This window comes from Leiobunum rupestre, chromosome 4 (assembly GCF_980474605.1).
Source record: "Leiobunum rupestre chromosome 4, qqLeiRupe1.1.hap1, whole genome shotgun sequence".
Classification (NCBI taxonomy): Eukaryota; Metazoa; Arthropoda; class Arachnida; order Opiliones; family Sclerosomatidae; genus Leiobunum; species Leiobunum rupestre.
In genome coordinates, this window is record NC_143387.1 from 48,356,446 (window position 1) to 48,500,624 (window position 144,179).

The following is a 144,179-nucleotide window of genomic DNA, read 5'->3' on the forward strand; positions in this document are numbered from 1 at the left end:
TTTACTAGTTTAAATTAACCATGGTTAAATTTTGCGTTTATGGTAATTAGAGAATCTTAAAGGATATACCCAAACGAATTTATTTATTCTAAGCGCAAAATAATATTGAAATTGGTCTTTTATATTGATGTCTCATATTTACTGTGGAGCACTTAATTTCACATTTTGGCGCTAGTTACGTTAAAAATAAGTTGTTAGCAATCGATATTAGATTTATAATATACATTCTTTAAGAATCAGGTTTAAAGACCTAGCTAAATCTTCCACGCAATGAGTTTAACTTGTAAAATGATAGTACTTCGTAACAATTAACTTGCTATAAGCTCAGCATTTAGATAGGGCGTAGAGCTTTGAAATTGAATAACAATCGAAACAAAATCTGAAGAAGTAGCCCACTGAGATCCTCATCTCACTAGTGCCACTATTTACGATATGAAAACAATTTATCAAGCGCTATAAGTTCATACTATACTGGAATACCTTAACAATAGTTTGGTTACTTTACCTAATTTCGAAGTATACTCACGCAAAAAGTTGTTATAAACTTAGAAGTTCAAGGTAAATCTTTTCAAATCTTGCCACTGGCGTAGATTTACTTTAACCCCAATACTACTGAAGCAAAACTGAATGGCACTTTTAAATTAATAAATTATCTCCCCCGAAACCGTGAATTAACCGTAATAAATAGTTTTTCTAGACCAAAAGGAGCGAGGGGATCTAACACGTGTAAGTGAAGTGGCTGAAAGTGGCGGAGCATCGCAGACATTGAAGCTGTGCGGGAATTAGACGTTTTAGTTCGGGGCCTCCACTCGCTGTCAGTGAACACCGAAAACCAGATTTTTCCCATTTAGGGGAAATTTACTGTCTATTTCTCGGAAAGGCAGGGCAAAAAAAAACACGTAGAAAAATTTCACTTTGACTTTAATCTCTGGTAGTTCCCTTTTTTTTTCAAAGGCCCCACGTTGTAGCCTCTACATTACACACAGGCAACTGCCATTACAGTTTCGCCTTCATTTTCGTTGCTCTTAAACAAATCGCGTTCCAGGGACAATATTTGGCAGTATGAGTTCTTTTACCGAGAGATATGTAAATGAAATTTTCTTTTACATATCGTAAAATTTATCGATTCAAGTTCGGTTTTTAGTCGACGTAATCGCTGTTTAAGCTGGCATGAAAAATGGCACCCGCATGCTGCCCGTTTAATTCTCGCGCGGGTTACCGACCTCTGTGTTACGACGCTTATTGGAAATGAGAATTCAGAAAATCTTCAATACCGTTGATCTATGTTTTCAAAGAAGCTTAACAAATAACAAAATTTGTCCATTTTCTTTCTATACACATGGCGAATACTACTTCGCTTTTTCCTAAATGCAAGCGGGCTTTTGCAAAGCTATATCAACAGAGCAGCTGATGACTTTCCGTAATTAGTGTACAAGCCTGTACCTTTGACTGTACAGAAGTAATTACAGAAATTATTACAGATTTAGCATTTAACTTAGTTTCGTATGTCTGTAATAAGTATACGGGTTTTTACAATGTGTTTAGCCCCTCGATATCAACTTGGACAGGAATCTGCAGTGAAACGGCGAGTAATTTCACCTGGCACCACCAGAAAACGGTATAGTTATCTTAACTAAAACAAATGGCGCGAGCCGAAAAAAAGCACTGGATTTGGTGGGCAAGGTTCCAACGGCTTAGCATCCACTCAAACAACTTAACTTCCCGAAACGGCTGGATCCTTACAAGAATATACTTCATGTTTCGATACGCTTCCGACAAAACCTAATAAGCTGAATAGATAATAAATATAAATACACTTTTTCTAAAGAACAATTTTTAATGAACTACTGGAATTCAATTCTGGTTTTAGTTTAATGAGCTGTGAAATGTCATTTTTTAATTTATGTCTGTTTCAAAGGGGGCTTTATAATTAACAACCTAACATATTCCCAGAATACTTGTATTATTTACAATATAATTCGGAAATAATTTGTACTGTCTCAACTAGCTAAATTATAAGCTTAGAGTTCATGATCATCAGCTAGGCTAATACCCAAGGCACCACCTTAGGCCTAAGTCATCATGCGACTTTTGAAGCCCTTAATTCAGGTGGCTGGGTTACAATGCGTAGGAGGGTGGTGGCAAGCCCTGCATGCCACGAGATCGAGCCAACAGTTCCCTACACTAACTATTACCGTTAACCTAGACAAGTTTTTATGGAAGGGGAAACCGAAGAACTCGGGGGAAAACCCCTTAAACAAGTGGGGAGAGAACTTGCAAACTCAACGCAGAAGGAGTTGTTCCGAGTTTTCACCCAGTGCCACAAGTTGGGATCGAACCCGGCTCCTCTTGCTGCGAGGCGAAAGTGCTAACCACTCCGCCATAATCATAATACTTATGAGTCCTAGTATCGTTATGTGTTATTTCCACCTTCGTAATTTCTAATGAACATTTAACGTGAGTCATATTCCGCGTACGAAAAATCACGCGCCAAACGAACTTCGAAACGTTACAAACTGATATAGATATTTTGACATTTAAAAGTAATATATAGTGAGCAATAATGAACTTTTACGAATGGTTCCGCTACATTAATTATTTTAACTTAAGTCTTCTTCAGAAATATTTTTTAATAATGTAAATAGAAGCTGGGATGCTAATTAAATGGGAATAGTTTTAAAAAATACCTCCAGGCACGAAACTCGTACGAAAATAATTACTTTTTCTCGGAATTGTAATAAATTCTCAGTTAGTGTGTTTCGAAGCTAGGGAAACCTGATAATTGGCCTTTAAACTCGATCATAAAAGACATTAATAGCGTTAAACAAACTTTAGAATTTACAGAGAAAGCTGAATGTGCGTTTGAAATACACCGTGTTTTTTTCCCCCAAGATGTAACATAAAATGTTTTTCTCGGCGTAAAAAGTCCAATCGTGAAACTGCGAGATAAGAAACGAACGTTCGACGCGCGAATGTTGGAAAAAGTCCATTCCGCTACTTCGTGATGTATTATTCCTTCTTACGGCGATAGGCGAAGAGTATAGGTTACTAAGTTGCGGAGAGCGACTGCCTGTAAACCCCATAACCCTTTCCTCTCGTAAAAAGAAGGAAAATTCAAGGTCTTTGTGGAACTGTGAGACAGCTCGCCGACTTTAATATTACGTTATTCCCTGTGCTAGCGCGCGGGGTCACCGACGGGGTCATTCCGTCTTTAATAATCTAGCTTATCTCGTAGCCCAGTTCGATTGGCTGGATTTTGAAAGGGGAAGGAATCGTTCTGACGGCTAATGGATGGATTATAGCTCTCTGTTGGGCCGCGGGGCTCTTTCGCGACACGTATAGCAGCCGTTTCGTTTCTCATTCATGTAAATCTTGAAGTATATTTAGTTCTGGGTAATTTATTATTCGCCCCATTCTAAATAACACCCAATGTCGTCTCCGGCCAGAAATATTGAAGATTAATGAACTGGCCATTGTTAGTGATATATCGGGTCTAGTTCGCTCGCCTCGCGCCCTTGAACCGAAATGCCCTTGGTCGAGACTCGATCTTCCCCCGCTCTGGATTAGTTACCATCCTTTGGTTTCTGAGAAATCGGACTGAGAGATGTGGATGACAATTTTTCTCTCGAGCTAACTACCTGTCTTGATTTCCAATTGAAAAACTACCTTCTTCATTGACAATGACCGTGAACCCTTATTTTATTTCTCTTCGTGTCGATTTTTACCTTGTCCTTTAGATTATCGCTTTCGGTAATTTATGATATTCGTAAGGGAGGTGTCGGAGTCACTAGCACTTTCGCATCGCAGCGAGAGGAGCCAGGTTCTATCACAGCTTGTGGCACTGGGTGAAAATTCGGTACAACTCCTTCTGCGTTGAGCTTGAAAGTTCTCTCCTCACTGCTTAGATAGGTTCTCCCTCCAGTTCTTTCGGTTTCCCCTTTCTAAACAAACTTGTTGTGGTTAACGGTAATATAGTAAGCGTATGGAGCTGTTGTCAGGGGTGGACTGTACATAAAGGGTGGCCTTGTCAGATGGCGAGCGGACCCTGAGGGCTTTTACTGAAGTGGGCCCTCGTTAATATTAGAAATTACTGAATCTAAATAATAGACTTATACTTCTGGGTGAGACCCTTGGATAATTTTGGTCACAAGCCGCATGAATGGCTTGCTACCACCGTCTTACGCATTGATTTAAAGGCATTAGAAGAGTCTAGATGACTTTGGGCCTAAGGTGGTGCCTAATTAGGTATTAGCTGATTATTAAATAAGCTATAAAAATCAAATAAGAATTAATTAAACATAACCAAAATAAAACGTGTGATTAGAAAATGTTTTGCGAATCATTCAAATGTCCACCATACACACTCACCGAGCAGCATATGTATCATAATTTCTTTTAAGTATACCTCTATACCACATTTCCACGGAAAAAATTCAACGAGACCTTCACACGAAGCATTCAATTAGTGGACCGTAAATGGAAACGGTTTATTTTCCTTGTTCTTTGAAAAGGTTAACATGGAAACAAAATCTCATGATCGCGTGGCACGAACTAAAATTCAGATTGCCACAGCCAGAAACGCCAAGGAATCCTGAGCAGTTTCCCACTCATAAAGTTGATTACGAGTTTTTCGTTGAAATTTACGTAATTTCGGTCATATCCCGTCATTTCATTAAGAAAATATGATATGCTGGCAGGGATAATGTGATTGTATGTGGTCATTTTGGAACATTCTTCCCATGTTCCTACAATCACTCTTCATGCTTCTGCTTGAGTGCTTACTACTTTTTGAGTATGAAGTTGGTCAACTTATTTATATACAAACATCGCGCACCAATGGAGACACCAATATGCTTACGGGTCTCTAAAGATCTCAGTTGTGATCTAGTTGGACCCATTTTATTGATGTCCTCCAATTTCGCCAACTCATAGAAAGCTGCTCACTTTTTAACATAAAAACACACTAATATTAAATACCCTCAAACAATTTCCAGGGTTCTTCTAATGTAGTCTCTCTTATAGCAACGCCTGATTATGTAAAATCTAAAATGTGTCTCGGCCCGAATTGTTTTCATTGCGTGTATTTTTTTTTTTGTCGGCTGCGAATTTCAGTGAAGTCGGTCTCCTTTGAAAGGTGGCTTTATGTCTACGCTAACTTCGGTGGCCATCTATTAAAATGCACCTAAAAAAGAGTTTGCGCCTTTGACCACTGCAGCCCATATCGAGACTTTGAAAGGCACCTGTGCGTGGAGGGGGGCGGGTAAGTGATCGAACTAGTTTTTGAAGCCATCTCCGATAAGCCGGGATTCGTCATTTTTATAAAAGACTCACGTAATACGTGTTTCTTTTAGATTTTTCGCGTAAAACTGAAAAATCCTCTTCTTTATAACCTAAGATGATTTTTAGAGATTGGTTTCGCTTTTACTCGCTTATTTAATTTCGGATAAAAAAAAATGTTTTCCAATCTGAGCACGCACCGGTGTTTTTCCGTTCAATAAAGGAAAGATCGACACCACTGGCCCACTGGCAATCTAGGCTTCTATGCAGTAGCGTCGGGGATACTTTGATATCTAAATATTTTGTATCATCGGGTCAAATTGAGCTTAGCACTGATTCCGTAAAGAGATATGGATCTCCCCAAAACGACATCATTAGTAAAAACTAATTTTGGTGAAAGGTAGTAATCCGACCCTCACATTTATGGTTTGGGATATATTTGGGTTGCACAGACGTCTTTTTGGGGTGAAGAGCACCACCCAATAAATTGGATCGGTTTGGCAAAATGAAGCTTTTGGTGACCTTTTTTTAAGAGCCATGTTTTCAAGAAAGAACCATTTCGACAAGAAACTCGGAAAAATTAAGATTGAGTTGGGAATATCAACTTTTCTCCCACATCCCCCAAATTGGACCCTATTGGTTTGCCCACTCACTGATGCGAAACGGGCACATTAGGACCCATGGTCATCAAACAATTGTGACAAACTGTGTATGTTTAACAACTGTTTATTTTCTTAAATTTACAATTTAAATTGTTAATTTAAAAATATTGAAAAATAAAACAAATATCAAAAGTCGAAAAAACTTTGGCTGAAAAATTCCGTTATACGAGTAATTGACACGCGATTGCGAAGGCCCAGTTTACAAAACTCCATGGGGGTTTTAAAGTTAATATTGTAGTATATCCATTAACGAGCTGACGTTATTTCCTTGTGAATTGTTTATTCGATTTTTCATATGTAAAAGAACGCGTTTGCATTTATATTGTCGTTAAACTTCCGTGGCCTTGCTACGCGGGCGCTAAATTTTGTTGGAACAGAATCTCCAACCGCTAAAAAGTATCGCTACGAATACACTTTATCAACAACGAACTTTTTATGACAAATCGGGAAGAATTGTATTATATTAAGAAACAAACGGTGTAATTTTGGCAACGTCAAATAACCACCGCGCGAATTACGACGAAGATGCACCACGGTGTTGTTGCGCGTGATAAAGAAGTTCAGCGTGTTCCGCGGCTTGGGTGTCGACAAGGTCGTGGGACCACCCGCCCGCGCAAATATATCTGCCTTATTTGTCATTTAAATGGCTTCGCGTATGCTCTCTTATATTTTTCATTTCTTTTTCTGTGTTTAGTTTTGGCTCGACATTAACATAAATATACGAGCGCGAATCCTTGGGAAAAATATGACTCGGCAAGCGCATCCCGGAGATGCGCGTCTATGGCAAGAACCATCACCCCAAGGTTCTCCTCCGAGACCAGTTCCGATTATTTATGATTATTTACGAGATGCCACTTGTATCCCCTTTTAGGCTGGTTTCGGGTGGTGCTCTTTTTAAGTCGCTATTTTCGCGAATACATCGCCAACCGTATAATTTAGCGAAACGGATTGCTAAAAATGCAAATATTTTTGTATGCTGGGGTAATATGGGGTATGTTTAGCGCTTATGTTTACGTTTAAGTTCTCATTCTGTTTTCTTGGAAACTTTAATGTTTTCAGTGGAGTTTTCTATTGATCGTTCTCGTAATGATATATTTTATTAATTACAAATACTATAAGGTGTTACCTTAATGTACTCATTCTAAATAAATTTGTCCTAATTTTCGTCAAATTGTTTGTTTATATACTTAGCGAGGGGTCGGACACTTGCCATTATTTTGTACGGGATTTCGGGATTTCTTACTTTTTGAAGTGATTTTGGGATTTCAATGTTAATTTACCATATAGAGAGTTAAAAGATTTGGCGATTTTAGACAAAGTGTACGGGATTTTGGTAAATGTCCGACCCCTCGATACTTAGAGCTTAACTGCTTTTGGTTAATTTGAGCCGCTTTATTAGGGGTCGTTTTTTTCTTCAAAATGTCGTACATTATACAGAATAAGGATTTGCCAATTCATCTCCAAAATCCTAAATCTGCTTAAATAAATCTTAAAAAAATACACCATTATTTAAAATATCAATATCAGCAGTTTAGAATTTTCGAAATAGCTTTAAAATATATTATGCCGCACACACACTTGTACAGTGTCGGATATCAGTATTTGCTTTATCTGCCATTGAACGGCAAACCTGGCCTTTTAACGGCTATTATTTACATTCCTCCGCGTTTTCTTGGAAATGGCTTTTACGTTTGTACTTTTATCTATCCGGGAAGTAGATGCGCTAATCAGCTTCCCAGAATGTATAAAAAACGTTAATAGTTTTTAAACAATCTAGCTTTAAGTAGTTATATAATGATATTAAATTAATTAACGAAAGATACGAATATACTAATGACTGGTACGCGTCTCTCTTCGTACGTTTTTTCGTTGCAATTTGTTTGTACAATGCTTCAAACCTTGAACTTAGAAGTAAAGTCATTTTATACTTTATTTGAAGGAACTAGAATAGACTTTTTTCGCAGCATCTTTGAATTGTCTCTTTCCAAGGTCTTTGAGCGTGCGAATCCCTCTTTTGCTGAATAATTAAATTGGTGAAATAGCTTTTAATATTCGTTTGACGAACCTAGTAGGGGGTTACGCGCCCACCCAGAAAAATTCCCTTCCGCTCGTTAATTTGGAAAAACGAAGATATTGCTAATTTTCCAGAAAATTTTGTATTTACACGTGCTATACTAACGTGAGAATTAAGGTCGATATTTTTACTTTGACCGTTAGTATAATTTAATATAGTTAACGTTTATTTTAAATCTCAAAGTTTTCACGATAAGAGAAAATTATAAGCTCACGTGCCGTTCAGACTATGCAATTTTATTTGTACCAAATTAGAGGTTCGATATATCACCCTACCTTTCCATAAAAAGGCACTTATATTAAATTTTTGCGGGTCGCAATAGTACAACAATTGTCCACTCGAAGGCCAACGTTTTGTGGAAATCAGTGACGTCACGAAATATATTAAATTCATTGGTTGAATTTCAAATAGTTGTTTATCTCAGATAAATTGTGCACAAAAAATCAGTCACCTACCCGAAAAATGTTGATTGTTGGTCACTCAAAAGGTAGTTGGACCAATTCAGTGGACAAATTAGTTGACTGAAAGCGCCTTTAATTAAGTCACCACATTTTCCGAGACTTCAACTTAGGTTAACTTAAGCTAATAGAGAGGTTAAGCCAGCGCCCGAAAACTGTAAGGTTAACTTTTACGAGTGTAGACCTACTTTTGTTTGTACAACCTGCACCTCCTACAAGTTCCCCGTTCACGATTTCGAGCCTTCTTCTCATACTGGCTTAATAATAACTTATTCAAAGTTTTTAATTATATTTTCAAACAAATTAACACGAAAAAAGCCAATCTGGTCAGCTAATCTTTCTTAGCAAAGCCATAGCTTTTAATATCAGAAGTAAAATGTTCAAAGATCAAAGTTACTACTACCCAAAATGACAAAACAATCGCGAGAGAGCAGATATTTATTTAAATGGAAAGTGATTGAACCCCACCCAAACGGGTTTCTAGTCATAACAACGATCATTCTGGCCACTTTTAAATTGGGATCGGCGTTAAATTCTAATTATCCACAAATTTAGTAAATAATAATCAGCTATAAGTGAGTTGCAGGCTAAGAAAGACAAAATATATAGTACAATCGGCGCAAGGATGCCTCAGATCGTTTCCGGTCATTCCACCGCGCGAAATTTGAATTTCGCCATTTTACGGTCAAATTCAAATTTTGCTCTTTTTGTCGTCCGAAATTGGAATCTATTTTTTAAATTCATGTTGTCATGAGTTTAATTACTGAATGCATCTAAAGAAGGTTCGATAATTGAAGCTCCAAATATTTTAATTAGCCCAAGAGGTTACTATAAAAAGCATGATAATGGTTTATTGTTAACAAGTAAAGAGAAAAATATAATTTTAAACGTCTATAGCTCATTAAGACAACGTTACCCCCAAGAAAGCGTGGTAACTATTTTAAAAGAAACTGCCGATTTAACTGGTAAGACGTAGAAATAAATTTACAAAATTAAATAAGTATACATTATATTTTAAATTTAAGAATGATAGGAATGCCTTATCTTTTAAATTTGCTCGCCACCACAATTACGAAATTAAAAATAAAGATTCCAATTTCGGTCTCTAGATGGCGCTAAAAGACGACAAAAAGAGCAAAATTTTAATTTGACCGTAAAATGGCCAAATTCAAATTTCGCGCGGTGGAATGACCGGAAACGATCTGAGGCATCCTTGCGCCGATTGTACTATATATTTTGTCTTTCTTAGCCTGCAACTCACTATAGGTCAAAGCACCACTTAAGACCCAAGTCATCAAGTGACTTTTAATGCCTTTAAACAGGGGGCCAGTTTACAATGCGTAGGAGCGTGGTGGCGAGCCCTTCATGCCACGAAAGCCAACGGCTCCCTACACTCATTATTACCGTTGAACTCTACAAGATATAATTATATAATTTTGGTTAATTTAACTGTATTTTTCAATTCATCTAATTAACTGCAAAATGTGAATATCTAGCTCGAAATGAAAGCGGTTCAGTTTTTATCCATGGAAAAAAAGGTAGTCTAATAGAATAAATAAATAAATCGAAGAAATTTCGACCAGAACGAAAAACGTTCATCCTTAACACTGAAATTCATGTAATTCTTACTGTCTCTCATGTCTTTGTTACAAATTAAAATTGTTAATAATTATTTATGTAATAACCAAAATGTATTTATTTATACTTAGGTAATGAACTATTCCCACGCTATAAAAACAATTTATATGGTTGAATTTTTTAAACTTAAGCCCAGTTCACACTATACAATTAAATGGGACACTTAATTGTATCCCACTAATTGTAAGCAAGAAAATTATATAGTGTGAACAGAAAAATTGTAACAATAACTCCCACTTTTTCTGTTCACACTATACATTTAATTGGACCACTTAAAGGTATCCAACTAATTGTAAGCAAGAAATTTGTATAGTGTGAACAGAAAAAGTGGGAGTTATTGTTACAATTTTTCTGTTCACACTGTACAATTTTCTTGCTTACAATTAGTTGGATACCATTAAGTGGTCCAATTAAATGTATAGTGTGAACTGGGCTTTACTATTTGCTAGACACACTTTTAAAATAAAATTGTTTAGAAACGGCAAAGGTAAAAACATTTATAGTTCCTATACAATGATAATTAAAAATGTAAATAAGTCCAGATAGTATCGGGATTAATTTTTCGTTCATTTATAATGATTTCAATTAAAAAGACTAATCGATAGACTATATAGAATATAATTTTTGTAATATTTATTTTTACTTCACAAGAAATAAACTTTCGATTATAGCAATTTTAGATTTTTTTAGCCATGATCTTGGACCACTATAACGATTAACGACGTATAAAAATAATGATTCCCTATTTGGTAGTTTTGGATCTACATGCATTAAAAAAAACGGCCATTTTCCAAGGTGGCGGACGAGTATTCTCAAAACTGAGGAAACTGACTACTTCTTTTCTTTGCCTCAAGTGTACTTTTAATATCGAAAAAGATAAATTGCTGAGATAACGAATCCGACTTTTTAACTTCATGTAATGTATGTTTCCTTAGTCACTTTAAAATTAATAATCAATTATTTCAATTATCAGCGGCAAGAATAACAAAACACCAAAAATTAATAAAATACGTTAATAAGTAGAAAAGACCACAATAAAAAAGGATAAAAAAGCAAAACACTAATCAAATTTGAAGAAATTTAAAAACTTACAAATAACTCGTACCAATAGGTCTTCGAGCAAACATAAAGACGCGAATCTCGGACCAAATAGATCTTCGAGTGAAAAATTAATGTATTTCTTTCACGCCACATTTCAAAACTGATCTCAGAACCTTTGTTTATAGATAGCACATGTAACTTTCACTTGATGTATCAAAAAATGTTTCTAGAAATAGCGCCATCTTAAATAAGATAATTATTTGTAATTAGTGTTGTAAGTCGGAAAATTTTCCGCGGAAAATTTCCCGCTCGGAAAATTTTCCGGAAAATTACCGAGGCCTTTTTTCCGGAAAATTTTCCGTATTTTTCCGAAAAATATTAAAAACGTTTTCATTCCATGATTTGTCTAATATATTGTTTGCAAATTTAAATAAAGCGGCATTTTCACCTCATTTTTTCTAACCTAAAAGTAAAACTAAACCTATAGACTAGTTTAAACTGGTTGAAATGTAACACGATTAATGTTTTGTAGTATGTTTACTGATATTAGTCATTTTAAATCGATAAAAAGTTTAAAACATTAAAAACCCTTGAAAAGTAATTTATGTTTAAATTTTTTATTTTTCCGATTTGCGGAAAATTTTCCGGAAAATTTTCTGGAAATTTTTCCGGAAAATTAACAACCCTATTTGTAATCAAGAATTTCACTGCGCATGGTAACCTTACCCGAAAGATGACCAAAATTCGCTTTTCCTCGGACAGTCATCAAACCCGTGTCCTTAGGGACTCCGCAATAAAACCACATCCATTGGACTATCAAGGCCACGAATAAGCCGGCCTTGGATGTCCAATTTTTGGAAGAACTCTATATTTGCGTGAGTATAAATTTCGAAGTCAACAAGATAATTAACAGATAATTGATAGTCTGTACTCTGTAGTCATAAAAAGAGATGCTAATCTTGAATTCTTTATTAAAATAATTCCCACGCTGTATCTCGTCTATGCCATCTTGAATAGTTGTACAAGAGAAACTAACTGTTTCCCTCATCCCAAGCACCCATGAACATTGAACATTGCCATTTAGTTTCTGGCGTTGCTTGTTGAAAGCCCTTTACGTCGGCATTTGAGAATCTTAAACTTTTTGAAAGATTTTTATTCGATATTTTAATATAATATATACATAATAAGTGTAATTTAAATGTTGTTCTACAAGTTCTCACCTATATTATATTTCGATAAAATATTTTCCAATCAGGGGCGGGGATAGTTTTTATATAAGTTTAAAATACAAGGGGGATGTTGTATATTATACACTCTATATTTATTTAAATTGTTGTATTTTTTAATATTGAAATGTTATTTCGCTGAAAAAGCAACGTTTCTTCGTTTCATTTTACGTAGCACAGTCGAGTTTGAATATTTCACAATCGCTTTCGAAAAACATTCAAGCCAATCGTTTCATTTTTTGTCATCGTCCGAACACGTATCACATAAACCGACGCGAATCGACTATTCCCGTGGAATGCTATAATATTTGACACACCCCGACGTGCATACTTCGATTATATTTTTAAATATTTCCTCTTTTCGAATTGTTTTACATTGCATCGTCCTGCTCGTGAGCTTTAGATCGGTTAATCTTCCGAATATGTAAATATCATTTTTAGTTATCAGCTAGTTTTTTTTATCAGTTTAATTTTTTCTTCGATGAGAGCAGCAATTATAATTGTGGCCAGGTCACAGATGACCCAAGTCCAAAGCGTGATGCAGCGCCGCCAAGTCCGAGTGACTACTGACCCTCCAGAACGGGAAGCTTAGCTGCAAAAGAAGTTGTATGTTCAATTATCGTCAGTTATCTAGGTTAATAGTTAATGTTAGGGTTAGTCAATAAAAACAATGTTAATAAGACAATGCTCAATTTCATGGGCTTGCTAGAAATTACTTTAAATAATCCGATACTATAACCCATAACCCATAAAATGACTAAAACAAAAAAAAATGCAAAAAGTTATCGATGTTACAAAATAAGGTCAAAGGTCTAATGTTTTACATGTACGTCATATTTTAGAAGCTATGGGTTAAAGAACTGATATTTTTAGTCTTGTACATAAAGACTAGTTTTGGAGTCAAGGTCGATTTCACCTTTATCTACCCTTATCCACTAATATATATAAAAATAAATCTGTAGACTACATTTCAATAGATCCTTTATTATGGATGACCAAAACTAAAATTTTTAAATTTTGGTATTTAGACAAAATTCCCTAAAATGTACCCAAATCTTATTAGATGAACCAAAAGGTCTGTGCAACGGCTATCTAAGGCTAAAATAAAATACTTTGTACAGTCAATACCACAGGCCTTTACCGGTGGCCAAAGATGACGCTTCAAAATAAAGAAAAGCTACGTAAAACTTAAGATTTTCAGTGGTCCTTCCATACCTATAAGTACATTCAAAACCCAATTTTTATTAGCTTCGCTTGAATCAGTGATACGATATTCGTAATACGGCAATGATGTACAACATTTCAATAGCTCGAGAAATCCGTTAACTCATGGTAACATAACTATTCAAATCCTATGAACTGACCATTTAATTAATTTCTCTAAAAGCTCGTATTGTAAAATACGCCCTACAACGGTCAGCGTTTTCTGGATAAAATTGCGTTTCATGGTCATTGCAGTAACAACGATTTAGAAAATAAGTATTAAATTTCTTTGGTAAGTGTTTGACATTGAGTGGACCCATCGAGCGAGACTCATGACCCATTTTTGACATGGCGAGTCGTGATTTTTCGTCAAATTAAATAGTATTGACCTTTTACTTATTTTCTTCTACAAAATTTTTAAAAAATAAGCAGAATCCTTGGCAAATTTTCACAACGCAATTGAAAGTAAATGTAGTCTTGGAAGAAAAATAATGCGATTGATTCGAGAGGGATTAATATAGTCACCCCCGCTGGTGTCTCGCCGGGTAATCCTCGCGCTTTTATTTCAAGGTTCTTCCGTTTCAAAACTAACAAATATTTTAAACATTTCTTCTTTTTAAAACCCAAAAAATAAATAAAAATGGCAAAAGTACGTTATTGCATTCCATTCTCCTTATTTGTCATTTTGTTGGTGATTACGTTTTGCAGATTGATCATTTTGTTGGTGATTAAGTTTCGCAGATTGATCATTTTGTTGGTGATTAAGTTTCGCAGATTGATCATTTTGTTGGTGATTACGTTTTGCAGATTGATCATTTTGTTGGTGATTACGTTTCGCAGATTGATCATTTTGTTGGTGATTACGTTTTGCAGATTGATCATTTTGTTGGTGATTACGTTTTGCAGATTGATCATTTTGTTGGTGATTACGTTTCGCAGATTGATCATTTATTGATTATAAAATGTTGAGTAAATTAATAAAACGATTTCGATGAAATTGATTAAGAAATAAGTAAAACCGATGAATTTAATATTATTCGACGATATGCTTTTATAAAATTAATATTGAGTCGGATAAAAAAATACTTTTAAATAAATAATTAAAATGTAGCTTTAACTACGTCTAATTTCTTCAAAAAATAGTTTAGAATGGTTCCATAATCGTAAAATAAACCAAAAAACTGTGTCTTACATCCGACCTAACCGCGAAAATTTTACCCAACCGCGAAATAAGTTAAAATATCACTTTCGACAATTTTAAAGTAACGGGTGTAGTTGGAAACGTCTAACTAAAACCAACCTACACTAACTAAACGACCCTGCGATAATCAACTACAAGTTTACGCGCGTTTTAAATTAAATATTATTTTTGATGTCATCCCTAGGAATTGACTGGGAGAAAACGGGATTTCTCGCTAAAATTCTTTGTTTTCGTCCTTTAAAAATTCGTTTACTTTCGCAACGCCTTTAATTATCCATCCGTTCTATCGTCCTTGGAAATGTCATTTTCGCCTTTCCAGGATGCGCGCTGTGAAACGCGGGGTGGCTCATCGACGAAAACGTTCGATACTACTTGTTTAACCCCGTCCAAACTATTAAAGAGACTCGCCTAATGCGCCCCGAGTTTGTTAGTTTTCAGGGATTTTTATACTCGTCTCGACCTTGCTTGTAACGACGCGTTTTAAAAAGAGGGGGGTTTATGGTCGCTCGGAGATGATTTAATCGAGTGTACGTAACTGACGACGTTAAAATTGAAGAACTGGCGGAACACCCACTAAATCGTAACCCGCGGGAAGCCTTATTTCATTAATTTGCGAGAAAAGGACCTCCTAGATCGACGAAATGGATTTATTATATTTACGAATATTTCCCCGTTTTCAAGGGTTTTGCCAAGAATCCGACAATATTTCTCCTCACTATTCGAATTTCAATAAGCCCATTTTTAAGCAGAGGCGTTAATACAAAATTATGATAAATTTCAATTATTTTTCAATATTACTATATTTTTTCCCCATGAATTCCTAAGTACAAACTATACCACAATATTCTCAGATTCAAATTTCCTGTTTTTCCTGACCATTTTAAGTTACTTTCCTTGACTTTTTAAGGCCAAAATTAGACTGTTTTCAACTTTTACATTTATCAGAAGTTAATAAATTAAACAACTTATATTTCAGTACAAAATTTAAAAAACCTTTCCAGGATCTAAATAATAATAGCAGAATTTGCCATAGATCTAGAGTAAAATTACCTTAAAAAAGTGTCAAGATTAAACTAAACTTTTCCCACACTTTTTTTTAATTCTTAAAATTCCCTGACCTTTCCCCCACTTTTTGGGCCCATTTATGATTTATCTCACGTGTGGCAGCCATGTATACTACTGCAGGCTCGATATGGGATGTAAATAATTTATCGGTAATTCGCAATATAATTAATTTAGATGTCTGAAACATTGAAACTGGTTTAATTTTTATTCTAAAGTGTGAAGCGCGAGATTTTATTAACGTTAAATTTTATTTGAACGTTAGACGGCTATTTTAGAGTAAAAATTTACGGACTATTGTTACCTTTATAGCGCTTGGCAAGATTTATGTTTTTGTGGGAATTAAATTACTCAAATCTCTTTTTAAATCTTTGTCAGTCGCGGATAGTCGAGCCTCTGTTATCTTATTTATTGGCTTCAGCTACGTCTTAGGTTAGTGCACTCTAAACGACTATAAGAAAAAGTGAACCTTAAGTATTTTATAGCTTCTAGACATGGATCCTGCGCGCGTTAAATACCGAGTTCGGTATCTCAAATAGAAGATTTGATATCGCAATTCATTGAAACGTTACGTCCTGTAGCGTAAGTCGGATTAAACCATTCACGCTTTATCCATATAATATGAATAAATTAAAGTTAAAACAAGTATTAATAGCTATTTTAGATTTTAAGTTCAAAATTAGATAATTTAAGGGCCTTAACATTTAGTATTCGACCGTTATAAATGTTCTTTTGGGCTGATCGCTTTCGACGCCTAAGTAAGCATCATCAATAACTTAAAACGGCAATTTGACTTATCCCTACCGAGCTTGGAAATCATCAAGCGAATTTTAATTTTCGTGGGAAGAATAATATATCGCGGAGACGGTGGCTTTATGCGGAGAGTGGCGAGAAGTCGGCGCTCGAAAGCGCGACAAGCGAAAAAAGGGTCAAGGCGGTCTCCATCCGTCATGAGAAATATTTTCTTGGCGAATTTGACCCCCGAAAAACGCGTTCCCTTCAACCGTACGCCCCTCACCAATTACCCCATTGTCGGCGATAAACTTGAAAATCGGAGGAACCAGATTCAACCTTTCTTTCATTACGAGCTTTTTTATTTTTCGATTGAGACGAACTCCGAACCGCGATAGCCTATGTAAGCGGATTCACTGTCAATATTAATTACGAAAAGGTATTCGATAATTGTCTATCGTAAATCCCTCGCGACAACTTGTTCGTTTATACTCCATGAAAAAAATGATTCTAATTACTCAAGGGCGAAAATTAAATTGGCTTATTTTTCAAAATTTTGGTGCCATGGTTTTTTATACTTGCTAGATAAAAAATATCGAATTTAATTAGGAGTGTTTTTTGGCGCGTCTAACCTTTTTAGCCGCCGATTCCTCTTCCTCGCCGTCTCCGATCACGACGTAGGTGCACTTGCGTCCGAACCTGTTTATCACCCGCTGGAAACAACTTTCTTTGCCTAGTTCAATTAGGTTACAAATATAGACCAATTAGTTAAGAATCTCGTCTTTTTGTAGGTGTCAACTTGGGAGAACTGCTCGGTGCAACTCCGCGGGAAATATTTTTATAGTATTCCCCGAGGGGCTGATCACTCCGCGTAATCGGTGTACAGAGCCGTACCTTTGACTGTACTAATGGGATTACGCGTAATCTTTGAAGTCCCTGCCTTTGGCAGTGCTAATCTAAGCGTAATCCGGTGTACAGACTTTCTAAGAGTGGTTAGCCCCTCGGTATTCCCCGAGTTGCAAAGGGCGAATACGGGTTAAATGACACCACGGATTAGTAGTTAGAAAAGTCACTTAACTATTACCTATTTTTGTTGCACTGTAAATGTTTTCTATGGAGAAAACGGGGCCCAGACCGTTGACGAGCACCTTGGCCAAGGCCGGAACTAGCTGCGTCGTTGTCACCAGTACATTCACACAGTTTGACCTTCATAAACCACACGCTATTATTAATACATTTGGGGATTTTTGTAACGCGCATTTCGCAATTTTAAACAATAAGACTATCGCAGATTCGATTGAGCGCGCATCCACCTTGAGGGAAAATGTTGCAAACGTGGAAATGACACGAGCCACGACACCAGACCAAATTCCGGATAGTGTCCAAGTCATTCTCGTTTTTCCAAACCATTCAGGGGCGTAGGAACCGGGAGGGGCAGGGGGGGGCAATGCCCCTCCCTAGAATTTTGCTGGGAGGGGCAACTAATGTTATTGCCCCCTCCAACCTTTGGTCAGTTGAAATCTTCAAAAGGATCAAATTTTCATTTTAAAAGCATATACAGTTTATAGAACCTCAACTGTGTTTAAATTTCAGTCTTTTCCCGCCAATTTACGTAGTAGTAACAAGTACACATGCATTCGGAGAAGCTACACTCCATTAAAAATTAAAAACCATTCTCCAGACCCCTTTTCGTTTATCTTTGCTCCCTCCAACTTCTAGAACGTTCCTACGCCCCTGAAACCATTTGTCATATTATCAATGTTAGTAAAGATAATTGTACGGAATAGTTGTCCTGATTGATATCTATTATTTCTTTAGTCAACCAAGTGCAGGCATGGTTATAAGGGTTGGTCCTACGGGACACGGTTCGCTTAAATGTTTCAGTTCTCCCCGTGCCTGCAATAGATTGCCTGAACTCGGGCTCAGTGATAGGAACGAAATACTCAGTTAACAAATAAGTCAATTGAGATAGTCAGTGGTTGCACTATCTCGCGAAAACTCACTTCCCCTACGTCACAACCTTGGAGGAATAAATCCTGCAGGAGTAACCGTCGGGTAGGAATTTTGGTTTTATCATTGGCAGGGCCACTATAGCGGTTATTTTTGATCGGCACCATCTTTAAACAACTATATTTTTATTTGGCCAATCTCACTCTCCCGAACTTAAGGGGATACGACGCTATGACGTAGGGGAAGTAAGTCTTCATAAGTAAAAGGAATTTTCACCCAGTGACTTAGAATCGATCTAATAGAAAATGCATACATCAGGATACCTCTTGGAAAGTGACCGTTTTTCGTTAAGAGATAACCTGTAACCTAGCTTCGTTTAATGCGAGAGTTGTCTGATAAAACCTCTTGCGCAAAAAAGGTATAAAAATGGAGCGGGGTCATTTATGCGAAACATATCGCCATCGATCTATCGAACTTGGGCAGACGCGGAATTATTGGAGGTAAAAGGAATTTCGTAGAATTTTGTCCAGCATAAGGTTTTCCGCCATCCTGAGTTCCAATTTAAGATAAATTTGTAAATGTGAAAGGGGAAATATCCGGAGTGGTTAGCACTTTCTCCTCGCAGCAAGAAGAGCTGGGTTCGATCCCACTGATTAAAGGGGTTTTCCCCTGATAAAAACTTCCCTTTCCTTAAAAACTTGTAGACGTTAAATTTGGTAATATTAATTGTAGGGAGGTGTTGGCTAAAGTGGCATGAAGGGCTTGCCACCACCGTCCTACGCAGTGTAACCCGGCCACCTGAATCCAGGGCATTAAAAATCGCTATAGATAACTTGAGCCTAAGGTGGCGCCTTAGGTATTAGCATAGCGGAATATTATTATTATTGCGCAACTTAAATTTACTAAATCGAACCGGTGACTCTTAAATTCGTCTGCTTGATTCTGTGGGTACGTTCAGTAACAAAAATTTAGGAGGCGGCTAGAAGATTCTTCTGATGGCCATCATGGTAGTCCAGTATAGTAACAGTAGAAAAATTATGGTATTTCTGATGAGCGTTACTGAACGAACCCTGTATTATTGTCGCTGAAGTGGCTCATTTATGAAGGTTTTAAGAAAGCAGACGAAAAATAAACCAGTTTAGCCTCTGTATACAGGGTGTTTCAAAGGTTATGCAAAATTTTTAGGGGCTGTAGGGGGTGAGTTGAGAAGTTTTTTCTCATTTTCCTACGATGAGTTAAAAGAGCGCCAGAGAGCTTCAAAGTGTGGCCTAGTAGACTGCAACAAGCGCAAAACCAAGCAGCAGGGACTTTAAATACTGTTTAAGTTTATTTTTTACGCTGGTTACCTCTATTTATTTACAAAGTCCTTTTTTACCTATCACACGAACCCAAACCTTAATGTTTGCGTTTCCCAGCTGCTTGGTTTGTGCTTGTTGCAGCCTACTTCTAGGGGCTAGTAGGCCACACTTTGAAGCTCTCTGGCGCTCTTTTAACTCATCGTAGGAAAATGAAAAAAAAAACAAAAACAGGAATACTTCTCAACTCACCCCTTACAACTCCTTCAATTTTTGCATATCCTTTTGAAACACCCTGTATTACGATATACAAACCCAAATAATAGCGAAAGCTATAAATATAATTTATAGACTTCATTATTAAAATTTAATCGCGATATATTTGGTAACAGGGCCTAGACTATTCCGCTTACGGCTACAATCAGGGCTAGTAGGCCCCACTTTGAAGCTCTCTGGCGCTCTTTTAACTCATACTAAGAAAATGGGGAAAAAAAACTGGCATACTTCTCAACTCACCCCCTACAACTCCTTAAAGATTTTGCATAACCTTTTAAACACCCTGTATACGTCACTAATCTAGCCATACAAGTTAAACTAAGCACAAAGCTTATAGATTAGTTTAAAGAAGTGTTGGCTGCTCGAAATATTAAATTTCCCCTGTCGAAGAGAATAAGTCTAGAGTACCCAAAGTTATTTAATATTAATTAAAGGGAAATCTTAATTGAACGATGCTAATGCGATAACTGCAGGCTACAGGTATCTTGAATTTATTTAAAAACGTGTCCTTGGACGAATAATTACTGGACCCGAAACCTAATGGCGCGCTTGGTGCTTTTACGGCAGCGCCGCTTGTAGCGACGTAGTGTCAAGAATTGGAAAGATTTCTATCCAAATACTAAATACGTGCTCAATATTAGCGGACGACGTTAGGCCTAGCGTTCTTAGCTCGTCACGGTCGTCAAAGCTTTCACCTTTATTTCCGTTTTGACTAAGCATTTTTAAATTTATAATCTATTTAAACCTTCACACAAACTATATATGCAAAAACATTAAAGCAAACTTACTATTTAAATTAATTAACTCATTACAGTTTCACTTTTATTCCAATACAATTATTACTGAATAATCTAAAGCCTATTAAAATTCCAAAAGCCTCACTTCTATTAAAAACAGCGGAGCAGACGACGGAATGCGGGTCATCTGACATTTTTACGCGCTTGTTTTGTATTTGGATATAAATGCTAATTGTGGAACACGGGATTTTGCTTAGGTTTCGAGTCCAGTAATTATTCCTCCAAGTTATAACTAACGACCACTTAAATTTCCCAAGATCTTTGGGTCTGCATACCTAGAATTGATGATTGAGAGACACTTGAGGGCCAACGTGAGCCACGTGTCCGTCAGAGTTTCGACTCCGCTTAATCTTTGAACCCACTGCTCCCTCATGGACGGTCCTAGGAGAGCTGCGCCGAGGAAAACCAACATCAAAATAATATTCTTTCGAGGCTCAGTTTTGGGATTTAGCGAATGAAATCTTACCACCAACGTTATTTTTGTACTGGCAATAAATCTCTTTGATCCGCCTGTATCTGAAGGCCAACTTTCGCATCCAGTCAACCCCGCCACGGACTCCTGTGGCCAGGCACATTGTGGGGTTGTTTGCTGACACTTTAAAACCGTCAGCCGCGAAGTTGTAGTTACTAAACAAAATAAATTATTCGTCAGTAAAAGTTTCATTTTATCATTCAATTTCAACCCCAGTACCCTTCGGCTGTCCCAAGTCAAAACCTAGTAAACGACAATTTTATAATTTTCGTGTTAGTAGTAAGTTCAAGCGTAAATGGTAGTTTCACGACTATAGTAAGCTTTTCAGTGGCGGCGCCAGGAATTTTCGCGAGGGTAGGCAAACCCAATAAATGGGCCCCCGACCCGGGACCCCCCTTTTCTCAACGAAATGCTTCAATAAAATAAGGTAGTGATGTACATGACGAACAAACAGTAAAACGAGTCCAAATATAAGAACTGGTTTTATTTACTAGGAGATACCTCAAAAAATTTTAAATACATTATCGACAATTGTTTCATTGTTATTTATAAATAATTTTATCTCTTGGGACAATTTTGAGACCCTTTCTAGATCAATTTGGGGCCCCTTATAGGTTGATTTTGGGGCCCCTCAAAATTTTAAGGTAGGCAGTGGCCTACCTGGCCTACACCCTAGCGCCGCCACTGAAGCTTTTCAGCCCTCTTAAGACATTCCTCGATGAGATATACCAGTAAGTAACACTTGCACTATCATAAGGTAATATAAATTAAATAAATGGCATTTACTAGGTTTTCTCATGGCACATCCACCTTGAGAGAGGCACTGAGTTATCTAAAAACGTTCAGCAACGTTTTACATACGAAATTAATTATAGAGATAAGAAGTTACCCAAGCAGTCAATCAAATATTTCGTAAAACGAAATGAACCCTAACAACCGCGAGAAGATATTGAAATCACTTAAAGAGTGTTTGCTTACTAAAGACTTCACGTTAAAACCTAATTTATTCGAAAAATAAATGTGCTTGAGGTCATTTTTCAACGAACGCGAATTACCCGCCAAATCGCGGAACATGGTTGCCACATTTTTTTCACATTCAAATTCCCTGACTTTTCCAAGAATTCCCGGTTTTCTAGGTACCGTGGAATATAAAATTTACCAGGAATATTAGTCCGATTAACGATGAAAAATGTAAAAAATACAGATATTCAGTTATTTATAAATCATATTTAGCCTCTGTAATATATTTAAAAAATCACTATTTTTTTTATTTTTCCCGCACTATTTTTCTCCAAAAAAACCGGCTCCAGCATACGTAGGTACTTATTTCGAGCAAATACGATTAACAGTACAAGGAGCTAATTACTTCTCTAGTCAAAGACAAGCTTATATACTTCCTTTCGTATTTAGTCTGTTATTAAATTAAATTTAGCTCTTTATTCTTTGGTAGAGATATTATAGAACCGATGTATTTTGGAGAATATTATTAATTATTAATTTAAATTCATCTTCAATTTTAAATATTTTTTGACGTTGTGCGGGCCTCTGGTCCTACATGTCCTACATGTTAGTAACTTATAATAAGTGCAACCAAAAATAGGTCTCAAGGTGCACGAACGAAATATGAATGAGACATTGCCACGGGTGTACAAACACGAAACGGGTAATAAAACTGGGAAAATGTTAACACTGGCATAATGCTGCCATCTGGATTCTACGGGGCAAACAAAAACCAGTTATAATTTATTATTTTAAAAATTAAGGTAATTTTTTCACGTTACTCTTTAGATAAAAAAAAGATAAAAATACATTTTATATTTGGCTTATTGGTAAAGATAATAAAATTAAATTTGGATAGAATATTTGAAAATTCAACCCCAGATGACGCTGTGTTCTCTTTAGTGAAGAGCACCAACCCAAGCCATGGACTAAGAATCTAAGGGGACTCACTGCTCATTGTTTTTAGCACGGTAGGCTTACGCATTGAGTTGGGAATATTAATCTAGAGGTCCAATCAAAACGTCGGATTTCAGTATTTCTCGAAACAAGTTTTTAAAAATAAGAATACTGTCGTCTGCTCCCATCGGCGTCCCAAATAACGAGAAAACGTTATCATTCTACCCGTGGCGCCGTCTATCTCTCAATGGTTCCTTCAAATAAGACGCGTTTTCAAACAAAAAGATTTTTTTTCTTCAAAATAATGGATGGCGCCACGGGTCATATGATAACGTTTGCTCGTCATTTTAGAGCAGACGGCACATTCGTATTTTTCAAAAACTTGTTTCGCGGGGAGCAGATTTGATTGGATCTCTAGATTAATATTCCCAACTTAATGGGCTTACGTGACCTAAATATAAAGGCTTGCTGCTGTACGTTTAAGTGGCGCACCCAGGGGCGTACCGCAAGTGGTCAGATTCGGGGAAGTGTTATTCACATTAATTTTTGCCAACCTTCGTGGCAACTAGGAGCAACAAACATAGCACCCCACACACAGTTTGTTGCTCCTAGGTGGCAAGCCCTTCATACCACGTGAGGCAACAGCTCCCTAAGTTTTAATGGAAAGGGGAAATCTGGGATAACCCCTTAAGCCAATGGGTAGAAAACTTGCAAACTCAACGCGGAAGGCGAGCGGCGGAAAGAGTTGTTCCGAGTTTTCACTTCAATTTTCACCCAGTGCCACAAGCTGGGATCCGACACGGCTAATCTGTCTGCCAGGTGAAAGTGCTAACCACTCCGCTACGCTACTTTCAAGAAGCGATTGAAGAATTCCGTTCAACAGCAAGGTGGTCAGAAATCAACTGCAGTGACCCCCAATTGGTTCGAAACAGTAGCGTAACTAGGAACTCCGGGGCCCCCCCGCGAAAAACAACTCGGGGCCCTTTTAAATAGCACCGATTTTAATCATAAAACGTTTGGGGACCCCTAGTTCTCGGGGTCTGCGGGGGCGCTATTTACGCCACTGGTTCGAAACTAAAAATTTATCTATTCCCCGTCTAAACGCATATTCTTGGTCAATGCCTGAGCTAACACTTATTTCTTAAAGCCGTTGCTGAAAGTATATAAATTTATTTTTAAGTTTGTCAACCTCTCACCTGAGATCTTGTCCGTTGTCGTCCGAAGCAACGTCATCTATATGCGCTTGATCGCACTCCTTCGTAAAAAATACGTTCAATTGTACGGTGATTTTACACGAAAACATATCTATGAATATTTAATTACCTCTAGATCGTTGAAAAAGAAATGATTGTCAGCGATGTTGAAGATCAACTCTTCCATTGCGTAGCCCAGTTGCTCTCCCGATTTACTATCCTGCCAAATCAATGATTATATTATAGTAAACTGCACTTTATCATTTCAATTTCAATAATTAATTTAAGTCAATGATGAGTTTCGGTTCACATGGTTCGTTGCCATGGTAATGCGTATCGGTCGGCTATGACACTAAGACGCCCATGTCGGTCACGTGATTATTTCGTAGGATCGTGTGGCGTTTTGCCTCGTCATTTGTGACGTGAAATAATGTCATGGCGGCCGTTTCAAGGCGGGGCTTAGTTATGACGTATGCCTACGACCAAAGAATATAAAGCCCCAGGAATGGAAGGATTGATATTATAGGCCGCGTGTTTTGGTTGCGTTAGAAACTTCCGTCAAAGCAAATCAGAGTAACCGGAAACGGTTAACGCAACCCAGTCTCTCTTTAAAAACGAGAGGCGCAAAAGTTCCACTAGACGGAGCTACACCTTCCATTCCTGGGGCTTTATATTCTTTGCTACAACGCTACGAGGAAAAACATGACCTGAATAAGATTTCCTAAAATTTTGTGATTTTTTTATATTTGATCGCGTTTCATATTCTGCTGTTGGTGGATTTTTCACCATCTTGTAAAATGGCGACTAAAATCATTAATTGATTTTGGATTATAAATGTAGCTAAAATGTATTAAATTTTACTACGATATTTTTTATGTAATGCATGGAAGCTAAGATTATCCTTAAACCTATTCATTTTAATAAATAGTTGCAATGCAAGGTAGAAGAGTGACCACACGAGCTCGCGAAATGCTAAATGGTTGTTCGCTTTATATATCGTTGACGTCACCAAACTTCTTGAAAAAGAAAAAAATGAGCGACTTCGAATAATATTCCCTGTTAATCAGTCGCTGGAAAACAGGGTTTCGATGTGAAATAAATAATTTTGAGTGAATAAATAGATGGCAGCCCTGTTAGATTAGCGTCTGCTTCACTATGTTCCACACGCAAGCTTCCGAAAACCGCCGCTTGAGGGAAATAGTAATAACGTCCAATCTGCCACCAGGTTTAACAGAATCTTGGTCTAACTGGGGTTAGTTACGTTACAAACATCTTATAACCAAAAGTAACATAATTACCAAAAGTGTGTCAACGTAATCGTTTTTCAAATGAAAGTTACCCGCGAAATTAAGTTCGGAGGGGAGGAGGGAGAGTATTAATTGGGGAGGGAATGAAGTTCAAAAAGTAGAAATAGTGTCGCCTGGCGGGAGCTTCGAGAGCTAAGGAAGCACTGGCGAAAGCTAGCAGGCTTGTTGATTTTTTCTCCACTCGACGGAAACGCTACCGCCATCTATGTAAGTTTTAATACAAAAAACGAATTAAACCAAAAAGGATACGCATCGTCCCTCCTATGCGGTCTATCTCGATATTAGCATTCATAAATCATAAAGGGAATATAACCTACAAAGCAATCTTTGCAGGGGCGGATTAACCCTTTTGGCGCCTTTAGGCACAGGAACATTTTCGCCCCTGGGCATTGTCTAACGGGCTGGACAACTAACAAGGAGACGACCCGAGGTGTTACACACCGATTTTGTTCAAACTCGGGGGATTGGTAGACCTTCATGTAACTTGAAAAATCCTAAAGGGAATTTATTCAATGGGCAACGGTTTTGCCATGGCAACGAAAAATGTTTTTGACAACATAAAATGGAAATTTTCCCATTGTGAAAGATTTTAAAAAAAATTTAAAAAATTTAAAATACCAAAATTATAAAACAAATTGTTAAAAATTGACGAAAAAAATCAAAATTTATCACATTTTGATCAATTTGAACCAAATGGGTGAAAATGAACCGATATGGCTTAAATAGGAAAAATTTCAATTTTATGTTGTCAAAAACATTTTTCGTTGCCATGGCAAAACCGTTACCCATTGAATAAATTCCCTTTAGGATTTTTCAAGTTACATGAAGGTCTACCAATCCCCCGAATTTGAACACAATCGGTGTGTAACACCTCGGGTCGTCTCCTCGTAAGTAGGGGCAAGCCAAGTACTTGGACCGTGGGGCTTTATCAGAGTTTTGGCGCCCCTTGAAAAATTCCGCCCTAGGCACGTGCCTACTCTGCCTAATGGTTATTACGCCCCTGAATCTTTGTGGAAGACCCCTTCAATTTTTCAAATTTCCCTGTACAGTGTCGCCAAACATTTGTAAAGGCAAAGGCAAGAGCGGTAAACGTTGCTGTTCCACACCAATAACCTGAGGTTATATTCCCTTTAAAGGGAATATAACCTGCAAAGCAATCTTTACGGAAGACCCCTTCAATTTTTCAAATGTCCCTGTAAAGTGGCGCCAAACATTTTTAAAGCCAAAGGCAAGAGCGGCCAGAGCTGCAAGCGTTGGTGTTCCACACCAAATACCTGAGGTTATATTCCCTTTAAGCGTTGAAAAGTATAGGAACTCGCACACTTTTGGTAATTACGTCCACTTTTGTTATAACGCGAGTAAGTAGACGGTTATTCGATGAAAAAATCCATTTCCCTCCCACTCGGTCAAACAAGGCTTAGCTGTGTGTTCAAAGCAGATCGGGATCGTAACAGGTGTTTGCCTTTTCCCAATTCTCTAATTAGCCCCGTGAAAATTCCACATTGGCGCTCCCCAAAGTGAACGATCTTTGGACGGGGTTGCCATATCAGCGATCATAAAGTACACGTCCCCCTCCCTGGCGGTCCGCGGGAAAGGGGGCCTCGCGGACCCCCGCCCGGCCGCGCATGAGTTCGGCGAGCCGACGATGCTCGCACATGTTTTGTGTTTGATCCGCTTCTACAGCTGTCTCCGGCTGTCAGATTCGACTTTTTCTTAACTCGCCGTTTACGCGCGCTTTCTCCCCCCCCCCCCCCCCCCGGGTGATACGAGGGAAGCCGTCAGCTGTTGACTGCGCTTTTTTTTCTCAAAACTTCTTTAACGCGTAAATTTTAGTTTCCGCCCACTTTGAAAATTTCAATGAAGATGTGACGATAGGCTTCTGCGGATTAAGTAGACATGATTTTTCACCAAGATGTTTACGTAAATCGACGGGGTTTTGCACGAAAGCGCGGTTAAAATTTTACCCTCCGCGAATTTGCATAACTGATATCGATAATATATGTATATTTTTAAAGGCTCTATAGAAATGAAATTTTTGGCTATTAAATATTAGTTTTTTTTGCTAACGAACTGTCAGTGTTTACCGTAACTACCAACAGTTTCGATTATTGTGAGTGACTGAAAGCAAAATTCACGTAACGTTTTGGCGGACATTTTGAAAAATCATTTTAAATATTTGGAGACGAAAGTCATATATATATAAAAAATTGCATATCTCCGCGAATATTTTTGGTAAAAGACTCCAGATATCACCACTGGTATCAAAATTAATCGTAGAATTAAAATAACTAATTAAATCAAAACTCATATAATGCATGTTACGTGTTTTTGCTTTCACTCGGCTAAATGACGTAATCAGAGATGGCCAACTTTTATTTAGGGCTGGTATCCGAGTTTTTAACTTAATACGACACCATAGAGATATTTTATATTTATAAGCACCAATTTTGGTGATAAATGTGGCATACAGTCATGTTCTGAAAGTGCATCAATGTTATCTGGCAATTTTTTTTTAAATTACGGGCCTCCTGAATTACCACCGTAGGCCATTACTAACGTTAGATATCAAACTTTATTTGAGAGCAATCATCTCTTATTTAGAAAATATCATTTGGTTGGGGCGGAAAAACAAGTTCGTCGCGGGAGTACAATTGGTAGTGTTCACTTCGAGAAGTCGGACATGACGTCCAAATCTACAGAAACGTTTTTAAATCTCGAAAATGTATCCTAAAATCTCAAAATCGGTATAAAAAACGTTATGATATCGAAATAATTTTCGGATTTCAGTAATTACTCGAATTCTATTCAAAATGCAGGATCGGTGTACAAGCCTGTAGCATTGTGTATTAAAGAGATTAAGTAATACAGATGTAGCATTACCAAAGGCTATATTCAGTTTCATTTTGCTTCTTTTCTTAAGACGTAAGTATTCAAAATTTAAATTTTAGGCAACAATTATTATTCACGCGTGTTTATCGTATTCACCCTCACCGGCGACGAACTTGTTTTTCCAAATACACCGCTAAAGTTGCGAAACAAAAATACGATAAAGACCACCCTTTTTTTGTGACTTTACCAAAGTTTCTTCTACAGTTTTTAGAATATAAAATTGATATAGTGAAAATCCCAAATATGGCAATGATCGGGTAATTTAACATCGTAATTAACCGACATTTTAAATTAACGTAATCGTATACTTCTCAATGAGGAGTTTTACTATTAACGATTGAAAAATGTGAAAAATAATCCGAAGGAGATGGCTGTTTTGGCGGCGCAGGGGGGGGGGGAGGGAAGGGTAGAACGCGGGGGAGGAAGGGGGGTCGACAAAAGATGAAAGCAGGAAAGGAGGGGGTGTGGAAATGGCTTCGAAATTTGATCTTTCGGCAAGTGGGCGAGCGCCAGAACCTCCCCCGGAAGAATCCATTTTGCTGTTCTAGGAATAGGGAAGGGGTGCCTGATGTATACAAACACAAAAATCTCCGTGTTTTCAATTTTAAGATAAGTAAACTTTTACGCTAGAGCCAGCAGTGTTCATTACGACGGATGGCCCTAATTTTCAATCTAGAGATCAAACCTGCTCAGAATTTTCGTGACAACGGGGCGTCGAGTATTCGCTATAACGCGTGGGCGGGGATGACGGCATTAACGCCGTAAAATAAACCTCCAAAGTGCTTTTATTGTATTATCGTCTGCCGCGGACGATGCTCGTTATTTTGGGAGTCACTCGATTGTGTCAAATTACGAGCCAGGCCGCGGATGGAAATTGGCGTCGAGAGCTCCTTTTAATTCCCCAAATCACCGCGGCTGGCGCTCTCTTCGGGTCTCGTATTAACGCGGCGACGCTTGAACCGCGTCAACCCCGCCACCAAATCACTTCCCGACGTTATAAAATCTCGTCTAAAAAAGTAGTCCGCCGACGAGGTTCGCGGTCTCGTCCGTCCGGAATTAAGCCTATTACGTCTTCGCCTTCCGCCACGCTGAACTCTCACGATATCAAACGTGACATACGGAAATGAATAGTCGCGTTGCTAAACAATTACCTCGAAATCCCGGGAGAAGTTCCATCTCTCCCGCGTTACGCTGAGCGCCGTACTCAGCGCCGTTCGGTGGCCGCCTTTTGAATTATTGAGAGGCCAGCGCCAGAATCCCGGGAGGAAACTATCTACGCGTGGCACCGCGTCTCGAGCGGGCCCTCGCTGGCAATTCGCGGCGGGGCCTCCGCTGACTGCTGGGGATGATTTCTGGTCGTGGAAGAAGCGGGAGAGGTTATCTCTAAGGGCAACGAATGCCCTCTTTCGAGCAGCCTGCCCCCTTTCAATACCACTACTTTTACTACTACCATACTACTCTCTTCCTCTAATGGCAACCAACGTCGACGCTTAATTAAATGAAAGACCGAGAAGAGGGTAAAGTTTGCTTCCGACATCTAGCTAGCCAGCTTTCAGTTGACCGCGGGAAACGTTCGGCGCGGAGGGCAAACAGCGCGCCTTCCCCGCCCCTTCTCCGCAAAGTTTGACGGAGGGAATCGGATGACAATCGATGTCTTTTCGGGAAGATGTACTACTACGATGGGCCTCGGATGAGAGTGTCCTCGCAGACCGCCGCCGCCGAAATGATGGCGCGTTGGAGGGGGTGGACGGATAAATATATTCGCGAAAAAAGCGTCCCCCGAGGAATTGACGGCAAATAAGGGGAAGATTTAATATTCGCGACGCCCTGAATATTTCATTAATATCTTTAACTTGGCGGTTTGATTTTATAACTAAACATATCACTTAAAATCCCGTTCCCCGAAAAAAAGGTATTATCCCTGCGAGAAAGAAATTTCTATTTTTTATCGATTTAAATAACGTTTTGTTGAATAAAATTTAATAAAACTGTAGCTGAATTATCACTTTTCTGTCATTTAATGACATTAGTTACTCCAGGGGCTAACTGGTTTTTTCTAGAAATTCGGGATTAAGGGGGAAGACTACAGTGGCCATTGTCTACTTTCGCGCTATTTCAAGCTGAACTGTTTTAATTTTGTATTTTAACTTATAAAATTAATATTTCAGTGTAAAACAGCCTCTTGTTTAGTGATTAAAATAATTTTGACAATTTTAAATTTAATAGTAATTAAGTTATTACGTTTTAATTCGGACCCCCGGAGTTAAACAAGTTGGACAAGCGTCCAAACTACCCTTTAGCTAGGACCTTCTATCCAGTGACGTAACTAGGCACCCGCAGACCCCGCGACCGCGGGGGGGCCCGTGACATTTTCATAAAATAGGGGGCCCTTTCGTTTTAAGTAATATTGGTTCATAACAAATAAAAAAATTATAAAGGGCCCTTTTGATATCATGCGGGGGGGGGGGGGGGCAAAATTTGTCGTTACGCCACTGCTTCTATCTCGTTAACTATTAATATTAGAATTATCAAAATTATTTTAGGCACTAGAGGAAGGTTCAGCCTACTAAGAAAAATATAATTCAATTATGTAAATTTTAAATCAGAAACGTTCAGCTTGAATGAAAAAGAGGCTTTTAAAGTATTCTTCCCCCTTAAAAGATGGATATAACTGTGGGGTTGGAGAAATTTTTACTTCAACTAAAGGATTTTCTTCATTTTTATAAATTTGGAATCGAAAGAAATAAAAATAAATTTCAGAAATGTAGCACCCAAATATGTTACACTTATAATATTAGCGCCACAACTGAACTATGCACGGAATTAAATCTCAATCATAGGTAAGTAAAATAATATAATTCAGTGGCGACCGAATAGGTAGGAATAGGGTACCCCCAGATTTACTTAACAAAAATTGGGTAAAGGGGGAATCGCGAGAAAGAATATCAATTTTTGAACTAAGCTAAATAGTCGATTTTAGCTACTGTGTGGTAAAGCAGGGTCCACGACGAGAGTAACCGAGCAAGTGTTTGGACAATACTAACAAATTATCCAAATACATTCGAATTATACAAAAACTGGGTAAAGGAGGAAACGCTAAAAACACGTGAAATAATATTAATGTTTGAACTAAGCTAAATAATCGATTTTAGTTATTGTATGGTAAAGCGGTGTACTCGAGGACTTTATGGACAATACTAACAAATTCTTATAATACATTCGAATTATACAAAAATTGGGTAAAGGAGGAAACGCGAATAAAACGATCAATAATAAATGTTTGAACTAAGCGGAATAAACGATTATGGCTTTTGTGTGGTAAAGCAAGATACACGAGTAACGGGCCATATGTTTCGACAATACTAAATTTTAGTTATTTTTTGGCTTAGGAAAAAAACACGATTATCTCTATGACCCCACCAATGATATCACGATATGAATCTGAAAAAATATCGTGAAAATTAATCTTTAGAGAATTTGCTATACCTTTCCGAATCGAGTGCAGTACGTTCCGGTGAGTAACGTGTGGAAGATTATGATTGTTTCGTCCAAATCCCAGATGAACACCCTTTCAAGGTTACTTTCGGGGTCGGGTGTGGTGGCGTTCGGTTGATGTCGCCGCCCTCGACCTCTGCCCGATTTAGAACTACCTGAGAAGAGACAATTACTAAATATAGCTCCGAATAATGAGAAGAAGTTAAGTACATAACGCGAGACGCGTTTACTTGACGCGTTTACTTTTTCTGTTGGCGGAAGTAGGTGGCGTGATGAGAGGCGGCGACGGGCTGCTGGAGCCGTGATTTCCCACCAAACTGTAACTAGTGGGTGATTCTGCCAAAAGGAAGATTACAGACAAACAAATAACGTTGGCCGTCGAGGTTAAAAGGCTGGTTTTTACTAGGGCAAAAACGCCACAACGGTGAGAGTCGACGCAAAAATATTGCATTAGGCCTAACGGGAAATTTTCGCGTCTACGTTCACCGTGGTGGCGTTTTTGCCCGAATGAAAACGAGGCTTATTGTCGGGATGTCGTACTCACCGGCCCTGGAGACGGCGGGCACGTTGGCGAGTTGGTAAGTGGCCCCGCCGGGAACAGCCGCCGTTCCCGCCAATCCGAGTGACGAGGCGCTGTTGGCGCTGTTCACGTAACTGCCGTAGCTCGAAGCCGAGTAGTACGGGTAGCTTGCAGTCTGATTGTAGCCGTAAGCGGAATAGTCTAGGCCCTGTTACCAAATATATCGCGATTAAATTTTAATAATGAAGTCTATAAATTATATTTATAGCTTTCGCTATTATTTGGGTTTGTATATCGTAATACAGGGTGTTTCAAAAGGATATGCAAAAATTGAAGGAGTTGTGAGTTGAGAAGTATTCCTGTTTTTGTTTGTTTTTTTTTCATTTTCCTACGATGAGTTAAAAGAGCGCCAGAGAGCTTCAAAGTGTGGCCTACTAGCTCCTGGAAGTAGGCTGCAACAATCGCAAAACCAAGCAGCAGGGAAATGCGAACATTAAGGTTTGGGTTCGTGTGATAGGTGAAAAAGGACTTTGTAAACAAATCGAGGTAACCAGCGTAAACAAGTAAACCTAAACAGTATTTAAAGTCCCTGCTGCTTGGTTTGGCGCTTGTTGCAGCCTACTTAAGAGAGCTTCAAAGTGGGACCTACTAGCTCCTGGAACTTAAGTAGGCTGCAACAAGCGCCAAACCAAGCAGCAGGGACTTTAAATACTGTTTAAGTTTACTTGTTTACGCTGGTTACCTCGATTTGTTTACAAAGTCCTTTTTCACCTATCACACGAACCCAAACCTTAATGTTCGCATTTCCCTGCTGCTTGGTTTTGCGATTGTTGCAACCTACTTCCAGGAGCTAGTAGGCCACACTTTGAAGCTCATCTCTGGCGCTCTTATAACTCATCGTAGGAAAATGGGAAAAAACTGGCATACTTCTCAACTCACCCCCTACAACTCCTTAAAATATTTGCATAACCTTTTGAAACACCCTGTATATAATAGGTTTTTCTATAAAATCAAACCGAACAATGCTGCCAGACCTTTGAAGACAGTTTTGTCAGTATAATGAAAACCAGGTCCAGTCGCGGTAACACAAACTCAATATGGGACTTTGATGGGGATATAATGGAAGCACCTATAGACGAGTAAAACGACCCTTCGAAAACGTGTACGCGAAACTTGTAGGAGTTAGTTTTTGTTCAACACTGTCCATACCTTGCTATTTTAAGTAGTTATGATTTTATAACTATTAGGTCAGATTAATTTCATACTATTGAAAACCATTATTAAAATGAACAATTTCTATTACGTTAAAAAAATAAATGTATTGTTATTCGCTACAAAACATGTACCTTAGCAGGCTACACCCAATTTTTCGTTAGGGGCACCTGAAGATCTTAATTCAGTCCTGGATTTTCCAAAATATGGTATAAATCAGTAACAAATGCAACCATTGAAACCTACTTCTAGCCTGCAAAGGTATATGTTAATTATTTATGGCCTAAATAGATGTTGTTCTCGTAGGACTTTTATTATTTACTTCTGGTAACACCGTATAATTTAATATTTATTGTAAATCCAAATTAAGACTTTAGATATTTATTGAAAATACCCGAGTAATTAATTAAATAAATAAATTAATATTACTATCTCAATAGACTGTAAATAATCATTTTATAATTTAATTACTATAGAGTAATGGCACTGTGACGTCCTAGTACGTCCCCATGCTCTTTCCTATAGATAAAAAATTTGCGACCAAAATGGCGGCCATGTCCAAAGCTACGGAGTGCTACTACTCTATATTACTATATTCTGTACAGAATGATTTCCCAACAAGGTTCTCCCACCGCGTTTTCCGGCGATTATCCTACAAAGTATCGTTTCAAAATGTCGCTTTCCAGGTTTTTAAAAGCTGTCGCGCAGTTTTATAATCTCAATCAAACGTCTGTCGCTGATGAGTCGTTTATTATCTTCGCTGGAAATCTTCGCGCGCCTAAAAATCCCCGCGGGCCAATTTCTAAACGGTCGCGGGGCGCTGGGTGGCTTCCGCGGGGAAAATTGGTTTTGATCTGATTAGGGCCGTGAATCAGCGGCTTCGGAGATGAGAAGGGGCTTTCTTACCTGTTGGGAGAAGCCCTGCGTCGACGCGCTGTTGACGGCGTTGAAACCGGACGCCGGGGCGTACGGACTTCCGTAGCCGTAAGCCGCGTTCTGGGCCGCTGCCGTCGGGTTTCCGTTGGTGGCCGCCGAAGCGAAGGCCGCGGCCCCGGCTCCTCCGCCGTAAGGGTTCAGGTAGGCCGCCGACAACGACGAACAGCCGCCGCTCTTGCTCGCCTGATTCAAAGATCGGTTACCTGCGGGAGGAAACGAACAAGCAACTGATTACATCAAACGCCACATTTTCGCGACCACTTCTACGATTAGCTGAAGCGGTGATAAAAGAAACTTCGTGTATCGCGGCGTTGCCAACCTGTCCAGATAGCTTCTTAAAAATTGCGGATATTAAAGGTAATAGTAAGTTTTCGTTCGCGTTGAAAATCTCGAGTTGTTTTTCGACGTTTTCTAAAAATGGTCACTAAAATGACACCAACATAATAGACAGGTTTAGACACCTCTCGAGAACTTGAATGAATGAATTTTTATTTACCCAAAAGATCCCCTTTAAATCAGGGAGGAGCACAGACTCGCGGGTACATAATGATAATACAGAAACAACAATAAGAAACGTTGATATAATAAGTTTCGAGTTATTATAAAAAAAGGAATAAAACGACTTCAGTAAAATGAACAGGCGCTATATACAAATATATACAAAATGGTAAAATGTGACATTTAACACGGTCAGAGGCCGCGAACACTATAGAGTAGTATCAGTGCTACATCACGCAACGTCACCCATGCTTTTTCCTATAGAGAAAAAAACGCGCATAAAATGGCGGCCATGGCCAAAGCTACGAGGTGAAACTACTCTATGGCGTAGCCTTTCGTTTTTCACCGCGGACGGTCCACCAAAGCTTCAGAAGCGTTTTAGTATGTTCAATCAGCCGGATGTCGGGCTCATTATCATTGTAGCTGAGTGTATACGCAGCAAATCTACGTCTACACCAAAGACTATATATACGCTTCACTATATAGACTGGCGTCAGGGCCGTACAGAGGGGGGGGGGGAAATCCCCGAGGCCCGGGCGAAATGGACCCACTAGGAGGGCCCGTAGCTGTAGGGCCCCATCGAAGAAGCTCAAGGGGTGGTGCAAATCAAGATAACTTGGGAAAAGGTTTCAGGGCTCAAGGGGGGGTGCAAATCGAAGGGGCCCCGGGATAACTATGCACGGACCTGACTGGCGTGCTCAATGGCTCAACTTGCATACGATAGCGGACGCTGGTCAAAATTTCCCCCGCGCTTCAGCAGTGCTACTAGTGGCGCCTCTAACGGCTGGTCAAAGGCTTCTCCCGTGTTGTATGGAGACGCCTGTCTAGTAAGCGCAGCGTATATATGGTCTTTGGTCTACACTCGGCTACAAGTTCCCCCGTTCACTTTTTCTAGCGCTGGCTTAACCTGTCTATTAGCTTTCCCAAACTTCCCGAGTAAGTGTGGGGAGCTGTTGGCTCACGGGACTTGAAAGGCTTTCCTCCACCATCCTAAGTAATTTAGCCAGGCCACCGGTAATTGGCTTCACAAGTCACTAGTTGACAGGCCTGTGTGGTTCCTTGGCTAATTATTATTATTATTATTAAAAGGTTTGAGGTCTAATAACTCTTTCGCACTGAATTATCGTTCAATTAGTCTTTTCAGTTACCCTTAGAGTCCGAGGGGCTGACCGAGGGGTAAGACAGTCTCAGATAATCTGTAAACCGAGTTCGTGCATTTACCACTGTTAAAGGTACATATTTTCAAGAGTTCGCGAGTTCCATTTAGCACTGTCAAAGGTACGGCAGTGTACACCGAGTTCGTAGAGTGTCTTACCCCTCGGGGCTGACCACTTCGCTAAAATCTGCACACTGATTACAAGCACATGAAAGTGGGTACAGCCTAAATTTGCAAAAGGATAAGTTTTCCGGTACACCGATTACGCCGAGATTACGCGAAGTAATCTTATGGCTGGTGTTAAGTAGGGCAAAAATTCCGTGACGGTGAGCGTGGGCGCAAAAACATTGCGTTTGGTCTATAATGGGGATTTTCTGCGTCGCATTTTGGTCCTATACTGAAAATCGAGGGGCTAATTACTCCCCGCGCGTGATCGGTGTATAAGCCCGTACCTTTGACTGTTCTAATAAGAGTACGAGTAATCTTCAAAGTCTGTACCTTTAACAGTGTTGAGTGAACTGTCTACAGGGCTGCTACACGTCAGGGAAAAGTCAGGGAATTTAAAAATGGGCTTAAAAAGTCAAGGAAATGTCAGGGAATTTTTAGAATTGGTAAAAATTCAGGGAAAAGTCAGGGAATTCAATTTTATCATGGCACTTTTTGAAGGTAATTTAACTCTATGATCTATGACAAATTCCACGATTATCATTTATTTCCTTGAATGTTTTGCTAATTTTTTTCAACATTGCAATAACCTTTTTATTGAAATATAAGTCCATCTAAATTTATTAACTTCTGATAAAAGTAAAATATAAAAGAAAACTTTTGGCCTTAATAAGTCAGGGAAAATCTCTTAAAATGGTCAGGGAAAACAGGGAATTTGAATCTGAAAATTTTGTGGCAACCCTGGCCTATCTGACAGTGGTTAGCCCCTCGGTGAAAACCAATTTTTAGGCGAAGTACGCAGATTGCGCTGAGATTACATACACTCTATAAATAAGGCTTATTTCAACACCGTTTTAAAAAAAATGTTGGTTCCAAATTTGTTCTGTTTAGAGGTGTTAACTCACGCCCTTAAAGGTGTTAAATTACTACAATTTTACACTATTACCCAAAAATTCAAGAAAAAAGGTTTCATTAAAAGTAATCTTTACTACCTTTTTTACACCTTTTTGGTATATTTATCCTTCTTATAAGTAGCACTTTTTTACTCCATTAAAGGAAAAAATAAAAGTATTGTTTTCTTTTTTAATGGTGTAAGTTTCACAAATTAGTTTCGGCATAATTTAAAAAAATTGTTTTACTTTTACACACCGAATTAACACCCTTATGAGAAAACGTTAAATTCTGAAAGGTTTTTTACATAAAATGTTTTTTCTGGAGTTAAAAAGGTGTAAGTAATTTGCGATTGTAAAATTAAACCTTTACGACTCCTTAGTTGCACCCCTATTTTTAAGAGTGTACTCTTTACGGGAGCGTGCTGTACACCGATTAAGCAGAGTGGTCAGTTCATCGATATGTATTTACGTGAGCACTTTAGTACAGTCAACCTTAGCAGCTTGTACACGGATTACGAGGAATGATAGACCCCTCGGTAGTACCACCTAGGAGCAACAAACACAAGGAGAGCTCAGCTAGCCTTTAAACACGCTAAAGCAGTGTTGTGTACAAATATTATTGGACGAACCTTTACGCTGAACGTTTTACAGAAAGGGGGAAGACCATTTTTCGATATTTTACCAATGAAAACTGTACACAAAAAATGCACTACTTTTGACGCGTTACGTTCTCCTTGTGTGGGCAGTGCTGTGTTTGTTGCTCCTAGGTACCACGTAGCAGCCAACGCGATCAATTCACAAACTGTTGGATTTTTGTTAATTAAGTAGATGATTTGCTATTATGAAACGCTTCTGGCATTGGCTGACATGTAAACTGAAAAGTCTCATTAGCGTATCGCGCGTTTTGCTATCGCACCAAACGATAATTATCGTGCAGGTTGGCAACCCTAAAGTATCGAGCCAGTATCGCTGGTTACCTGTAACTCCGTAGGACTGGGAGAGGACGCCATAAGGCGAAGTGGCGCTCGATGTCTGATGATGGCCGTTGTAGAAACTTGACCCTGTTTGCATGGAGTACGGGTTGGCCGCTTGACCGCTCAACTGACCGTAGGCTTGCATGGCGGCGCTACCGTAGTACGAATAATTAGTTTGATATTCCAAAGCGAGCGCTTTGTTCGAAGCTATATCACCTGACAATATCAAAAAATAAACAATCAAATATAACGCGATTGAAATTATCTCCGCGCTAGGTATGAAAAGACAATTATCACTTACACTCGTAGGCGGGAACAGTTCCCAGAGAATCGTTAATGTAACTACTGTTTTCCGTCGCTATCGAGTCAGAATTGGTCGAGGGAAGATGATCTAATTTGACTAACGGTTAAGGAAAGAAACAGTTAAACAACGTTTCGCCGGTAATCACTTTTTGGTCATTTCGAGGCGCAATTTCGACTTACAAGACTCCCCGCTGTTGTCCGACTGCTGACAGTTGTTAGCCGTCCAGGCGCTGGTCACTGCGCCATTGTAATCAGGGGATTCCCCATTGTTACAGGCCATAGACGCGAGCACACCTGACGGAATATCCAAATAACTACTGATTAATTGAAATTAAGTTAATAATTTATATTCTACTCTTTTTTTGGTAGAGTTTTCAAATATCTCACTATTTTTTAACTAGCGATCCAATTTTAATTCAGAAACACCTAATTATGTTTTAATTGTGATTAAATAATTCAAACTAATAATAAAATTTCCGTAAGAAATCTCGCGAAGACAAGTTATATGTTGAATCGGTGCCGTGTTTAAGGTCTAGTTTTTCAGTAGAGCAAAAACGCCGCGGCAAAAGTATTGTACTTCGCTAAAACACCGTAACAGCAAAGCCCCAATCATCAATTGATATTTGGTTACAATTTCAAGATGATCGAAAAAAGATAGCGTTAGTTATTGCGTCTAAAAATTCATTACACGTGTATAAGTCAATTATTTATCTTTTATGCAAATAAAAATCCCCAATAGTACTGACCATTGGTCGACTGCAGAGCGGTCACCGAGCTAGGAGGGGTCAAAGCTGGCGGGGGAGAGTCGTTCTCAGCGTTGCTGGTCAGTGACTGAGGCGACGTTTGGCTACTGTCCGCCCTGGACACTGGACTGGGGACGCTATTGCTGCTGCCTTGACTTTCCAATCCACTGAAAGAGATCAAGCACATGCTCAAAGTCACCAAATTAACAATGAGACGTAAAATCGGTATATTTATTTTGAGTTAAGACTGTCAATCTATACTTTTATCATTTCGAACAAATATTAATGATTTCAACTGTATACATGTGTTATAAGTAACATAATAAACATAAGTAACACACTTCCTACTCTCCGGTGCTACGTTTTTAATTATAATCTGTTTCACTAATGACCATTTAAAGTATTTAGTTTCCAAAGACTGAGAACTCCGTGAGCCGTTACTACCAGAGAAATTGACCATCTAAAGGATTAGCCAATTCTTATTGAAACTTGAAACACTTTCAACAGTAAAATGAAACGTTTATTTGGGCGAAATTATGTGCTTGCCCCGCCTTGATATGGCCGTCATGACATTAATTTGACGTCACAAATCATTCTAGGAAGATCCTGCTATGGGCGTGTTAATGTCATGGCCAACCTAAACGCGTTACCATGGCAACGAACACCAGCCACACCCACGAGCAAGCTACGAATAATTGAACACGGAACAAATTATTACCTATTTTAAAGTATTATAAACATTTCCTTCGTTTCTGAAAGTAATTAGTTTCGAATTTGAGAAATGAACTCGTTTTCGCTCGTATTGTACGCAATCACGTCGTTTAAAAAAATCGTTCAGTGTCATACTTATATTTTCTATGATTACTTATGATGTTTGCAGTGAATTTATACGAAACAAATAATACACATAATTGCTTGGGCCTATTTTCTCAACAAAAACTATATTTATAATAAACAAAATTTCAACGCATTGATCGCCATTAAAATATGTGTAAATTTCTCCCAACGCGGATTTCTGCAAGCAGCACCGAGACGCTGTGGGACTGTCACGACGTTCTCTTTGGCGCCATCAAACTTCAAAAAGTAGGGCCCATTTAACTTCCCAGAAATATAAATTATAAGGGTCTGGCAAAGTTGAGGTTTTTCGCACGTCGTCGACAATTTCATTTTTCGTCTTTAAAGCTAGGTTATGACCATTTTGCATTGTCTCTTTTCTTTAAACATATTCTTTTATATAATGGAGTAAAACAATTTATTATGATATGTTATTGTGAAATATATAAATTGTAAGTCTTAGATCACCTATTAGTCAATTATATATAAAATATTATTTTAAGTGTTTTTAATTTTCCGGAAAAATAAAATGCGGAAAATTTTCCAAACTCGGAAAAATAAAAAATTTAAACGTAGCTTTTAAAGGGTTTCTAATTTTTTAACTTTTTATCGACAGAAAATGTCTAATAACATCCTACAAAAAAATTAATAGTGTTACATTGTTAATCAGATTAAAGCTAGTGTCGAGGTTTAGTTTTACTTTTAGATGCGAAAAAATGAGGAAAAAATGCCGCTTTATTTAAATTTTGGAAACAATAGACTAATTATTGAATGAAATCTTTTTTATTAATTAAAAATACGGAACATTTTACCGAAAAAAGGCCTCGGCAATTTGAAATTAATACTATAAATTTAAATTTATTTATTCATGTTATAAAAATAGACATAGATCGTTATAATAGCTATAAGTCGCTATTGACTTTACCCTCGATCCAAGGAATGTTATGTTGTAAAACAAAATTTATAATTAAAATTGAACTGAACTGAACTGTTCTATATTGCGAAGCAGCTTAGATGGGGGTTTGAGGCCCGGAGAGTCGTTTACTTAGGTAGACCGACTGAAAAATCTCCTAAGGCAAATATTAGTTTTGATTTAGTTTCATTTTTATGGAATTAGAGTTATCGCGAGCTGTAGTATATAACTTAACCTAGTTTTAAAGAAAATTCAAATTTGGTTAGATTATAATTTTATTTTTGGTGACTGTTTCGTGGTCAGAAGTGCCCTGAGCCCGTTTTTTGGGCCATTCTCCTTGGTATTGCACAACGTTGTGGAAAATTTGGAATTTACAAAAAATATGCCAGGAAAGATTTCAGTGACGTACGGGGCTTAGGAACGCTGGGGAACAAACACAGGGGTTAATTGGAACAATAGTCCCGCCACTCCCTTTGCTCCCCGTTCTCGACCCCCTTAAAGTACTTTTTAAGGAGATTCCAATGGTGCCAAAATTATTCTCCGCAAAGCATTATTTAAAAAGTTAATTAAAAATTGCCCAAAGACTATACATTGCCGCCTGACGGTGCCGCTCACTCACTTCACTCGATCGCTGGGGGGCTGGACCTACGCCCACCCCTAGCCCCGTTCTTATAATCATCATGAGTGCATATATAAACCCCATTAACTATATCTCCTTAAGTATTAATTCCCGAAAAATAATGTTTCGCATTAAAAAACAAAATGATTACAGTAATGCAAAATGTTTTAACCACAATTGATTATTTAGAAAGATATGATAAATGTAAAATTGTTACTTGCCAGCAACTTTTACCAGGAAAATACGACATATTTCGAGATTTTTGTACGTGTAAACTAAAAGTAAAACTGGACTCGTAATCGGAGTATTGGCGCCTCACGGCGGCGCGCACTCACTTCGCTCGAGCGCTGGGGTGCGCGGCTCCACCCCAACCCCATTCTTGCTAATCAAGCTGTGCCACCTATAACGCAACCTAGAGGACAGTACCTAGTATAGTCTCTTGTGGTCAGTGGCGTAGCTGAGAACTCAGAGCCCCCCCCCCCCCCCGCAAAAATCATTATGAGGTCCCCTTTTTAATTTTTTTATGGTTAGCGTGGCCCCCCTTGAAGCTCGAGCCCCCCCCCCGCACCGTGGGCCCCGCGGACCATCAGCTACGCCACTGCTTGTGGTGCAAATTAAACAAGGGAGAGCGACTGAGAGATGAATCGATCCCACACGAAGGAGTTTTCCCTCCTCCTGGGTGCATATATATTAACCCCACCTACGGACATCGTATCCAGTGAAATCGTACCTAGTATCTAGCGAACTGAATTAGCCGTAAACACAGTTTTGGTTTAGACACTTTTTTAAAAATTTAGTAAAATCTTGCCGTTAAATGTAATTCGTCATCAGTCCTACCTTATCCAACACATACAAAAATCTCGTATTTCCCGAGAAAATCTCGAAATATGTCGTATTTTACGAGGTAAAAATTGCTCGCAAGTAACAATTTTATATTTATCATATATTTCTAAATAATAAATTGCGGTTAAAACTTTTTGCATTACTGTAATCCTTGACAAATAATACACCTTAAAAAATAAACAAGTACCATCCTTGACAAATAATACACCTTAAAAAATAAACAAAAACCAAAAGTACCTAATCTTAAAAAAAGCCTTAGAATCTTCCGAACTTGCGGAACTACGCGAAGACCCGATATCGAGCATGGTTAGCGGAAAATGAATCCGTTTCGTGAAATATTTCTACTTTCTTTCCTATCTGTATAATAGCCCACCGTCATTTTAATCCTTAGACCCCACGTCTACTACAGCAGCATATTTCGCGAATAGTGTGGTCCTACTGGCGCCATTACCACTCCCAACAAATAAAGAAAGGCTGATTTCCGAAAGGGCAAAAACGGCTCTTTTCGCCGATAAGTGAATTCTACGCCCCGAACCGTTCGGTTCGTACAACCTTAAAATAAGTATATTGTTAAAATTAATTATTTGCGGCTAATAATTTTTGCACCATTGGGTTCCCCTTAATAAGTACGTTGGTAAGGTGGAACTAAAAAGTGGGGAAAATGTGGCGGGGCTATTGTTACACCCCCGGTATGTATTAAACTACGGTACGGGGGTATACAAATAAAGATAATTTAACCAACACAGGAAATTGGGTCCTTTCACGAAGCTCTCTCGCTGGTCACCAAATTATTTTCTCTTACAATTGATATTTACAAAAAACTACAAAAGTACAAAATTATTTTAAATCAATTTATACAATTTCAAAATTTTAGGTAATAATTAATTTTAAATTCAGAATTTTAATTTTACAGATATGCTAAATGATTATTGTAAACTAGGGTTAATTAAATAAAATTAGCATTTTGATCAAGTTCTTAACATTCTATCATATGTAACATAATTACTCATAAGTGTGCCTCTGTTTAACATCTCTGCATTAAAAATATAAATGAGACCTTGTTTCACAGCCACCAAAGAAAATACGAACTAACGTCGCGTAAAACTGGTTTTAACTTCCTTCCCTCCCCGCCAGAACTAGTTTTGATGACGATAAAACCGTCATAGAATGGGAAGTGACGTCAATTACGTCATATCCTTGCAACAAGGTCTCATTGAGAAAAATTTCCTTCTGGCACACTTATGAGTAATTATAGAAATACCACTCACTAGTGCATAAATATATATATAATTGAATAAAAATTACGTATTTAAGTGCATTATAAAAACTTTAATTTTTAATTTTTGTTTTTAAAAATTAAAGTTTTTATAGTGCACTTAAATACGTTATTTTTATTCAATTTTAACTACACTTATGAGTAATTATGTTACATATGATTCTATGTATGGGATATTTCGAGAAAAAAATCCAAGCGCCAAAATTATCGCGCTTTTATGAATATTGGAGCGATACTGTCGCTAATGAGGATTTATAAGTATTCCGAGTTATCGTCGCGATAATAAGAACGTCTTCGCGATTTTCGAAACCTCAAAATGTAGGGGTAAAATTGTGGCGCGTTAACTGTTCAGACTAATATGACCTCGACTATGCTCGGAATTTTAAACGAACAAGGACAAGTGTAGAGGATCATCTCTACGCGCTTTATTGAAAACTATTTGTGAAGTTGTTAAATAATGGTCATTCAAAACAATTTGGTCTAGAATTTGAGTTTGAAATTAGCTCTCTTGCAGTGTAATAACCATTTTCAAAATTACTATTCCTATAGTCGTAACTGATATTACAAAATTATAGATACGAATTATATTTAATATTTAATAAATTCCTATAATTTCAATATGCCCCTATAATTTCCTATTTTCTCAAAATTGTTCCTATAAATTCCTATTTTTTCGAAATTTTCTAGTTTTTCTATAGCAGCTATATCCAGAAATTCCTATAATTTTAAAAATAATGTATTAGAAAACAGCCTTAACGTTGGGGAAAAATTTGCCTTCTAAATAGAGCTTAACTCTGGCTTAGGTCCGGTGTTCCCCAAAACATCAACGGTTGGGCTGGCAGAGTTCCTATCAATTCCTATAGTTTCAATAAACTCCTATAATTTCCTATAATTTCAATATACTCCTATAATTTCCTATTTTTTCAAAATTGTTCGTAAAAATTTCTATTTTTAGCTAAAATGTTCCTATAAATTCCTATTTTTTTGGCTAAAAATGTTACTATAAATTCCTATATATTTTTGGCTAAAAATGTTCCTATAAATTCCTATATTTTCCACGAAATTTCCTATAATTCCTATAATATTTCAAAAAAAAAAATCGCTGGGAGCCCTGTAAGAGACACGTTAAACCGGCGCTAGAAAACGCGTACGGATAACGTGAAGGATTACAGACGTAGACTTATTTTGTACAGACTGTTTTACGTAACCTGCATAATATTAAAAAAACCTTCTTACACAAAAATATTATCAAATTATCAAATAATAATAATGGAAATGCACGTTTTACCCAGCTATATATTTTATTTAGTTTTATTTATTTAGTATATATTCCCTTTTCACGAAATTTAATTTATTTTCATTCTACTAAAAACTAAATTGAAAATTTATTATAGTATCCACAATCCTTTAAAAAATATTAATACGAAAATCATTTCATAAAGTGTAATAAATTATTTAAAATAATCCCAAAGTTTATGTTAGTAAATATAATTATCTTATATTTAAGCCTTTAATCATTTATTGACAATAGATATTTAATTTTAAATGATAAATTACGTTGAATTTTACGTTTGAATTGGAAATAAAACCAAACAATATGGCCAAGCCATATAGCAATCTGCACACGTTAATCTTAATAATTTAATCGTTAATTTATTTTTAATTATACAGTACTTTCAGAGTTATTTTCGTTCCTCTAAATTCGAATAGCATTGTATATTTTTAATTGCCTTATCTCGTAAATTGTGTCAGTGCCTAGGACTTATCGGCGCATTTAAAAATGATACAAACTACGTAAAACGATAGAAGTAGTGACATATATCTCGAATCAAATTTTAAAAAGTAACTCCCTACTAAAAACATTCTAAATTGTTTAAAAGAAATTGATTTTTAGGATATTTTGATTAAAAAGGACAATCCATGGTCATAGCCCACTATTTTTATCTCACGCGCTACTGGCAAGGTTTAGGAACCACCTCAATTTTTGGTATTTTCGACGTTAATATAGTTTGACAGTTTTCCGAGGCGTTATCCTGGTCGTTGACTGCAGCTTCGTAAGCCACGTTCGGTTAGTGGCTTGAATGACGCGACGGCGACGTTTCGGAGCTGCGGCCTGACGTTATTTGTACCCAAAAGAATCCGAGAGACCTTTGCAAAATTTCCATTTCCATTAATTCAACCCTGGAAACATTCACTCGTAATTCGTTGTGATTTTCCGCGCGAAAATAGCGTCCAATATCCCAGTTTTCCCACCTTCCCTCCCTCGGGTATTTTGGCCTCCCGATTCGGAGTGAACTAGTTGAAATTGTGACGTGAACTTTATCCCATTTTGCCTCGAGGTAATTTGGTTACGTACTAAGCTTTTGCGGGTTCTGATAAGCCATTTCAGTTACCATAAAACCACCTCGCGGGAAAGGCGATAAGTGCACTTAGTCGCTGGAGTTTTGTCTGCTAAGCGGATGATTGGCCATTTAAGGCAGACAAAATTCAGTGGCTAAGTGCACTTATTATTTTGACCACTAGATGGCTCTATACTTCAGTGGCTTTTCAAAAGACTATATAATCCCGTAATTTATTTCCACCCCAAAACCAACTTGTTTTCCTATGTAAATGTTACATTTTACGGTATAGCTTCTTCACTATGAATAATATGACTTAAATTGAGAGCTAAAACCTTAATCATTTCTTTTGATTATTTAATACCACCAGATGGAATTTACGTGTGTGAAGAGAAACTTAAGAGTGTAGTCTAACCTTTCTACTATTAACTCATTTTCGGTATTTACTCGATCGCGATACCCCAGTATCATTTCTATTTGATTCCGTTAGCGACTTCGAGTTATCTGAGATAAATTTAAATTGGTTTGGCATTTGAAATATTCTTCGCGACTCGGTTACAGAAATAGAGCAGGGAGATTGTTTCCACAGACAAATTCAGTATTAAAGTAATAACACCTGTAGCGAGATTAAATCTGTAAATTAGTGATTTCAGTACCGCGTTTCGGGTGATACTCAGGTCCACGTGATACAAAAGCTGTTTAATAAAGGCCATTAGCGCTAAAATCGGCGGGCGCTTGCGAAAACATCGCGTTCTTTTGTATCGTTAAATTGAGCCCTCAGAGCGAGCGCGGCTACGCTCGGGTTCGTTTCAAAACAACAATAACCTCTTATTGGGGTGCAGAGTCTGAATTTTTGGCGTTGAACTCCGCGCCCTATAGACGTCGGCGATGTTTGGGACCTTTCTCCATTTGACGGCGTCGTCACGTTCCCTAGCCCCCCCCCCCCGCCTTCGAATTAGCGTTTGTTATTTGAAAGAAGAGAATGGGTTTCTTCTCACCTTATTGGCGCTGATGAGATGGCTCCGTTCTCACTTTCGAGTCTGGCTCTTTTCACCTGCAAAGAAATTTCGATCGAATGAGTCATTTTTCAACCTTTCGCACCACCTCCAAAACAATTCCAATGGAATTAATGCGCCAAATGTTTTTTTTCGTGACTGGGTTGTCGTTTCAGATTTGGATCAAAGTACGCTTGTATTTACAATATCTCACTCGAATAAGCTTACGTTTTTACGCTCGCTGCAGCTTGATATTATGAACTATTTCAGTCAAAGCTTACGGATGAATTCATAAGCTCATTGGTGGAAGAGCTAATGGTAGCGTAACCGTAGTCAGCCTTGTCCATTGAAACAAGAGGGCCGCGTTACTTCATAATATCGCCTATTTGTGTTTAGAAAAATTGACCATTGATTTATTTCTCGTATAATAAGGATGTTGTATGCCTTATACGTTTTTTAGTGTTAGATTTCCAGAAATTTTAATGTTAAAATAGGTTATACAATAGAAATATTTTCAATGTCAAAATTAAAATTTTTATAATAGTTGACTGCTATAGAGGTCTGCTCTAGTGTGCCACTGGATTCGCGATTACTTTGTCCTCAGCTCTGCATGTATTGGAATTTTCTAGACCCGATAACTAAAGTTAGATTCGTCCGATAACATTGCAGTATTATTTTTGTGTTATTTCGAATTATAGTTTAGAGTAATAAAACGATTCGTGAGAACCAGATTCGCCCTGCGTAAAAGCATTAAGCGCCAAATTTTCGACTTCGTGGTTTTTGGGGATTTTGAAGCAGTGCCGGATTAAGGACTAGGCCTACTAGGCACAGGCCTATGGGCCCCCACCACTGATGAAATCAATGGATATTTCACTGATTCGGTTTTAGATAAAATCATACCCGGCTTGTTGCTTTATTATTTGAAAAAACATTATGTTCGTGACATAAGCTCAACTTCGTTTTTATGCTTTCATTACATAGCCCCCAACTTAGTGCCTAGGGCCCCACCTTCAGTAAATCCGGTACTGTTTGGAGGGAGCCGAATTCAAATATGAAATAGGTTTCTTTCTCTTTTTTATCTTGATAAACTCATTAATCGATACTTTTCCAAAACAAATGTAAAGCGCAAAAATATTTTTCACATTTCAGGAAATACAATTACAGGTTTCTCGTCGTTTATTAGAAATGGCACGATTCTGATGCTTGGCAGTTTTTGTTAAAGTACCAAACAACGAATTTTAAAGTGAAAACAATATCGTCGTAAAGAAGGCGTAGTCTAATTAAAATACCAACTGAATATTTGAACTAAATCTTAAAATCTAAATAGTGTGTGGTCTTAATTTATAAGTAAAATATTCAATAGTAAGTTTCCATAATATTTAGTACGAAAAAAATTCGTTTGGGCTTTGTTTTATGTTTTAACCGATTAGATGTCGTCTCCAAATTATCCTCGTGCCGATTATTGTTTCGCGCTTTTTAGGGCAGTAATCGGCCCATCATTAAAACATCTTGAAGGAAATTGCCAAGAAGAAATATATCCAAGAACCAGGATGTGCAAGTTACTGTTTATTTGGTGCTTGCTGAAGTAATGGAAACTATACACCCGTAAACAACTAGAACGTTCTGGTTTTGCTAAGCTTCAAAAGAAGCTACCTGGTTAAAAGAAAACACTTGTTGCATACCGTACAGGTATATATACTTCTTGGCGATTTCCTTGAAGATGTTATATTGAAGGGTCTATTGAGGGCTTTACGTTTCATATTGTATCCAAACAAACTAAAATAACCCTAAGCGCACGAGCCACAATTTTTGCAAAACATTGTTGGTCAACACGAGTCGCGACCCAAGGTGCTCCGTGTGAATGGGAAAAATATTTCCGCAAGGTGTTGGCCACACAAACACTGTTGTTGGCTAAGTTTTGAAAAATGGCGTTACCCTTATACTTAAATCTGTCAATTTTGGTACAAAAGTAAACGTGGATATTAATGTTAAATACCTTTATTAATATAACTTGACATATTTTGCAGTAAAAGAGGTAATAGACGCTACAATAAAAGGAAACCACCAAGAAGTCACTGTTTATATAGTGTTTGTTAAAGTATTGGAAACTTTTCACCTGTACGGTATGCAACAAGTGTTCCCTTTTAACCACGTGCGTTTTTAAGACATATTAAGGCTTAGAAAAAGCACGACGTTCTGTTTATAGGTGAAAAGTTTCCATTATTTCAACCAACACTATATATATATATCACAGTAGCTTGCAGGTCCTGGCTCTTGGATATATTACTTCTTGGCGATTTCCTTGAAGGATGCTTTATTTAAGCACCTATTATTTTTAAAAATTACTAGTAATTTTCATCACGGTTTGACAACTTTTTGCGTCGAAGGTGCGACCGTCAGCGGTAGGGTGCGGCCTTGGCTGTTCTGTCACCTGTCCGGGCTGTGGACGCTGGCGTAGGGCATTAAGATGAGGACCTCCGGTGGTGTGCACTCTGTTTGCGGTACACCGGGCTACAAATCTGATACACACGTACACTTGAACGAAAACTACGCTCACCAACAATTTTTTTCAAAAATGCTGAATATTTAAAGTACACTTGTGATTTAGATAATATTCACGATTACGAAGTGAATCTCGAAACGAATGATTGCCTAATAGCTGTATGCTAGATTCAAGTAAATCCTTGTATTTAAATTATGGGTAAACGTGACGATATATTTCAGTCAAAGCATATTTCTTGTTTATTTGTCGGCAGGGGGGGGGGTGTAAGGAGGAAGTAGGGGTGACGTTATTGTTGTCTAGGTATCCAGCGATTTATCAATAATAGTGGAAAGCGGAATCTTGTCTCTCGGACATGAGACATCTAAATCAGATGTCTTATTTGCTCACCGCGGGCGTTTTCTCCCAAATAAATAAAATCGTGGGGCCCGACGACGGATTTATCAGTTATCCCGGCCGCTGATCTTTGAGCCCAGAGATTCAACGAGACCCCGACTCCGCCGGGAGTTAAGAGGGGGCTATTTGACCCCACTTCTTCGAACTCCGCGCGTTCCGACTTGACCTTTAGATCCAGCGTAGCCGACATCAGACATCCCAGGCTGTTTCGGCTGTACGACGCTAGCTAGCGCTAGAGAAGAAGGTAGAGCGAATGCTCGCCAAAACCAGATCGTGGTGTCTGGTAACGGACACTACCGTTTCTCTGCCACTGGCCTCACGCATTCCAACTCGGCTTGCCTCACTCTCTCTCCGACAAAATTTGCGAAAACGCATCAACTGACGTTTTTGATATTTTCTAGTTGGTAATTAATCCAAATTTTAGAACCAAAATTATTTTTATCTTTTAAATATTATCTTTAAATTAAAAATACCATAGACACATTTGTCGTAACTGTCCAATCATAGCCAAAAAGTACAATATTGTTTTATTTTTAATAATATAATGCAAAAAAATGTTTTAAGGTATATAATTCATTATTGGTATAGATAATTATTATGTTTTCTTAATTTCAAATGGACAAAATGAAGAAATCGTATCTGAATAGTATTGAAATATGAACACTCAGAAAAAGTCGAGACACTATGTGAAATTCATGATCCATAAATACTAATACACTGGAATTCGTGATATGATAGAATTTCTATGATAAAATAATGTAATAATATTATAACGACAGTGCGATTTTTTCAAAATGTCCGAATGTCAGTTACAGCGTTTCAGCAATTTCTCTCTTACTCGCTCTGAGCCTGCGCCTGCAGTTTTGGTTTCGCGATTGACCCCAATTTGACCCGCGAATGTTCCGTGAAGAGATAAAGGCGGGCGCGGAGGATGCCCGATTCGAATGAACGGTTTTTCTTCCGAGGGGCTTCAACCCCCTCGCCGCTCATTTCCCCCGCACTCTCGATCTCTTTTTGACTTTTACATTTTGGCGCTCTTTGCTTTAGAGTTTTGCTACGATTATTATCGTACGAATTGAGATTTCAATTAATATCACGTTTTTAATGTATAACAATATTGCGAGCTTAAATGTCAGACAATGACTTCGCCCCTAAACGTATTTAGCTTTATTTAGTTTTATGATTAAACCTATTATTATAATTATTATTATTATAATTATTATTATTATTATAATTATTATTATTATTATTATTATAATAATTATTATTATTATTATTATTATTATACTAATATGTAAGTGAAATAAAATATATACAAGCCAAAGATATACAGAAAGAACGGTTGGAACATCTAAATCATGTTTTTAGCGTCGATATGAATGGATTTATATTTGATACTTTATAGAAAGATAATAGATTTCTAGTACATTTCTCTGGAATACTTAAATATTACTAGTACTCTAGTGAAAACTATCTTAACCTAAATACGGGTTATTATTATACTAATATGTAAGTGAAATAAAATATATACAAGCCAAAGATATACAGAAGAACGGTTGGAACATCTAAATCATGTTTTTAGCGTCGATATGAATGGATTTATATTTGATATTTTATAGAAAGATAATAGATTTCTAGTACATTTCTATGGAATACTTAAATATTACTAGTACTCTAGTGAAAACTATCTTAACCTAAATACGGGAATTTGATATTTCTACCTAAAGTCTGTGATAAAAATGAAATATTAAGATTTATTATATCTTTATTTTATATTTATTAAGATTTAAGATTTATAGACGAATTACAGTTGCGGGGTTTAGCAAGTGTGTCCAATATATACTTTTAAATGTTTGCAGTCTCCTACCATCACTCCCCATAATAGGTACAATCCCTTAACTTTGATTATATCTACAAGTTATTACGTTACCAGGAGGCTGTAATCAGCCTTCAAAGTTTTATAAAGTGTAACGATGTATGAATCAAAGCTTGCCTCGTACGATTTGGCAAGCGCGAAAAGATGTAAGCTATAATAATAAATAGCTAGCTAAAATGGCATTATTCCAGGTCTAGGTGACCGGGTTTAATCGCGTAGGAGGGTGGTGGCTAGCTCTTCGTGCTTCAAGAGCCAACTGCTCCCTACACCTATACTATTGCCGTTAACATCAACAAGTCGCGACGAAACGTTCGTACTATGTTCCTAACGACGGTAGCCTACCTGAGGATGGGTATCCTTGGGTTCCTCCAGGTCAACCATTTTGGACCTCATTCAAGCGGCCGAATTAGAAATCCCGAACTCAACCGCGATTGTCCTCTAGGATTCGAGCCCGACAAAAGTATCGCGAATCGTCCGTAAACTGCCGGAAATACTTTTCGCGATGATTATTCTCATTTACGTCGCGAGGAAAATCGACTTTCGCGAGACAAAGCGCGAAATCCGCGATCGGATCGCGGTCTCACACCAGTCTCGGAGACATGTCACCGCTGACTTTTATAACTTTATTTTTTCTTCTTCTAAGAAGCGTAAGCCGGATAGATGGTAAACCAGAGTAGCTGTCGTCGAAATATTTCCTCGGCCATCAAGAAAGTCGCGAGTTGCGGAGCGAATGTCTCGGTGGTAAAAAAGGCTCTCGGGGGAACTCTGAGACTGTAGGGGCAAATTTCGCGTCAAGAGCCGCAGCGTGGCTTAAACGGGGAGGAATATCGCTAGTCGGTGGGGGCGGTTCCATTCGCGGATTTACCCCGAGGGGTTGTGGGAGTTATAGAGCCCTTGGGCGGAGAGAGACGCTGACGAAGACCGCTACATTCTTTTTTGCCATCTTTCCACTGTTTTAAGGCTCGATGAACTAGACCGATAACGCACAACGAACCAGAGCAATCGCGCTGTCGTCGAAATATTTTCGCCTTCTCCGCGTACGATATTTGAGACGGGACGCGATTTATGCAATCGCCCAGACTGGCGGCCGTTGTCGTCGCCGTGGCTTATTGGTACCTTAGGAAGCCTTAAAGGGAGTATGAAGTTCCGTAGTGACGTTCGATCACCTAATCTCGCATTCTCACCACCCCCAATTAACAGAATCTTGGAGCAACAGGTGCTAGTTACCAATAATAATAATAATAATAATAATAATAATAATAATAATAATAATAATAATAATAATAATAATAATAATAATAATAATAATAATAATAATAATCAGTTAGGCTAATACCCAAGGCACAACCTTAGACCTAAGTCATCAAGCGACGTTTAAAGCAATTAATTCAGGTAGCCGGGTTACAATGCGTAAGAGGGTGGTGGCAAGCCCTTCATGCCACGCGAGCCAAAAGCTCCCTACACTAAATATTACCGTTAACCTCTTCGAGTTTTTATGGAAGGGGAAACCGAAGAACTCGGGGGAAAACCCCTTAAACTCACCGCGCAAGGAGTTGTCCCAGTGCCACAAGCGTATCAATCATTAGCTGTGACATTATACAAGTTTTCAAAATCGTATCAGACGAGAGCACTCTGTTATGGCTTCTGTTTATTAACTATTCGACGATGGTCTTAATGGCGGAGTGGTTAGCACCTTCGCCTGGCAGCAAGTAGAGCCAGGTTGGATCCCAGCTTGTGGCACCGAGTGAGTAACTAGGGACAATTCCTCCCGCGTTGAGTTTGCAAGTTCACTCTCCACTCTTTAAAGGGGTTTTCTACCCAGTTCTTCCTCTTTCCATAAAACTTGTTGAGGTTAACTGAAATAGTGAGTGTAAGGGCCTGTTGACTCGCGTGGCATGAAAGTCTTGCCCCCACCATTATAACCGGGCCCCCTGCTTTGAGTCGCATTCACACTTGATAACGATTCATAACGTTTCGAAACCGTTTTCTAGCGCTTTGTATACGTGTGTACGTAGCTTTGAAGGCATTAAATTAGATGACTGGGGTCTAAGGTGGTGCTTAGCTGATTATTATTAATTTGGGTTAGCCATTAGAACACGGTGTGCCAAATTGCCAGCGCAGTTTCCCTCTTTAGGCGGCCATTGTTCTTAACTCGGTGACCTATATCGTAAAGAAACAAAATAGTCGGTAGTCATTTCTAGTTTCGCGAGGCGAGAACAGTCGTTCATACGCGGCATTCATCTTCCGGAGTGGCGCTTTTCGGAATTGCCGGTGCGATAATGCGTGAGGCGAGTTCCGCGACGCGATCGAGAGGGCCTCCGCGCCCGCTGAGGGGAAGCCGTGTCGCCCAAAATGTGTCACTCCGCGTCAGCAGTCGACGCTTACTCCGCGCGAAACAGACGAGAGGACACGAACCGCCGCGGAAAAGAAAGAGGCTAGACCTCCCTGGTAATTAAAAGGTGGTCGAAGATATTGTACTCTCAGAAAATACTGAGTGAGTAGAGACGCAAACCCCTTCGGCGTCTCGGGTCGTCTCTCATTGCCTCTTTTGCCATCTCAAAGAAATCTCGTGTCAGTTCCCGAGTTAGCGTTATCTACCCCTCCACCGTGTCTTGTCGTATCGGATCTATCAAACTGTTTCGAACCGCCTACGTCTTCTGATCCCCCAAAAATTCTACAGCCCTCCTCCACCCACCTCCGAGCGACGCTCTTTTGTTTTTGCAGTTTATATTTAGGCTCGTATTATTAAAGCCGGGGACGGAACCGACTTGAAGCGTACCGCGCGGCGAACTTTCTTGTCGAATCCGTCTCGCATTCGACGTCGCTTTTGGAGACAAAGCCCGTCGGATAGGTTGCTCTACGGGCGGACTTACTTAACGCGCCGTTCTCGGCTTATTTGGGAGAACGCGCGGACCACACAGACTGGCAAACGAGAAAGACACGTAGTTTATTCGAGGCTTCGCTCCGGAGATGTCAATGTTTTTCGCGCGGGACGCTTGACATCCGTGTCTCCGAATCTGTGAATCGACTCGACGCTCGTACACCCGACACTTCTTCCGCGGCCTGGGACCTCGGTAGAGTTTGCGCCTGGGACGTCGATAGAGTTTGCCAAGCTAAGCCATCGACTTCGGGGCTGCCCGCTTTGCAAATCGTCATTCCGCGTTTTTCTTATTATACTAAATATAGATGGAGTTAGTGGAGGGAAGTTTTATCGGCCAACCGCGCGCGGTTTCCTCTTGTCCCTCCGTATCGAATCCGAGTGGAACTTAAACGAAACTGACGTTACGCGAATGAAATTTTTAACTTTTGTCACCCTCCCTGGCTGCAGCCCCTCGAATTTAGCGTTAATAATGATACGCTCAAGAATGTAAGGACGACTTGTTTTACTCGGCCACACATGGCGCTGGAGCAAAGTCCCTCTCTTGTCTTAGCTCAACCGCTTTGTCACGGACATTACACGAAAAATCATTTTTCACTGGAGGGGGAATCTCTTCTAAATCTGGCAAACGAGTAATAATTGTATTGGGCCAGTAGCGTCAATAGGGGTGACTCTTCCATCGAAATATAGTTGATTTTTCGTCTGTCATTTTATTAATGTTGCTTTATGATCTAGTAAGTTTGATCCAGGGGATGACACCGTGAGTGCCTGCGCCTATTGACAGTGATCTAAGTGACGCCCCTGTATTTGTCACTGCGGAATCTTTACATGGGACGTCTTTGGTTCCGTCCGAATTGGAAATACCGTCGTGGTACTTATAACTCGTTGGACAGTGTTGGCATTCTACTAAACTCGCGGCTGTTGACAGGGGTAACTCAATACGGAACTGACCCGAAATAGAGCGTGCCTTTGCATTAATCACTTTTACCGGAATTCCGAATTACCTGAGACCCGCGGAAGGTCGAAGCGGTGCCGCCTTCCAAGCCACGCTGTAAAGCGAGGTTATTAACGAATATAGGCCGCTTCAACGAGTGAAAGTATGTCAAAAGTAACGAAGTTAACGATCGAGAAGATCGAGTCTGCTTCGAGCTTTCGCCACGGTCTTAAACGTGAGGTCAATTCCAGGTCAACATCTCGCGGGTATATAAATTCTTTCTCTCTTTTTTTAAAAGGGTCAAAAATTGATTGATTACGCGGTGCTCGGAGATTGACCAGTTGATGACATCCATCAAAAACGGAGTTTGACCTTCCAAATCCTCTTTTTTTGCGTCTTTCGATCTGCAAAACATTTTAGCATATCCATATCCGCGACCCCACGTGAGCCGCAGTTAAAACTGTTATAAATAATATATTCAAGTTGATGAGGTCGGGTCGTCAGAGGTTTATGAACGGCGATATCTACTAACAACGCTTGTGATGTCACGGCAGAAAAAAAAACAATGTCGTCAAGTTGGTTTTCCGGGTGGGCATCATGAGGTCAAAACCTCAAACGCAAAAAGGCCAAATGTCAAACAATTACATTAGACTTGTTTCGGTGCTTGATTTTTAATATTGTTTTGACCTTTATTAAATTATTATTCCAATTAGTATAGATATAAAACCTAAACTTGTTTTTCTCAAAATGTGGTTTTAGCGACTCTCTGACTTTTGCTTTAATGACGTCATTTACGCATGGTTTCTTTCTAGTATCATAAGCCGATGCAAATATTAAAGAATCATTTTATTGGAATATAAAATAAAAACAATTCCATTGTCTTATTTGAATAAATGACAATAATGTGGAAACGCGGGTGCAAAGATGAATCCCGATTAAACTTTCGAACAATGAAGGCGAATAAATACCTGCTATATAAACGATTTATTTTTGGAGAGATAATTTGACGGTAGGAGGGGAGGATTTCGGGGCACGAATAAAATTTCGAAGCGCATTTTTGGCATTTCAGGCCGATTTGGGTTTCGAGTTACTCCATAAAATTCCGACTCGCTTCCCCTCTTTATTAGTCGCGGCTACTGGTCCGTTGCAACTACTTAGACGTTGCTTTCTTCCCTTCCTTCCGACGTCAGGACATTGCTGGAAAGTGAGACTACAAATTGTGGGAAATTACATTCGAATAATAAGAATCTCCCGAAATTTTGAGCCATTTTGCACTTTCTAAATTTTGATATTTTTTCTTCAAATTATACCAAATGAATATATTTCGATAGCTTCGTAAACGGGTTTTTACCACTTATCGCGGTAATCGTGGAGATACAGAGGGAATGGATGGCCATTAGATTGATATATAATTTTATGTTAGGGAATGGATGGAAAAGGTAATTTTAAGTTTGGGGAATGGTCGGTAAGGGGTTTTCCTTCTATTCGTAACATTTGGAATTAGGAATTGAAATATCGGGAATGGTAGGAAATGGGTGGTAAAATAGCTGAAAAATATTTGAATGGAAAAGAGATGGGAATTAATATATTGTTGGGTGGAAATGGTAACTTCTCGGGTCCAAAAATGGCTCTCATTAAAGTTTTCCACACGACTCAAACTCTTGTCAATAGAAAACAATCTACTATTCAGACACTGAATTAATATCTTTCTATGAATATGGTATTGGCGATACCGTAGAGTTTTCCATTCATCGAGTATTAATATATTAAGTAGGTAATTTCACGATACCATACTTCGCAATTTGTACTATAACTTGGCATAAAAAAACCTTTTACCATCGCGGCGTGATAAATATATTTTTGCATTTTCTAGTAGCGAATATCGGGCATAATGGTGGGGTTCCAGGGGAGGGGTAGTCTTCCTTTCAACGTCGGAGTGCGGTTCGGAAAAGCGACGGTGGCGGCGCGAAGAATCTCCTGTTTTGCTTTTCTAAATAAACAAGGGCTCTTTATTACACAAAGAGGCTTTTGTGTTCGTCTGAGTGTCTTGTCAGTTCCAGCCGAGAATGGTCCGCGACAGCGTTCGCTCCGCTACCGCGTTTGGTCGCTGCCACTCCCCACCCTACTTCTCTCTCCATTACCTCGAGACCAACGTCACCGGTCATTCCGCTCCCAAACCGCGAATCGAAGATTTTACCCTCTTCCCCGCTTTCCATCGCGCTGGTCGGTGATCCTTTATTTTCGCCAAAGAAGAAGATAGTCCGCTCGTTTATAACGGGCTTCCTTTTCTGCCGCGGATTACCCCGTGTTTGCCTACTTCTCGAATAGACTGCGCTTTATGTTTAAAAATAGGTTCGCCGACGGAATAACCAATCTGGAACAAGTCGTCGCTCCTTCTAATAATGCCAAGTTCTTTTACATTTCACCCCTCGTTGTATCGCCAACGGAAAGCAATCGTTTTTCAAATTCGCGTTGGCCATCAAAATCCGTTTTCTAAATTTCGATACTATTTATTTTCTAAAAATGAAATTTTAATTTCCATTAAATGGAAACACAATTTTTTAGTTCCTTTAGTTGCCGCTGTTTTCTTTTAATGTAAATCCTTTTTTTCCTTGAAACCTTTACCCGGCATATTTCCCAGATCAGTAAGTGAGCGAAAATAATCACCTTTTAATCTTTTTAAGCAGACAATCAAATCGGCCCTTTTCGTGATTAAGTTAGGATTCTCGAACGAGGCGGAGTCACTCGTAAACATTTGTCCGCCCGATGATTGGTTTTGAAAACATTTCCGTGATTTCTTACATTTTGGTGATTTTTGAAAACATTTCCGTGATTTCTTACATTTTGGTGATTTTTGCAAACATTTCCGTGATTTCTTACATTTTGGTGATTTTTGCAAGAATTTCCGTGATTTCTTACAACATTTTTGTAATTTTCGCAAACATTTCCGTGATTTCTTACATTTTGGTGATTTTTGCAAGAATTTCCGTGATTTCTTACAACATTTTTGTAATTTTCGCAAACATTTCCGTAATTTCTTACAAAATTTTTGTTATTTTCGCAAACATTTCCGCGTAATTTCTTACATTTTTATGATTTTCGAAAACATTTCCGTGATTTCTTTCAACATTTCCAGGATTTTCGAAAACATTTGCGTGATTACCATTGATTAATCACATTTCCGTGATTTTCGCAAATATTTCCGTAATTTCTTACAACATTTTTGTGATTTTCGAAAACATTTCCGTGATTTCTTACAACATTTTTGTGATTTTCGAAAACATTTGCGTGATTACCATTGATTACTCACATTTCTGCGATATCCATAATTTATCTCAAAATGTTTTTTACATTATTTTTGTATCATCATCATTGACTTATCACAATTATTCGGTGATTCCTTTTCTTAACTGACTTCCCGCGGTTAGCTACGATTAGTAAAACTGATTACTGATTTGAAGGAAATTCTCGATTCGCATTTTTGACTTTCTGCCGCGAACGACGATGTTTTCGTGTTTTAGCGTATCTCCAGAGATTGTAGGAACTCGGTTTTTCTGACAGACGATGGGAGGGAATTCTGTCGTGAGTGGAACAAAGTAGTCCTTCGCGCATTATTGAGGAAGTTTAGCGGCAAAATCTTTGCGCTTCTTTTCTGGCGTCGTCCATCAAGTCGAAACCATCATCCTCCCACCGCTACTAATACCGTCTCCGCATCTCTCATCATCTCCTTCTTCTCCACATCAGCCATCTCTCTCCCTCTCTCTCTCTCTCTCCTCTTGTCTCTATCATTGGCGCTCTCCATCTTCCGCCGTTTTTCCGCCATACTACATTTCCAACTTCCTACTGTGTACTTTTGATTTATTTTCGTTTGTTGATATTAAAGAATGTGATATATTTGACATTATTGATGATATAAAATCGCTCTCAAGTTGAACTTCATTCCGAAGAATGAGTTCCAAATGTTTCAAAAACGAATACTATGCGAGTATAATTGAAGTTCGCCTTCTTTGGCACGTTGAAACTTTATGAACTCTTTCGAATCAATCCCCGCATTGAGGCGTGAGAATCGCGACAACAAAAGAGAGCCGTCACTGACTTTTGATCTTGGTCCTTTAGTCGTGACGTGGCTCTCTTCTCTGTTAAAACACTCATTACGGGAAACAACATCGCGGTTGACAGCGACTAAAGATAGCGGAATACGTTTCCCCAATCTCGCCTTCTTGTTTTCCGCCATCACACGCGCTTTCTCCGGGTCCGCCGCTGAATCTCCGCGTAGTTCCATCCAGGAACCTGAAAAGACAAACTCTTCTTTTTTGTTTGCCTGGGCGCCGAGGGTGGGATACGTTGGCAGCCTACCAAAGCCAGTTCCAATTGAAACCTTTTTTCTCGCCAGATCTCAATGTTTTCTCACGCGCCGAAAATTTCTCAGGGCGAGAGATCTCGCGTCTTTCTCCTTCCGTCGTTTTGTAAATTCGGGGGTTTCGCTCTCTCGAACATTGCGGGATTTAAATTGGTTTTATTAGCGTATCTAGCGTACGGATCCGCCTCCTGCCTCATTTCATCATCGCGTCGCCGCGTTCAGATTTGCCGACAAACGACGTCACGAGCGTTTATTTTTACCCCGGAACAATTTGTCTAATTGTCTCGTCAAATTAATGAGAACAAAAAAATCGGCGCTCTTCGGTATATACCAGAATAATTTTCATCAATCAACTTAGAAATTAATTTCTTTTCTTCGTAGGGAACATTTCGATGGTGTTTCGAATCCGCTACTTTAGTATAGCGTTAAAATTTGATTTAGGCTGAGTTCGGGAACATTAAACCCGCTTGCCGTTGAGCTATACTCGTTGAAAATTTACGGATTTTGGTATTTCCGGTTTAAACATTACGTTGCTCATCGAAGACACCGACTGTTACTCTGTTAGAGCCTGTTTTTATCGTTACTAAACTGCCAAAAACGAAAATAATAATAATAATAATCAACTAGGCTAATACCCAAGGCACCACCTTAGGCCCAAGTCATCTAGCGACTTTTAATGCCTTGAACAGGGGGCCGGGTTACATTGCGTAGGAGGGTGGTGGCAAGCGCTTAATGCCAAGCGAGCCTACAGCTCCCTACACTAACTTTTACCGTTATCCTCTACAAGTTTTTAATTTACGTGTTTAAAAACAATAAACTGATTAATAATTATTGTCTCTTGTGTATAATATTTATAATAATAATAATTATAAGCTTGGCTAATACCCAAGGCACCACCTTAGGCCTAAGTCATCATGCGACTTTTAAAGCCATTAATTCAGGTGGCCGGGTTACAATGCGTAGGAGGGTGGTGGCAAGTAATTACGATAAAACAATAAAATAATAAGAGAAAACACGCACTATTTTATGTAAATTATTTGTTTAGGTGGTAGGTATAGTTAAGTTTTTGCTCACACGAGGTATAGGAATCAAAGAAAATCGTTCCGCAGTTTGTCAATTTATGTATACGACCGACTTACGTTTAATCAAAAGCCTCTTCGCTGAAGAAGTTTCCAATGTACTGGATCCTAATTGCAAAACGGCTTTAGATATTCCATGGCGGAACTATCGCGTATTCTCATAAATTGTTGAAGTTCATATTTAGTTACACGTTATGACATATTTGGGTCAGTGCGTGTGAAATCAGACTACGCCACCATAACCGATTTCTCTAATGAAATTAATTTTTTTTAAACTAAAACGTATTTTACTGTCAAATTACAATGTTAAATTCCATATTTCATTTAGTTTTATAGTTAAAAATCCCTCAAGTGAGTATAGATAAATCAAATGTATGAATGATGGAGACTGGGATATTCCTAGAAACTGTTCTGTTTTTTCTCCATATATACATTGAAACGACTACAATCGAGACTTTGTTTAAAGTAAAGAAACGGTTTCACCAGGTTCTAGGTTTTTGATACTAAAAAGTTGACATAAAAATTTAAATCAAATTTAATATTTCAAAACTTAACGATTATTAATTTTAGGAAGATACGGATCCTATTTATAATTTTAAATATTCACCATCATACAAAATTATCAAGGAATATATTTATCCCGTAATCCTGGCGAAATGTTTGAAGATTTATTTGAAAGACAGAGTCGCAAGATCATTATACTCGTTGAGAATTATAGGCATGAGGCTAATAAGATAAATGTTAATTTTACGCTTGTAGCTAATAAGCTAAAATGTTAATTATATGCATGTAGCCAATAAGCTTAAAGGTTAATTTTAGGCATGAAACTATTTTTGGGCATGAAACTTATAAGCTAAAATGTTAATTAGGCATGAAGCTTACAAGATAAATGTAAATTTTAGGCATGAAGCTAATGAGATAAATGTAAATTTTAGGCATGAAGCTAATGAGATAAATGTAAATTTTAGGCATGAAGCTAATGAGATAAATGTAAATTTTAGGCATGAAGCTAATGAGATAAATGTTAATGTAAATTTTAGGCATGAAGCTAATGAGATAAATGTTAATGTAAATTTTAGGCATGAAGCTAATAAGCTAAAAAGTTAATTTTAGGCATGAAGCTTATAAGATAAAATGTTAATTTAAGGCATGAAGCTAATGAGATAAATGTTATTTATAGGCATGAAGCTAATGAGATAAATGTTATTTATAGGCATGAAGCTAATGAGATAAATGTTATTTATAGGCATGAATCTAATGAGCTAAAATTTTAATTTTAGGCATGGAGCAAATAAGATAAATGTGTTAGTTTTAGGTATGAAGCCAAAAAGATAAAATGTGAATTTTAGGCATGAAGTTAATAAGCTAAAATGTTAATTTTTGTCATGAAGCTAATAAGATAAATGTGAATTTTTGGCCTAAAGCTTATAAGAAGCTAAATGTTAATTTTTGGCCTGAAGCTTATAAGCTAAAATGTTAATTTTGGGTATGAAGCCAAAAAGATAAAATGTGAATTTTAGGCATGAAGCTAAAAAGATAAAATGTGAATTTTAGGCTTGAAGCTAATAAGCTAAAATGTGAATTTTAGGCATGAAGCTAATAAGCTAAAATGTGAATTTTAGGCATGAAGCTAATAAGCTAAAATGTTAATTATATCCATGTAGCCAATAAGCTAAAATGTGAATTTTAGGCATGAAGCTAATTAGCTAAAATGTTAATTATATGCATGTAGCCAATAAGCTAAAATGTTAATCTTAGACATGAGCTAATAAGCTAAAATGTAAATTTTAGGCATAAAGCTTAAGCTAAAATGTGAATTTTAGGCATGAAGCTAATTAGCTAAAATGTTAATTATATGCATGTAGCCAATAAGATTCAATGTAAATTTTAGGCATGAAGCTAATAAGCTAAAATGGGAATTTTAGGCATGAATCTAATAAGCTAAAATATTAATGTTAGGCATGGAACTTATAGGCTAAAATGTTAATTAGGCATGAAGCTTACAAGATAAATGTTAATTTTAGGCATGAAGCTTATAAGATAGAATGTTAATTTTAGGCATGAAGCTCATAAGCTAAAATGTTAAATTTAGGCATGAAGCTTAAAAGATAAATGTTAATTTTAGGCATGAAGGTAATTAACAAAAATGATAGTTTCATGCATGAGGATAATTAACAAAAATGATAGTTTCATGCATGAGGATAATTAACAAAAATTATAATTTTATGCATGAAGTTTTTTGTCCAAAATGATGATTTTAGGCATAATGTTAATTAACTAAAATTATATAGTGGATCCCTGTAATTAATTTCAACCAAAAATTGAAACCAAGATCCCAATATTTATTAATAAACTGTTTTGTATTGTGTAAAACAAAATTTAACGCTAATTTTTAACGTCGACAGCCTTCCAATCTTTAACACCGAAACAGTTTCTTCCCGATAAACAAAAATTGCGTTCGTTTCAACGTTTGCAAATGCATTTTCAAAAGTAATCAAAATATCGAGTTGAATACGCCCGAGGTGTTTTCTCGGAATTACGTTTCCGAATTTATCCAGTTTAAATATGAAAAAATTTTGTCGTTTTTTTGGTCGGTCGTTCGTGGGCTAAGTTTAGCGTGGCGGTGTTTTTATCTTTTCGTCGTGAATCACGGAAGGTGGCAGCCTCGAAGATTTAAGAAAATTCGCCGCCGAAGAAAACCGAAATAAGAAGTGCCGCTCCGAAACTCGATCCGTTTCGAAGCTCGCTCAGGTGCACGGCTCGCCGAGGGTTTTCTAGAATTATATAAGCCGCTTCACTCCGATGGCGTTTTTTTCCGATTTCATCCGTGAGATTCGCGTTCGTCTCTTTAGCATCCTCCATCTCCGCGGTTCATCCCGAAACAGACGCGCTCCCCGGATTCCCCCGTCCGCGCCTTCTCGTTCATCATTCGTTTAAAGCCCGCGTTTTTCGACTCCACCGACTCAAATATTTTACCATTTCGACGTCACGAAACTCACGAATTAAGTTACTGTCATTATTGCCGTAAAAACACTTTTCTCTTTATCGAGATTCGAACAGGAATAAGTTCATGCCGTCGAAATTTTTGACTGCCTATCCAAATTGAACAAAAGGATAACCGTCAATTTCAAATTCCCTCAATGCTGAAAAGGGTTTTGTACGATCTTTAAACTCCACAAAATATGAGAAACCAGGGTAAAAATCTTTCCAAAATCAAATTACACGACGCTCCGAGGGGCTGATCACTCCGCGTAATCGGTGTACAGAGCCGTACCTTTGACTGTACTAATGGGATTACGCGTAATCTTTGAAGTCCCTGTCTTTGGCAGTGCTAATCTAAGCGTAATCCGGTGTACAGACTTTCTAAGAGTGGTAAGCCCCTCGCGACGCTCTCAAAAATAAAGTCCAGCCCAGTGGGAACAAAGTGGAAAATATGGTTAAAAGTGGATAATAGTGACGAAAAAAGGAATACCGCGTATCAAAAGTTAAAAACAACTAGTTTGATTGAAATTTTAAAACTATTTATTTTAGAGTAATAACCTTATACTTTAATTTGCCATAATACAACAAAAATACCAAAAAAGTATAAGTTGGAATAACAATCAGTCTCTTTGATATAATTTTTTTTTATTGGTTTTCAAATTAAAAATATAATGTCCACAATTTGTCACATATTGACCAGTAAAGTCCTTTTTATCTACAATGGAAATTTATAGATCTATACTTTAGTTTATAATCATTTTAAAAAGTTAGTATATGATGTATTTCCACAAAACAATTTTCCGTTTTAAAACAAATGTTGCAAAATCCGCGTGAACCTGGCTTCGGAAACTGGTGATTTTTAGTTCGATTTTCTAGTATACTAGGTAATTTGTTTTTCAAAAATATTATTTTTATTTAAAAAAACCCAATTACAACTTCAATAGTCATTGCGTTTTGATTTTTTTAAAATCCTCCGACCGCCATCTCCATAATCTATACGTTTAAAAATAAATGTTTAAAATATAGTTTATTTGTTGGTACTATCTAGACTTTTTCGTATGTTTTAAGCTCTCCAGTCCCGAAGAAATGTCGTATTCCAAGTTATAAACTTCTGAGTTTACTTATTTGGCACTACAGCCATATTTAAAATATAAACAGATGGCAAATTTAACGAGCAACCGCTAAGACAATTAATGAAAACGAATAATGTAGTTAGTTATTTAAATCGCTGTGACAGTAAGGCAACCAAGTGAACCCACTCGGGGGGGGGGGGAGTACCCACGGGGGGGGGGGGGGGGCTATGACATCGGCAAGATGGAGATAAATGCGAAACCTGGGAAAAAGACGTCGCAAACAAAACGGGGAGCAAAGTGCCAAAAATGTTGCTCCCGGAGTGATTTATGGTGAACGCGATGATTAGGCCATCCTTCGGCTTTGTACCGCGCTTTCTACACTGCAGCGCGTCTCTACGTAAACTTTGTCTCTCTCTCTCTCTGTGTGTGTATGTGTGTGTGTGGATGAGCCGCCCGCGGTTACGCCTTCTCCGTTTACATAACATAACATACATTTTAACCCTCCTCACTACTCTAAAACATACTCTCCGCACGACGCGGACGAATATCGCCAAAAATACCGGTAGCCCTCGTAGAGCGCCGCCATATGTTTCATCTCCTGGTTTTCGATAAGATCCGCGGTTAGTTGGAACAAATCATCACTTGATTAAAGGGTCATTTTCTAATTTGACAAATATGAAGATTCGTTTAATTTACGAAAAATAAAGATTCGTTTGATTTACGAAAAATAAAGATTCGTTTGATTTACGAAAAATGAAGATTCCTTTAATTTACGAAAAATGGAGATTTGTTTAATTTACGAAAAATGAAGATTCGTTTTATTTACGAAAAATGAAGATTCGTTTAATTTACGAAAAGTAAACATTCGTTTAATTTACGAAAAATAAACATTCGTTTAATTTACGAAAAGTAAAGATTCGTTTAATTTACAAAAAATAAAGATTCGTTTATTTTCCGAAAAGTAAAGATTATAATTTACGAAAAGTAAAGATTATAATTTACGAAAAGTAAAGATTATAATTTACGAAAAGTAAAGATTCGTTTAATTTACGATAAGTAAAGATTCCTTTAATTTACGAAAAGTAAAGATTCGTTTAATTTACGAACAGTAAACATTCGTTTGATTTACGAAAAGTAAAGATTCGTTTAATTTACGAAAAATGGAGATTCGTTTAATTTACGAAAAATTAAGATTCGTTTAATTTACGAAAAATGAAGATTCGTTTAATTTACGAAACATGAAGATTCGTTTAATTTACGAAAAGTAAACATTCGTTTAATTTACGAAAAGTAAACATTCGTTTAATTTACGAAAAGTAAAGATTCGTTTAATTTACAAAAAATAAAGATTCGTTTAATTTACGAAAAGTAAAGATTATAATTTACGAAAAGTAAAGATTATAATTTACGAAAAGTAAAGATTATAATTTACGAAAAGTAAAGATTATAATTTACGAAAAGTAAAGATTCGTTTAATTTACGAAAAATGAAGATTCGTTTAATTTACGAAAAGTAAACATTCGTTTAATTTACGAAAATTAAACATTGGTTTAATTTACGAAAATTAAACATTGGTTTAATTTACGAAAAGTAAAGATTCGTTTAATTTACGAAAAGTAAAGATTCCTTTAATTTACGAAAAGTAAAGATTCGTTTAATTTACGAACAGTAAACATTCGTTTGATTTACGAAAAGTAAAGATTCGTTTAATTTACGAAAAATGGAGATTCGTTTAATTTACGAAAAATTAAGATTCGTTTAATTTACGAAAAATGAAGATTCGTTTAATTTACGAAACATGAAGATTCGTTTAATTTACGAAAAGTAAACATTCGTTTAATTTACGAAAAGTAAAAATTCGTTTAATTTACGAAAAATGAAGATTCGTTTAATTTACGAAAAGTAAAGATTCGTTTAATTTACGAACAGTAAACATTCGTTTGATTTACGAAAAGTAAAGATTCGTTTAATTTACGAAAAGTAAAGATTCCTTTAATTTACGAAAAGTAAAGATTCGTTTAATTTACGAACAGTAAACATTCGTTTGATTTACGAAAAGTAAACATTCGTTTAATTTACGAAAAGTAAACATTCGTTTAATTTACGAAAAGTAAACATTCGTTTAATTTACGAAAAGTAAAGATTCGTTTAATTTACAAAAAATAAAGATTCGTTTAATTTACGAAAAGTAAAGATTATAATTTACGAAAAGTAAAGATTATAATTTACGAAAAGTAAAGATTATAATTTACGAAAAGTAAAGATTATAATTTACGAAAAGTAAAGATTCGTTTAATTTACGAAAAATGAAGATTCGTTTAATTTACGAAAAGGAAACATTCGTTTAATTTACGAAAAGGAAACATTCGTTTAATTTACGAAAAGTAAAGATTCGTTTACTTTACGAAAAGTAAAGATTCGTTTAATTTCGAAAAGTAAAGATTCGTTTAATTTAAATAAATAAAGATCTACTTTGGGAATAATTAAGATATTATTTATTTATTTTATTTCAATATTGCTGTGATATAACAAATTTTTAAAACTTTTGAGTTTTATAGAAATTAAATCTTTATATTTTATTGCTAGCTTTCAAGCTATACGTTATCTACAATTTGAAATAATTCAGTACGCTTGATAAAGATTCATCTTAGTGACTCAAAAGTGTGCCAAAATATTTAATATTTTTCATAAATTATCCATTTTACAATCGCATTATTTGAAATTTTATTTGCGAAAATCCCATAGACTACATATAAGTAAGATTAGAAAGCATTTTAAATATAATCTAAAATGACGATATTACTACCTGCGCCTTCCAAATATTTATGTTCAAATAATAAAATAGTGCGCGAAATACCTTAAGTACGCTTTTGATTTAAAATAAAATTCAAAAACACTAAACTATTGCTTAGGCAAAATATGTATTAATAAACGATAAAAACAGCGACTAATTTCTGCACAATGCTGCGCTATTTTCAAGGTTAAAACAAATCTACTCGTATATAAGGCTAATTTGATAAATATTAGGGTATCTTTATATGTATAGGGTCCCCGCGAAAATAATTGCCGAGATACCTTTTCCCAAATTTCGTCCCAAAAAGGGGATGTTGGACTACTTTATTTGGAAAGTTTTCTTTTGTGATGATAAATTGGCCAAACTGTAAAAATGTTTGCTTTTCCGTTCGTGGGTCAATCCTTTATTCTTCGGCGCAGCCCTTCTCTAGTATTTGCCGGTTTGCCGACGTCACGAAGCCGCTATTGTTCGGGGATAGGGCCCGGCGGAGAGTTTGTCGTCGGTGGCGCGTTTCCAGGGCCTTTTCTAGCCGCAGCTGGACCCTAGCTTCGTGGCGGCCCGATTGCAGATGTTCGCGGGAATAGCTTCTCTATTGAATTGGGAAGAGCGCTCACTCAAGCAGTCACCGCCGAAGGAGGCTGCGCTCCCACCCTCTCGATTAGCTTATTATTTCAAAGTTGAGTTGTACTTCGCTGCGCTTTTCCGCTGCCTTCGAGGACCATCAATCGTTCCGCGTATTCGAGTATCGCCTCTCTTTCGGTAATGTCCCCTTTTTACGCGCCTGATCGGGCTCTTTGAAAAGGGGCAACTAGAACCCAATCTGGGCGTGAGCGTCAAAACCGCCCAGCGCCCATTATTCAAATTGCGAGATCGAGACGGATGCCTCTCCAAACCCTACTGGAACAGATTCAAACGCTCCGTCTATTAATATTTTAAATGGTTCCAGGATGATGTTCCGATAATAATAATTCGCTAATCAACGAGGACTATACGTAAGGGTTGGCTGTAGAAGACGATTTACTTTAGCATATCCAAGACATTTCGAGAAATCAATCGAACACGCGACGATATTAGAAAAGAAACTTAGAAGTGACGTTGAGGGGATATCTCGTAGCGGCCATTTCTGTTTGGGATGCGGCTCCGATCTTGACAGTATAGTCTAGACGCTAGTGAGCCTGGGTTTTCTGTTCGCATTGTTGTCTCCTTGAAAAGGGAAATATAGGTGGGAGTTCCTTCCATCGTGTAGTTGCTATTCGGGAATATTTGCTAACCGCAATGGCTGCCATTCACGGTCGGAAGAGCGCCCTCGAGCGGACTACAAAGGCGGCCCCAACCCGCGTTTTTTGCCCATTTTTCTCGGCAGTATATTCCGTACAACAGTTTCTGGTTCTTCTATTTTCAGCTATTCATATTCGGCTCTCGGAACCTTTACGGAGCGAACCTTACAGTACCCCCTTTTTTTACCAATTCGTTTTTCCAAAATGCACCCTCAATTCGTACCCTCGTAGCTGTTTGTTCAGATGTCAGCCAAAAATGACCGCGATCTGGTTGGGTGGAAAAAAATCATTAAACTTGGAATTCTAGCCGCGTCAATACCGCTTGACTCGTGGGCCATTTCCGTTTCGACTTCATTGTTAGTTTCGGCTCGCTGGTACATCGCCGAAGAAAATAGTTCTCGAGTGACCACTCGCTTTATTAACCGGGATTGGTAACGCGTCGTCTCGCCGAAAGGATTCATCCGCCATAATCGCCTCGGAAAAATCCTTTGGGACCCGCTGAATTTATCGCGTCAATTGTTCGGGGTCGCCATTGAATGGGGCCCCACCTTCCGCCGAGTCCCAAAAGCGGGCCCCGGGAGGATTAATACAGCGATCAACTCTCGCCGGCCGGCCACAATGCCACGCCGATATCCCGAGTAATCTCGTGGCTTGACTATTCAGTCCAACGCGCGCTGTTTGCTTCGGACATAATCTTGGAAACTGATCGATTTTCGATTCCCCATCGCGAGGACCGTGCGTTTCGCATTATCGAAATATTTATTGCTTTTTGCTACGGAGATTTAGATACGGTTGATATTTATATTTTCAAAGTGATAGCGATATAGACGTAGGTGATAACGCGATATAATGGCTCTCTTAATCAATAACGCGTGTTAGTTAGAAATAGATAAATCAAGATCGAACCTTTCGTAAAAATACACATCCAGTTTGAATCCGAATCTTTTGGAATCCAATAATATTGTTCAAGTCAGAATAAAGTTGAATTCGTAAATGTATCAAATATAACACATTTTGGATCGTAATTTTCGATCAAAACCGAATTTGGATCTTCCCTATATTTTTGATATAATATTGGAATCAAATTTAATTAAACTTCAGCGTTTCTTTTCGAGTGACTCGAGTCACCTTATCGCGCGTAGATAATATCCACGAATTTAACAAATTCATCTTACTTATAAATACTAGCCTAGATAAATGTTAGGTTTTTCCCTATAACGCGTAAGCGAAACACGTTTTCAAAATGAAACGGAAGACGAGTCTTATTCGCGTTTGCCAAGAGAGCGATGTTTTAGCGCGAATATCGGAATATACGAACATTAGAGCCAATTACAATTAGAGTTAAAAAGCGTGGCAAATGTGGTTTAAGAAGACAATCTCAATAAATAATACGTAACGACTGAGGCAGTCACGGCTATATGGTAATTTAACGGTAGAGTGGCGCTCCGAAAAGAAGAACGAAAGAAGAGGAGAGGAAGAGTTTAATGGCGGCCGTAAATTAGGCGGGAAAACACCCTGCGAAAACTATTTCACTCCATCTTCGCCGAATTCTCGAAATAACGAAAAAACTGTCATAAATTTCAACAAACGCCCGTATGAAGTCTTCCTTTTCTTTCTCCGGCGCTCGTAAATTCTGGCGCGAAGCCCTTTCGAGTCGCTCAGGGATTTATTGGACGCCATAATCATTCCCCTCGAAGACAAGAGTATGCCGTCTTAATTTTATAGGGTTCCTTCTTCGGCGGGCGGACCCATCTCAGACAAACGGTAGCGTCTCCGTCTCGGGGTGGAAAAGTCCACACCATCTGCGCGCTGGGATGAGTTGGGACCAAATTTAAGAGGCTCGCGCTCGGACGGATTTACTCGGCGCTGGAGCGATACTCTTTCGTCAGCTCGGGTAACGCTACGAGGAAAAAGTGATATTTTAGCCATTTTCGCTACTGAGGAATCACGTTTGGCTCTTAGCGCGTTCGACATTCCGTATCCAGTATCGTTCAAATAGGAGCTTACTATAAAGACGCCCGTTCGCGAAGTTCGCGGTATTTCGCGGGACTTGGAAGTACGTGAGATAGTTAGCTACGCCTACTTTACCCCATTGCCGCCCTACTCCGCGCCGTTCGCCGTAAAGGAAACTCAACGCGAGTAGCCGTGTTTTTTGGCGGCCTAACGGCCCATTACCGTCGCAGGCCGTGCTTATCCGAATTAGGCGAGCCTGGCTGATTCCGGAGGACAATGCGTTCGGAAAGGCAAAAAAACACAAAACCGTTCCTTGTTACCATTCGCGGGCGCTGCTTCGACAACTCCTAAACGTCGTTCGGGGCCGCGTTCCTGGGGTAATAGGCCCTAAACGGCGCCGCTTTTAATTCGTTTTCCCATCATGCCGTTTGTTTAGCGGATGCGCGCCTATTTAGCCGGATACAGAAGCGCGTCTCTGAAGATATTGTACTTTAATCGCGCGATGGAATCGTCTCTGTCTCGCCGTAGAGATACACTCCGCAGCGTCAAATTATTATTAGAGCGAACGTCCGTCGCGTTGGTTTTCGCCTTCCAAATTATCCGACAAAGATGAAGATAATCGCCTAGTCACGAAGACACTTGGCCTAGCCGCGACTTGTCCTCGCGTCTCCGCGTCTGATCGCGATACGTCCGTGATGTTGCCGCTCGTGATGGCCCGTTTAGCGGTTAACGCTCGCTCGATCCCCGATTGCGATTTCGATCACTCCTCTATTTATAGCCCATCCTTACGATTATTTCAACACGTTTTGCCGTACAAGAGATCGGTACCGTTTTTCGTCTAAACATGGCCGCGAACATCGTCCATTTACGTTTGAGTTATACGCGTGGACCGAGAACAGTTACGACGAGATCGGCTTCGGAGGTATAAGCTACGCTTGGGGCCCCATAAATCTATTTTAAAGGCCCCAAGGAAAAGCCACCTCAAGCTAATTTGGGGGTACCCGAGCGAGGTCATTTACGATCTGTAAAATTTCTAAAAGTCTAAAACCGGGTCCACTCCAGGGGAACAAAATTAGTATGCACCCCTGAAAATCGTGGCGCCTAAATTGGAAAGCGGGCCCGCGTCCAAGAAAAAAAATTATAATTCCGGGCCCCGGAAGAGCATTTATAACCATATGTTATCGGGAATAAACCAGCAGTAAGGTACCTCGTTTGTTTTTCCAACAGACTGCACGGGCCGTGCGAATTTGTACCGACTTTGCCTCTCTCAAGTCGGGCCTGCACAAGAATCTATTGGGTTTTGGTTTACACGGTAGGCGTGGACGTAATAAATAATAAATAAGCTAGGCTAATACCCAAGACACCACCTTAGGCCTAAGTCATCAAGCGACTTTTAAAGCCATTAATTCAGGTGGCCGGGTTACAATGCGTAGGACGGTGGTGGCAAGCCCTGCATGCCACGCGAGCCAACAGCTCCCTACACTAACTATTACCTCTATGGAAGAGGAAACCGAAGAGCTCGGAGGAAAACCCATTAAAGAAGTAGGGAGAGAACTTTCAAACTCAACGCGGAAGGAGCTGTTCCGAGTTTTCACCCAGTGCCACAAGTTGGGATCGAACCCGGCTCCACCCGACAAATCAATCTACTGCAGCGATACTGAGTTTGTCCACTAAATACTTGGTCCACGAGATTTGTCAAAGGAAGCCTACCCGTGTAAATTGTTATTATTATTATTATTATTGTGCAGTAGACGTGAATACAAAATTGTTAACATTTTTTTCTGTAAATACTGTGCGCAATATATTCCTCCTAACTAAGCCGAGCTTGTGCTCAGCGGGAAGTGTTGGGATCATAAATTAATAGACAGTTTCAGCAACTCGTAAAAATGACGTTTACGCGAATGTCTACGAGTTATCCCGACGTTAGTTGGCGTTTGTACACGTCACTTTCACGGGCCGCTGCGTGAAACTGTCAATTTTTTGGTATCAGATAACTATACCGAGTTTTATAAAAAAAAGAACTTGGTTAATCTCTTAACATTAAAATATAATTTTTGAGTAGTTTTATCTTCACTATACGTAATAAATTAATCATATAAATTTTCATTAAAATAGTTTTCTATTTGATTAAATGAAAGTCAATGTAGTATTCTAATTTTATTGAATTTACAGAATTAATAAGATTGAACTGTACACACGTATACGCGGTGAATAACGCAAAATTGCTCGAGTCAACAAGATTCTCAATAATAGTAAATATTCGCGACTCAATAGAATCGAAGACGAAACTTGACGTGAGCGAGAAAACCGCTTTTAGTATTTGGAATCCAAGCGGCTCTCTTCGGGAAAAGACCAACAAACACGGCTGAGCCGCTTAACAAGCGTGTTGCGTGGAGTCTAAAAGGAGGCGGAGGTCGGCGCCGATGTAAGGGGCTCCTTGTTCTTTGAATAGCCGGAAAATTCGACAAAAGGCGATATTTTATAAATAGGCCAGAATTCGTCCTTTTCGCGAATCGGGGTTGGGTGCGCGCACCCGTTGGAGCGAACCAGGGCCTATTCAAACGCGCTCGACCTCCGTTCATTATGACGCTCCCGTAGCTACGGGACAATCGGGGACCTTTTCGGGGCAAAGGCCCGTTCCCGAGGACCCTCTCTTCCATTATGATTACGTATAACATCTCTCTCTCTCACTCACTCTCGATCCGTTTCGCGTCCTCGTCGGCTATTTCAATTTAGACTTCACGTAGTTTACTCCGGGCGCGACTTCTAATCCTCAGGTTTGATCGAAGTTTGATCAATTCCCAATGAGCCAGTACATATAGCCAGTGGCGGTTACCGGCTCCGCTGCCCTCCCTCCTTTTTCGCAAATAAGAGAGCCATTTTTTTCCAGGGATGTTTTTAGGAGTTATATCCCAGACGCTATTTTGATGTACTTTTTGGCCGTGACGATTATCTTGACATGTGTAAGTTTTGGCGGGCCGCTCACGCCATTGTGGTCCCTCCGCGAGGACACTTTTTGCAGCTCTCGCTCTAATCGGATTGACGTAATCGGACGAGGAAGGAGAAACGAAATGGGGGACCCGGAATCACCCCGCGGACATTTCCAGTGTACTATGACGCGTCCATTCAAAGAGCGAGTGTTTCTAATCCGTCTTCGGGCAAATCCGCGAACCCTAGCGGCTCTCTTTGGTTAATTGTACAAATTGTGTCTTCACACGCGAAATGTTCAGGGATTGCGTGTGCTCGCGTGTCTGGGGAATCTTGTTTATACCGATATTGTACATTTGGATTAAATATAGGCGCGATGAGAAATGTACGAAGATAATTTCGTTTATCACCAAAATCTTACCACGAAAACCGAGAAATATTATGATAAAGGCATATAAATTGATTTAAAATCATGTAGCTAAAATGGTTCAAACAAATTATCCCATCTTAATATTAACTATTTAATCTTTTCAATGAAGTGGAGATTAAAGATAATTAAACTGAAATTTCTGAAACTTATGTATAAAGTTATCTAATAAAGAGTTTAGTCAATACTTAAAATATTTATGTTAATTTCAGCTTCAGACCGAGTTGGGTCCTCGTAAAAGTTAGTTGTCAAACTAGTTATGGGGCAAAATATCAAGTGAAGGGTTTTATCATTTTAAATTTGAATTAAATATGTTCGAATGTTTGGGGCTTTTAAAGGTCTTACCCGACCCTGCCTCGCTCGCCCTGCCTAATCGGTATAAGATTGTCGCGATTCAAGCAGTTCTGACTGATGTCCTTGACCTGATGGAAGTATTTAGATTGTGTTTCGAAGTAAAATATTTATTTTGGGAACTATAGATAAAGGTTGACATCCTACTGTGGGACAATCGGAATTCAGTACCATCGTCGTAACCTCAACCATTTCGGCCCTTGGTGGCCGCAGCTATGCTGGTCCCCTCAATCAGTCGCGTAGGTGTGGTTCCGTAAAAAATATTCACGAGCGTTATCTTTAAAGGAAGGATATTCAAAATCGAAAACTTGGGTGCTAACACGAGTTAATATTTGTTTTTAAAGTAACTACCGGCAGTTACCAAATTTCTGATAAATCTTTTGACAAAAAAGGGAATTTACGTGATTCACCACAAATATGATTAAGATAGAAGATTTAGATGTCAAGCCCCACGTTTACTATCAATTTGTAAAGAAATGGCCCTTTCGCATTATCATCTTTACAAGTTGATATCCGTTACTGTATTTTGGTGAACTATTTATGATACGGTCAACATCGTTAGATCTGAGTTTCCTAATTATTTCAATGCTATCCTTCGTTACTGTTCTAAATAGTTTCCGCAAAATTTATGCCTATAACAATACACGAAAAACGCAGCACTGATGAGCCCCAACTAGGGCGAAACCGATCTACTGTTAGACGTTGTGGCTAATTTCTATATCATTTTAAATTCGTTTTCGAGTCGAAGAACTATTTGGTCCGAGCTAAGGGTCTCTATTTGACCATCGAAGACCTATTGGTCCGACTTACTGGGTATATTTTCAAATATCTCTAAATTATATTATTGTATAGCTTTTTCTATCATTCTTTGAATTCCAGTTGATTGGTGGCTCGTATTATCAAACGTGTTTAGAACAAGTGAATATCCAGCTAATATTCAATGGGGAGGTTTTTCCTAAGGTACCTGAGTTTGCTGTTTACGAGTTAAGACAAAGCCAAGACTATCTACGTCATAATATTTATTTAAAAATAACTAGAATAATCCCTATCCTATATAAAAACGAGCGATTCGGCGAATTTAAGGGGGAAGAATACAGTAAAAGCCTCATTTTCGTTCAAGCTGAGCGTTTCTGTTTTAACAATTACACAATTGAATTATATTTTTCTTATTAGGCTGAACCTTCCTCTAGTGCTTAAAATAATTTTGATAATTCTAATATTAATAGTTAACGAGATATAAGGTCCTAACTAAAGGCTAGTTTGGGCGCTTGCCGAACTTGTTTAGCTCCGGGGGTCCGAATTAAAACGTAATAACTTAATTACTTTTAAATTTAAAATTGTCAAAATTATTTTAGGCACTAAACAAGAGGATGTTTTACACTGAAATATTAATTTTATAAGTTAAAATACAAAATTAAAAGAGTTCAGCTTGAAATAGCGCGAAAGTAGACAATGACCACTGTAGTCTTCCCCCTTAAAGGCAAACTTTGAATATGATTGCGCCTACCTGAAAACAGTGTCTGTTGGGAAGATTTGAGGCGCAGTTGCTGTGGTACGGGACGCTGCACAGCATGTCCCAGGAAATCCGCGCCTTCAATGTAACGTTGCGTTCGTTCCGAGCGATTCTCCGACGGCGGTGCCCTTTGATCCTTCGAGAAAATGATCCGCGCTAGGTTTTTGCCATTCTCGCACGTTTTTGTCACCGCGATCTGAAAATACGGATTTTGAGAATTTAAACTTTACATGATGACATTCGTTTCAACGGGATACTTCGCTTAGAATTATTTAAAGTGAAATATTCGATAAAATAAGCAAACGAGATAAAATTTGGTTTTATTTATATCAGCAAGGTTTCAAAACAACGTGAAATTCGAGTTTTAATTTGACGAATTAAATCGTACGCTGGATGACTAAATCGCGACGGAAGGTGTAAAAATAAAATGTTGAGCAAAAAACGTAACAATTACCTGGTAATAGAGCGAATATCATTTGTAAGAATCACACTCTTGAAAAAACTGTTTCTTATTGACGAACATTTGTGGAGAGAAAGATGGCGCGTTGAAGGAGTTCGTTCTTAGTTCCTTTGAGTCGAATTGGGCTCTGGCAATCTCGTATCGGGCGTCCGGTCGCCGATCCGCCGACATGATCTGGGAGGCGGCCGAAAGGGGGGCGCGCGAAATCACTGGCACCCTATTGGGCGGCCGCGAGGGATGGGGAAAGCACCTAGAGCCGAGCACCATCCGGGATCCGCGACGGGGGGAGGCGAGGACCGGGGATCGTCGGAGGAGAGACAGAGAGGGTAAGATTGTTCTTTATCCTCGGAGAAGATGAGAATCCGCCCTCCTCTTCCGCGCAGACTCCGTGAAGAGTTTCGCGGCGTCTACGTGGGGTTTTAGACTCTCATCCAATTTTGCGGGTAAAGTGCTTCTCGCCCGAAATGGCCAAAAACTAATATAAAAGGAAAGCGGTGAGCGAAAACTTTAATAACGTTCTGGAAACGCTTTTCGAAGTTTTTTCCCTTTTCGTAGTCTATCATGGAATACAATATATTCGCTCTTCTCCGGCACGCGCTATAAATATTTTATCATTTTTATCGGAGCTTTTTCTTTATATACACATTTTTTTAAAAGTAAAGGTAATCTATTTAATTCCACTATTCAAGTAACAGATTTTCGTTCTTTGCGCTATACAGTGATTTCAGTATCACGTGACACGACGTCACCTGTGCTTTTTCCCATAGAGAAAAAATCCCGCACAAAATGGCGGCCATAGCCAAAGCTAGGAACTGAAACTACTCTATAAACGAGTCCGTGAAAACTGATTTACCAGACGTATCATATCGGTCAATAGTAAATTTTTGCAGACAAAAGAAAACCCTAAAACTATCGCGCATTTAAGTCAGAAACAAACATTACAAAATTTACACCAAATGTTTGCTACTATTCAGTAAAGGTTCTTACATAATTCGCGTGAGATATCAGTCCAATTCCCGCCCATTCCCGCGGAATTTCCATGCTTACCGTGATAAATGGTTAAAAAAAACCGTACGCGCGTAATTTGGCTTCAACTCTGGCAGGATAGTTGTATTTATCCGCCAAAGGGGACTGCTATTTTAAGGAGCTGTAAAAACATAACATTCCAGAGATTATAGCTAAAGCGATACTTTTTGTATGACGTCCTATTAACTTTTGATATTATTAATCAAAGAAGAAGAAAAATAATGGATCGATTTCTCTTTCGATCATTTAATTAGATTACTTTCAATCCAACTATGATCAAGTAAAATACCACCAAGATTCCCGCGGAGAAGAGTCCTTCTGCGTTGAGTTTGCAAGTTCTCTCCCCACTAGTATAAGGGGTTTTCCCCCGAGTTCTTCGGTTTCCCCTTCCATAAAAACTTGTCTAGGTTAACGGTAATAGTTAGTGTAGGGAGCTGTTGGCTCGATCTCGTGGCATGCAGGGCTTGCCACCACCCTCCTACGCATTGTAACCCGGCCACCTGAATTAGGGCTTCAAAAGTCGCATGATGACTTAGGCCTAAGGTGGTGCCTTGGGTATTAGCCTAGCTGATTATTATTATTATTATTATTATTATAATGCCTCTTTCGCGCAGTTGAATACCTCCGCGAAACGAAAGCGTACGATTTGTTAATTATCGCGCGCAATTTGGTTGACGTAAATTTGTCAAATATTTATAGGGCTTCCCTTTTTTTTGCTATAGTGGCGAAATTGATGAATAATTCAGTGAATCTAAGCGTATAGCGGGGATTTGAAATACGTCGATAGTTTGGTCGTCTACGATTCCCTATTAAGCCCTCCATCGAAGTGTAGAGGCGATCGAGTAACACGATCCGTTCATTGTGTAAGCGACGGAATGACGCGTGACCTTTTCCCCGGCCTCCAACTCAGCCGATGCAACCCCGAAACGCGCGCTTCAACATTTAGGACCTTATTCGTATTTAGTATACGTGTCTAGTGACCTTTAAGACATTTTTTCTCCGAAAAAAATAGTCAGGAAGTCCTATAGTTTAGTCGGCCTCTGTATTATAATGCGAAATCGGATACGCAATGAAGAATATGACTTTCGGTGATTGGAATGTGAAAAGTCGATTCACGGAAAAGTTGGAATCGCGAGAAGACTAATTCGATCCTGACGGTTTTCATTTCCAATCTAATTGCCACTGATTGTATTTACTATTCGGAATTTTGATAAGAATATTTTGTTGTTAAAATACGTAAGATATTCGAGGTAAAGAAATGTACTCGCCTGGTCATTTGATCACTCGAGAAGCCTTTGATAGAATCAAAAGTATATAACATACTTTTCAGAGAGGAGTATCCGTCAATAATGAAACGTATACGCAAGCAGGTTCGAGACATTTTCAATGGCGCGATTGAAAAAGTTCAAACTATACGATCCATAGTAAATATTTACTTATTTATAAAGCATATTTCCTTGGAAGTAATAGTTTTAGAACGTATTTTGAAACATCCGGGGGAGTAAGAATAATTATATTTATTGAAAGATAATACACAACACATGGTTGGTTTGCTTAAAAACTGAGTCGGGAAATATTTTTCCAAAATCGGAAGGTCTTTAAATCACAATTCTTACACAGAAAATATGGTCAAGTCATAAAAAGAGAAATATATAAATAATCAGAGATATATTACGCACTTCTAAGAGAATCGACGAAACCCTTTTTCATGTGTAAAAAAAAGATGAGTTTTGTTTACTTTATATATAGCTCTATAAAATAGTTAGCAAACCCAGCTATAAAATTAACCATGTTTTTCTTTAGAGTTAGGCTCAGTATATTTTAGTCCAAGAATGGTTTAAAATAAGCAGAAACGTGTATATGTTCATAAACCCATAGGTAGAGGATATTTGTTCGGAGTACCGTAAGATTTAGCTCCAGAAAATAGTTAGGAAACCCAGATTTATAATTAACCGTGTTTTTCTTTAGACTTAGGCTCACTTTAAGTGTTGTTAATTTTGCGGAAATATAAAATGCGGAAAATTTTCCGCAAATCGGAAAATAAAAATTGAAAAATAAATTCCTTTTTAAGGGTTTTTAATGTTTTTAACTTTTTATCGATATAAAATGTCTAATATCAGTAAACATACTACAAAACATTAATAGCGTTACATTGTTAATCAGTTTAAACTAGTCTAGAGGTTTAGTTTTACTTTTAGATTCGAAAAAATGAGGCGAAAATGACGCTTTATTTAAATTTGCAAACAATGTTAGACTAATCACGAAATTAAAACCTTTTTTTGCGGAAAAATATGGGAAATTTTCCGGCAAAAAGGCCTCGGTCATTTCCGCGGAATATTTTCAGACTTACAACACTAGTTAAAAATAAACAGAAACGTGTATATGTTCGTAAGCCCATGTAGGCAGAGGATATTTGTTCGGAGATAGAACGAATTTTCGTCACTTTGACGATTATCGAAACTGTTCAACGTATCGATTTTTGTTCGAGTAATACGCTGGTTAGGCCTATTCCGACCTGGATAAATGTCGAGGTATCCCGCGCGTTTTGGGGGCTGCGGCGAGAGTATTCAATTTGGTAGAGAGAGTACCGTAATCCGAGCCGAAGACTGTTCTCCGCTTCTGGCGAGCTTCCGCTTTCGGAATTCTGCCGCTAATTCAACGGGGAACAACGAGCGACGGGGACATTCCAGCCAAGAGACTCCACTCGAGAGCCTCATTTTCGAGCCCGCGCTTCCATCGATCTCGCGACAGAATTCGGATCGCGTGATGCCCGCCTTCCAAAGCCCACGAAATTCAGCCTAATGTCTCGACGGACAAATCGTCGAGACTTCGAAATTAATATTGCCACCAGCCTCCTACGCGGATATAATCCGGTCACGTGAATTAAGGGCATTAAAACTCGCTAGGTGACTTGGGCCTAAGGTAGTGCATCTGATATTAGCCTAGCTGGTTATTATTATTATTTTTATTATAAATATTTTTGTACAACTTACTTCGAGTAATATATTTCTTAAACTACGCGATAAGAAATAGCAATATTTAAGTTTGATATATTTAGCTGCAAAATTACAGATATTAAAAATGTAAATTCTACCTAGTTCTTTAACTATATTACTTACCACAAAAAAATGTAGAGGGATATTTGTTCGTCCTATATTGACCGGCTTTCGTATATTCTCTATTTTTCTTAACTAACAGTAGACATTTGCAAGGGATATTATATATTTCGCTTATACTTCGTTACATATTATATAACTTTTAAAATATTTCTATCAACTTGCTGATACTTTTAGTAATTTTATTATACGTAAAATGGTAAGATATGTTTGTAAGTCCCTTATGTTTAATATTTTTAGGGTTTTAAACAGGCTATTTGAAAAAGCTTTAAATATCCTGTATTTTTTTAACTAGTTGTAAAAGAAAGAAAGTGATACTTTTAAAATATTTGTTCAACTTCTTAATTCTTAATGTATTGTTTTGGTAAACGCCATTTCATTTCATCATTCCAAAAACGGCGATTTTACGTTAGAAACTTAATAAGGCAGAGTAAAAGCTACTTTACTTACACGATAAAAACTTTAATTAAATATTGTAATTATAAAATAATTAATCTTAAATTTAAAAACTATATAGCGTCCGACGACTAGTTTTGCCTTGTTACGTCCTTTTTAAATTTTTAATTAAATATTTTATAATTACAATTTGAAATTAAAGTGTTTACTGTGTAAGTAAAGTAGTTTTTACTCGCTTTATTATATATTTATTAATTTAAGTTGTTAATTAATAATACACATAAAATTTAATTTAATTAGAGCCTAAGCCGTTTTCTAAGAATAGGTTTTCCTATTTAATTACAACAATGTATTGGAAAAACATCTTTATGTAAACCGCTTAAACGATAAAATGAATTTTAAATCAATGGAAAAGTTTTTACTAACTACTACACTAAGCGCTTCCCACAAGTTAAAAAATTGTTTATGGTCGCCAATTTCAAATCACTGATAGCACAAAACATTGTTGACGTCAGTAGTGACTGTCATTTGGGTAAGGCGAAAGAATTCGCAAACGTGAATAGGTATAGGTGAGTATAGTGTACTCGAAACGCTGTTTAATTTTAAGTAAACAAATATCCATTTCCAAATATATCATTATCTGAAAATCCGACAAAAGTGGATGTTTAGTCGTTGTTTAGTCGTTGTAGATAATGTTGATTATGATATTTAATATACCCCCCACACTATATTACACTAAGATTTTACCTTTCACTAAAAATTCATTGAGATCCACTAAAATTTAGGATTTATAGTCCCAAATCTAAATAGTTCTACGGATTTTACCTTTCGTTAAACATTCATAAAGATACACTAAAATTTAGGATTCATAGTCCCATAGCTATATAAGTCTACAGATTTTACCTTTCGTAAAAAATTCATAAAGATACACAAAAGCTTAGGATTCATAGTCCCAAATCTAAATACGTCTACAGATTTTACCTTTCGTTAAAAATTCATAAAGATAAACTAAAACTTAGGATTCATAGCGATTCATAGTCCCATATCTAAATAGGTCTACATATTTTACCTTTCGTAAAAAATTCATAAAGATACATAAAAAATTTAGGATTCATAGTCCCATATTTATTTAGGTCTACAGATTTTACCTTTCGTTAAAAATTCATAAAGATACACAAAAGCTTAGGATTCATAGTCCCAAATCTAAATACGTCTACAGATTTTACCTTTCGTTAAAAATTCATAAAGATATACTAAAATTTAGAATTCATAGTCCTAAATCTAAATAGGTCTACGGATTTTAAATTTCGTTAAACATTCATAAAGATACACTGAAATTCAGGATTCATAGTCCCAAATCTAAAAAAGGTCTACAGATTTTTACCTTTCGTTAAAAATTAATAGAGGTCCACTAAAATTTAGGATTCATAATCCCAAATCTAAATAGGTCTACAGATTTTACGTGTCGATAATAATTCATAAAGATTTAGGTCCCATAATTCTAATTGTAAATATATCTTCAGTATTAATAAGAAATGTTGAAAAATGTTATGAAAAACAAGAGAGACACGCATGGAACTGTTAAATACTATTTATTGGGGTGTATACAGCCCACAATATAAAATATACTAAGCTTTCAACCCGAAGGTCTTTGTCAAAGCAACTAAAAAAGTATATTTGGTTGCTTTGACAAAGACCTTCTCTTGTTTTTCATAACATTTTTCAATTAATTTAGTCCATGGATAATTTGAATAAAAAAAATTCAATTTAAGAAAATATGTTGTGAAACATGATGGAAAGTTTTTGTATCATTTGTATATTTATTTATATCAGAACCTAGGTATTAACAATGGCTCATATATAGATTACGACCAGAAAACCTAAATAGACTCGAAATAATAGCAGAAATACATGTATTTCTGATAATAGCATATATACCTTTAGCCATAGTTGTAACTGGAAAATATTTGCCTAAACTATGGTCTTGCTGCTCTTGCAATGGGCTTTAGTCTATCTCCGTTTCTCTGTGATTTAGTTATGAATGACTTTGAAACCAAAGTGATAAATAATTGCGCTGAAATTGAAGGTGAAATGCCATTTTTAAGGGGCGTTCAAACTATACAACTTTTTAAAGTCCAACTAATGGGCAGTGAATTAAGCAGTGGGAACAGCCAACGTTGGAAACTTTTTGGTGGATCAACGCGCAACATTTTTCGGTTAAGTGACTGATTTCTGGTGTATAATTTGTAAACTATTTGAAATTCAACCAATGAAATTAAGATATTCCGTAACTTCACTAAAGCGGGATCTTTCAAAAATGTTACCCATCATCCTCTTACTGAAATAGCAGACATAAATCATTTTGACAGGCTAAACCTACTTTCTAAATTAGATAGAGGAAACCTTATAGAAGACGACAATAAAAAATATTAATAATCCCATTGGAGGAACCCAAATCGTTAGCCCTCGTGTGACCAATTGTCACGCTAGATTACGATCCACAAAAATAAAATATGAACTCATTGTTTGGTGGAAAGTGTGAACAGTGTAGGGAGACCAATTATTTGGTATAACAACTAATTGGTATTTTGGATATGAACAACTAATTATTTGGCAAATTTTGTATTTTGGATATGAACAACTAATTTGGCACTGGTATTTTGGATATGAACAACTAATTATTTGTCAAATTTTGTATTTTGGATATGAACAACTAATTTGGCACTGGTATTTTGGATATGAACAACTAATTTGGCACTGGTATTTTGGATATGAACAACTAATTTGGCACTGGTATTTTGGATATGAACAACTAATTTGGCACTGGTATTTTGGATATGAACAACTAATTATTGGCAATTGTATTTTGTATAAGAACAACTAATTTGACACTGGTATTTTGGATATGAACAACTAATTTGACACTGGTATTTTGGATATGAACAACTAATTTGGCACTGGTATTTTGGATATGAACAACTAATTTGGCACTGGTATTTTGGGTATGAACAACTAATTTGGCACTGGTATTTTTTATATGAACAACTAATTTGTTACTGGTATTGTTGATATGAACAAATAATTTGGCACTGGTATTGTTGATATGAACAACTAATTTGGCACTGGTATTTTTGATATGAACAACTAATTTGGCACTGATATTTTGGATATGAAAAAATAATTTGGCACCTATAAAATTGCATTGTCTGAACGGTACTAAAACGAAAGTCCAATAATCTTGTTACCTCGGTGTACCAAAAGCTTTCTTCAATTGTGGGGATGTCATCTCCGCAAATTACGCTTGAGCTTGCGTATAAAATGCGGAATAAATAAACACAACTATGAATTATATCAAAAACGTACCATTAGTGTTGATGTACTATCAAAAAGAAAATTGGAACTACCTTAAAGGTGATATTTTTAGCAACAATGAAATAGTTTTGGTCTTTCAGCCAATACGAAAAAATAATCAAATATTAGCCAACAAACTATAATGTAGTTGTGGTAAGGCCTATATTGGCCTAACGAGGGGTAACCTACTCAAAATACACGCAGCAAACGTAGGATTAAAAATAATCAATAAATTCTTTGTTGCCAATAATGCCAAAAAACAGAAACAGCGAGAGATTATGTTATATTTATTAGAGTAGCAAAAATAGGTTAAATTGAATGCAAGACTATCATTCCATCGAAATAGTAAAATAAAAAAATAGAAAAATACATCGAAGTATTGGCCCAGTATTGTGTAACACCGAATAAAGCGTTTTTGTTTTTCACATTTATTTCATCTAAACTACGCAAGGCGTAACTTTTTATCGTTGAATTTTTAAACGCGTGGAAATCAGGTGTATCATTCTAAACATATTCAAAAATTCCTTACAGAGAAACAAACATAAATAAATGGCTTAAGACGGTCGATTTTAATTATTATTATTTATACCTTATACTAGATGGAGCCTATATAAACTTTTCGGAAGGAAATAAATACCAATTTCAAGACTGTATTTATTGACACTTTTGGAATAATTACTAGGTTGAGACGATCGGCGGGCAGCAGGTCCGAATTTACGGAATTTAAAAGCTAACCCACCAAAAAGTGACGCTAATTTTGGGACCCTGTTTAAAATTTGAAAGCAGGGCATGGCCTACCTACCCCCTGTCGCCGCCACTGAGAGATATATAAAAAATAGCCCTTATAATCAGTGCTGAATTTTTCCCTTTTCCGGGATTTTTCAACCTTCCAAAATGCTAAAAGAGAATAATGCAGTTTAAGAGGGAAAACGGGAAAAGTGAAGGAAGAAAGGGATTTTTTAGCTTTTCTGATAACATTGCCTGTTCTAGTCTACTCTAATTGTATATTAAAGTCCATGGATATGATATGAGTCACAGATGTAAAAAATATTTTCAATACGTTAGATAGTAATGATAGTCATGAACTAAATATCCATTTGCGACTTTTGAGGATATAATTTTACAAAATTACTCAAATGAAAGTAATTTTGTAATAAATAAAGTATTATATTTCTAAGTCTTTTCAGAATTAAACTGAATATTTATATAAATTAGTATTAAAAGCTCGAGGGATAAAAATGTGAATTTCCAAGTCAAAAAGAGGATCAAGGGGATTTTTCGTTAAATGAAACTATCGCAAGAGGGAAATTTTAGATATGAAATGTGGAAGCCCTGTTATAATCGCGCTTGGTGTCAGTATAGGCGCGCGAGTAATTTGGCCCATAATGTTTGTGGGTGGGAGGTGTAAGTCCCTGCTTAGGAGACACTAGGCGTACGGACAAATAGAAACAAGAAGCGGGAGAAAAGCTGTAGACGACGCGCGGATTGATACTGAGAGGAAGAACAGAGGCAGAGAGACGTGGCCGGGCTCGGCTGGAGGAGATAGGACGAAGCGGGAGAGGCGCTCTTGGAACGCGGAGTATCCCTCATTAAGTGGCGTTTGTTTAAAAATAAGAGTTTGAACGGTCGGTTGTGTCTAAGCTTTTCGGCCGGGAGTTTCGGTCGGTTGAGTCGGAAGAAGATGCCGTCTTGTGAGCGCGCCCAGAAGTTGGCACCATCGAGGATCCGAGTCGCCGATAAGCGCTTATAAGAGGCATTATATTAATAATGACGAACACCCGATGGTGAGAGCTTTGTCGGCATTTAGCGCGGGAATTGGCTGCCGGCTACATTTTTCCCAACGAAAATATTTTTTCAGGGGCTCTCCCCCCCCCCTCCCCCGTTTAAATATAAATTTTGACGACACTCCTCGCGCCTGTTTTTCTCTCTTTATTCGAAAAAAACCTGAGGGGGCGAACCTCCGCCGCATAACTACCCCCCCCCCTCTCCGTCTTTCGCTGAAATATTTTATAACGAATCTTTTATGCTTCAAGTTGGTTTATTTCTAAACTCAAACTCTCGGAAACAAAGACAAATTATTTAGCGTCAGATTCTTTGACGAAAGAAGTTTATTTGGTAAACTCGTTTACAGAGGGATTTCAGTTTTTTCCCCGGCGACATTTTCTTTGGAAACCCGACGGGTAATGAAGAACGTGTCATATCTGATAAAATATCAGAGAAATTCACGTCGTACAAATAAAACTTAGTCTGCGCTTCGTATTATCACCGCAGCTCGGGGGCGGACCCCTTAACTTTAGGGACCCTGGACTAACACTAATAATAAATAATCAGCTAGGCTAATACCCTTGGCACCACCGTAGGCCTAAGTCATCAAGCGACTTTTATAGCCATTAATCCAGGTGGGCTGAGGTGGCCGTGTTACAATGCGTTGGAGGGTGGTGGCAAGCCCTTCATGCCACGCGAGCCAACAGATCCCTACACTAACTATTACCGTTAACCTCGACAAGGTTTTATGGAAGGGGAAACCGAAGATCTCGGAAGAAAACCCCTTAAACCAGTGGGGATAGAACTTTTAAACTCAACGCTGAAGGAGTAGTTTCGAGTGTTCACCCAGTACCACAAGTTGGGATCGAACCCGGCTCTACTTGCTGCGAGGCGAAAGTGCTAACCACTCCACCACCCCACCAATTACCACAATTTAACCCAACTTTGGATTAGTTGTTGCAACTCATTCACCATTTTGTCTAAAAACTGTTTTTTTTAGCCTTCTTTAATTTAAATTGTTTTGATTTATTTGACCACGAAGGGGGCCCTTAAAGACCATGCTTAAATCCGCCCCTGACGCAGAGGCCCTGGTTACGATGTAATTTGGTGCCTTACTTGTTCGAGCGTTAGCAGCAACATTAATTGGACATAATATGTAATAAAACCGGGTATTCAACGACCGAAGGAAATATTAAACAATTTATTTTGATAATCTAGTTTCAAGAGCCGTCAATAGTAGCCCCACATGTCAGCTGTATATGTAAATCACCTCTCCGGTTTTTACAACCCAAACTTTTTGTGGACCCCTCACCTTAAGACGGTACTTCTTCATTTTATTGTAGCTGAACGATATGAAGATTTGAAAGGGTTTAAGATCTGAAACGACGTGTACCATAGATTTAAACACGATAAAAGTTTATTAACTCAATAATTTCCCTTACAGAGGTATCCAAATCGATATTTCGCTTTTTTTCAAAAGAACGTTATAAACGTGCTTGTTCTTAAAATGAAACTTAAGTTAATTTATTAAAATATTTAATGACCATCTATTGACAAATTCTATTAAAACGAACAAATATTTATCAAGGCTTTACGAGGCCGAAATATCTCGCTAACCCGGGCATTTTACAGCCAGGTTTTATAAATAACATAAAATTAATATGACAATACAAACGCTTCTTCTTTTAAAGTACTCAATTATCTTATCGCCGCCGGACTTTAGCGATTTATAAGTATTTATGATCAAATATTTTTGATCACACTTTGTTTTTCAAACGTTAGATATAAGTGAACGTTTCCCCGTAAATGGGCCAACTTTTGTAAGTTTTCCCTTGATTCGTCAATAGCCCAGAGCAAAGCGGCTCAATGTAAATCGAAAGCGGTAACTTTTGTTTGGATTTAAGACCGGAAATTTTCTTCCCACGTCAGAGTATTCTTATCGCGTAATAACTTAGAAGACGATAAATAGAAAGATGAAAATATTTTGATAGCTTGTTTTCCAGAAAAGATATTTTAGCGAAAAGTTACAAAGACACCGTAACGAATTGCATTTGATAGTGGCCGCAGATTGCACCTTCGAAGATTCACGAGGAGATCCAAATTTACGGGCAGCGGAAAATAAAATTACTTAAAATTCACATTAAATAATTGTAATTTGACAGAGTAAATATAGAGTGAGTGAAATTGTAGGACATTTTCTAATATTTTTAATAACATAATTTTTTCACTCTGATAGCAACATAGACTTATAGATTTTTATACCCCGTACCGTAAGTACGGGGGTTTGGAATGAGAAAATGAAATTGCGTATTTATAAATTTACCTAAAACAAGTTGGCAAGCCAAAATATACCTCACCTCGGAAGAGTTTCTAATTTTCAGTGAAGCGTAGCATGTATTTGTGGTTCTGTAGTAGAACGCTCACCCAATGACAAAAAGAGTGCTCTTTTGGAAAAACCTTTTCCCTATTTCCAAGAAACTGCGAACGCAGTTATTACACTTTGCCCCGAAAATGCGTACGCGTTCGCAGCCCAGACAGACACGGTGATTGTAAAATTTGGAGAAAAATTAACATTAAATTAGCAAATATAGCAAAACAGGGGAACTGCCCGACCCAGCCCGACCCCACGAGGAGACACCAGAGTTGCAACGCAACTCGCAGGCCCCCCGCAGTCGCCGATGAAGTTTATTACCAAATTAAAATTTTAACAATTACCATAATTTATAATAAACCAAGTATGAGATATCGAAGATGAATGTTGAATTAACTATTTAGAAGGTAGCTTAAAGGTAGGTATTTATATTCGTTGATATAATGATGAAGAATATTTGATATTTAATTTAGTTCTAAAACTAGGTATCTCAAAAAATTTAATTTAAGAAAAAAATAAATATTTGTAAATTGTATTACGCCATTCTTTTTGAAACTGTAACCTAGGAGCAACAAACACAAGGAGAACGCGGCTAGCCTTTAAACACGCTAACGCAGTGTTGTGTACACATTTCATTGGACGAACCATTAAGCTGAAAGTTTTACGGAAAGGGGAAAACAATTTCCGAATTTCCCCTTCCGTCTAAACCGTCTAACCAATGAAAACTGTACACAAGAAAATGCACGACTTTCGACTGGTTGCGTTCTCCTTGTGTGTTTGTTGCTCCTACTATGCTTACGTGCAAGGAGCTGATTTCGAATCTAGGGTACGTATTGCCTCAACGAAAATAATTTTTCAGATACTTCGTTGAGAGTTACTGAACGCAGCCAATTTACTTCACGATCAGGGCTTCCACTTCGAGGAATTTTATCCCTTTTGAGGGATTTTCCGACCTTAAGGGGGAAGACTACTGTGGCCATTGTCTACTTTCGCACTATTTCAAGCTGAACTCTTGTAATTTTGTATTTTAACTTATAAAATTAATATTTAAGTGTAGAACAGCCTCTTGTTTAGTGCTTAAAATAATTTTGACAATTTTAAATTTAAAAATAATTAAGTTATTACGTTTTAATTCGGACCCCCGCAGCTAAACAAGTTGATCAAGCGCCCAAACTACCCTTTAATATCTACCTTATATCTCGTGAACTATTAATATTATAATTATCAAAATTATTTTAAGCACTAGAGGAAGGTTCAGCCTAATAAGAAAAAGATGATTCAATTATGTAATTGTTTAAACCGAAACGTTCAGCTTGAACGAAAAAGAGGCTTTTACTGTATTCTTCCCCCTTAAAAGGATTTTATTTTTGAAGAGAGGGAAAAAGGGAAAATTAAGGATTTTGAGAATTTTCCTAATTTTCGCCTGAAACATTTTGGTATAGTACTTCAAATAACGCGCCTCTTCCTTTATTGGAATCCACGAATGAAATTAACTGGGATTCGGAAGCGTGTCATAGATTTAAATTTTTTTAAGAAAATTATTTTCTTTATATAAATCTATATATTATATTATAAATCTTATTGTTTTAGTTAAAAAATGTGAAAGGGATAAAAGGGGATTTATTAGAACCGACAGAGGGAGAAATGAGATTGTCCAAGTGGAAGCACGCGCTCCTAGCTGTAACTTTGAAACTACACAAGCAACATTTTGAATATTTTTAGTATAAAATGAATATCGAAACGCTATTTCAAAATAATTTTAAAAGAGAGTCTCTTTGCTTCGGTTTTGGGAGCCATGGATTAATTAACAAGCGAAAATATTCTGGCTCAGCTAAAACGCAAAAACGTTTGCAATGGTCCTCCAGCGGAAAAAAATTTAAAAGTATATTGGCGAAATGAATTGATGTTGGCATTAAAATATAGCAAATTGAGAAGCTTGGATGTATTTAGACGCATTCGAATGTGGTCGTCATTTGTCTCCTAGGTTTTCTATAAAGTAACGTGGCTTTCTCGTTTTGACATAGCTATTACCACACAGTATTTTACTATTACCAGAAGTTTATAATAAATCTCTTATAAGTATCCATTTAGGCCATAAAATGATAAATTTAGGCCATAAAATGATAAATGTGTCTTCAAAAGCTTCCATTTATCGTGCTAGAGTGGCGAGGAATTTCGGATTTTATTTTAAAGAAACATCTATTACTAGGCTGTAAGTTAGACAAATAAACTTAATGGACCCCAATCATTAGCAAAAACTCCTCTTCAAATGGCATCGCCCGACAGCGCTCCTACCGAGATAATTGCGAAACGTTTCCAAACACATACAAAACGTCTGCGTAAAAACGATAGATGATGAGCTAAAGATATTAGGTTAAAAGGAAGCAGCTATATGGACTGCATTGTAAAGGATGATAATTTTATCATCCTTAAAGATATTAGGCCAAACGTCGTTCGCTTATAGTACAATATTTATTAATTGGGTGTAAATCTTAACAAACATAGAATACCGTGGCGCTACAAGCGGCACTGTCCTCAAAATACGAAACGCGAAACCTAGATTTGGGTCTAGAAGTTCATTAGTCCAAGCTATAGTCGATATCTTAATCTTCATAGTATATCAACAAACGTAACTATAAATTATTCGGTCGATCTCAAAATTCATTCTGCACGTGAAAATACGTCACCATGTTACGGTATAATAGCGGTTAAATAAGCTTACTTCACCCCATAACGTAGAGGTGGTTCAAAAACCTTAATTTGAATTATTTTAGCCGTAGTGCCTAGGTGGACGGATTGGGCGCTCCAACTTATAAATAGAGCAGTGGCGTAGCCAGGGGGGCACAGGGGGCACATGCCCCCCCGAAACGTATGGTCGTACGTACAAATATTTTTATTTTTTAATTTTTTTTTCAATGGCGTGCCCCCCCCCCCCCCGAAACAAAATCCTGGCTACGCTACTGAAATAGAGGTGCAGCGCTCCCATCTCAAAAATAGGAATTAAAGGGTAAAATTTCAAAATTACCAATATAAAGGTGTTTAATAGAAATAAGAATAATAATATAATACGTATTTAAAAGGAGTCATACCAATGTAAGACCGAGCAGAAAAAGAAATTCCAAATCTTTTCGAATCTGCTCCTTCATGATTTCCATTTCATTGCTTTACGAGAGAAAAAACGTATTAATTAATTTCATTTCTTGTTGCTGCGTAAATATTTTCACATTTTATTCGAATATGCTTAAAATATAGGAAAAAAAATGGAGTTATAGTTTTGTATAGGATCATTTCACAATGATAGGAAAATAAAGGAATGATAGGATCGCTGGAAAAAGTTTAAATGCGTGTAGGTTTTTTACGTTTATGAAATATTTTCGTCCTTTTATCCGACTGCGTGTTACTGGAGCGCTTCCGGCGTCTGAAGATTTTTCATTAAAACGTTACTCGATTCTCTTATTGTGAGCCGCGTTGCTGAAGGAACGGCGAAAGGCAGAAGAGCCGCTGCATTCCGAGAACGAAGCAAATCGTCCCTTTTTCGTAGCGCGAGATTCCATTCGTCGTCGGAGTTTCCTGTCGGTTAGTCGAGCCTTCTTAACCTTACTAAATTTCGTCGATTTAAAATGGAGTTTCCTGAGCGGCGACGAACCCCCTCTTTGGGGTTGCCCCTGTTAATGAGGAGCGTAGCCTTTGACGCGCCATTCCTCGCGCTTTTTTACCGCCAGGGGGTATTTATAAAACATTCTACATTGGCGCGTACCGCGCTGTTTTTGTTTCGCCGGTTTCACCTCCAAAATGTGGCCCGGACTGCCCATTTGGCTCGGTTTTGATGTATGTCGGTTCACGATACTTTGCAAGTTAAGGTTTAACTGGAATTCAAAGGGTTTGACAAACGAGACAAAAGTATACGATAAGTTAAGTTAGAAGAAACCACCTATGGACTGTGAGAAGGATGATAAAATACGCGAAAAAGTAGATTAGTCCATAATTAAAAGGGATAATATAGCTAAATCCTAAAGTACTCGAGTAACTCGACCATCTTTAGAAATCAGGGCTGGACTGGGTACCTAAAAGTGAAGCGGGCTGGGGACGTAGGACGCCAAACGAAGCGACATTTGGTTCAGAATTAGAGCGCCAAATCGCTTCTTGAGGCTAGGGTGCGATCCTCCTTTCCGGTCCTGTTAAAAATCAAAAATACAACTGTAATAAATGTATAATCATCGGAATATAAAGGCAATGCCAATTATAGTACGTAATTATTAGCCTTATTAATATGTTAGAAAAACCGGTAAATGTTAGAAAATTCGTATTAGAAGATGGCCTAATTTTATTCATACTCTTCATTCATAGACTAAAAAAAAAATTCGAGCTATAAGTCTAGTCATAATGTAACTCAACGGCTAATTGTACACAGGGCCGTCAAAAGTGGGCTCTGGCCCCGGAAATATTTTCATTTCGGGCCCCAATAGAGCCGTGACTAGGGCCCCGGTAATATGCCCCCTCTTTGGTTGGGCCTGATTGTACAGTTATGGTGGTTTAGTAGCAATAGCGATCAGTGCCAGATTTAGGCAACTGAGGCCCTGTGCTCATTGGTGGCACGGCCTACCTTGAAATTTAAAATAAGGAAGAACGTTTTTGGATTAAGTTAAAATGTATGAACCACCGTATTGTGCTAGCTTTATGAAAGAAAAGGGAGACTCCAATATAATTCAAAGGTTAAAAAAACCAATACGAGCGCCTTTAAGAATGGGTCTACCTGATCCAAAAATCTTCGTACCGCTACTGCCTGTGCTAAGAGACCCTTTGAGGCCCCATCTATATTATGAAGCGGTAGAGGCTATCTGCTACGGCACAATTAATAAATACACTGTTAAGGATAGATATAGGAAAGCGTGGTAAAATCCAAATAGAACAGGTATAATGGAAATATAGTTGAGACTCAAAGGTCAAATGTACAGTCTCAAAGTGGGTCACATCAGTTGACTTAGGAATTGATTTGAAATCTAAATATCCGAATTAAAACAATGTGAACCTTTGATACATACGGTCATCAGGGGATAATAAAAATAAGTATGGTACAGAACGAATTCGGTTAATGAGGCTACGTGTGACGGGGGAGCAAGCAGACGCAAAACGGTTACGAAGCCCGTAATGCAGTCCGTTTTGTGAATAGTTCTGAGTAAAACTTTTGGATGTGAAGAATAGGAAGTGTCACACATATGTAAGAATAGTATACACTTATGGAACCACGTACGGTCTGTAATGAAAAAACTGCGAAAAGGTAGAAAAGTTTAGCTTTTTTAATTTTTGCCACATTTATACTATGGACTTTTTTACCTTTTTAAGTGTTGTAACAGTTTTTTTTTCATTACAGTCCATTGGTGCCATTTGGTGGTTCTTATTAACTTTAACTTTTCGTATATCTTATTCTCCGTCACTTTTCCTCTATTTCACTTTCCGTTTCTACGCATTTAAGTGCCACAGCGGAGTTTGAGTTTGACCTGTTTCACGCGCTTGTTTCCTATGCTATCATGTGCGAAATTCGGGCCGAAAATTTTAATGATTAGGCTTAGCTTCTCTTTTCGGTTTAGTTAGTAGCGAGTCACATTCCCTGAGCGGTATACTGATGAGCCACAAATAATGCGAAACTGGTCTACCGTTAGAAATTCTGTATATTTTAATACCTTTTTAATTCGTTTTTGAAAACACCAATTAAGATCCCCAGGATATTTATTTTAGATAGAAATCTCCCTGGTATGTCATATCCAAATCTACCAAAACAATAATGATATTGCAGGGATAATTGGATATCCACGTTTTATTCAAAAATTTACATTGCTCGTATCCGAATATCCAAAAAATATATCTTGCATGGCAATCCAGGTTTTATCCGAAAGTATTACACTGCTCATATCCAAATATCCAAATAATAAATATCCCTTAGACATCCGAATATCGTTGATTTCTTCGCAGCCAGCACAATTAAATCAGTAATTGAACCAAATATATTTGAATCATAATATAGAAATTTGGAACAAAATCTTGAGAATTCATCACAAACAACGTCATTAATTGTTTCTATCATCAACCCATAGGTGTATATATATTATTTACTAGTTTATACATATTTTAAAGTTTTGTTGTAATGAATTGACATGGACTCTTCAAATGTTGTTGATCCCCGTTATCAAAATAAAAGATATGCTGTAAATGATAGTAGCAAGGTTCTTTTCTTTCCTAATTAACGCTAAAATATCAATAATACTAAACATCCAAAAGATATTGCGGTTGTAGCACTGGACCTCTAACCCACTGTAACCTGATATCCAAAAATCTTCACTACGAGAAATCTACTAATATGTAATGTTTCATATATTTATTACTGAAAAGGTATATATTTTGAATCACTAGTATATGTCCCTATAACATCCAAAGGATATTGGATATCTTACGTTTTGAAATCAAATGGATCTCCAAATCCGTGACAACCCGATATCTATAGTGAATTTACATAAAACCTGGATATATAGATATCCTAAAGATATCATGAACATCCCGGATAATATCCCCTGTATATCCAGTGACCTTATTTGTGTTTGCTGGTTCGAGAGTTGCGTGTTTATTTAATTCTCGAAGATGTATAGTGCAGGCATTTAATGTTTTGACCCAGAACCAATTGAAACATTTATGAAAATTTGGTTGTTTATAGATTCGAAGGCGCTCTCCCGGGTGCCCAAAATACGCCGTCTTATAAAATGGCGACCATCATAAACACCAATGCTTGTAACTACGGTTCAATTCATCGGATAGTTATGTATTATGGCTCCAAATAGATAATTCTTCTTATTTGGGGTTTTTTATCGGATAGCAAACCGGAAGTTTAAAATCAAGCCCGGCAGCAAAGCTCATTTAGGAAAAATTGGGGGAAATCTGTAGTTTAACCGGGACAAGCATTCTAACAGTTATTAAATTTTGATTGATGATAGATTGTCGTGAAGTCTACGGGGTAAGGAAAACCCGCCATCTTGGAAAATAGCTGCCACAATCATTTAAATTGTAATCAACAAACGATCTATTTAACATGCGATAACAAGTTATACCTTAAAACGTAAGTTGTCAAAATTGGTACAATTATACATTTTTCAAAAACCAAGTTTCAATGTACTTTTTTTTAAATTGTGAAGAAAATATAAAGCGGTTTATTTTTTTGTTCCTTGAAAGATTTCTTTGTAGTTTATCTAAAGAGTATAACGGAGAAAAAGGAATTTAATTATTTGTACCATTAATATCGAAAAATACCATGATTACAGATAAACTGGAAACTTGAGATCTGAAGCGCGTATTTCTCAGCAAAGCACTTATATTTAATAAAGTTTGCCATTACAATTATCGTATTATACGCATTTTTTCAAGTCTAAATTTATTTGAAAGATCAGTCCAATTAATAAAATAAACTAGTTTGAACTAGATGGCGAAATGGACACAATTTAATATTATAAATGGATATCTTTTTTCTTAAATTCGAGGTTAAGGCTTGTGAATAATCGTTTTAAATTAGCATTTTTTATTTATGATACAAACTCAAATCAGGTGTGGTATATTAATAGTTATTTTAAAGTAGCAATGTTCAATCTTAAAGGGACTATGAACTTTCAAAATTTATGGAGGATCACCGAATTTAACATTTCGGCCGACAGGTTTAACAAAACATAGGGTGCTTGGCGCTAGTTGCGTTAAAAACCAGTAGAAGTAAGCAGATAATTTTTCAATTTATTTCATATTCCCTTTAATAGTAGTAAAATGGTCCATTCTTTGGCTAGCACACTACTATTAAATGTGCCTACATTTTAAGTTATACTTATTATCGTATGTTAAACAGATCAAATATTTACAATTTAAATGATTTTGCAGTATTTTCCAAGATGATGGATTTTACCTATCTTGTAGAGCGCGGGAACTACATCACGTGAAAAAGCGCATTCGAATCTATCATCAGTCAAAATTTCACAACTTTAATAATGCTTGTCCCGGTTAAACTACAAATTTTCCCTATTTTTCCTAATTAGGCTTTACTTTCAGACCTGATTTTCGACTTCCGGTTAGTTATACGATAAACAATTAATTATCAGGTGTGACTGAAGCTCCATTTGGAGCCATTATACGTAAATATCCAATAAATAAAACAAGAGGTACACGCATTTGTGTTGATTATGTACGCCATTTTCCAAGATGGTGGATTTTTCCACCATCTTGGAGACCACAGCACGTGAAAGAGCGCCTTAAATCTATTAACAACCAAATTCTCATAAATGTTTCAATTTGTTCCGGGTCAGCCCCCTTTTTTGACTTGAATACCTGTACTACTATTGGTACGAGCATAAACAGCATAATAAACATAAGTATGACACTTCCTATTCACCCAATGCAAATTTTTTAATGAAAGTCTGTTTTGCCAATGACCACGTAAACCATTAAGTACCGACGGTCTGACAAATCTTCGCGAACTGCTCCTAGTATTTGGAAGAAAATCGTCAACTGTCCGCCGGCACCCTTTTCGACGAACCAGCCAAGCCCTATTGAAAATTTAAATGCTTTCAACGCTTATTTTTGGAAAATAAGTTTGATATTTTCGAATTTCAAAAATAGACGCGTGTACTTTCGTATTTCTCGCCATCAAACTAACTTACTATTTTGCCAACGACCGACTATCATTACCCGAATTCGTTCTGTGCCATACTTATGTTTATTATGTTACTTATGGTGCGAATAATTCGTAAGTTTTGTAATTACTTAAAATTGTTTTTTTCGTCCTTTAATTTTGGACTTTTCTACCTTTTTGCGTGTTTTGGCATTACAGACCAAAAGTGGTTCTTATTAACTTTAACATTGGGAAACTAATACGAGCCCATTAATGAGACAAATGGTGTTCCACGAATTCACGAATTATAGGTTTTTAGTATTTATAAAATTATGAAATGTTTCGTCATTTGTACTTCGAAATTTTGTTTGAAGAAATGAGAGAAGCTGCACTTCTTTATTTATGGCTTCGGGTGAAGATATTTAAAGTCCAATATGCTAACTTGATTTCGCTTGATTTATAGCAAAAAATTTCAGACTTGTCTGACAGACCTCTGACGATGATGGCGCCAGGATTTACAAGAATGGAATAGTAGTTCGTCCGTGTTATAGTAATTTCGTTGCAATTACCAAGACTAAATAGCAAGCGCGAACGGATTCGAGCTCTAGTACTTTTGTCGAAACAGCTTATTGCGTCGTTGGGTACTCTGCTTCACTCAAAAATGAAAAAAGTCAACTAAAGTGCTCTGCTATAAGCTTTTATCTTAGCAAGTAGTTCTAAATCTGATATTTTGAGGGTTGGTTTTGCTTATGGGTCCTAATTCTTTTAATTTTGAGGTCGCTTATTAGAACTTTTAGGGGCCCTTACTTAAATGTTTGTAGGCAAGCAGCCTTGCCATGCCTGTTGCTGGCCCTGCTACTGATGATACAAATACCCGCAATCCATAGTGAATGGTAAATTAACTTTTACACGCTGCTCTCGTCTCTTTTGCTAAGCCCTCTTTCTTAACATATCCACTTCTAATTGAAAAGCAGGCATTCAGCGAAAATGTTTTCAATTTACGTTTCAGCAAATAACAAAAAACCTCTACTCAATACCAATCTACACTCTCAAAAATAAATACAAAAATTGAGAGGGCTTAGGTTTATCTTATGTATTTCAACTTAAGATATTCTCTTCGGCGAATTGTTTAGTGTTAAAAAGAAATTGATCATTCCCTTAAAATCGTATTCGGTAGCGATACATGTATATGATCGCAGATTACTTTGTTACAGGGTGTCCTAATAATCACGATTAAAAATGTAATCATTATTTCATCATTTTTAATCTCTGTGCAGCCAAAGCTACAGGTTTAATTTTAATCTAATCTAATCATGATTTAATCGGACGAGGGTGTCCTCATAATCATTGGAGTGAGCTGCCCCTCGGTTTTTCCCCGCGAAAAACGATTAATGTGACGAACTTTAAGTGTAGATGTGGGAAAAATATTGTCGTACTGTTTTATAATCATATCATAATTAATATAAAAAAGATAAAATGTCAGAATTATCATCTCACAATTTTTGGTAGAGAAAGAATTATTTAAAATGTTTGTTTTACTAGGATGATCGTAAAAAGAAATGATATTAGAAAGTAATGGAAAGATAAAATATTTACCGTTAACTGAATTTGAAATAAAAATTAATGAAATTAATTTAGCTATATTGAAAAATAGTGAAGAGATGGCTGCAATGAAGTACTATTGTCTGATTAAGAATTAGTGTAATTTAGATTTTTTGAATAAACAGTTATTAAAAATTAAATAAATTTAAAGATAATTTGTGTTTTACAATTTACTTCCAGCTTGGCTATTCTTGCTCAAGTGTCAAATGAAAAACCAGGAAATGATACTCGTGGCTCTGTACGAAGTAACGAAAATGCTATTTGTACTTAAGATTCTATCGAAGAATTAAGCTGGGACATCAAAAACAGCACTTTCTACAAATGGTAATGATTTCATTTCAATCACTATGTTAATTATTTACACGGCTGCAAGATATCATGGAATCTAAAAATTGGCCTAAAAGTTAGAATTATCAGACGTAAAAATATATTCATTTTATTTTAGTTGGAAAAAATTAACTTAATTAAAATATTAAGTAATTTTGTGTTAAGAAATTTGCTAATTTTGAATTTTTAAGGTTAGGATAAATGACCGGAAAAAGTCAGGGAATTGTAAAGTAAAAAACGTTTATAACCCCGATTTAGTATGTCTTCAGTAACCACGGTTTACTAAAGAATTGAAATCAGAAAATGGTACCTATAGTATTCTGATTGCCAATCTAACAACCAAAAGATCGCGAATGGACTGCAAAAAATAAATAAAACGTAAACAGTGTAACTTCGTAATAATGGTCCCGGCACTGGTCTAAACGAGGGGGTAGTCACTCGGAAAATCTTTGTACACCTGATTACGGATTTTCGAAAGTCATTCGTTGATTTCCATTGATTTATCGGTGATTTCCAGTGATTTATCATACATTCTCCGTGAATTCCAGTTATTTTCTTAAGCGATTTCCCGTGATTACCTACGATTTGTACACCTGCATGATTACTAAAGTGACCAACCCCTAAATCACCTAAGACCTTTCCTATTTGCATAGTGCTCAGTTACCTCAATCATCATATATTGAGGAAATAGGGAAACATTTAGGGGCCTTCTTAAAATGAAAAGAAAATAAATAAAATTATAAAAATATTTTTAAATCTCAAGAAATCCGTGAAATTGAAAAATGTATCTTAGCAAATCAAAATTAATCGAAAATAATCTTTTAAAATCCAAACTATTTGAAAATAATCTTTTAAAATCCAAACTATTTGAAAATAATCTTTGAAAATCTAAACTATTTGAAAATATTTTAGAAAATCTAAACTAATTGAAAATAGTTTTAGAAAATAAAAATTAATCGAAAATAATCTTAGAAAATCAATTTAATCAGAGGTAATCCTTAAAAATTGGTAAATCTTTAATACATATCTTGAAAATTAAAGATTCTCGCTAAGAATTTCAATAAGTGTAATTTTGATAATTGTATAAATGTAATAAATTTTATCCATTGAGAAATATCAAACATTGGGACTGTTAAATAATAATAAGATAATTTGACATTTCATATTAGGCGAATATTATTCGTTTTCCCAGGACATTTGGTGTTGGGCTAATAGAGTCAAGATATTTTTACTAATAATTCGTAAAAGTGTTATTTTGTTGCATTAGCCAACTCAATTTGGAAGCATCAGCCGAATTTATATAGCAGACTACAATTCAGACCAATCAGACGTTTTTCATTCCTATTTAAACCGATTGCTTTCATTACCAAGCAAGAGTCCAAAATATAAAAAGCAAAGTTCCACGTGCACCGAAAATCTACAAATAGTTTACGGTGTAGTGTAGTTAGTGTAAACTAGGAAGCCAATAATTTGGGAAAAAGTGTACACTTTTCGTTCCTGGGAAAGCGAATAATTTTCTAAAATTACGTGTCATATGATTTTAAATAATAATAATAATAATAATATAGTTTATTTTATTGGTCATGTGACCTGGATGTGACGTCACCTAGATAGCTTTCTAGCCCATTCTTCTTCAGACCGCTTTGAGATTCTCACTACTTAAGTTTAGGTTTCCAATATTCTAATGTTTTAGTTTGCTATTAAGTTTTTTGTTTTTATCTAAATTCGTTTCTCATTGCTACAACGTTGGTCCAAAGTAATAGTAAAGTTCTAATATACACTTTTTATGAGTCTAACAAATAATTTAACCGTTACTTTTTATTAATTATAGAAGGGAATGTTGCTTAAACTAATGAAATAACCTCAATAAGCTTTAACTAAACAAATAAATACTGTTTAACTAAACAAATAATTAAAACTATTTAACATAACAAATTACTTAAACTGTATAGCTAAACATAACTTATAATTGTTTAATTACAAAAGAACCTAAACTGTATAACTAAACAAATAACTAAAACTGTTTAACTAACAAAGAACTTAAACTCTTTAACAAACAAATATTTGAATTTGGTTAGTTAGACAGCTAGGTTACATGCTCGTTTAGCCCAAGGAATCCGCTATCTTCACATATTCGTTGCTATCTATGGTTATTGGTGAAGTGTAGATACACTGACGCCATTTCTTTTTAGTTTGAATAACTGAATAAAGATTTTTAAAGAGTAAATTTGAAAAATGGAAAAATATTAAATTATCAATTTAGGTAATTGCTTAAACGAGGAAAGATTTAACGCAGATAATAATAAATAACATAAACCGTAACCTAATAATAATAAATAACATAAATCATAACATAATAATAATAAATAACATAATAATAATAAATATCATAAACCATTACATAATAGTAATAAATAAATAACACAAATCATAACATAATAGTAATAAATCATAACATAATAATAATAACAATAACGCTTTAAATTAATAGAATTCCAGTTTTACAAATTAAGTATTTAAGTAGTTTATATGTTAAACATCATTGGTTCAGTGTTAATAGTTTTATCGATAATAGGTGTCAAGATTATAGGAAGGCAGAGATTCTAAACCCACGGCTTATACATATAAGCCTTTCACGGCCTTTATGAGAAGTGCTTTCCACTGCCATTATGAGAAATTGAGAAGTGCCCTTCCGCCTAGGGACAACAAACACAAGGAGAACGCAACTAGCCTTTAAACACCCGTACGCAGTGTTGTGTACAAATTTCATTAGATGAACGTTTACGGGGGGGGGGGGAGACAATTTCCGAATTTCTCCCTTCCGACGGCAGCAGGCGCTAAAGCCTCTAATACACAAGAAAATGCACGACTTTTGACGGGTTGTCTTCTCCTTATGTGAGGTGCTGTGTTTGTTACTCCTAGCTTCCACTGCTTTATGAGAAGTGCCTTCTACGAATGCAACCGTTATCTAAAGACGTTTACGGTAGATGGCGCTTTATCTGGATTTCCAAAAACCCGGTAGTAGTGCATAAGTGGGCTCCCCTACAGTCTAAATGTTGCGGCCTGTGTAGAATGTAGGATTGAAGTGTTATTGAATTTTGTGAAAATCCTGATTTTTTTTGTTTTTTTTCAAGGGGGATTAAACTGGATTAATCCAGGTGGTTAAATCTGGACTGGTTACCACCTTGCCAACTCTGGTACTCTCTATGGGGCGTTTCTCGGGATAAAAAAAAATAGTTCAAATGTTGAGGATTTGGAATTGGAAGAATACAATTGCGAATTTCTTCAAACTGAATTTGGCATTTCACCTGATTATACTGTTATATTATTGTGATGCTATTTTTAACAATTAAGAAAAAATTATTTACTAATACTTACGACGTTAGATTAAGCCTAATATTGGGACAAATACATTGGGCTAGTATAAAAATATAAGAGCAAGGGGTAACTGTTCCCAAGGACCACTTAAATAATTGTAAATGTAGGGGTCCGAAGGTCACAAGTCTGTTATAAACGGGTGGGGTGCATTTGGCCGACTCCTCATTTGGCCGACTACCCTTTTAGCCGAAATTCGGGTCGGCCAAATGAGCAACCCATTTGACCGACTGCCCATTTTAACGACTGCTAATTTGGCCGATTGCTCAGTCGGTCAGATGAACGGCTCATTTGACCGACTGTTATACTATAGCCTGTATTATACTATATCTTAAGTGTTAGGTTGACTTATAGAACGGGCAATGCATTCTAAGTATTGGCGCCTAACGGCGCCGCGCACTCACTTCGTTCGAGCGCTGGGGAGCCGGACCGGCGCCCCCCCAGCTCCGTTCTTTATAACCCAGCTGGGCCTTCTAAAACGCGACCTAGAGGACAGTACCTAGCCAAACGCACCTAGTATCGTTCAACCGACAAATGAGCAGACGACTAACTGAGCAGTCGTTCAAATGAGCAGTCGGCTAAATGAGCAGTCGGCCAAATGGACAGTCGGCGTAACGTGTATTTTGTGGTCGGCCAAACGGAACTCTCCCTTATAAACTACTAAAACACGTGAAAAGGTAGAAACGTCCATAACAGAAAGGGACAAAAATGCTAAACCGTAAACAAATTTAAAGTAATTACAAAACTTAATTACGATACTAGTACCTATAGGTCTTCGAGAATAAAAGACACGAAACTCTACCCAAATAGATCTTCGAGTCTAAAACTAATTATAAAGTAATTGCAATAGCTAGAATTTCCAACGTTAGACCGACTTCGCCCTATTTGTCTGCCTTCGATTTTTTTTGGCACTCTTTCGCCATCTATGTTAACTTTCTGTGATTAAAAACCAGCCGAATGAATGAATTCTTGGTTTATGTGAAATTATCGCAAAATGAAGACTCAAAATGTGCATTTTGCGAATCTCATGCAATTAAAAAATAAATGGAGTTAAGTGAACTACAAGTTAATTATTTTAAGTAAGTTTTTAAATTAATAGACGTTGTTGTATTTGTCCTTCAAAACTTAAACCATTGAGCCCTAGTATTTCAGAACACAAATACAAATATATAAATATTACTACACTTTTGAGCTTGTGTCAAATGTATTTTTTTTGTAATATATGTTTATAAGTACGAAAATTCGAACGAAAGATGGCGCCATTTATTCAGGCGATCGATGGAACGTAAAATGGGAAAATTTTATTTGGCGCGTTTGTGTTTAATTTCAATTGATAAATTCTTTCACAAACGTTATTTCTTAAATAAAGTAAATAACAATTTTAAATCAAATTTTGACTGTAAAGCTCATAAAAAGTAAATTAACAAACGATACGTCAAAACGCTTTAAATTCACCTTACTATTTCTAAATCAACGGACATCACGATTATATCATGGACTTCTCATTAATTGTGAGAGCTACAAATAGCTAACCACTTGATAATGGTAGATTTTGTGAGGAAAACGCTATACAAATCATACAATTTTGTAACTTCACCATTAATATTACTATAAGTGGCATAATTACCCTAAGTGTGTCAGTAAAATAAATTTTACAATGATACCTTGTTTAACGGAAATGACTTAAATGACGTCACTTTTGCCAGTGACGAAATTTACGTCACTTTATTCGGGGACGAAATTGGCGGGAGCCTTACAAAGACCACATAGGGTACTAGATTAGAATTCGCGATTCCTACGTTTCTTTGGTCCGTGTAGAAATTGATGAATTTCTATGGGAAAGGCTCTTATTGGCACACTTAGGGTAATTATGCCACTTATGATATTACTTTAAAAACTTAAAAGAATAATTCGTCTATGTCAGTCGTCCTTCTTTTCTATACCTATTACCTACACAATGAGTTCGTTTTCGAATTCATTTATATGCAAATAGCATTTTTTATGTCACAAAAGATGTAAAAAATATTTTCTTGAAGTTAAGTAGATTTTTATTCATTCTTGCTTAGAAGTACGAAATCATTTGCTATTGAAGGCTACAAGTAGTTTCTTTTAGGGTTTCTATTGGATTTTTATTGCAGGTCAAATAATATTGGTATTGAAATCTTTGGCTTTTCTATGAGACCAAATATGTTTGGAAGTCAAAAGCATCCAAAATTCTAAAAATTCTTCCCTTGATAGTAAGAATTCTCACTTCTCAAAATTTTGACGGTCCTTCTCACAGGAAGTGACGTAATATCTTCTCACGAGTTCTCTTGAGAAGAGTGAGAATGCCTCCGAGCATTCTCAGTTGGTCAAAAAGGGGGATATTGTAAATAAAAATGGCAGCTAATATTCTAATCAGTTTACTTGATGCTGAAGAAAATAAACATGATATTTTGTGGAAGAAAATGAATTTCAATCAAATGTTTTCTTCCGTTATATATTGTCGAGAAATTGTGTAAAAATAACATTTCTTGTCAAAGGCAAAGTTCGTAAGTCGCCATCTTTAGAAGAATCTTTTTACATTTGACGCTTTTTAGCGAGTACTCACGGAGATAAAAAATTTTCACGAAGAACTCTTCAGTTTTGTTGGTCAAAAACAACCGGAAACGATTGGACGACCCGAATTTTCTGGCTTGTGGATCTTGGCTACCAATTTTGCCGCGTGTACCGTCGTTTTCCCGTGCGCCCTAACAACGGGAAAAGGTAGTAAAACGAGAAAATAGAGGAAATCAGGTAAACACTGCCCGGTGAACGACTTAGTGGCAGTAGGAAGCTCATCAGAATCAATGCACTCATTAGTAAAAATAGAATAAGCATTTATCAAAAATCTACATATAGTCGTTCTTGCCTACTTCCGAAATCAATCCATCCTAAACACACGACGAGAGCCAACGTCATTTGCGCCTTGTTCTGCACTGTTTGCGGAATAGTATACATTGGGGAAGCTGGCCGTCGCCTGGCTGACCATTTTCGTGAAAATTTGTGTGATATACGAAACGACGGCCCCCATTTTAATAATGTTCACACTATCAACGCTATCTCCATACGCAAATCACTCAACGGTGATCGTCCTCATAGAGTCACGGAATAAAATATACTAATTTTTAATTTTGAGACTGAACAGTGAACACCCTTGTCTCGTTCCTTTTATCACGTTCATTTTGCGCGTGTTAAAACCTTTTTAAATTCTTTAATTTATTAGTCTTAATTATGTAACCGCATCGAAGGCATATTCTGCCGAATAACTGGGTGTGTTCTTTTTAAATTTAACGGTCTTATTACCATTGTTTTACTTAAAAGGTCCAAAGTACCTATATTAATATCCAATTGTCATTGCCGTCTCTTTTTTTGGTTTAATTTACTAAATAATATCCAATTGGAACTTTAATATAGAGTAGTGTCAGTGCTACATCACGCAACGTCACCCATGTTTTTTCCTAATAGAGTGTTGTCGTCTGATACGATTTTGAAAACTTGTAACGTCACAGCTGTAGTGTTAATAGTGGCCGCCATGACAGTTACCGTTTTTTATCAATAGGAAAATTACAATGGTGACGTCGCAGGGTTTCAGACGACAACACTCTATAGAGAAAAAAAACGCGCCTAAAATGGCAGCCATGGCCAAAGCTACGAGGTGATACTACTCTATTGGTCACAAGTACCAATTACTATGCAAAAGTCCAATTGAATTCCCATTGGTTTTGAGCAATAGTCCAATAGAATTCTAATACAATTTCCAATGGCAATCCGATTGGTTTCCTCTAATTTTGGTTATGGAAAGCTCTATCATCATTCGCGTCAAAGCAATAGTAACAACTGTAGATTTGATTTTACATTTATTAAAAGTCATATCAGACCCATTGCAACAATTTTGTACTTTAACAAATGCTTATTTCTTTTTATTTAACAGAAATACGTTATTTACAAAATTTCATATTTACATTCGGTATAGATTTCTCGGAAGCAAAACTTTGCGTACATTTCACGCAATATAGAGATATAACGACGTATCGTACAACACCATCGCGAGCACGAGTATTAACTTTTTTGGCCTACACCGAGACATAGCTGCTGCATGATGGCGTTAAGAGTTTGGAAAACATCACAGTGGGTTTATTTCAGCTTGCTGGCAATTAAAAACCAATCAAATATTTGCAAACAAAAGCGAGTTTCCTTCCAGTCAGATGACAATGTCGCTTTCACTTGACCCAGTCGGAATGATTGTTCGCTGTGGCTGGTTTCTCTTCCTCGGGAGATTCTTCATTCGTGTACGTCACGTACCGTATTGAGGATTCCTTCATAATTAACGACTAAAGAAAGTAAAACAGAAATCTCAAAATCTTCATTATTTTACAATCCCTCTTTGGCCCAAGTCTCGTTGCTTTGACTGTCGACCACATATTGATTTTTGACCGACTCTATAGTTTTATATCGATTTTAAGTGCGTATTTCCCGCTTGGCCGCTTTTAGAATTTTCTTATATTTAAAGTAAAAAATAATAGAATAATATCGATATTTACTTGATTTTCATCTTTTCCGGGAGGGTTCCTCAAGAAAAACATCAGCGGTGCGTAAGCGAAACTGAAAACTGCAATGCAGTAGACGAGTCTAAATGTAAAAGGTATTATTCAGCTTTTAGGTTTGAGCACTTTGTATTTGCGTCTTACCCTTTAAATCCGATTCCTTTCACAATTGCTCCACTTAATGCTGGACCTAATTAAAGAACATTTATTCATCAGAATTTTATAATAATAAAGCAAATATTTCCTAGCTATCAATGTTGTACGGAACATAGTTGTATAAATGTTGAACCATGTTTATAACTTATGAAAACTATAAAGGTTTTAACAGTACATTGAATATTGCCGGCCCATAGTTTAGTATCGTTAAAGACTAATCTCATTAAAAAGTCATAAACAGAAGTAGTTATGGAACATAAGGGGATTGAACTGCAAATTAAATGGCTATAACAACCTTTAAATTAATCATTAAACCTTCCCAGTTTTTGGAATTCAAATGCAGCAGTTAGAGAAAAACATTGTGTATTCTGTTTTACGTGATCATTCAACGTCTGTTGTGCAAATAATCATCCGTGAGCTACAATGGTACCAGGAGTATAAAGGGGAACACAACAAATATGTGACCTGTGAATGCTTATCATGTTTTAGTATAACACTGAGAGAAAAATGTAGTTCAACAATTACAGAGATTTACTGGCAATCCCTGATGACAGAAAACCTCTGTATATTTTTCAGTAAAATCTGTTTGTCTATAGTTCAGAAAGTTTCTGTAAAATTGGCACACCTATATATACATATTATTAGTTTATTACAGCAATATAATTACTGTAAAAGATTCTGTAAATATTACAGAATAGCACGGTGTTCCGGATTTCACATGTTAGGTCTGTCAGGTTGGCAGTGGGTTGCAAAAACTACAGTTCGTGAATCACAAGTTACAGAGATAGTTCTGTAAGTCTTACGGCAAAAATTAAAAAGTACAAACGTACACTGTGTATAGATAAAACTACTTTACCGTTTCTCTTTTTTACAGAAAAACACTGTTTTATATTTCAATACTGTAAAAATTACCTGTAGGAAGTACAGCTATTTATCTCAGTGTAATGGAGATAAAATTGTTAAAATGTTTCCCACATATGCATAAAAGTGTAAGGTATCGTACATGTGCTTCAGTAGAATTATTTACTGCCAGATTTGAATTTGGCATAGTTGGCAGAGGGTTGTGTCGTTACGTTATGTATTTTTGAATTAGATATAGGGCAAAAGCGTTCCATGATTCATATTATGAAGTTAGCAAAACCCTACACTCTAAAAAAAAGGTTTATTTTCAAAACTTTAAGGATTTTTTGTCTTATATTTAACACCTTAACACTTTTAGAAAGAGGTTATTCTACACCATAAATAGCATTTTTCCTTTTATTGTGTTTATTTACACTGTTTGGGGTGCTTTTGTCCTCCGTTTTGGTTTCTTTATTACACCGTTTGTCGTATAAGACTACTCCCTTCAGGTTTCTTAGCTACTTCCTTCAGAGTTCTTAGATGCTCCCTTCAGGGTTCTTAGCTGCTCCCTTCAGGGTTCTTAGATGCTCCCTTTAGGGATCTTAGCTGCTCCCTTCAGGGTTCTTAGCTACTCCCTTCAAGGTTCTTAGCTGCTTCCTTCAGGTTTCTTAGCTACTTCCTTCAGGGTTCTTAGCTACTTCCTTCAGGGTTCTTAGCTACTCGCTTCAGGGTTCTTAGCTACTCACTTCAGGGCTCTTAACTGCTCCCTTCAGGGCTCTTAACTGCTCCCTTCAGGGCTTATCTAGTCTCTTTAGGGTACAAGACTACTCCTTTTAGGGTACTAAACGACATCCTTAAGGGTTCTACAATACTCCATTTAAAGTGTTAAACTACTATCTTTAAAGTGTTAAACTACTGCCTTAAGGAAGCTACACCCTATCGTGTGTTAAATCATTCTATTTACGGTGTAATATAACACCGTTTATACACCTTTTCAAGTTTTAAATTTGGGACAAGAAAAAATACTTAAGGGTGTAAATATTAACCCTAAAGAGTGTTTTTTCATATATTTTAGAGCCTTAATATACCATTAAAAACCATTTATTTTAAAAGAGTAGACATATGTACCGGTAACGTTTGCGATATATATATCTTACCACTTACGCAATTTACGCTATAATGAAAGATTAACAGCGATGATCTTACCAATGGCAAATCCCATACAGAAGGCGACATCACCGATGGCATAGACACTACCGTACACCGAAGTATGCCTTAAGTCAACCAAGTGACCCAACATCGGCATCATACTGGAATCTGAAAGTGGCGGTAGAATAGTAACCATTATTTTTTTAAATCTCAGTTTCAAACCACCGGCGTTACTCACCAACCATTCCTATCGCAAATCCAATTCCAGCATTCGGAGCAATAAGATGATTCACGTTCTTAGCCAGGGGAATCTGAGGGAAAATGTTCATTACTTCATTACAATATGTAGGGACAATGATACAGCCAGAGCGACAGTTTTTGGACATGTTTCTTTCCAGTATATTTTAATTTAGCCCGCAAGTTATTTCATTATTTTCTGTCTCGCTGGCCTCGAAACCATTGTGGGTTATTTTATCCCTTACACAGAGTAGACAAGCTCCAATTATAAGAAGTCCTATTAGAGTAGCAAGCCATCTGCAAAATATTTCAAATGAAATTAGAGTAAATTCTTCCGTTTAATAATTATTTTAATTCTTGTCGGGAGTGCAACCAATCCGGCATTGCATTCGAGTTAAACTTGGTGTGAGTGTTGATATCCTGAAACCACCTCATTACTGATATGATAAGCCTATCATTTTGTCCAAATAAAGTAATTTTTTCTATCAATTATACATCCCAACTCTATTTGAATTGCCACGCAACAATTTCGATGGAGAGCCTCTTCTAGTAGCGCTTGAATTAAACATCTTTGACGAATGGTTCATGGACAATGAGAAGACAATGGTAATTATGGGGCAAATCTTCGGGAAAACATACCTGCCTATTTTGTGTCCAAGAGGTCCAAAGACATTGGTTCCAATGAGGTAAGAGATCGAGGCTGGTAAGAAGGCAGCTCCCTGTTGCCAGTTCGGTGAGTCCATCGTGTCCATCATCCACAATGGTAGAGATGGCTCCAAAATTGCTATTCCCATATTGGCAAACGTTATGGCGCCTACAAAAATACAAATTTTAATCAAGGAAAAATTAAGTAAGATATATTATAATATATCTTAGCTAATTAGCCCTAGTATACCATCAATAGCGATAACCCTTCTATCAATTAATATTAGTCTAATTAAAATTTTTACCAGGTTCTGACGGTGAAAGAGTGGCCGAAAATAAAGTTTTGGTTATAGCGATATAGCAAGTACTTAAAAAAAGGAATTAGATACGTCAAAAGTATGAAAAGTGCCGTAAATAAGGTACGCACACGGCAGAAGGTTCTGCTTGTATCACTTTAGTTACGCCACTGAGTATGAGCCGTTGAATTCACCAGAGACCCAGTTAATAGAGGTTACTGTGAGTTAAAAGTACTTAACTTATTTAGTTAAGGGTACTTTAGTAATAGTTAATACATAAATATATCAAAAGAGTTAATTTTAAAGTTTAAGATGTTTAAGTTTTTATCCCTTCTATATGTAATTATTGTCCCCTAATAGTGGTAAATTTGTGTAATTTTAAAAAAACAACGAACCAGCAGCTATAAGAATGTAAGGATCTTTAATGAGTGTAAATATGGAAGCCCCTTCTTGCTCTCCCCTTTTGACACACGGCTGCAAAACGAATAGTTGTAACACTAAGAAGTAAAAATGAAAACAATTAAGACATGTTAGAGAAAAAATGTTTTGTTTGAAGAAAAAAAAGAGATACCTCCATCAAAGAGAGCCAAAGCTGCCAACACTAAAAATGGTGACGATTTTCCTACAAACTCGTACATTACGCCTCCAAAGGGTGGCCCTATGAGTACGCCTAAGGCCAAGCCTCCCAAGGCAACTGCCATGGCATTTCCACGCTCGCAATCATCAGGGTAAAGGTCCGCCAGCATTCCCATTCCTGAACGCAGAAATAGTTCAAATTTCAAGAGTGTATATAATATCGATGTACTTTAGTGGCGATGCAGACATACCAGCAACACTTGTGCAAGCCGAACCAACACCTTGTAAGGATCTAGCGATAAATAACGTGGCATAAGTCTTTCCAACGGAAAATACTACAAAGAAATTTCACTAAAGTGATTCAAGTGACAAAAAATAGATCTTAGACATATTATACATTAAGTATTTTGGTGTGCATGCTTGTATTATGTTTGCTATATGGGTTTGCAGGTGTGAATATGGAGGCTATACGAAGATTCATTTTATTGATTCTGCTATCCCAAATTAGTTATTGACTAGCTTGAGTGTGGTGCTACGAGACATCCTCTTTTGATATCACAGATAAACACAATATAGAAAAAGTTGTAACTCTGATTGTTGTGCCAACACTTTAATTAAATAGTTACAGCTAGTTTTAACGTGACGTGGTTATTGTTCTAGGTTTAGTTCTAACATGCCAAGGGGGCCTATTTTTGTCCTGGCGATAAGCATGTTGCTATAGTGAAATCTGGAACATAACGACTTAACGATATTGACAGGAGAAAACCTTATTCCTGTCACTTCGTTTCGACGGAGAATTTTCTCGAGAGGGCTTGGGTGTTGGAATCGAGTTTTCCATCATTATTTTCAATTGCGAATTGGGGTATTTTAAAAATGACAGCTTTACAACTCGGATGTTTTGAGTTTTTGCGTTTTTCAGAGATGGAAGAAAGGAAAGGTTTTAGTAGAGAACGAATAATTCGTGGCCGTTCAGAAGCTTTTGTACTTTTTTTGGGATACATTTTTAATTATTGTAACTATTGAAGAGGAGTATTAGTCAGCGTACATCAGTCAGTCGATGATATGTTACAGATGGACTTAATTTTGTGTTTCTGCCCAAGTACTTTCCACAAATCAACGGAGAAAGGGAAGCTACAAAATTAAGGTAATAAACGCTTCAATAAAACCCGTTCAGTGACTCACTACGAAGTTTCAATATATAAAACCTTAACCTGCAAGTTACTCTTAATAGGGTCCTTGTATAAGGCTGGTTTACAAACGTGCAAAACGCCGCGATGATGAGAGCGTCCACGCGAAAAACTTGTGGGATTTTTTGCGTCAATTCTCGCTAGCCAAACGAATCTGATAACCAACTAACAGGAAATATTTCATTCAGCAATCACTTTTTCGCCATGGCGTGGATGGGTAGGTTAAAACAGGGTATTTCTTTTTGAAGCGCCTATTACCAAATTTCTAAACGGCAGAATTTTCAAACAAATAATTAAACGTTGCAACTAGATTCATGAAGAAGGCTAATTTCCTAGAGGCCATTGTCGTGACAGCCTACACACGTTCGTCTCAAGATTCCAATCATAAGTTTATATTTAAATAGGGAACGACTCCAAATATCGTTTTAGGTTTGTGACCTTGATTGAATTATTTTAAATGTCAATGCCAAATTTCACCGGGCAGTGTCTTTGATCAGTGGCGAATTTTACGTGAATTTCGTCCCAAATGTAGGTTATACCGTTAAGCCAAAAATTAAAGAAAAAGTTATAATTCAATAAAATTAACAACCTAGTTAGGGACTATTACCATGACCCCCCTGACTTTGCCTCGTCCCCCTTACGTATGGCAAGATCTGGGCCTGAGGCTTATGATTATGCAGCCTAATGGTTAATCCACCACTGCGTTAGGCTCTGCAAAATGTATGTATCTATTAGAAGTAACCGTAATTATTCCGCAACATTTAACCGGTTTCCACTACTTCACTTCTTTTGAAATCATTCCTTGCGTGCATTAAGTCTATACGAAAGTGTTATCAACATGAAGGTGTACTATTCAATAGTAAAAGACGCGTCCAGTTCTAATATCGTATGTTTGCTCTAGCTCAACTTTCTCCAATCGGCTCATTGTGATTTTGAACAAATACTACTATGAATCTAAACTACGCGCAAACATTTATAGAACTATCAAATCCAAACGCAAAAATGTGTGATGACGCTAGCTATCTCAAACTTGACTTCTCATTATCTGAATACACGGGAAAAACGTTCAATGTTTCGGATAACGATAGGAAACAAGAATAATGTTTTTAACTAATGTCGTTTCCTGACATGGTTTTTACTCCGAAGTCATAAGACAAGAATAGCTCATTTGCCACCATATCCCGTCCACACTTATCGTGAGTTAAGTTAGAAGAAACCACCTATGGACTGTGAGAAGGATGATAAAATACGCGAAAAAGTAGATTAGTCCACAATTAAAAGGGATAATATAGCTAAATCCTAAACAAATTTGAAGAAATTAAAAAAACTTACTAATAACTCGTACCAATAGGTCTTCGAGCAAAAAACGCGAAACTCGGATCAAATAGATCTTCGAGTTTATCTTTAGTTTATTACTCGAAGATCTATTTGATCCGAGTTTCGCGTTTTTTTGCTCGAAGACCTATTGGTACGAGATATTAGTAAGTTTTTTTAATTTCTTCAAATTTGTTTAGGATTTAGCTATATTATCCATTTTAATTGTGGACTAATCTACTTTTTCGCGTATTTTATCACACTTATCGTGAAACAATTATAAAGTTTAAATTCCCTCCGTGTAAACTAGTTTAAACACGTGTCGGGTCAACTATCTTATGGGTTGAAGAATAGCTCAGAAAATGTGCTCTATTCTTTCGAATTGACAGAACTAATTTACCAACTCACTCAGTGTCGAAACAAACATGATGACGAAACCAGCGAACATGGGGATTGTGTAACCCAACCTAGAAAAAAAAACTTTTTGTTTAAACCAAAATGGGAACATTCCCGCATCGGCCTGACAAGTTTGAAAACATAATAAAAACCTGTTGGTGAGAGGGCCGATGAAAGGGTTGGTAATCGCTTGGACAATCGGCTTGGAAGCAAACATGATTCCAACTTCGACATTTTCACTGACCAACTCGTCGTGGCGCGATTTCTCTTTTTCCGGCGTCCTGGTCGTGATCTGCGTCGGCGTGGTCGCTGTGGACGTGTCACTCATCACTGTAGACGTCAACAACCGCCTCTCTGAAATATATTTGCCAAACCTTCAACCTCTCGACAATAATATGTGTCAGTCCGTGTTTCATCAAACATAAAGGCGTATTTTAATAGAACAATTTCCATTAACAATATCTGCTTGTATATCGTGGTGGAAAAGGGTTGCGTAACGCACTGTCGTATATTTTTGAGCTGCATAATTGAAAAATCATTCGTTGTTGGACATCAATTTTTACACCCGTAACCCCAGCTAATAGACAGTTTTAGCACCGACTAAAAATAGTGGTGCGAGTACCAGTTGTAAAAAGAAAATGTTTTGGGTTAATGTCGTCCGTTATTTCTATTCTAACATCTAGATCCCAAAGTTCAAGTACAAGTTTTTTATTGACAATCTGATATATTTTTATAAATAAGGTATTCAAGGGCCAAGTCAATGAGCGACTTATAGCCCTTTTAATTTAAATGTACGGCGGGGATAACCGTTAGAGCTGTCTTTGACTCTACATATCCTAAATCAGTAGGTGGTTTCTTTTCACCTGTTCTCGGACTAGATGTGTACTCTTTTTACCCCAAAAAGTTTTATTCGCCTGTTCCGTGGATGAGAATTACTCCACCCCATAAAATAATCACTTATTCCGGAGTGTTAGGGCTGCTCTTTTTACTCCTTCTGAAAAGGAGGTGTAAAGTGTTGTATATGTAAGCACTGTATAGCTATAGTTGATCAATTGGCCGCATGTGGGCGCTAGAAGGTGGAGGTAGGCAGGCAGACGGCACGGGAACAATGATTCACTACATTGTTGTTATCTCTTCAGTTATTAAACTTTATTACGTTCTTACTTTATCTTGTGTGATAGTTTTGAGTTATTTCAAACAAAGTTAAGACATAACATAACATAAAGAAGTAAATCGGATTTTGTCGTCTGCTAGCCAGAATTTATCTGCTAAAAAATCCACGGGCAGCCGATTTGGAAAAGTGTTTTTACTCCGACTCAAACTATTCGCCGCCACGGAATCGGAGTAAAATGACGTCATAGCCTTACTCTTCTTACTCCGAAATCCCGGAACAAGCGAAAAGAAACCACCTAGCAACGAGCGTATTATTCAAATGAAATTCGATTACAATTAATGTCGGTATTATTCGCACAAAAAACTTCCGCACGCAATAAGACTACGTTTATCACAATTATCTGATAATATAGCGCGGGGTTTACCTTTCTATTGCAGTTGCTACGATCGTAGATCACCGTAATACGAGAAAGTACACAAACCTTCTGGAATGAGAAGTCGAGGCCCCGGTGGTTCTGTTTCCGAGCAACCGGAAGCCTTCCTCAAGAGCATTTCTGGCGCGTCTAACAAAGTGGAACTGGGTGGCACCATTGTCGTTGTAATGGACGCACTCTCATTCGTCGCTTCACTCTCCGCCATTTTTTCTTCGTGGTGAATTTCCAATAAAAAAGCCGGAATAATAGGAACTGAAAATTGGAGTTACAAAAAAAAGCCAATTTTATTGTCATCTTCTCGAGTAGAAGTCTTGGGTCAACTATTCCAAAACTATTGTGGCGGCTTCAAAAAATAAGGATTGCGTCATTATGACGAGCTATTACGTGAACAGGGCTCTGTACACTACACTGCGATTTAACTGCTCTTACGAAAAGGTCTTAATCGAATGTACACATTTGGTTCCAAATGGAATCAAGATACATCCAGTTTGGAAAATCGGAATAAAGTTCAATTTCATACATTGTAATTGTAATAATAAAAATAGTAATCAGCTACGCTGATACCCCAGGCACCAAGTCACTTAGCGACTTTTAATGCGGTTAAATCAGGTGTCCGGGTTACAATGCGTAGGAGGGTGGTGACAAGCCCTTCATGTCACGGGAGCCAACAGCTAGCATAAATTAACTATTCCCGTTAACCTCAATAAGTTTTTAGGGAAAGGGGAAACCAAAGAACTCGAAGGAAACCCCTTCAACCAATCGGGAAGATAATTCGCAAACTCAACGCGGAAGGACCTTTTCCGAATTTTCACCAAAAATAACACATTTTGGTTAGTAATTTTCAATCAAAGTCGAATTTGGATCTGCCCAATTTTTGTTATAATTTAGGAATTAAATTTGATCTACCATTTTCGTAAGGGTGAAAGTCATTCCATTTTCAGAAAACGAAACGTTAGCATTTAATTAAAATTAAGTTTCCGAAATAAAAGTTCGATTTCAAACTGCTAAAAACACGTTTCGAACCATTTAGTTTGACTGGGGGCAAGGAGGGTAATTGTACTGGTCAAATGATTCAAGGCGGCAGGGAAGTTGAAAGGTTGCCGGTATTCCTACAGGTATGCTATCCACCGTAATGCGGCAGAGATCTTTCGCGGGTTTTTTCTTCTCCATCCCAAAACAGAGAAACTTGATAGAAGGTGTAGTGGGAGGCGAGGAAGGAGGTTATTCAGCGAGGGCTGACTTTAATCCGAGAGCCCGAAGAAGCACTCGTCCGAGATCTTCCAACCTTTCAACTTCCGATACTTTGACGAAGATATTCCGGGCTGAGGATGGAGTAGATGACTTTGGAATCAGGCAAAAAGTTATCGTGGGGAAAGAGAGAGAGAGAAGCCAAAAAGACACGAGCGCTTATCGACTAAGGCTACCGCCCCCTCCTGATCCATCATTATTTTCTCCCTTCCGCTTCCTGGACTGCCGCCTTCGACTCCTTCCGAAACCCTTTTTTCGTCTCGACTACGCGCATCCTCTCAGAGCGGTAACTTCTGAATTTAATATTTTAGCCGTGGCTGTCGCCTTATAAGAAGTTCAATTCCTTTCCTAGCCTATGTATCTATTTCAAATTTAACGCGCTAAAAATCTGATACGTTAAATACAAACCCTTAGTCGCACTAAGATATAAAGGTGGTTTTTAAAGAACCATCGACATCACTACCAATTACATTTAGGGCGAAAATAAAATTTTATAACGTTACCGTGATTTTTCCAACGTATATAAATTCTTATAACTGTAAAGGGCAGTTACTAGGAAGTAATGTACACCTGATCACTAATTGTCTGAATATGTATCTGTGTTTTTCCCAAATTTCATTTGGTGAATTCCAGTAGTTTAAGTGCGATTTGTACACTTGTACACTTCGGCGAAGTACGGTGCTTTCGGCGAAAATTTAAGTTTAGATTGAAACGAGTTATGACGAAGTACAGTGCTTTTTGCGATAATTTAAGTTTTGGTTGAAGCGAATTTCGGCGAAGTACGATGCTTTCTGCGATAATTTAAGTTTAGATTGAAAAGAATATCGACGAACTACGGTGCTTCCTGCGAAAATGTAACCTTTACGATTGCAACGTATTTTTTTGGAAGTTAGCGCACGTGGAGTGGCATGGTGGCCCTGCCCGCCTTGTTGGATTCTCGTCGGAAGACCCGTGAATCTCTATATATTTCTCCGCTTTGGCTTAAAGGGCGGCACATGCCTTTTACCCGCTTCAAGTCTTCCCGAGTTGGAGGCGATTTTTCTATAAGGATTATTCGCTAATGGTCTTTACCAAGAAAAGCCAGTGGCTATCAACTCACTGCCTTTCTCGATGGATTTATTAATAATACATGTATTATTAAGGCAAAGATTACGAAATAAAGACGAAAGAAATCCGAGAGGCCCTCTTTCATCCTCTCGACGACGACGCCTTTTAAATAAAAACGATGATAACTTAAAATAAATTTCCTTCGATACATTTTTACACTTACGTTCAATTTACATGGGACGATGTAGACGGCATTGTTTCAAGCTTGGTCGTGGCAAATATTAAAAACCAAATTTCGCGAAAATGAAGACCCAAAATAAAAAAAATTGTTCAAAATATTCGAATGGAAATTGACGTCGTGTGTAATTGTGGCTTGAATTCTTTCCAACCCGATTTCTCGTACCGTTTCTGACTAGGTGGCGTGAAGAACGAGGGCTCTACTTCGACCAGTATACTGATTGTTATGACAGTTAATGGCAGTCATATAAGCCACGGAGGAAAATCGGGATAATGTTGATTCTTGCTAGCATAAGAAGCCCGCGTCATTCGATGTAAATATATTCTGTACGGATGGTTCCCGTCCCTGTCCAAAACACGGAATACTCTCAATGCGTGCTTACTCAGTACTCATATCTCTAGCATTCGAGCTGGCATCTGGGTTTTGCTGAAAAATCAACTTGTAAGATTTGCATGACATTTCGTATATAGGTAGAATCATAAGTAACATAAGAAAAAGTGTCTGACATTTAGTTATTGCGCGATCAAAGATAAATTCGTAGGTTACTAAAATCCCAAAACCACTGAACAAAACCAATATAGAAAATATTTTCCTTTTAATACAGTTTTATTTTACATTTAGTTAATATATTAAATAATTGGTCATGATAATTGGCACCAGAAAAACTGTTATTAATTATGGAAAACATACTTAAGTTAGACATACTTAATAATTTTTCAGCGATTTTCGAAATAATATTGGCTTGTGATAGTTCGTTTGAAATTATTTCGCGATCTGTTAGTTTTTACAATACTATACACTTTGTAAATAAGACCAGCTGAGTGTTATCTCTCAGTCTGAGCAGTTTTGTGCAAATTGATGAGTCTCAGACAGTACAAATTTTCTCTACTAGGGGGTAGGCAACTTATGTACTTTTGGTCGGTTTGGAATTACAAATTAATTCAACAACTTGATTCAGTGTCTAAATTTTAATCCAGCTGGAATAAAGACCTATATCAATTCTATTTAGGTCAAATAAATTTTTAATAAAGTTGAATTTCGTACATTGTAATTTCATCATATAGGAAATATTTTGGATCCAAATATCTATAAAAGTCGAATTTTTTATCTTCCCAAATTTAATGCACCATTTTCGCCAGGGGCACTTTTGAAAGAATCTTCCTTGCCCCCCTCCCCCCTTTTTTCAAACGTCACAGAAAAGTTCCCACTTAGCGAAAAAACGAATTTTCGCGCTGAAAATTGAAGCTCGCGAATAAAATTAGCGATTTTTTCAAATTCGCCGCTAAAATCGCGTCTCCGCGGTATCCAGCGAATGTTCTATTTTTTGACGTGCACACCTTGGGGATAAAAAGCTTCAGCCAATCAGAAAACGCGTTCCCTCGATTTATTCCGCTCCCGTCCGTCACTTATTAAGCCTAGGTCTTTAGAAAAGCGGCTCAGCCAACTTGACCAAGATACTGCAGTAAAGGTAATTTTGTCACGAAAAGAATCGTTTATTTATTGAAATTATCAACAGGAACATCCATTTGGTTCATTTTGAACTAATGTTTTATGTTAGGCCTAAAACATTACTAAAAATCCTCACGAGTTGTTTTCAGCGTTTTTAAATTTTCGCGCTAAAGCGAGAACCACTTCCCCAGCGACCGAAAAAACGCATATTTTTTAATTGCGCGAAAATTTTATTCGTCTCGAAAATTTGCCAAGTGGGAACTAGCCTTTAAATTTTCAAACCATTTTTCATTTAAAAACCCAACTTATTCAGCAGGTCATTTTACACGCTGTCGCAGATTTGGTCAGAAGTGTGCAAACTTGCAAGGACATTATATTATATTGGTCAGTATAGTGTGCAAACTCGACGTGCCATTTTATGTTCCGCACAATTTTGGGCCAAAGCCTGCGTAGTTGGATTACTTTCGCTTACTTTTTTTCTAACAGTGTGACACACGTAAGACGAATGATAAAGTTATTCTGAGAAATTACCTTGAAATCAAAGTAACTCTAGCCGAAGTTGCACTCGCTTCATTAATCGACCGCATAGCACTCATCCAGAAGCTCCATGGGAAAATTCGCGAAATTCCTTACGGTTTTATAAAGATAACAAATTAATACATTCAGTACTCTCGAACGCGGAAGGAGTTGAATAATGGTTTGTCGTTTAACCGAAATCGACATAATCGAGATATAAAAAAAAACAGTTTGGAGACGTGGTTTGATAAGTGCGTTAAAATAACTAAAGAAGATATCTAGAAACTAGTGGAACTGAGCTAAAATCAGCAAGAAGCTGGCATTCGCTTGGTTTTACACTAAAAACGTGCTGCTAAAAAATATTTAAATTTGATGTTCATTTCCGACGACTAGTTTAATTTCCCGCTTTTCTCTTTCGACAGATGGAGTGGAACCGATGGGTCGGACAATTGCAATTTCTGCCTACGGGATTTTGAATCTCAAAGGGGTTTCAGAAATCAAACTGATTTTGAGATTTAACGTTGATTTCTGCTTTTATAGGCTAATTTTGAGACTTTGGAACTGATTTTCGCGTTGATTTCTGTTTCATAGACTTATTTTGAGATTTTAGAACTGATTTTCGGACAGATTTCGGAAGTTTAAAGTTGATCTCAAGATTTCAAAAAACAATTCTCTAGAATGTCGGACCCCACGAGTGGAACTTTCTTTAGAATGATTAACATTTCCAATTTTTCGACGGCTATCAATAACGATGCCAACTTCGGTAATTACATAAAATAAAGGTCCAATTAATACCTTTCGTTTAAGGTACCGCGGCTTGCCATACGATAAATAGCGACCGAAATATAATCGATGGAAAATGTATTGGTCCACTGAGTTGGTACATGAATTCGTTCCGGGCTCATGTAAAATTATGGAACCATTGAGATACAGGATTAATTTGATTTGTATTTCAGAGGGAAGGAGCATGGGTGAAGTTGAATCACAATAAGTGAAAGTTAATAAAAATCATCTATGGACTATATATAATACAGCTAAATTACGCGAAAAAGTAGAAAAGTCCATAACAATAAAGGTGCAAAAAAACTAAAAACTAACAAATATAAAGTAATGAAAAAACTTACGAAATACTCGGACCAATAGGTTTCCGAGGATAAAATGAACTTTAACTTATCGTATATTTCATTATCCACCAATATCCCACTATTTGGCTTTCCGTTGCTACGCAACGTGTTTTGAAATTTTATATGTTTAGGCTTAGCTTATCTTTTCGGTTTTAGACAGTCGCAAGCCTGATTCCTCGCGCGGTACTGATGAGCTCCAAATTGGGCGAAACCGGTCTACCACTGGAAATTCTGACTATTTTAATTCCATTTTAATTGGTTTTTGACTCGAAGATCTATTTGGTCCAAATTTCGCTTTTTATTTTATCCACGAAGACCTATTGGTTTTGCCATTACTTAAAATTTGTTAGGGATTAGCTTTTTATTATGGACTTTTCTACTTTTAACTAATTTAATCACAATAAGTGAGTTTGCTCAATTGACGGCTTTTAAAATTCATTTTGCGCGTGAAAATACCTCTACATGTTATGGTCAAAAAACCACGCAAAGAAGGCTGTGTGCCCAAGACATGTACCTGTAGTGTCGCGCGCTAAAACGTCATTTCCAAATCCGTCAATTACGTCGCTTTGATCACTGTTACCTGTAATCAAGGCTAAATATAGCACTATCGTTCCGAGGAAAGGACATACATTAAAGAAAAAGCTCCGTTCAGATTCGCTGAGAAAAACGTTATAGCTATGAACTTAAATTTATAATTATGGGCAAACTATTAATTGAAACCACTCATTATAAACGAGAATAATGGTCAGGATTTGCCGCGGATACTACTTGAAATGTCGAAACAGTGCCAGGGCGTAAATATTAAAACCTTTTTATTATAGATAAAAACAAAATCACCACTGTTTGTACAATAAAAACGTTCATTTTATTGAACTATGCTACGGCCGTTTCGGCGCCAAAACTAGCGCCTTCGTCAGGCTAAATTACAATGATGACAAAAAACGAGAGTTCGTCAGAGGCGAAATACAGTGTAAACATAATTGGCGTGTAGCCACAATAACGTTTGGTAATACTATTATATCTATTATAACATGTACAAGACAGTCCGTCTAGATAGTTAAAACCTTTTTACTTAATTTCAACGAATAATGTTTACTTAAGACTTTAGTATTTAGGACTATTTTATAAGTGAAGTAACACTTGTTTGGTGTGAAGGGTTTTATTCGAGCGGGCGTGGGTTTGATATATACTAACGAGCTCTTTTAGCCCAAAGGGCTCGAGAAATACCTTAAGTATGGTCACAACGACGGACAACTATTCTATACGTGAAACCAGAAGAATATAAGATAGCTACTATGAGAACATAAAAGTGAATCAAGAAAGGTACCACCGCAGGCTTGTCGCAAAGTAAAAAGAGAGAGTAAGAAATACGTCATCAAAATTTTAGCCACTCCAGCTCAGCCAAGTGTGGCGTGTTAGAAAGTATCTCTATGCCTGACTAATAATAATCGGCTAGGCTAATACCTTAGGCACAGATTCCCTAAGTCATCTAGCGACTTTTATTGCCTTTTTAATTCAGGTGGCCGGGTTACAATGCGTAGGAGGGTGGTGGCAAGCCCTTCATGCCTTTAACCAGTCGGGAGATAACTTGCAAACTCTACGCGGAAGGAGTTGTTCCAAGTTTTCACCCAGTGCCACAAGCTGGGATCGAACCCGGATTCTCTCGCTGCGAGGCAAAAGTGCTAACCACTCCGCCACCCCACTTTCACAATTTTTTGTAGATAAATAGTTATTTAAGGCTTAGAAAGTGGGTACAGATTTGCCCCATCCATATTTGGGATCGTAAAAAGAAACAATTTTAGAAATGAATGGAAAGATAAAATATTACCGTTAACTGAATTTAAAATAAAAAATTATGAAATTAATTTAAATTAGCTCACACGTGGTATTTCAAAAGGCACAAAGGTAGGCTGGACACACTTTTGGGTCTTATGTCAATTTTGATGGAACTACTGAGAACGAGCTAGAATTTTATTTGTCTTTGTTGGCAGTGATTGTGAGGTTAAGTTAAGGGCCAGTACTGTTTTACTGATATCGGCAGATTTCCGAGGATAGCCAGAGTTCCTACACAGTACTGATGAGCCCCAAAAGGGCGAAACCGGTCTACTGTTGGAATCTCTGGCCTAAATTTTGACTTTTGATATAAATATCTTAACGTTGGAATTCAATTCAACGGAAGCCCGAGGGTAAAAGATGTCTGCTGAATAGCGACCGCCATGCAATAATTGGTGAAGAATTTTACTATAAGTTGCAATTGCACTCTGAATGTTTATTAGTTTTATCAAATTATTTTTATTAAATTACTTTTATTGAATTATTTTTATTAAATTATTTTTATTAAATTAGTTTTATTAATTTTTTTATTAAATTATTTTTATTAAATTAGTTTTATTAAATTAGTTTTTTTTTAAATTAGTTTTTTTTAAATTAGTTTTATTAAATTAGTTTTATTAAATTAGTTTTATTAAATTAGTTTTTATTAAATTAGTTTTATTAAATTAATTTTATTAAATTAGTTTTATTAAATTAGTTTTATTAAATTAATTTTATTAAATTAATTTTATTAAATTAATTTTATTAAATTAATGTTATTAAATTAATTTTATAAAATTAATTTTATTAAATTAGTTTTATTCAATTAGTTTTATTAAATTAGTTTTATTAAGCTACTTTATTAAGTTATTTTTATTAAGTTACTTTTATTAAGTTACTTTTATTAAGTTACTTTTATTAAATTATTTTTATTAAATTATTTTTATTAAATTATTTTTATTAAATTATTTTTATTAAATTATTTTTATTAAATTATTTTTATTAAATTATTTTATAATCAACGTAAAATCGCCTTTATTCACTTAGGTGGGGAAGACAGTCTGACTTATTGTTGGACAGGCATCGTAGTCGAACCTCCTAAAAGTTTAATAATCCTGGTAAAACCACGCATTAATGAAAAAAAACCTCGGACTGATAATTCAATTTTAAGGTAGTCCGAGCTCGAAAAGTTTTAAAGGGACCCTGAACTCATAAACTCAATGCGACGGTAACATTAAAAGGGAAGAAAACATTTATTCTTTTGATTGCCGTCGAAAAGTAGATAGGTAAAGCTTGGCACTGCAGCAAGATTGGCAAAATCTGTGCTTTTTCCAAAAAGAACGAAAACACTCTTTTTTATTGTTTAAAACTCAATTCGTTGTTTTAAACTGTTTTTAATTAAAACTAGAAAAAAACACTTAAAAAATATAAAAAACGTTGTTTAAAACACGATTTAAACTCTTCTTCATACTTACTTATCAATAGAAGGATACATTTTTAGAGAAAGTAGTATTTTAATCAGGGCTAGTGATAGATTTATTATCCGTCTACGTCGTCATAGTTGTCATAAGAACGAAGAATAAGAAAAAAAAATCCGTAAATTTAATAATCTGAATTAATGAGAAATCATCGAAGCATCTAAGTTCAATAAGTATATCCAGCTGCGGGAAAAGTATCGAACTTCCTGCAAGAGTAATAGTTTATTTGTTGGTTTTGAAAATGTAGACCCTACTGTTGTTTGCTAGTCTTGACGTATTATCTGAATCAAGACCTTTTATATAACTCTTCTTTTTGAATTAATTATCACGTAAATGCGCTGGAAAACGGAAAATATTTATTTATGGACGCACTATTTTTTACTTATTTTATTTGGTCTAATCAAAGCTAGACGACTGCGGATCACAACTTAGACGAATAAATATCACAACTCGTCAAAAGGAAAAAAATCATATTTAAAATCAGTTTGTTTAAAACGTTTTAAACATATTGTGTTTTGTTTAAAAGGTTGGTTTAAAACACTTGTTTTAAACATTTTGTTTAAAATTTGCCAACCCTGTTTGACTTATATTACAGGGCTTTAATAGATAAAATAAAAGCTATAAAAGGTTTGTATTTGCATTTTATTTTAATTTAGCATTGTTGTACGTTTCCTCCGTGGTAACAAAGAGCAAGAACGACACCTAGACTTAGACATTTTTCTATAGGTTGAAAAATCGTGCCACCATTCTTCGGTTGCGAATTATTCAAAAATTTCTAAAACAAATTATACCGGTTAAACAGGAATAGTTTAACAAATTGCAAAGTAATATATCAGACAATGGAAATTAATTCTTTCAATTGAATACTCCAAATATTTTGTTATGCCTTTAAATTCTCAAAAGAAAACAAAATTAATTAATCGGACTTTAATCAAATTGAAATTACCGTTCATTTGGTAAAACTAGGGCTAATTCACGATCACCTTCTCACTTAAAGGGAGTGTCGACAAATGGGTATTAGCCGTGAATCGAATCGAGTAGCTCTGAGTGGTATGATGCGCCGAAGGATGGAGGAAAGAGCTTCAACATTGCTATACTGGAACGATCAATCCAGGTATAAATTGGTTCTTTCATTCGTAATAGCTTAAGTAACATAATAAACATAAGTACGGAACTTCCTATTCACCCAATGAATTTTTTTTAATGAGAGTCTGTATCGCCAATGACAACGTAAACCATTACGTATCGACGGACTGACAACTTTCCGCGAACTGCTCCTAGTATTTGGAGGATGCCTGGAAAATCGCCGTCGGTCCGCCGCAGTGATGGGCGCGCTCGTATCTTTGGATACTTTTAGGATACGAGATGATACTTTATCCGAAAAATAAAAATAAAATTGTACGATTTTGATATGATCTTCTACATTGCAAAATGATCGCGATAGAATTTTGAAGGAAATAAATCGGGAGCGAACTATATATGAAAAGATTCTTCTCTTACCTAGCCTAGCGAAAAAAAGAGCGGAATAGAGCTAGTGCTTCCATCTGTTGTATTAGAAATTACACGATAGATTTTTTCTCGTTTCTCCTCAATTTTGTTTGTATTTGAGAGTAAATATTTTAGCGCCATCTAGATATGCCGATATACACTATTTGAGCGGCGAACCTATCTCACGTGATACTGAAATATAGCCAAACCCGAAACACTGTTAAGTGGTCACTGATAGAAGGGAGAGGAGCGGTCAAAGCGCGCACAGTTTTTCTCGCTGTTTTTTTAACGAGAGGGGGGGGGGGAGCGAATAGGCGAAGGCAGGGGGGGGCGGAAAGCGGAGACTTTGATTCTGCGCCGCGCAGCCTGAAAGGCGATTTCAAAACTGAAACCAAAACTCCCAAAAGTTATTTTCCCACCGTCCCACGCAGACGCCGTTAGAGAGTCATGTGTGTTGCAACCTGGCGGTGTGGGCTGTGGCGATGCAATAGCTTTATTTATTTTCCATAATTAATAAAATTAAAATCGATTCTAATCCATAAAATCAAAATCAAATGTTGAAGGATTTACTACTGAATCAATAATCAAAAGATAAAAATTGAAATATTCATTTTAATACTTAGAACTTTTGATATTAAAAAATTTGATTCTACTTTCTCGTGGAACGTATTTGAAATATTTTGAAATATACTTTTAATAATAATTAAAACTAAAGAAGTATTTGAAATGATACTTATCCAAATCATTAAAGATTTCTATTGATATTTTTCAGGCAAGGGCAAAAAAGAATTGAAATTAATTGAAACTCTCATATCTTTAAAGAAATTTGAAAGATCGTGAAAAAATCAAAGGGCCAAAACTAAATAAAATGAAAGATTGTGAATAATTTTGTCGCCATCTTTGCTCAAAAATATCAAAAATAAAATGATATTTTATAGAAATTTCAGAGGGAAAAATTGATAGTATAGTATAGCTGCTGCCATCTATGTAAAAAGATACGAAAAAGATAGAAATTTTTTTGTGCATCACTCCGCCGCAGCCTTTTCGACGGACCAGCCAAGGCCTATTGAAAATTGAAATGCTTTCAAAAGTGTAAATAACCCTTACCTTTGGCAAATAATGATGAATTATTGAATCGGTAGAGAAAAATAACTGTTATAAACACTAGTACCATTGCAGAAGTTCGTTTTTTTCGAATTTCAAAACTAAACGCGCGTACGCTCGTATTTCTCGCCATCAAACTAATCAACTATTTGGCCAACGGAAAGAGTAGGAAGGGACGAGTTTCCGAAACTTCCTATTTCTTAATTACTCCACCGAATTAGTTCTGTGCCATTTTTATTTTTATTATGTTACTTATGGTAAAAGTTATCGCGAATCTAGTTCCACCCCATAATTATCTCTATGCCCTAAATTGGCATCATCTCTCTTGCTCTCGTGGTTCAATTTTAGTTGGCTTCTTGGCCTCTCGGAGGGGGATAAAAAATTAATGTCCGAAATTGGGGTTCTACTACCTTCGCTTCATTTACTCACGTTATAAGGTCACCGAATCTGTATCTTCTTTCTAAAGATGAAATGAAGAGCGTTTTAGGCGAAATGTTTAAGACGGTTTAATGTCAGCCTTCCTTTCCTATTACAGAAAAAGTGGCTTCAAGACGGAGGCGAAAAGAAGGGGGTTTTCCCCACCATTGCGAAGCCTGAATCAGCGGCTGTCACACTCTTCCCGTGTCTCGGAGGACAATTGTAAAGCCGCGAGAGGACGCTGCTCTTGGCTGATAGAATTTATCAGTGCCAGCCACGAAATAATAATAAAAAAAAATAATTACTGGCTGTTCTACCCCCCCCCCCCCTTCGTGTCTCCTTTCAAGCGAATAACGTAGGAGAATGGTTTCGCCAAAGACCTGGTAAATCGATTCCCACGATAATGAGTTTGGTTTTCAAAAGAGAGCGGGGCTTCAGTAGGGGCCCTTCGCCCACTAGATGCCACCTCCCCACCCAAAAATCTTTCCGCGTCGTCTGCTCGCTCTATTCTCCAATAATGGAAGAAAATAAATGGATTCTAAGATTCGGAGAGCGGCAGTCTCGTAAAAGAGCCTGACGCGCGGGAAAAGCCTATTTTGAATTTGAAAGCCTCCTCCGTGGCTCGACCTTAGCAATTGACTGCTAGAAAATTCAAATTCGGACATCGCGATGCCTCTCCTCTCTCTCTCTCTCTTCCCTGAAAAGAACGAGAAATCAAAGTCTCACTCAATGAAATAAAACATTGCCTTTTTTATCCCTCGATAATCTTGATTCTCGCTATGAAAAGTCTAATCAGGGCTGCGGCTCGGGTCAAAATGTCTGGTAGATAAAAGGGAAAACAATTCTGATGCTTCTAACGACTTTGAAGGGTGACAAGGGTCACGTAATCATTTTAAAAATTCGGCCCGAATTTGGGGTAGCTCCTCCCTTTCCGTACCTCGTGATAGCAGACCAAGCGAATGATAATAAGACATTTTTAAAAACCTTTTTCCGAAATTAGGACCCTTTATGAACGATTCGTTTCATAGCGAAGAGTTTAAAATCGAAATTTTCACGGAAATTTCGTTATTTTGTAAGACGTTTTTTTTAAACTGGCACATTCAATTTATTTCCCAAATGTAATTTATTTCATTCAACGTTCGATTTTAGCAACTTTTCAATAACTTTGGGAGTATGCCCGTACCTCTAGGGTCGATACGATACACCACTTTTCCCGAGGTTTTTTCGTTGAAAACTGCATTTAGGAACTTCTCCGTATTTTGATAAAGAAAAATAGCATTAAAGCGGTATGCTTAAAAATGTGAAATGAGCCTTACCGACTGTGCTTAGTAACATATTGTCCAAAAGTAAGGCTACGGCCACGATGACCAGAACCAGCTTCCGAGAGTTGCGGCATTTCTTCAGGCAATCCAATATCACATTGCGAGTTTCTCCCATTTCCACTTGCACCATCTGCGAAAAACAATTAAAACATTGAAGACGTATCAAAGAACCATACACGATTAGGTATCAACACTCTCTATTAGAACAATGCGAGTCACTTCTACCAGAGATAATAAGATATTAACCTCTCTGGACTACAGTATCTAAATCACATATATTTACGAATGTTAACGTGTCTGTCTGTCTCGCTTTCGAGTCGTCACCCTTAGAGCTCCCCGGGCCCCTTTATGTTGGTTCTCAATGTACAAATTGCGCGAACCCCGTTGGGTGCACTCTCCCAACTAGAGCTCCCTGGGCCCCTTTGTCTTCGTTCTCAATGTACAAAGTAAGCGAATCCCGTTGAGTGCACTCTCCCAACTATAGTTCCCTGGGCCCCTTTATGTTGGTTCTCAATGTACAAATTGCGCGAACCCCGTTGGGTACACTCTCCCAACTAGAGCTCCCTGGGCCCCTTTGTCTTTGTTCTCAATGTACAAAGTAAGCGAATCCCGTTGAGTGCACTCTCCCAACTATAGTTCCCTGGGCCCCTTTATGTTGGTTCTCAATGTACAAATTGCGCGAACCCCGTTGGGTACACTCTCCCAACTAGAGCTCCCTGGGCCCCTTTGTCTTTGTTCTCAATGTACAAAGTAAGCGAATCCCGTTGAGTGCACTCTCCCAACTATAGTTCCCTGGGCCCCTTTATGTTGGTTCTCAATGTACAAATTGCGCGAACCCCGTTGGGTACACTCTCCCAACTAGAGCTCCCTGGGCCCCTTTGTCTTTGTTCTCAATGTACAAAGTAAGCGAATCCCGTTGGGTGCACTCTCCCAACTATAGTTCCCTGGGCCCCTTTATGTTGGTACTCAATGTACAAATTGGGCGACCCCGTTGGGTGCACTCTCCCAACTAGAGTTCCCTGGGCCCCTTTGTGTTTGTTCTCAATTTACAAATTGGGCGAACCCCGTTGGGTGCACTCTCCCAACTAGAGTTCCCTGGGCCCCTTTGTGTTTGTTCTCAATGTACAAATTGGGCGAACCCCGTTGGGTGCACTCTCCCAACTAGAGTTCCCTGGGCCCCTTTGTGTTTGTTCTCAATGTACAAAGTAAGCGAATCCCGTTGGGTGCACTCTCCCAACTAAAGTTCCCTGGTCCCCTTTGTGTTTGTTCTCAATATACAAATTGGGCGAATCCCGTTGGGTGCACTCTCCCAACTATAGTTCCCTGGGCTCCTTTATGTTGGTACTCAATGTACAAATTGGGCGAACCCCGTTGGGTGCACTCTCTCAACTAGAGTTCCCTGGGCCCCTTTATGTTGGTACTCAATATACAAATTGGGCGAATCCCGTTGGGTGAACTCGACCAAGTATAGTTCCCTGGGCCCCTTTGTCTTTGTATTCAATGTACAAAGTAAGCGAATCCCGTTGGGTGCACTCTCCCAACTAGAGCTCCCTGGGCCCCTTTGTCTTTGTTCTCAATGTACAAAGTAAGCGAATCCCGTTGGGTGCACTCTCCCAAATAAAGTTCCCTGGGCCCCTTTATGTTGGTACTCAATGTACAAATTGGGCGAACCCCGTTGGGTGCACTCTCTCAACTAGAGTTCCCTGGGCCCCTTTATGTTGGTACTCAATATACAAATTGGGCGAATCCCGTTGGGTGCACTCGCCCAAGTATAGTTCCCTGGGCCCCTTTGTCTTTGTACTCAATGTACAAAATAAGCGAATCCCGTTGGGTGCACTCTCCCAACTATAGTTCCCTGGGCCCCTTTATGTTGGTACTCAATGTACAAATTGGGCAACCCCGTTGGGTGCACTCTCTCAACTTTAGTTCCCTGGTTCCCTTTGTCTTTGTTCTCAAAGTACAAAGTAAGCGAATCCCGTTGGGTGCACTCTCCCAACTAGAGTTCCCTGGGCCCCTTTGTGTTTGTTCCACGAAGCCCTGACTCGTTATTTATTTATGATTATAGAATCAATTAACCACCTGAGATTGGTAATCGTGAAAAGGAGACGCGACGATATAAGACGCTTTTAGATTTTTAAATCGAGACATATTTATCTTTTTTCTTGGCATGTGTCAAAAAGTACTCTCGCGTTATGTCTTAAGCTCGTAAATTGTTTCTTAAGCTTGCGGATTTCGTCTTGCACTGTAAGAGTTGTACGATCAACTCAGCTAGCTGTTAGCCTACAGTATATAGCTAGTAATATAATAACCTTCTACGAGAACAACCACCCTCGGTACTCGCTGGAACTGTTCCCCGAAGTAATTATTAAATGAAAATCGCTCGGCTGGGTCGAGGCTCAATCGGCCGTGAGAAAAAGAGCCGGCAAAGTTTCATTTAGGATTCCCAGATGAAAGTAGACCAGCTCCCAAAACGTACATTAAACCAACCGCGTGTACCGCAACCATACCAAAGTCTCTAAGAGAGGCTACGCCTCTCTCAAGAGATAAAAATAAATTCCGTAAAAATAATTCTTTCAAAATAACGAAAAAGAGATGAAGAGTCGCGTCATTTTCGTATATTCATTAAGCGAACTGGGCTTGTTAACGAGCAAATAATAAATTTTTGGATAAACAGACGTTCGCGGCGACCCACTCCGACGCGTTAGCGAGTTCTCAACGCGTAAACTACGGCGAAAATTTAAGTCTTAAATCTTAAAACGCCACTTAAAGAGCGGTTTAGAAGTGGCGGCGTCATCGAGCCCTATCCAAATATTCGTATCGCAGGCGCGGCACCTTGAACCAGATATACGGGTCGACTACGCGGATAAGTTGATTAAATTTTTCGCGAGTAATAACGGCATATAGGCTTAAGCGACCTAGTTATATTGGAAAACTCACAAAGGGATGAAAAATTTCATAAGAGCCCGCCGCCGCTTTACCATACATGTCCGACCCTTGTTATTAAGGGCATCGTTCTATATATAAAGATATATCCCCTTGGCCCTTTCGTAATCATAAAAAAGGCACCTCTCCGCCGAATTCCACAACTTTTTTCGAGGCGCCGTACGCGGAGATAGGGCCAGCCGGCTTCCCCGAGATAAGAAAAATATATCGAGATAGAGTGCAAATGCATCCCCGCGCCCTATCTTACCGGGTTGCCAGTGGCGCCCTCTCCCCTTTCGAAGCATCCTCGGGCCGTCTCCGCGGGTGGATTCTCCGACGCGGATGCGTTGCCAAGGGCAACAGTACGGTATTTAAAATAAAGGGCGGGTTACCCGGTGACGCGAGCGCCTTCAGGAATTTCAGCCGTTTGGCCATTATTCCGGGGAATTCGGCCGGAGAATCCCGATTTCACGAAATAATAAAGCACTCCCTCCTTATCACCCCCCGCCACTTGATCGCCCCTGTTTCAGAATGGGACATTTCGGCCCTGGATTTATAACGAAAGTTCTCCGTAAACGAGCGACTTTGACTACTACGACGGCAGACGCGACGTTTTTCGGTCGCGCCCAAATGCTCCGACGTCAATTTCGAAAACATTCGATGGCTCCGTTACGAGATTTTTTTTAAGTTGACGCTCTAAAAAGCTAGTTTCGTAGTCGAGGGAATCGCTGGTCAGGAAAATATATTTCCATTTGATCAGCTTTTCAAAGTAAAGAGGTTAAGTCCCGACTGTTACGAACGGGAGCGTCTACGCGTAACCATCAGCTGTTGATCGAATGCTGAAAAATATCTCATCGTGGCTCGCGACTTGGAAATTATAATTTTATTGCGAAATTATAATTTCTGTTTGCTTATACTAATATAACGTATTCGGGTTAACAGGGAATATTTGCTCGCAATTACGGCCACTGTTTTCGGGATTCCCGGAAGATAGTCTCCGCCTACAAGGAGAGAGAGAGAGAGATTGCACGAGGAAAAGCGGAAGGGTGCGGTTTTCCTTCTGGGAATCCAGATGGGTACATACTGCCTTTCATATACTCTCCGTTCATTTGAATATATTCCTCTAATACGTATTAGATTAAGCGAGTAAATTAAATCATAGTTTCCTCAGAAATATGGCGCTCGTGAATAGCGTATATTAGAGAATTTCCGTATCCATTTCTCGAGAGGCGGGGAATGAAAAGAGTCGAGTTCTTACGACTTAATTAAATTGGGCCATAATCAGCGTTAAGAGGTTTTCGAATCGAGTTTCGTCACTTTTAATCGAATAGCTTCGACGATTACAGCGAAAAGGGGCTTCTTAATTAAGCGATGGTGAGGTTAAGAGCCACGAAACCTTTTTTCGCCCGTCTGGATCTCAAGCTTCTCCGAGAGACTAGTTTGGACGTCATTCCTTCCTAGAAGTATATTATCACGGCGCTTCTCGACCCACCGTCATCGTACAACGGAGGCTATAGTCAGCCCGGTCCGAGCGCTGACTTACATTGTCACCAAAAAAGCGGCAACTCGCGTGACAGTGGTGGCCAAACGCTGGTTTCTCGAGGAAAAGTAAACTTCCGGAAAGTTGGGAAAGAGATTCGATTGGCCTTTCCTCCGCAAGAACTAGCTGAGAGAGAAATTCGGGAGACGGGAGGGGGTTGCTCGCGGTCGACTTGATGTACGACGCTGTCAAGAGCAGCACCCGTAACCGAACCTATCTATTTCGAGAGAAACTTTCCCATTTTACATCGTTCTCGCGAAAAACGGAAACCAAGGCGAAAACGCCGACATGTTCAGACTTCGTCATGTCGAATTTTCCAAAAGCTGGCCAGAACGTTCTACTTATTTGGTAGTAGAAAGAAAATATTCCTTCCAATCTCTTTCTTGGAGTTCTCAAATCTTAATTTTCAAATATGGAGTTTGTCCTACCGCGACTGGACATAATAATAATAATATTATTAATAATAGGAGTTTATAGTACAGGAACTACAAAGTTTATACACTTATTAGCCATGTGTCTTGTGCGATATGAAAATTAAATTAAAAACAATTAAGAGAAACAATCAAATTTGAAAGTACTGCATTTAAATTTTAGATAAACAATCAAATTTAAGGAGTTACTTACTTACTTTCAACTCGTGACAAACTTGAAGTAATTTAATTTGACTTTCAAAAACCACTGTGTTCACCAGTTTTTATATTTGTCCAGACGCGCTTTAAAGCTACCCATTGCCGACTTAGCTTTAATATTAGAAGGTAAAGACTCGAGAGTTATTTGAAGAGCTTCTCAGGCCGAATGGAGTAGAAATTGTAAAATAGTTTGAAAGAGATCGGTGTATAGGCATCGGGTTGCAACAGGTTACGGCTTTGAAGATGTTGTACAACAGTACGCGAGTACTTGTTTGTCAATGCGGAGGGTTTTATGTCAAGAGGATTATTTAATTGAACCACCTACTTACTATTTACTAAATTACCGATAATTGAAGTTTGATTTTATTAACTTAGAACTAAAATAAATATTCACTTTTTGTTGTTAAAATAAGAGTTTTCCAAGTTTATTGGCGAAATATCATGATATTTTAGAATATAAAACCAAGAAAGACTCGATATTTGCAGTTTTTACAGGTATTTCACGCTTCCTTTAGCGGTGGTAATAACGCTTGACGATAGTAGCATATTTCCACTTTCGAAGAAATATAGACACATGAAACGGTAACGAGAAATAATTTTTTCTATCCTAACGAGGTATGGAAATAGTTCGGGACTTCGTTTATAAAAAATATTCGCACCATTAGTTTTAAATTAAGTGAAAAAGGAAACAATTACAATGGCAATGCGGAATGCCATTTTCCATTTCGTTTTGGTCCCGGCTGTTGCAGTTACAGCAGACGCATCGTAACAGATGTTAAAGCGTTTCGACAGACAGTCTTGATCGTTTGTTTCGAGTCATTACGATTCTATCTAATGTCCAACCCATATTTTTACGAAGAAACAAAGCGAAAACGCAATTGGCGGGAAATATCGCGTCATTGGCTGGTTTAGTAGAAGGATCGTTCTTCCTCGGGGTCCGTCTAAACAGGGGATGTATCTTGTGGGCTAGCAAAAGCTTAAGTATTCGAAATTCCAGATCGAAAATCGATGACGCAGCTGCTGTCATCGGAGGAGATCGACAGAAGTGAAATGCTTTATACTGTCCGCTCCTCCCCCCTCCCTTTCTGCATTCGAGGGAATGTGTGTGTGTGTCTGAATTTCGATTTTCGATTTCTTCCATCCCTGGGCCAGCCCTGATTAACATTCTCAACGCGATTTTGAACGAAATCGTTCCCAAACAAGTCGTTTAATAAATTTAACAAAAAAAAGGGAAATTTGAACCTTTTACAACTATCTCGACATTTATCCCTCCACCGATTCCCATTTTCCCCACCATTACTTACTTAATGAGGAAACCTTTACTACTTAATTTATATGCTTATTATTAAAATATATTACTGAAAGATTCACGCAGTTTACGTACGTTAAAACAACTGTTAAAAGCGTCGGCTACAGACAAATTAAAAAGTCATAAGAATGTTTTTTCTTAAATAAACTTACCAAAATATAAGCAAACGATGCAAAAATTATATTTTAAATGTAAGTATCATTATTTGTAAAGTCAAATTTACGAATAACGACGAGTAAAAATTAATAGCGTCTGCTTTAGGCGCTGCTACCTATCTTAGTTTCAATCGCGAACCAAAGGGGGCATAACGATAGTTTTCGGTCGCGAATTGCCAGACGTAAAAAACTGTGAAAAATATACTTATTTATAAACCAAATTCTCCCAATGTAATAATTATATAAAGGACACTTTGTTTGCAAAAGGAAATTATAAAGTTAGCCCAATTAACTAATATTTTAAGTTATTCTTATCCTAGGGAATATCGAAGATCTGAAGTTATGTCATTTGGAGAAATGATTCGCCAAAAGTTTCGTTTTATCCCGAGGTTCTGATCACTTACAGTTAGTCTGTAAAGTAAAACAATGGTAATAAGACCGTTAAATTTAATAAGAAAAATGGCAATTCTTCGGCAGAATATGCCGTCGAGGCGGTTACAAAATGAAGACTAATAAATGAACACGATAAAAGGAACGAGATGTTAAGCCACAAAATAAATTTCCAAAAAGGATATAATAAACAAAAAAGCGCTTGAATGGACAGGGCTACAGAATCAAACTTTGCCTAAGCAAATTAGATATTAAAAAAAATGAAATAGAGAACTATTATATAAGTTTTTCGTTCATTCCCAAAGGATTTTTAGTCCCAAAAATAAAAATTAGTCTATTTCCTTCCGTAACTCTATGATGGATATAGCGTTGATAGTGTGAATATTATTCTTATTATTAACTTGATTTTTGTCGCGGTCACTAACTTGTAAGTATGTCACGCAAATGTTCATGAAAACGGTAAATGATGTAAAAAAGGTTTTAACACGCGCAAAATGAACACGCGTTTTTTTAAATTAAATTTAACGGTTCTATTACCATTGGTGAGGTTTGACTAACCCTATGCATTAAGATATTAAAATAAAATAAAAACAACCACTTTTGCATAGTTAAATTATGCAAAAGTGGTTGTTTTTATTTTATTTTAATACCTATTACCATTGTTTTACTTTATTCATAATTCAATGACCTTTGGCGGCTTCTTCGAGCTATACAGTACACCGATTACACAAAAAGTACGCTCTGTACACGGTTAGAAATAAAGGTTTTAATTTCGACTTCTAAAGTGGTTAAAACTTTTTCCAATATTTAAGACCATTGCCACGGAATATATTTAAACCTTCTGCTCTCCAAACTCACTCGTTTTGTGGAGTGTTTATTTTACACTTTTAATCCATTTTACTTCATTAGCTCTATTTTCAGTCCTTTATTTATTCCCAATTGTTTTAATTATGCAATAGCTTAACCGTTAACGTGTCCAGATTACGCATAGTTTGAAGTCTAAATCAATATCCCCTATATTTTAAAACTGTAGACAAACTTTGAAATTTTCCAGGTGATTATAATTTGTTCGCAATGTGTTAATTTATTTAAAAAGAACATAACGTAGCATTCAAATACTAGCCTCGAAATTGGTCCATTGTTTCCAGTTTCTAACAAGATGAATAGTTTTTCATTTCTTCTATATTTTCATTTTGCAAAGCAATGGATGTTAGCAATAAGAAATAAAATATAATTTTATCTCGATTTCAACTATAATAACCAAACTTAATGATGAAAATATCCCGAGTAAATAGTGAGGGCCACTAGTTGAAGGAGCTGTTTCTATCGCCCTAGGTAGATAGTTCTCTCGTAATATATTATATACTTTTGGTATAGTATTGTAATATGATTTTCATGACTGCCTCATTAGACTTTCGGCGAAAACTTATAAATGTTTAGCTGACTATTCCTATAAGGCTACAGTCGAGCAAGAATTGCCATACTAAGATGTTGCCTCCAAAAAGGCTCATTCCGGAATCTGGACCAAATGGTTAAACTTTGGAAATTCGCGAATATCGAGAGAAAACGTTGTAAGGTGCTATAAATTTGATTAAATGGATCTTTGAACAGAACCGCCTTAAAGGCAGTATGAACTTCCATTTTGATGGTGGATCAACGAATTGAACAATTAACAGAAGTTTAACAGAAGCGTTATGTACGTTAAAAACAAGCCATAGCGCGGGTTAGCCGACGATTTTTCCATTTAGTTCCTACACGCCGTTTAAGGATTTCGTGGGTCGTGGGCACAATGTAATTTGGGGCCCGTTTAGGCATTTGCCTTATTTGTGGGAGCTTTTACAGTATCATTAATTGGACAAAAATGTTTAATTTGGGTTATGAAATCTACAGCACCGTTTTAATTCATATGGTTTATTTTTTTTTGGAAAATTGGGTACACAATCAAATGCGTTTTCTCTAAAAAAAATATGAAAATATTTTCTTAAGTAATCTAGTTGTCGCTCATTTCCCTGTATACATTTCTGAAACGTTAAATTTCATCCCTGGGGTTAACAACTAAATCATTTGTGCGGACCCCTGCGGGACTCCTTCTGGAACGAGGCCCCTCATGCCTATGCCTTCAGACGGTACTGTCTTTGAAGGACGGTGCTAAAGCGGCATTAACTAAAACTAATTTAGCAGCGCCCTTCTTCGTGGTGAGTTTTCGGGGTGGATGACTTGGTCTCGGCGGTGGTTGCCCATGACGCGAGAAAGCAACCCTTGCTAAGAGTAACCGGTCGTTGTAATTTGACTTTTTCGGGAAGAATAGACCACCTAACAAAATCAAATTACATACTCGATGTCGGATTGCGGTTTTTCAATTCAACCAAAAGAAATGATAACCGTTCTTAAAACATCTTTAAGAGCAAATTCAAACATTACTTACAATTTGCACCTCAATGCAGATTCCTAGGAAACCGGTTTTACAGGAAAACGTGGATATTTTTGCCAATAAACTACTGGAGAATTGGTAGGGGAGTTATATTTAGTATTCCTGGATAAAACTGGGATTTAAATTTTGGAGCTGTCGGAGGCGAGAAAGAGTGTCCCGAACGGAACTTGTTGATCAAGACGAACGACTCGGCAGAGAAGTGAAAAGCTTTATCGAGTTAACTCGGGGGTCTTTCGCGTATATATCCATTCTTCGCGCTAAAATACGAGACCTCAGTCTGATCGATTGAGAACTCTGGTACTGCCATCTATGATATAACATCTACGGTATACAATTTCGCGTACGTTGAAACTAGTTTCGCAGCTTAAACAGCGATGCAGAGCGTTAGTGACCTAATTCGCGATATTTATACAACCGTTAACTAAAGGTAACGGAAAACTAAAGTTATTTAATTATTAGAAAGGTACCCCCTTTAGGAAGAATGGCGGTGCTATAGTGTTCAATGGCGCCATCTCTTTGTTATTTGGGAATATTTTAAATGGCCAAACACCAAAATTTATTTACTTTTTTCAAATATAGTCGTGTTTTATTTTAGAAATTGAACTATATTTCCAAAATACTTATTTCGCGGATTTTTATGAAACTAACTAATTCTAAAAATTTAAACCATTTTAATTATACCATAAATTAGGGTAATATGAAATAATGTTTAGAGGGTGTTACGGATAAGTATGTCATAAACTTAAGGGCGTGTTCTTTGGGTCCTATAATGAGTTTAAAATGTTTATGAACAGGGTTCCTAAAAGGCTTTGTTTCAGAGTTTTAGGCCCAAAAAAACCGGACCTCAAAACAACGAAATAGCCAGTAATATGAAGTTCAGTATTCTGCCTTGAACCCAATAATTTAAATTTATTATTCGTTTGGTTTTTTTATCGGTGAAGCGATAAACGCAATAGCAAATGCCAAAAGTTCATTATTGAACTAGCAGAGCTGTGCCAAGTCCCATTTTTTTAATTCCAAAGAATCGAGTTAAGTCGACACTGTTATACTTGGTCGGAAATTTTGGAAATAAGCAAGTTGTACGAGGTGAATTCCAATTCAAAGTATTTTCCCCGATGGATGCTTTTGGAAAGCGCACAAGAACGAAATACGAGGGTTACGGAATGGTTCTTGTTAGTGTTGAATACGCGAAATGGTATGTGCGAATGCTTACAATTGCTTCCATTTAGAAATCATTGGTTTTTACCTCTCCCCTAGGTTATACAACCAGCGTGTCCGTCTGTGGGTGTGTGTGGGTGTGTGCTTGTGGCCTGCGAACGCGTTCGCATTTTCGGGGCAAAGGGTAGTCGAACAACCGTTTTAGCATTTTAAAGGTTGGCGAAACCACCGCGTGACGGTAAGCGTTAACGGATAAATTTGCAATTGCGTTTTTTTCGTTAACGCTACGTTTGTTATTGGTGCGTATTCTCCAACGCCTTCTTATTGACGTTTGGGAAGGACCGAGTGTTATGGCAACCTCTCAACTTCCAATGGGAGGGTTTCCACCAGTTGCTTACGGTATTCGTCTTAGTAGCAATTTGCGATCGCATCGGGCGGGATTTGAACCCGAGACCTCCTGGTTGACCGGCGAACGTTCTACCACAGAACCACCGACACTTGTTACGCTTGATTGAAAATTAGACATTCAGCTTTATCGGAAGCGTATTTAATAGAGTACGAAATTTTGGTTTAATTGAAATAGAATTGAAATTGAAATTATTCCATCGAAGAAATTCTAATTTAGCGTTTTCTCTATGGATTAAAAACAAATGCGCCACCCAGGTTTCGAACCCAGGCCATTCGGCTTGGCAGTCGAGCGCTCTACCACAGAACCACCGATAGCTACTTAGCGTCTCTGAAAATAAGACACTCATCGTAAGCATAATAGATAATAAAGTCTTGAATTTTTTTATGAATGAATTTATGAAGGCCTAATCTGGTTTTTTTTACGAATGAAATTATGTTGATTTAATCTTGTTTGTTGTGTTTTTTTAACTGATCGAGATTACGTTCTTTTTGGTCTAATCTTTGGTATTGTTGGTTTTTTCTGTCTTATATTTGTATTTTTAAGTTCGTTTCCTCTTTCCCGCAAAGCCGTCCAGTCTTAGAGGAACCTTTAAGAGCGTAAGTCGTGCCCAAAAGCTTATCCGTTTCATTATAATAACGTGAAAAATCGTATTTGTGAATGGTAAGGTGTTGCGCTTCTTGATATTATATTTTCTATTGCTTGATTTCTAAGTATTTGAACTAATTTATTGCTTGACTGCGTTATAATATTTTTCTATGAATTATTTTGATTCTGAAGTCTGATTGCTTGACTGCGTTATAATATTTTTCTATGAGTTTTGTTTCTGAAGTCTGGTTGATTAGGTTGTTATTGTGTATTTTTCTATTCGTTATTTTTATTTTTTGATACTCTAATATTTTAAACTGGATATAGTATAACGTTACTTCTGCGTATTTCGAATGTGCGTGACGTGGAGGGTATTTTCACGTTTTATTAGAATCAGTTTTTTTAATTTTAAATATCTTTCGTTTATTTGTATTTTATTTCGTTTTTTCAGTCGTATATTTTAATCGAGTTTTATACATCTTGCGCTTACACTTATGTTGGTCTGGTCTGAAACTGGGTCGTCATTACTTCGTAATTTATTTTAAACGTTTTCTCGACTGATTAAGATGTTTAATTTGAAATAAAATGAGCGTTAAAGATGCGGCAAGTATTTCGTAAGCGAGAAAAATACAAATACCCTCTGTAGATATTTCTTTCATTAAAATTGGCTTCGTATTATATTTAACTGATAAACTTGTACCGTAAATAGGGTTAAATTCAATTGTGCATTGTTTTAGTACGTCTAACTCGCTGTGGTAACTACTTAATTTATAATATTCTGAATAAATTATACTCGGTTGTTTCGTCTCAATTATTTTAATTATAATTAAAATTTTATACCGGGCGGGATTGAACCGGGATTACGTTTTTAGTAAATAACTCGGAATTGCGGAGATATATCTTTAGAGTCATCTCGAAAAATTAATACCGCTAGGGACAATTCTTCCGAGGAGAGGTATATTTTGGCTAGCCAACTTGTTTAATGGTGAAACGATAATTACCATAGCTGATGTCATTAATAGACTTGAGAATTAAGCGTCATAAGTCCTTCAATGGATTTAATAACACTTAGATAAAGTTTTTAAAAAATCGACATAAATTTTAATTACTTAGAATTGAAGTTACAAATGCCAATTTTTGTTTATTTAAAACATTAAAAAAATTTCATAATGGGCACCACCGGTTCTAATACAGGTACGAGCTCGTCGTCAAACGATTCTCGAACTCTTTCAAATATTTCAAATGTGTTGCGGTTAGGACGACACCTTATTGTTCAGGGTGGCCAAGTCACATACAATTATAAGAGCACACAGAGCCTATCTAGGCTTGACGGGGAACGAAAGGAACATATTGTACAATAAGGTTGTGTATTAGTGTATTTTTTTAAAATCTGTATAAATCCTATACTCCATAGAGCATACAGAATAAAGCAATGCTCAAAAGGTTACCACCCAAGAGGCAAGCTAATTAGTGCAGGGAAAAATGCGTTTGGCAATGAAAAAATTGAAATAAATCTGAAATTGTATTATTTTATAAATTTTGTTGGTGAGATTTCCAACATCTTGCAAAATGGCGGCCGAAATCGTTAAACATGCGGCTAACTAGTGTTCTACCTAACCTTTGATATAGACTTTAAAATATAAAAGGAAGTATAATTCATCTTTTGACATAGAACAAACCACAAGTACGTAAATTTGAATAGAAACACAATATAATAAATAAAAAACCGTCATATGTTTCATTTAATAATTAAAGGAAACTTTGAATAATATATATACATTTTCATCTCACAACCTTATTTAATACTGAGCACGGCAAAATGATATATCTTTCAGTCAGTCTCAGGTTACCGTAACTTTGATATTAAATTAATACTAAGGCTTTTGGTATGTATTGAGGTTCTATTAGATTTGGGTGAGCTAACGGTAGTTAAAAAGAGGCAGAGGGCAACTTTAGAGACAAACGTATAAACACCCGTGAAAAAGAGGAGTTCTGACCCTTCGAACATATTAGAATACGTTTTTCACTTGAATTCGTTGTATGATCGTAACTAAGCTCCTTATAGAAAACATCTCTCTCTCAACATCATTGACGAACACCCTTCTCCCAAAAGTTAGAAGAATTAACCCTCCTCAAGCTACCCACTAACCAAGAGAAATCCGCTAGTTTCAGGAATAAACTTTAAAATAAAAAAAACGAAATAAAGAAACGTGGACTGTTAACAAAATAAGTGAGAATGTAATGACAAAGAAAAATTTAGTATTATGAAATAAGAGCACCCATATACTGTGATACTTCAATAACTTAATTCTTGCGCTCGTGTAAGACTCCTGTATAGCCGTTACGGTTCGTAGGGACAGTAGCTAAAAACAAAAGCTAGTTGCGAACCCCATAACGGCATTAATCAGAATGAGTGTCTACAGATTGGTATGACTAAGTCTAACGTTAAAGTTAATTCCAGCCAACAACGGAAACAAAACGAGAAACGTATTAACAACCGGGTGAACTTTAATCCACTGCCTGTGATACAAGTACAAAATTTAGGAAACCGTCCTAAATGATAAGATAAGAAACTCAGGTTTTTTAGTAGACATTAAATCACTTTAAACAAACAGAATAAAAATTATGAATCATAACACGCTGTTTTTTTTTAAATTTAACAATATTAGAATATTAGAATTTCTCTGATTAGATTTTTCAACAGCTGTATTCTTTCATCCAAACTGGCGGCGTACGGACTCTGTGACTGACGCGTGGCCCAACAACTAGTGTGGACTCGGGAACTGGTTCCGGTACAGTTACTCTTGTTGTCTCTGGAACTTCATCAGGAACCTTCGCTAACTCATGCGCTGCATCTGAAACAGTCGTCTGATCGTATGAGTGGTAACCTTCTAGAACTGAGCGAGATCAGTATGAATGTAAAAGCGATTTCGAGTGGAGACTGCTCCATCCGACGAACGAATTCCATACGAGCGCTTTTGGGGCCCAACTCTTAAAACAAGTCCTTGCTTCCAACTCTGTCTCCTACGCCCAGCTGTCTAAGTGACTTTGTTCTGAGATACCCGTGCTATTCCTGATTACGCTGACTAGCCTTTAGTTCATTCGTAGCTTGCTCTATAACATAATGCGGTTTCAAACGCTCCGGTAGTGACGGTAACAGAGATCGAAATCTTCTTCCCATTAGAAGCTTGGTGAATGAAACCAGACCATGTGTCGGCGTAATGCGATAAGTCAGAAGTACCAGATGCAAATCCGTGCCATCTCCCTGGCTTTGATCAAACTTTTTTTAAGAGTTTGAACAACTCATTCCACTGACCCATTTTAACGTATATAATGGGGTTACGTCATATTATGACGAACATTCCATTGACTGTGGAACTCCAGTATCGTTGT

At 37.3% G+C, this 144,179-nt stretch overlaps 2 protein-coding genes across 5 annotated transcripts; both read right to left on the reverse strand.

The window, feature by feature from the left end:
* Positions 1-12,358: 12,358 nt before the first annotated feature.
* Positions 12,359-79,483, reverse strand: eya (eya transcriptional coactivator and phosphatase 2). 4 transcript variants are annotated; one of them, XM_090172802.1, is made up of 18 exons: positions 77,139-77,240; positions 76,679-76,880; positions 47,367-47,422; positions 39,548-39,711; positions 38,982-39,095; positions 38,800-38,898; positions 38,502-38,714; positions 34,783-35,015; positions 32,689-32,872; positions 32,388-32,480; positions 32,136-32,299; positions 24,584-24,673; positions 24,457-24,515; positions 21,359-21,519; positions 21,168-21,282; positions 17,653-17,780; positions 17,207-17,307; positions 12,359-12,968 (listed from the first exon to the last, which is right to left on the reverse strand). In XM_090172802.1, exons 2-18 carry the CDS (start codon positions 76,742-76,744, stop codon positions 12,888-12,890), a joined length of 2,121 nt encoding a protein of 706 aa, XP_090028928.1. In that variant the 5' UTR covers positions 76,745-76,880; positions 77,139-77,240; the 3' UTR covers positions 12,359-12,887. The 4 variants fall into 4 exon arrangements, with proteins under 4 accessions (XP_090028928.1, XP_090028929.1, XP_090028931.1 ...); XM_090172803.1 differs by having other exon boundaries at positions 17,659-17,780; positions 77,139-77,238; XM_090172805.1 differs by lacking the exons at positions 76,679-76,880; positions 77,139-77,240 and adding an exon at positions 79,435-79,483.
* A 27,602-nt stretch (positions 79,484-107,085) lies between these two features.
* Positions 107,086-138,813, reverse strand: LOC149948069 (synaptic vesicular amine transporter-like). The gene is made up of 15 exons (XM_090171591.1): positions 138,629-138,813; positions 129,253-129,388; positions 116,064-116,267; positions 114,621-114,822; positions 114,481-114,539; positions 111,823-111,906; positions 111,567-111,749; positions 111,391-111,492; positions 110,694-110,868; positions 110,300-110,351; positions 110,056-110,128; positions 109,875-109,985; positions 107,817-107,862; positions 107,670-107,757; positions 107,086-107,459 (listed from the first exon to the last, which is right to left on the reverse strand). The coding sequence occupies exons 2-15, from the start codon at positions 129,386-129,388 to the stop codon at positions 107,349-107,351; spliced, it is 1,626 nt and encodes a 541-aa protein (XP_090027717.1). The 5' UTR covers positions 138,629-138,813; the 3' UTR covers positions 107,086-107,348.
* Positions 138,814-144,179: the final 5,366 nt, after the last annotated feature.

Excerpts from the sequence above, each read along its gene's own strand:
- eya (XM_090172802.1), bottom strand. The coding sequence starts at position 76,744 with ATGCTGTGCAGCGTCCCGTACCACAGCAACTGCGCCTCAAATCTTCCC. Across the intron at positions 32,300-32,387 it reads TACTTCCGCCAACAGAAAAA|GTAGTTCTAAATCGGGCAGA; the intron begins GTAAACGCGTCA and ends GTCTCTTCTCAG. Across the intron at positions 24,516-24,583 it reads TCTTTTTCAACGATCTAGAG|GAGTGCGATCAAGCGCATAT; the intron begins GTAATTAAATAT and ends TTTTTTACGAAG.
- LOC149948069 (XM_090171591.1), bottom strand. The coding sequence starts at position 129,388 with ATGGTGCAAGTGGAAATGGGAGAAACTCGCAATGTGATATTGGATTGC. Across the intron at positions 110,869-111,390 it reads TTACATTCTTATAGCTGCTG|GCGCCATAACGTTTGCCAAT; the intron begins GTTCGTTGTTTT and ends GTATTTTTGTAG. Across the intron at positions 107,863-109,874 it reads CTGTATGGGATTTGCCATTG|GTCCAGCATTAAGTGGAGCA; the intron begins GTAAGATCATCG and ends TTCTTTAATTAG.